This window comes from Prionailurus viverrinus, chromosome X (assembly GCF_022837055.1).
Source record: "Prionailurus viverrinus isolate Anna chromosome X, UM_Priviv_1.0, whole genome shotgun sequence".
NCBI classification, from domain to species: domain Eukaryota; kingdom Metazoa; phylum Chordata; class Mammalia; order Carnivora; family Felidae; genus Prionailurus; species Prionailurus viverrinus.
Window position 1 is genome coordinate 105114952 of NC_062579.1, and position 143019 is coordinate 105257970.

General features: G+C 45.3%; 3 protein-coding genes and 1 long non-coding RNA gene across 16 annotated transcripts; 2 read left to right on the plus strand and 2 right to left on the minus strand.

Annotated features, from left to right (window-relative positions):
- Window positions 1-14712: 14712 nt before the first annotated feature.
- Window positions 14713-71131, plus strand: INTS6L (integrator complex subunit 6 like). Of its 13 annotated transcripts, none has more exons than XM_047843399.1 (19): window positions 14713-14775; window positions 15122-15207; window positions 15349-15426; window positions 37854-38003; window positions 38777-38866; window positions 39093-39276; window positions 39536-39664; window positions 41624-41787; window positions 44157-44309; window positions 48342-48474; window positions 57351-57445; window positions 58488-58598; window positions 60848-61066; window positions 61714-61837; window positions 63354-63496; window positions 65120-65354; window positions 67795-68172; window positions 69274-69367; window positions 69969-71131. In XM_047843399.1, the coding sequence occupies exons 2-19, from the start codon at window positions 15136-15138 to the stop codon at window positions 70075-70077; spliced, it is 2661 nt and encodes an 886-aa protein (XP_047699355.1). In that variant the 5' UTR covers window positions 14713-14775; window positions 15122-15135; the 3' UTR covers window positions 70078-71131. The 13 variants fall into 13 exon arrangements, 9 of the variants coding, with proteins under 9 accessions (XP_047699355.1, XP_047699363.1, XP_047699358.1 ...); XR_007148867.1 differs by lacking the exon at window positions 14713-14775 and having other exon boundaries at window positions 14823-15207; window positions 69969-70767; window positions 70864-71131; XM_047843398.1 differs by lacking the exon at window positions 14713-14775 and having other exon boundaries at window positions 14823-15207.
- Window positions 71132-97386: 26255 nt separating this feature from the next.
- Window positions 97387-103511, plus strand: LOC125157530 (integrator complex subunit 6-like). Its single transcript, XM_047844344.1, has 5 exons — window positions 97387-97609; window positions 99228-99330; window positions 102097-102462; window positions 102811-102904; window positions 103209-103511. Exons 1-5 carry the CDS (start codon window positions 97400-97402, stop codon window positions 103369-103371), a joined length of 936 nt encoding a protein of 311 aa, XP_047700300.1. The 5' UTR covers window positions 97387-97399; the 3' UTR covers window positions 103372-103511.
- Window positions 103512-111326: 7815 nt separating this feature from the next.
- Window positions 111327-131296, minus strand: LOC125156882 (uncharacterized). The gene is made up of 3 exons (XR_007148828.1): window positions 131133-131296; window positions 118286-118295; window positions 111327-111339 (listed from the first exon to the last, which is right to left on the minus strand). It is a non-coding gene; the product is annotated as an uncharacterized LOC125156882 (long non-coding RNA).
- Window positions 131297-134096: 2800 nt separating this feature from the next.
- Window positions 134097-142652, minus strand: LOC125157643 (integrator complex subunit 6-like). The gene is made up of 5 exons (XM_047844566.1): window positions 142564-142652; window positions 137189-137369; window positions 135423-135545; window positions 134760-134854; window positions 134097-134378 (listed from the first exon to the last, which is right to left on the minus strand). Exons 2-5 carry the CDS (start codon window positions 137364-137366, stop codon window positions 134373-134375), a joined length of 402 nt encoding a protein of 133 aa, XP_047700522.1. The 5' UTR covers window positions 137367-137369; window positions 142564-142652; the 3' UTR covers window positions 134097-134372.
- Between the last annotated feature and the right edge of the window lie 367 nt (window positions 142653-143019).

Below are 143019 nucleotides of genomic sequence, written 5' to 3' on the forward strand. Positions count from 1 at the left end.
GAAGACAATTACACTATAAATGGGGGAAGGTAAAGGGAAGCAAAGTCTCTGCCTGGGGTGGCTCCCCATTACTGCTGTACGGGGATGGTAATTCTGGCTCTTCGTATGGTCTCCGCTGATACCGGCTCGGGTGGAAAAGGTTGGAAAGCTTTGTTGCTTACTTCTCACGGGGCCTTCGCTGATATTCGGGAACTGTGGGTGGTGTGGGGTGACCTATATTCCGCTAGAGGTCCTGACCCCTCATTAGGCCTTTTCAACTCCACCCTGGCAGGGGGAGGAGACAGCTCTGGGACAGCCTCTTGGGGGCGGAGTATAGGCTCTGCACCAGGACCCCCTGAGAATGGCTGGGTTGAGGCTTCAGGATTTTCCGTGGGGTTTGGCTAGAGTGGTTATTGTCTAAAAGATTTCCGTCTTGCTAGGCTGCCTCTCTCCTTGGTCTTTGGCTAGAGAGAGCTTGGAGCTTTTTTGTCTGTGCCTTTTGGCATTTGGGGTCGCCAGCCTCTCCAGAACCCAGTCTGGAGAGACTTCACTGTTTAGTTCTTTGCATCCCGTGTTTTCTCCTCCACCTGCCTTTTTCTTCCCACCTTTAAGTGTCTTCTTGGGTTTGTTTCATAAGTAATGTCCAGGGGTTTTAGCTGTACTTAGTGGGAGCACGAGGGGGAAGCACATCTACTCCATCCTTCTGGAAATGGAAGTCTACAGATATGTTTTGAAATTCTGAATTTGGGGGGATTTGAAGGTGACAGTGTGAGGCACGGTGATTCTCAGACTTGAGCCTGCATCAGAATTGCCTGGGTGCTCCTGGGTGGCTCAGTCAGTTAAGCAGCGGACTTCGGCTCAGGTCATGACCTCGCAGCTCGTGAGTTTGAGACCCTGAGACCCGTCGGGCTCTGTGCTGACAGTTCAGAGCCTGGAGCCTGCTTCGGGTTCTGTGGCTCCGTCACTCTCTTCCCCTATTCTGTTTGTGCTCGCTTTCATTCTCTCCCTCTCTCTATCAAAAATAAGTAAACATTTAAAAAATTAAAAAAAAAAAAAGAATTGCCTGGAGGGCTTGCTAAAAGCACGATTTGCTGGGCACATTCCCCAGATATTAAGATTGGCTAAATGTGGGATGGGGGTTGGAAATGCTCCTGACAAGTCCGTGCCAATACTGCAGCTTCAGGGACTACATTTTAAGATCACTCCCTTAGGGATATCTCTGTAGTGATTCTCAACTCTGGCTTCTCCTTAGGCTAGTCCAGTGAGTTCGATCTTTTTAAAACAAAAATGTTCAGCCACCACCTATCCCCCACCCCTCCGGTACTTTCTTTCCATTGGTCTGAGGTGAGCCCCAGAAATTTTGTAGCTTTAAAAGCTCCCCAGACCTTGTTCATAATTGCCAAAAAGTGCAAATAACCCCTACATGCATCAACTGAAGAATGGAGAATCAAAATGTGTCATACCCACATAATGGAACAGTATTCAGCCATGGAAACGAATGAAGTACATTATGTAAAGTGAGAGAAGTCAGATGCAAAGGGCCACCCACATATTATGATTCCATTTATATGACATGTCCAAAACAGGCAAATCCACAGAGGCAGAACTTAGATTAGTGGTGGCCAGGGCTGGTAGGATTGGGAAGAAATGGGAAGTGCCTGCTAATGGCCATGGGGTTTCCTTTTGGGCATGATAAAATGTTCTGGAATAAGACAGTGATGATGGTTGCATGATTTTGTGAAAATGATAAATGCCACTGAAGGGCACTCTTGATTTTTTTTATTTTTTAAATATACTTTATCATCAAATTGGCTTACAGACAACACCCAGTGTTCATCCCAAGTGCCCTCCTCAATGCCCATCACCCATGAATGGCACTCTTCAAAACGATGCAGTTTATGGTATGTGAATTCTACCCTGATTAAAACAAATTCCTCCTAGGTGATATCCTGAATGGTCCAACAACTGGAACAACGCAGCATCATGCCTCACACTGAGTTACAAATGCTGCCAGAAGTCATGGAAATTTGTAAACGCCCAGGTGCAACATTTGTACTTTCTTTTTTTTTTTTTCCAAAAACAATTTTCAATGTTTATTTATTTTTCAGAGAGAGAGCAGGGGAGGGGCAGAGAGAAATGGAGAAATGACAGAGGGGCAGAGAGAGAGAGAGACACAGAATCCGAAGCAGGCTCCAGGCTCTGAGCTGTCAGCACAGAGCCTGATGTGGGGCTCGAACCCACGAACCGTGAGATCATGACCCGAGTCAAAGTCGGATGCTCAACAGACTGAGCCACCCAGGTGCCTCTAAATATCTGTTCTTTTAAAATACCTGGAATGATTTTGACATGCAAGTACGGTTGGGAAACACCATCTTTTGGGTGTTTTTTTTTTTTTTTTCGAATAAAGATTTCTTTTTGCTTAAAAGTTTTTGTTTTCTTTCTTTAAACTGAAGTACAGTTAACACAGAATGTTACATTAGTTTCAGGTGCACAACATACTGATTGGACAAATCTATATATTATGCTGTGCTCACCACAATGAAAAAAACCAGCATCTTAAGTGAAGGGAAGCCACTGAAGGTTTATTCTCTTTTAATTGCGGATTGTTATTTTCCAAATGTTTCATTGTTTCAACAGCTTATTAGAATAGAGTTAATTTAATGAGAATTTTGATTTACCACACGTTTGCCAAAGAGCCATTCAGCGCCCTTACACGTGAGCTATGTGAAACAATGGGATACGGGCTGTGTATTTATAAAGCCCATTTGATGTTGAGTCTAATTATGTCTCTGTAGTCGGTTCCCACAGTTCGCAGAAGGGAATTGATGTCAACTGTAGATTTCTAACTGCTTGCTCATTGTTTCCCCGTCTTGTTCCTTTTTTCTTTTAGCCATGCGTAGCACGTTTCTAACATTTACATTATTTATGCAGTGTTTCTCAAAATGGAAACGATCTTTCCTGACAGTATTAAACAGAATTGTTTTTAACTATAAGGGGAAAAAAAATTAAAGCTCTCCACAGACTCGCCTACTTCCCAGAAGGAACTTCTGTTGATGCTGTGTTACATATACTTCAGACCCTTTCTGCATGCACACAAAAATGGAATTACACTGTGCCTTCTGTCTTTTCCCCTTACTTTGGTGAACACCTTCTCCTGACACTGCTTTCAAGAGCTACCTTGTCCATATTAATGACTGTATAGGGCAAAGATTAGCAGACCTTAACAGTACCCTGTTTTGGCTAAAGTGTTATGTGGATGACAATTGGTCCAACCCCATTAGGACAATCTTGCATTTCCTATCAACATTTAAATTGTCGAGGCGCTTGGGTAGCTCAGCGGGTTGAGCATCTGACTCTTGATTTCAGCTCAGGTCATGATCCCAGAGTTGTGGGATTGAGTCCTGCATGTGTGAGCATGGAGCCCACTCAGGATTCTCTCTCTTTCTCCCTCTGCCCCTCTCCCCCACCCTTGCACTCACTCTCTCTCTCTCTCTCTCTCTCTCTCTCTTAAAAAAACTGTAAAAAATATTTAAATTTTCAACACCTTACGATCCAGTGGTCACATTTCCAGGACTCCAACCACTTCTACAGAAATGGCACAAGGACATCAGGACATTTGCACAACGGTCCCCACTGCAGCACTAGTTGGTAGCAAAATGTAGAAACAACCGAATGTTTTCCAACAAGGAAATGGTTAAATAAATGATGGTGCAATATACTGTGTAACTCTTAAAATGAATGAAGCAGATCCACATGTGCTGTCATGGAAAGAGAAGCAGGAAGTAATGTTAGGTGAAAAAGCAAAATTGCAAAAAAAAAAAAAAAAGCAAAATTGCAGAACATCGTGTGTGCTGTGATCTTAGCTTTGTAAAAAAAAATGTTTCTGAAACATATCTATTGTGTATGTGTATACAACATGTACATTTTTATACACACACACACACCCCTAGAAAAATGTCTGCAATAGAACATAGCAAATGTTAACGGTAATTCCCTTTGGTGAGTGAGATGTTCATTTTTTAAAAAATACATCTGTATTGTAACAAATCTAAATTTATTACAATGAACAAGCAAAGTGTAATTTATGTGTGTGTATGTGTGTGTATATATATATATGTACATATATATATATGGAATATATAAATTGCAGCTGGAACTGTACAATTCCATCTGGAAGTTGTGCTTCTGTGAAAGTTGGCAGTTCTGGAGACATTTGAACATGATTCAGGCAGGGCTTTAATCTGGAGAGAGACAAGCACCAAGAGAAAGGACCGGTGGCAGACATACTCTATAGAGGAAAATCTACAGGACTTAATGACTCATTATATGCAAACTGAGAGCTCAGTCACTGAAAGAACCTGGGGATACCAGTTCCCTGGATAGGGAAGCTAAAGGAAGAATTTTAAAGGTGCTATCGTAACTGCAGAGTCTAGACAAGTGTACCAGTTCTCTATTGCAGCAAAATAAGTTCCTCCAAAACTTAGTGACTTAAGATAACAATGATCATGTGGCATCTGTATGGTTTCTGTGGGTCAGGAATTCAGACTAGGCACAATGAGGAAAACTCGTTTCTGCCCCATGACATCTGTGCCCTCTGCTGGAAGATCCAGGATATGGGGGCTGGAATCATCTGATGTTTCTCTCACTCGAGTGTCTGAAGATTGATGCTGGTATCAACCAGAAGGCCAACTTATGGCCTGTTCAGGTGGCCTGGCTTCCCCACAGCATGGCGGCTGAGTTCCAAGAATGAGCATCCTGACAGAAAGAGAGCAAGAGAGAAAGAAGGGCCCAGGTGGAAGCCATATTGCCTTTGTGACCTTGCTTTGGACGTCCCCCGGCACTGCCTCCACTGCATGCCATTGGCCAGTGCAGTCTCAAGCCCTTATCCCCAGATTCAAGGGCAGGAAGAACAGACCTCACTTTGGGAAGAAAGTTAGCCACATGGTAAGAGCACATGAGCAAGATCCATAGGTGTGACTATCTTTGGAAAATACAATCTCTCACACCTACATCATACCTTAAGGTGAATTACACTATTAATGTCGCAATGGATCATCACTTTCAGAGAGATCTGTATTTAGCTAAGGACTCCGGTAGTCCCCTATGCCTTGGCCTAAATGAATAGTCCGTGAATGTGGGGAGGCTATGTCATCAAAGTGGGAGGCATAATTTGAGGAAGAGTGCTGTCGTCTAATATAAAAGGCTTAATGTAAGAATAAAAAAGACTCAAAGGTCTTGAACACAGCATACAAGGTTCTCTATGATCTGGCTCTTGCCTAATTCTTGGGTTTAATCTGGTTTAATCTTCCAATTATTCCTAGGTTCCTACCTTAAATACAAGATAGGCCAAATTTCTAGAAGTTCATCAAACATACCATCTCAGGTCGGGTTCCCCAGAAGCAGAGCCTGAGACAAGGATCTGGGTGCTTGTAATTTACTGAGGGAGAGCTCCCAGGAAGAAGGGAAGAAGGGATGTCCCCTGGAGCAGGGAACGGAGCTGGGGAAGGATGTGGTCCCATTTGGAGTCTAGCTTTGGCCAGATCCCAGATCCCTATGAAGGATGTTTGATACCACAAAGTGATCCCGTTCTAAGGCAAGGGAACTGTGTCCATCAGTCATTGGCTGCAGGTTGGAGGAGGGGAGGCAGGCAGGCAGGCTGCCCACGTGGCATGGTGCCTGACCTCTGGACCAAGGCAGCTCTCACACCTCAGGGCAGTTTTCCAGAGAAGGGAGAGAACTTGTGAGCTTTTAGCAGCCCACATTCACAGCAGCTGTGGGGACTTGGGGCAGGGCACCAGCAAAGGCCATCGTGCACGTTAATCTGTTTCAAGCCCTCAGACTCTGGCTCGTACTAGTCCTTTATCCTGGGATACGACTGCCTCTTGTTTTCTTCACTGGTATCACCTCCTCCAGGAGGCTTTCCCTGATAACTAGCTGACTACACCCTACCCTTCTGTGCTCACATAGAACCCTGTGAGACTCTCCCCAGAGCTCAGCATTTACCAGGTACTGAAAGTATCTGCTTACATAACTAGACTTCCCCTACGGATAGACACCAAGGCAGGAACCACATCAATTCATCTTTTTGCCCCAGGCGCTTGGCAAAGTGCCAGGTGAAGCAGGCCTAAATAAATAGCTGGTGAATCGAACACCAGGTAAGTGGCTTCTTAAGGTGACGGTGCTCAGCCAGCCAGCCCTGCTGTCAAGAGCTTTTCCGTCCCCATGTCGTAGTATTGTCACATTTAATTTTTAATTTTTTTTTACTCATTAAAAATTCTTTAAGTTTATTTATTTTGAGAGAAAGCGTGAGCTCGTGCACAGAGGAGGGGCAGGGAGAGAGAAAGAGAGAATCCCAAGTGGGTTCCACACTGTCAGCACAGAGCCTGACATGGGGCTCAATCCCACGAACCCGTGAGATCATGACCTGAGCTGGATGCTCAACCAACTGAGCCACCCAGGCCCCCCTATTGTCACATTTTAAAGAATATGTCCTAACATGGTTTAAATGTTGTCACTTTAAAAAACAACAGTGTTGAGGTGCCTGGGTGGCCTCATGGGGATTCTGTCTATAAATGTTTGGCTTTACATTTTCAGTTGAAGGGGCGCCTGGGCGGCTCAGTCAGTTAAGCATTCAGCTCAGGTCATGATCTCGCTGTCCATGAGTTCGAGCCCCGCGTCGGGCTCTGTGCTGACAGCTCGGGGCCTGGAGCCTGCTTCTGTGTCTCGCTCTCTCGCTGCCCCTCCCCCACTCATGCTCTGTCTCTCTTTCTCTCTCAAAAATAAATAAACATTTAAAAAAACTCAAAAAAACAACAGTGTTAAGGTGAAGAGGGAAAGATGATGAAATCTATGTTTTCACAGGAAGAGAAGTGATTTTTTTTAGCAGCTGTGGCTCGGTGTAAGCTGTGGGAGAGTTTGTCACAGCACTAATCCTGCTAGGACGTACAAAGAGAAACTGAAGTTATGTCAGTGCCATTGGCAACTCAGACGCAAAGGGCCTGAATCCAGGGATAAGGAGGGAGATGAATTTGAGTAATACCTACAAGATAAAGGCTCCTGGGTACTCAGTGACCTGGTGGATGTGGGGGAAGGCAGAGGAAAAGGGCTCCAGGTTGCCAGAGGCCAGACACGCCAAGGCCAAGGCCAAGGCCGGTTTCCCTGCTGCTGTGCTTGGAATCATTCTGCGTTTGACGTACACCCCTGGAGCGCCACAGAGTGCCGGTGTTCTTGCCTTGTGGGTGTCTGACTGAGGCTCCACACGATGGGGAATAGGGCAGTGGCCTCAGGGCAGTGAGGAGGAAGGAGGCGAGCACAGCAGAAGATGTGAAGGGGAAACACTGGGATCCCAGGACCTCAGCCCAGAGCCTCCTGCACCCCGACTGGTGACAGGAAGTTGCCCAAGTGGCAAAAACCTCTGGGGACCTTGTCCAGGGGCTGCTCTGGGCCAAATTTCATCACCAGCTATTTTTATTTTTAGCCTGCACCACCTCTCAGGGTAACCAGGTCTATAAATGTCCATACAACTCGCTGTGTCTGAGCTCAGGGCAGAAAGGAACAGCTAAAAAGGATAGTGCTCGGCCCCTGTGCTGGGCGATTTGCCGCCCACGGTTGGCACCGGCCTGGATCTCACACCCCTCGGGTTACCTCACCAGTCCTCCTCCTATCAGGTTTCACAAAGAAGGTTCCCTGGGCACAGGTGAATCAACAGCCGCCAGCAGGCAGATCACAGCAAACCCAGGTCCCACACCACCTCGCAGGATGGGTTATCCAAGGCCTACCCCTGGGGGATGAGATGGCAGTCTACGGGCCCGTGGTGCCGCCTGGGGCTGGTGGACCACTCACGCCCTCCTCTCTCGGGCCCCTCTGCATCCTGCTGGTGAGCGGATTCCTGCTTGGCTGCCTCGAATCCGGGGGTGGGCTCTCGGGTACCTGCACGTACCCTCTCATCCCGCTGATGTTCCTGCCAAGTGGGGAAGGAGAGCTGGGGCTCCGGGCTGAGGCAGCTGAGCACCTGAGGGCCTGCAGTTTCCGGCCCCGGAACAATGGGATGAACAGGCCTCACCTCACAGGACTCTCGCCCTGAAATTAGGTGTGCAAAGCGCCAAGCACCTTGCTTTGCACACAGTTCGCGCTTAAGTAACGACGCACCCGTAAGTCTGATGTGTTTCCCCCAACTCTGCAAGAACGGGGTGGCTTCTCGTCCCTTGGAGGCTTATTCTTATACTTTACCCGGCCAGCTTGCCTCCGACTTCTTTTAGACTTGGGTCTCCTTCCTTTATTTTCTCCATAGAACTTGTCACCATCTCCCGCACTAGATATTTGCTTGTTTACTTATCCTCCATTCCTGAGGGCAGAGAGCTCAGCCTGTCTTGTTCACAGGTGTTTCTCCAGCTCCTGGAACAATGTCCGATGCGTAGTAGATGCTTAATAAACATTTGTTGCGTGAGCCACCCCCCAATATGCGTGTGGCCCCGCAGTTGCCCTGTTGCCCAAGCCAGGGTACTGGTCCTCCTCAGCGCCTTCCCTTGCCTCACACCCACATTCAATCAAGGGTTAACACCTGACTGTCCTACCACCTAAAGGTCCCTGGCACCCATGCACTTCCCCTCATCCCCTTGTTAACATGACAACGTGGCTCACTCAGAATAAACAAAGAGACTCCTAATTTGTCTTCTGGATTCCATGTTTGCCCACACCTAACCCACCGTCTATGCTGAAGATGGACTGATGTTACCCAAATAATTCTTCAGTGGTCCTTTACTGCCCCCAGAATAAAAGTCCCTCCCTAGCAGGGCCTACTAGGCGCTCATGGTGTGGCCCCTGCTCACCTCTGTGCCCATCCTGCTCCTCTGCCCTCCCTCCCCTTTAATACAGAACTTTCCTTTTTCTACTGGCTCTCCTTTTTCTTTTTAAGTTTATTTATTTATTTATCTGGTGGAGGAGGGCCAGAGAGAGAGAGAGAGAGAGAGAGAGAATCCCAAGCAGGCTCCACGCTATCAGCACAGAACCTGATATGGGGCTCGAACCCACGAACCACAAGACCATGAGCTGAGCTGAAGTCAAGAGTCAGACGCTTAACTGACTGAGCCACCCAGGTGCCCCTCTACTAGGTGTCTCTCTCTCTCTCTTTCTCTCTCTCTCTCTCTCTCTTTTTAAATATAATTTATTGTCAAATTGGTTTCCATACAACACCCAGTGCTCATCTACTAGGTCTCTTTTAATGTCTCTCAGAATCTTGCCCACCTCACCATTCCCTGTCTAGAACACTGTCCCTCATCTCCTTGAGCCATGCCTCACCTGCACCAGCCCTCCTTCACCAGGCTACTCCCTTCATTCTCTTGAGTGACAGCTTCAAAGTCATCTCCTCAGGAGACCTTCTCTGTGTGTCCCCTTGACCTCTCCACACCCTGCAGAACATATGTTCCTTCCCAGTGTCCCCATAACACAATGCATTGCCTCTCTCACAGCACTTCTCCCACTGCATCTACTCTTTTAATTATTTTCCCCAATAGAATATAATCTCCATGGCCACGGACGATATCTGCTCTTGCTTTGGTTTAACCCTGACATAGAGCTGAGTCTGTGCTAAGCACCTCTAGAAACTCTTTACAAATATTAATTCCTTTGATCCTCATAACAGTCCTATGAGTCCTATGAGGTAATAATGAGTGTTATTACCACTATACAGGCAAGGTAGCTGAGGCAGAGAGGGGTCAAGGAACTTGCCCAAGGTCATAGAGCTAGTCATGGGCAGAGCTGGGATTTGAACCCCCAAATCCAAGCTCTCAACCATTATAATACACCAGTTCCCTTGTTCACTAAAGTATTCTCTCTCCCTTTATTTTTTAAGTTTATTTATTTATTTTGAGAGACGGCACATGCGCTTGTGAGTGGGGCAGGGGCAGAGAGAAACAGAGGGAGAGAGAGAATCCAAAGCAGGCTCCGCCCCGACAGCACAGAGCCCAACGCGGGGCTTGAACTCACAAACGGTGAGATCATGACCGGAGCCAAAATCAAGAGTCGGATGCTTAACCCACTGAGCCACCCAGGCGCCCCTCACCAAGATATTGCCTGTCACATAGCAGGTGCACCCAAGAAATATTTGGAGAAAAAAAAAAGAATGACTAAATGGATACTGACCATGGGAATGGCAAAGTCTCTTGTGGAACAGTAGGAGAGGGAACAGAGGTAGCCACACACTGAGACAGAATGTAAGTTTAGGAGTCAGAGGAGTCGAAAGCAAATAGTCCAAACAGTAAGGAAGACGCCCAGAGAAGTGGCAGGTGATGAAAGAAAAGGTGGCCGGGGAGGGAGAGCTCAGAATGGCCAGTGACAGATAGCTCTGCCTTCAACAAAGGAAATCTAGACCAGACCATGGGATCTGGCCAGGAGCTGGCCCTGGGGGACATCGGAGCAGTTTCCAAAGAGTGCTGGGAAGAGAAGCCGGACTGCAAGGCTGAGGAGGCAGTAGGTGCTGCAGAAGCCAGACAAATTTTACTCCCCTCCGAGCCACGACAGGCGACTCCGGGAGGGGGAACAATCAGGTGAAGTCAGGTCTTGTTGTTAACATGCAGTGATCGGGGTCCACTTAAAGGCAAGGGGTCACACATTTTTGGGAAGTGAGAAGTCAAACCAGCTGTCACCAAAATACCCCACCACGGCCAATGCCAGGGAGTGTAAACGTGGGACAAAGCATGCTAACATCTGTTGTGAAGTGAATGAAGGCCAGAAGGGCAGTGCTTGGTAGGAACTTTTTCCTGAGAGATGTCTGCTAACCCCAGCCATAAGGTAGACAGATCTGGAATCGGGGAGTATGGTGAAGTATTAAAGCAAATTGATTTAGAAGCTACCGGTGAAAGAAAAGCAGATAAAGGGCAGAGACATGAAGAGGAAAGAGGAAACTATTTTCAAGAGCTCACGAGTTCAAAAAGCATGAGGAAACCAGAAAGAAGACAGGACGGTCAGTGCAGGGCATAGAGCTGCAAAGAACAAAGAATCCTGTTACCTGGCCAGAGGCCTGGCAGTGAAAATGGGCCTGAAATGGGAAAGCAGTCAGGCACAGGGTTTGGCGGGGGGGGGGGGGGGGGGGGGGGCGGTAAACAGTGAGCAGTGGCCCAAAGAAGAGTCATTTTGGAAGGAAGCATGAGTAGAACCACAGGGAAGCAGCAGGGTTTTGTTTTTGTTTTGTTTTATTTTGTTTTTGTGGGGCGTGGTGGGGATCATCAGCTCAGGGGCTCGGCCTGAAGAAGCCCAGTGGTGCTCAAACCCCAAAGAGACAGGGAGCCATCCTGCTTAAGCGGGGGTGGGGGGGGGTGGCAGGCAGGGGCCAACAAGGCAGGCTGGGAACCCAAGGAAAGCAGCACCCAGGAAGACAATGAAAAATAGTGCCGCGAGCAATTTCTTTCAACAACCATTTGCTGAGCAGGCTCTTTGCACCAGGCACTGGTTATAGGCTCTACCTGCTCTCCAGGAGAGTACCTTCCGGTAGGAGGCAAAGCCAAAGCACAACTTAACCTATAACAGAGGGGACTGGTGGTCCAGAGTGGAAAAAGATGTAAAAAGGAAGTGCTCTGAGGGGTTCAGTGTTGATGTGTGCCAGAGAAATGCAATAAAGAGGTATATATGCACACTCAAGCACAATACAAGGTTTACTTTCCTCCAGGAAGTGAAAAAGAGAGGTTGTATGCTGTGGGCTTGGGGTTTGGTGCGATCTGAAGAAGTCAATAAATCCACTAGATGGCTATTTTTTTTTATATATCGTCACTTTTATAGTTTTATAATGAGACACAGATATATTTCAGATTCTATATTTATATCATTTCAATTCCATTTGTCCGTATGCCGAGAAAGATCAATAACATGCCCTGTTAGGGGGGAAAAAAACCATGAAAAGGCATTTACCTGCATGGGGAGCACATCCTAAGGATGGTCCTGAGGGGCCCGCCTGCCCTCAACACAGGGAGCACTGCCTGACTGAAACCATGTGTGCTTCTGAAATACTGCTGAAGCCGTTTTGAAAACGGTTTCAATAGTATTCACCTTGGAGGGATTGTTTTGAATACTTTGTATGCAATTTTGTAACATAATCTCTTTTCTGATTATAAAAGTAGGGCACTCATTGTAGAAAAGTTGGGAGGAAAGTATAAAGATTTTTTTTTATGTCATCTCAAAATGCCATTTGTGAACTGGGGCATACCTCTATCTACCTACCTACCATCTATAATATAATATAATATAATACAAATGTTTATAATTAAATATTTATTATATTTATTACTATAAATAAGTATTTTATATAGATATAAATGCATAAATAGGGAGTGTGATCTGCCTCAATTCACAAATGGTATTTTTATGTATATTATATGACATATATTAAATTATTACATATTATTAAATTATATATATTATATATTATTATATAATATATATAATATTATATACACTCCTAATAGGAAATCTTGATATAATATATATATCATATATATATATATATATATATTTCCTATATATATTATGATCATATATATATATATATATATATATATATACATATATATATATATGATATAAACTCCTGATAGGAAATCTTGTACATCTTCAACCAAATCAACCAATCATCCCCATGCATTGATCTCATGGAATGAAAGTGGCATATTATTACTTGGAGTTGACTTCAGCAAAAGCTGTGAGCCAGGGAAAGTTTGTTTCTAGGTAATAATCCCACCCCCACCTAATGTTAGGCAGAATTCTTAAGATGACTCCCATGATGTCCACCCCCCGATGTTACTTCCTGTATAATCTTCTGTCCTTAAGTGTGGATGAGACCTGTGACTTCCCTCTAGTCAATCGAATACGGCAAAGGTAATGGGTGTCACTCAAGATTAAGTTACGTCATATAAGGCTCCATCTCAGCAGATGGGAGCAAGCAGTTTCCCTGATGGCCCTGAGCAAGCAGATAGCCATGCTGTGGACAGCCTCCGGAGAGGGTCACATGGCAGGGAACTGCAAGTGCAGGGAGACCTGAAGGTGGCCATCAGCAAAAAGACAGCCACAAGGAAATGAATTCTGCCAACACGCTGACTGACCTTGGAAGCTGATTCCTTCCCAGTCGAGTCTCCAGATGAAAACACAGCCTGGCCGACGTCCTGATTGCAGCCTTTGAGACTGAGCAGAGAACCTAGCCGCTCCATGCCCAGACCCCTGATTCATGGCAACAGTGAGGTAATAAATATGCATGTCGTTTTGAGCTGCTGACTCTGTGGTAATTTGTTACACAGCAGTAGAAAACTAACACACCAGTGCCCCAACCAGGCCTGCACTTTCAGCTCGTTGGCCCATGTGAACCTTGCCCTTCTCTAACCATATTTGTATCAGAATGGAAATGGAAGCTTCTAGTGCCTTTTTCATCCTGATTTCCTCATTAATTCCCACCAGGTGGATCGCACCAGACTGGCCTGGAACGCCCCATGCATATAACTGTTACTGGTTTGAATTTTTGTTCACCCTATTCCTTCCAACCCAGAATCCCTCCCTTCTGCCTCTGTGCCCCTTCCATGAAACCTTCCGAACTTCCAGACCACTAGACCATTGGTTTCATTGCCCTCTTTATTTGCATTGCTTGTTTGTCTCTGGTTCAAATGCTGCCATGGCGCCTCTTCTGAAATCTTATTTTTTTCTGAAAATGTTATTGAATGTGTATGCATGTACTATATATGTATACGTGTGCGTGTGTGCGTATATATGTATTACATTACAAAGCACATATGAATTGTAAGCTCATTGAAGCTCAGGACTCCATGTTATGCATAGCATACTGCTGGGATCACACCTCCATATTTAAAAGTTGTTACACCAAGTAGTCAGCCGAGCACGGTTGGCCCTCCACTGAGCCTCTCCATGGAACCAGACTTGAGAATATCCCTCAGTGTTACCCTAATTCTAGCAAGCTGCACTTTCCTTTACTGGAAGTCAAATATAATGCCATCTAGCCCAATTATTTCAAAGATTAAATAAATCCAACGTGGGTGCCCGGCACATCGTAGGTGCTCAATAAGTGAGAGTTGAATCAGAACCTAGGGTGGGAGACCTCCCATGTGTAAAGGCTGTAGCAGGCACAACCATGGGTAGAATTATCACAGGCAGGCCAATACTTGAAAAGCTCAATGAAACTGAAGAAGCTTGTAGATACAAAAGGCCAGTTTAGGTAACCGTGTTTGTTCCAAGCTTTGGTTTTCTTTCTAAGTAGATATATGTGGAATGCAAGGCCAGCAACTGCCTTACAAATACTGATCAAGAGTGGGGAGGCATCGAAAGGAATGCGAGTAGGTCTTGCCAGGAAAGAAGTTTGCTGCTTCTGAAATGTTTTGGTCTTAGCCACTGGCAGGATTGATCGATTGCAGTTAGCAGAGCGTTTTCTGTGCAGCCTGTCCAAGCATCTGCTTCTGTAGTGCTGCGCAACTGTTGCTCAAATTCACTCTTCCTTTCGAGCCATCGTGTTTGAAGAGCAAGAGAATATCCATCCAAACCACCCTAAGTATCCTAACGGCTTCCAAGTCATTTAAAGGAGGGTCCTTAACATCTCCCCTCACTTACCCCCCCGCTTGGGTTCAAACTTCAACTCCCAGGGTTCGCCCAAGTCCCGCCCCTTGCCCTGTCATCTAATGAATATGCAAATACAACATAATTGGCAGCCAATGGCGTGGTTTCTGGTCACATGGTGCCCATGGTAGGTGAGCGGACAGAAGTTGTGTGTCGGTGAACAGAGACAGCTCTCAGTCTGGGGCGAGCGCTTGAGTGAGCGTGGACGGATGCTTGGGCAGTAGTCCCTGCGGCGGCGGCGGCGGCGGCGGCAGTAGTGGTGGCAGGGGAGGGGAAAGGGGGAGGGCCCCGAGGGCTACACACGCTCCCACTTTCAAGTTCCCTTGGAGGGAGAGGAGGTGGGGCTGCAGAAAGAGGAGGCCAGGAGCAGTTCCATCCGTCCCGTCCCGTCTCCCCCTTTTCCTCTTGCTCCTTGCACCCTGCGTCTGCGAGAGTTGAGGGTTCGGGTGGCAGTCCGCGGCAGTGAGGGCAAGAGGGCCAGGAGAGTGGGCAGCGGAGCCAGGGGTGCGGGGGAAGATGCCCATCCTGCTGTTCCTCATAGACACGTCCGCCTCTATGAACCAGCGCACTGACCTGGGCACCTCCTATTTGGACATTGCCAAAGGCGCTGTGGAGTTATTCTTGAAGGTAAAGGGAGGGGAGGGGAGAGCTGGGGAGAGCTCCCGAGGGATGGGGGTGGTGGTGGATCTAGGTGCTTCTGTAACGTCTGTATCGCCCCCTCCTCCCTCCTTCCCTTCGCGGCCCCCTCCGTCATCCCTCGTCCCGCAGCTGCGCGCCCGGGACCCGGCCAGCCGCGGAGACAGGTACATGCTGGTCACCTACGACGAACCCCCGTACTGCATCAAGGTAAAGGGGCCACCGAGGGAGTGGGCGGGCGGGAAGTGGGAGCCAGGCTCCCCGGGGCTGCCGCCCCTGCCCCCGCCCGAGGCGGTGCTGCGGCGCCCGGCGGGGCGCGCGGGCCCGGCGGGCGGGGAGGGGGGGGGCGCGCGGAAGGCGGGCGGAGCGGCGGCGGCGCCCGGCGCCGGGGCCGGGGGACGCCGGAGGGGCGGCCCCGGGACGAACTGCGCGGAGGCCGAGCCGGCGGCGGCGCCGACCGCAGCGGCCTCGGAACATGGCGGACATTTTGCTTTTGTATGAGCCAGAGAGGGAGACTGAGGGCGCTGCTGAGATGGAAAGGAGGGAGGGGAGGGAGGGGAGGGGAAGGAAGACCCGACACCGGGAGGGAGGTTGCGGGATGGGCCCGCCCCCTCGGGGCGCACCGGGAGCGGCGGCGGCGGCGGCCCCGGGGCCGAGCGGGCTGGGCGACTCCGCCCCGAGGTGCTGCGGGCCCGGCGCGCGGGCTCTCCCGGCGCCGGCTCCTCCTCCTCCCGGCCCAGCCTCCTCCCCCTCCCCCATCCTCTGCCCGCCCCTCCCCTCCCCCCCCCCCGCGCCTCCCCCTTCTTCCTCCCGCTCCCCTCCCCTTCCTGCTGAGAGCGTGGCAGAGCCAGCCGCCGGCCTTCGGAGTGGAGCCGGAGCCCGTGCACGTCTGTGGTCTCTACCCCGCCCCACCCGATGGCAGATCAGCCCGCGGAGCTAGCCTCCCCCACCCTAGACCCGGAGAAACTTCTCATTTCTCCCCCTGGATCGGTCCGCTCCAGCCCGCTCTCGGGCACCTTAGCGACTGTTAGTGTTTCCTTGCAGACTCCGCCGAAGCCGCGACGGGCTGGGGCGGGGACGTGCGGATCGGAACTCACTGGGGGCCCGAGCTTTTTAAGGACCTGGCCTACCTATTTACATCCTAAATTAGGTTGCTGTTAGCCACGCAGGGATTTGTCCGGGGAGAAGAAAGGAAGGAAGGGGGAGGACTCGACTGCGCGAGGCTGCGGTAGTCCAATTCGATGATTCGATCCACGGGATTCTGACCTACAGGCGAAAAGTAGGGAGGATTTAACCTCCGTGGGGTAGTTAATTCCTGTTCCTAATGGTGAGGAGATAAAGAACTGCCTTGCCTGCAGTGGCCCGATAAACTAGAACTCAGACTGTTAAGTCAACCTGCATGAGAGTCCTGCTTGCATGTTGAAATTTCAAAAATATATTACCATAATCCTTGACGTCTTTTGCTAGACGCCTTCTTTTTCTCAGAATTATCTTAATTGTGCTGGGGAGCTGCAGTCGGGACATGTTGTAATCCGTTTCAGCCGAGGGACGTGTTTAAAAGAATGGAACCTACCAAACTGAAGAGTTGGCCAGAGAGAGCGTGCCTTCAGAAATAAGGCCAAAGGGAGGCTTTAAATTTGTAACTCGTAGCTTGGGTTCACAGTTTGATTATTAGGTTCCCCTTCAAAGTGTTCTGGTTTGGGGGCTTTGTTTTCAGTTTGTGATTTATCTGTGTTAAAAACTGCAGCAAGTAGACCGCTTCCAAAATGCCACAAGCTTTTAAAAAATGTCAGTTTCCCAAAAGGGTGTGACCATTTTTTTTCCACATAGAAAAGCAGATGTTTGTACGTCCTAAGTCTGAAAGTCTACACCCTTTGAGTACTAATACAGATAAGAACCCACCATTTGTAGGGTGGCCATTTGAAATTCTCCTTAATTTGAACGAGGAAAAAGGATAAGCCACAAAGCCGTGTGGCTTTTTTTTCTGTAAAGGATAACTTACTTAACATTTTTCTGAAATGCCAAGACTTGCCATTTAAAAGTGGTGTTGTTGTTGTTTTTGGTCTAGAAACATTTCGTGGCAATATTTACAGAATCTTTGGAAAGGAAAAAGAAAGTCTCACCTTCCCACCCCATCCCACAGTGCCCCCCCCCCCCCAACAACCATGGTGACATCTTTTTACCTAGCATCTTTATCATGGTATATACATGTTACTTTATGTCCTGCTTTTCCCGCCTGTTTTGTCCCATGAATTATCCTGGGTTGCCACATAGTCTTCATACTTAAAATTTTTAGTGGCTGTGTAACTTATCCATGGTATTTTAGAGGCTCCAGATAGTTCTATGAACAGAGGGGGAAAGTTGGACTTTGTTTTTAGTGGAAATTTCATCTCTCAGCTCTCTTAATCCTGCCATGTTATATATCACATTTTTTCCCCTTTAGAAAAAAAGCATCCTTCCAAGTTGAATTTGATCTTTCTTTTCTTCTGTAGATGGGATAGGAGAAGGCACCCTGTGTAATACTTTTAATTAACGATCATTAGTTAGCTTATGATTTAGCCTTGATGCTTTTCAAAGGTTTGCTCAGGTTTTTCATTTTAATCTCACATGATACTTACATGCGCTAGAAAATGGTTACTGGTTAGTTATCTTAATGATGTCCTCGTCATGTTGCTGTCCGTACCTGGATCACTAACGATGTACATCTTTGGTAGCATTTTCTTTTTCTGGGTCTCCTCAGCCAGTCCTCTGCCTCCCCCACCCCGCCCCTCAGCATGTGGTAACTATTTGTTCTTTGGCTTTTAGGATCTAGGCATTTGGGAAGGCCTGAAATTTTAGAACATCTGGTGACTTTTTCTTAAAAGTCAGTTGAGTCTTTCATTAGCTAATAGCTGGGAGCCAGAAAGGTCTGTTTTCTGTCACACCGATTATCAAATTGGTCTTTCTTTGATTGTCAGCAGGCATCTTGGTCCCTACTCAAAACTTCACTCTCCGTTAAGAGTCTGGGTCCCTTCAGCCAAGTGATGTTACATAGGGCTTTGCTGGTAGCTTATTTGTCTGCAGAATAGTGTGAACTGTATTTCTCAATTGCTCTCCAGTTGGAGGGTCATTGTTTATCTCTTCTCAAAATAACTACTTATTTCTCAGGTCTTGGTTATATCCAGCTCCAAACACTGCCGAACGAATTTTGTGTGTGTGTGTGTGTGTGTGTGTGTGCGCGCTACTGGAAGATTCAGGGCTGTTGGTGGTGTAAACAGGCATGAGTTGTGCATTTGGGAGGGTTTTTTTTTTTTTTTTTCTAATAGGCGTGGAACTCTTCCCAGTATATCCACTTACAGGCTCTGACAATAAATCTTGTCAAAAGTTACAGTGACTGGAATTTTTCTCTGATGTATACTGTTGTGTACATGAATATAGTATTTCACGTAGGGCTTAGTGGATTCTTACTACACTTAGGGATGGCTATGTGCTCTTTTAAAATTCGTCATACCTGTTACTTGCAGTCTGGCGTGGATGGAATTCGGTTTGATTTGGGGACCGTATAGAAAGTATGTGGAATGCAAGCATTTTGTGCTACATCTGTTTCAAGCTTTGCTTTGTAGACACGTTTTATACATAGTGTCACAAAGCTTAACACTGCTTTCATACAACGGTATCTACACAGCTGGGATGAAACCCTGTTTAATAGTTTAAAATTTCGAGTATATCCATATAAGACTAATACATGATTTAAAAAAGTGGGCTTTAGGGGCATCTGGGTGGCTTAGTTGGTTAAGGGTCTGACTTCAGCTCAGGTCGTGATCTCTGGGTTCGTGGGTTCGAGCCCCGTGTCGGGCTCTGTGCTGACAGCTCAGAGCCTGGAGCCCGCTTCGGATTCTGTGTTTCCCCTCTGTCTCTGCCCCTCCTCCACCCACTCCCTGTCTCTCTCTCTCAAAAAAAATAAATAAACAGTAAAAAAAATTTTTTTAAAGTGGGCTTTGTTTTGCATACTAGTTCCTAATAGTTTTGGCTGAGGTTCCGCTGCCTTGTGTGTGTTGTTTTGCCATGAATCACAATTTCCTTTTATTCAGTGAAAGATAGCTGAGGTAAGCCTGTGGGTACTACCAGCTCCCAGCAAATTGAGGGCACCAAGAAGAAAGTGAACCATGAGACTGGGGAACATAATAAATATTCAAAATAGTTTGAAGTGACTTTCTTAAAATGATATCTTTTTTATTGAAGGAAATGCTTTTTTAATATAAACCTGAGTCACTTTTCTAGAAATAGCTGAAACACATGTATAGATAGTGGGCAGAAGTGTTTTTTTTTAATATATAAATAGGAAGAGATGTTTCAAAGAACTAGCCCAAGTCTGTAATTTGAAAACATAGAGCATTTGAAAAAGTGAAACTTTCCCTTGAGTGTTGCTTTTTTTCACATCCTGTAGCTAGTTGTGTTTACTGGTATCTGTATGCCTTTATCAACATGTATCAGCAAAGGCAGTATTTTGGCTTACAGATTTAGGAAGTAAACTTGGGCTTTTTAAACAATTTTTCTTTTACATTTATTTATTTTTGAGAGACAGAGAGAGACAGAGTGCGAGCAGGGGAGGGGCAGAGAGAGAGGGAGACACAGAATCCGAAGCAGGCTCCAGGCTCTGAGCTGTCATCACAGAGCCCGACGCGGGGCTCGAACCCATGAACCGTGAGATCATGACCTGAGCCGAAGTCAGACGCTTAACCGACTGAGCCACCCAGGCGCCCCTAAACTTGGGCTTTTTAAATGACCTGTGTTCCCAGCATTTATTGGTATTTTAACGAACGCATAACTTTTTCATATGCCCACAAGTGTATTTTATGGGCCTTATTTGGACAGAAGAGTGACCTTTAGGGGAGCCTTTCACTGTGGTTGGAAGCTAAGGAAGTGCTTTTGGGTGAAACAGTAGCCACACGGCCTATGAGAGTAGAGGGTGCACTCTACACGCAAAATGCCACAAAGGCGGTGCATTGACTTTTGTGATGAATTGTGTCTCCCCTGACCTAGCTTCCTTTTCACCTTCCTCGCTGGCCCCTCAAAGCATGCGATGATCGTTATTTTGAAATTAGAAAAGGGAGGAGAACCATTAACAAAATGAAAAGGCAACCTACTGAATGGGAGAAAATATTTGCCCATCACGTATGTACCTGATAGAGGTCAATATCCAAAATCTGTAAAGAACTCCTCCAACGCAGTAGCAAAATACCAATCTGATTTACAAATGGGCAGAGGATCTGAATAGACGTTTTTTCCAAAGAAGACCTAGAGATGGCCAACAGGTGCATGAAAAGATGCTCAAGGTCATTAAACGTCAAGGAAATGCAAATCAAGACCACAATGAGGTCTCACCTCATGCGAGTTAGAATGACTGTCTTCAAAAAGATAAGAGATAGCAGGTGTTGGCGAGGATGTGGAGAAAAGGGCATCCTTGTGTGCTATGGGTGGGAATGCAAACTGGTGCAGCCACTCTGGAAAAGTGTGGAGGGTCCTCAAAAAATTAAAAATAGAACTACCCTATGCTCCAGCAATTCTGCTTCTGGGTATTTATCTCAAAATAAAAACACTGATTCAAAAAGATACCTGCACCCCCAGGCCCCTGGGTTTATCGCAGCATTATTTACAATAGCTAAGATATGGAAACAACATCAGTGTCCATTGATGGATAAATGGATGAAGAAATAGTGATACCTATATTATCCAGCTGCACAAAAGAAGCAGATCTTGCCATTTGCAAACCATGGATCATGCTAAGTGACGTAAGTCAGACAGAGGAAGACAAATACTATCTGATCTCCCTTATATGTGGGATCTAAACAAAAAACGAAAACGACACACAAGCTCACAGGTACAGAAAACAGATCGGCGGTTGCCAGAGGCGGGAAGTGGGAGGTGGGCAGAATTGACTGAAGGGCTCAAAAGGTACAACCTTCCAGTTATAAAATAAATAAGTCATGGGGATTTTTTTTGGTAATGTATGGCATGGTGATGATAGTTAAAATACTGTGTTGCATATTTGAAAGTTGCTAAGGGAGTAAATCTTAAAAGTTCTCATCATAGGAAAAAAAGAAAACCGTTTTGTGGCTACACATGGCAGTGGATGTTAACCAGGCTTAATGTGGTGATCGTTCCGCAATATATACAAATACCACATCCGTATGTTGTATACGTGAAACTAATATAACAATATGTCAGTTATACACACATACCTACGAAGTCAATGCTTACAGACTTTCGTCCAACCTATGATTTAAATGTAGTTTACCAGAAAGAATTTTAAGAGTGAGGTACCGTTGAGTGGTAGCACTTTTTTCCCTTAGGCCAGGAATTAGAACTTTAGTGAAGAGCCTATACAAATAACCCTTCATCACTCATATATGTCACTCTATCCGAACCTCTGCTGGTTGTTTTGCAGTGAATAAAATATTTCTTCAAAAAAAAAAAAAAAACAAGCAAAGTTTTCGATAAAAGACTAGATCTCTGGCCAGGGGAGTAAGTGCTGTCTCCAGACTGGGCACCCGCTGCCAGGTGATGGGGAGTTCTGGCAGAATTGCAGAGTCCTGTGTGTTCTGTACCCCCAAATCTCTCCTCTAGCCATTCATTCTTACCTGCTTCTCCCTTGTTTCACTCTTGGTCCTTCCTCACCTGGACTGCTTTTGCAACAGCCACTCCACTGGTTTCCCTGCTTCTGATCTGGTCTTGCCCCTCACTGATTCCTCCCCCTCATTGCCACCGGATTGGTCGTTATTTTTTCTTTAAGTTTATTTCATTTTGAGAGAGAGAGAGCGCGAGAGGGGCAGAGAGAGAGAGAGAGAGAGAGAGAGAGAGAGAGAGAAAACCCCAGGCAGGCTCCACGATGTCAGTACAGAGGCGAACTCCGGGCTCAAACTCACGGACCCTGAGCTCATGACCTGAGCTGAAATCAAGAGGCAGATGCTCAGCCAACTGAGCCATCCAGGTGCCCCTAAATCGGTCATTCTTAAAAGTAAAATAAAGTCACCCCCCTCCTAAAATCCTTCAGTGGTTCCCCCAGTACATTTCAGAGTAAAAGCCAGACTCCTCCAAGGCTTCCATGACCCTAGCTCACCTTCTCAACTGTGTCTTTCCACTCCTTTCCCTTCTCCTGGACCTCAGCCTCTGGCCACAGCGAGAAGGCTGTCTTCCCCAGACTTACTATGCCTCTTGCTTCTGTGCCATCGCATATGTTGTTCCCTGTGCCGGGGACACACTTGTTGACCTGACGCGCCTCAACTCTTGGTCCTACATTCTCAAAAGTCATTCTGCCTCTGCCCCACCCATACTCCCAGCAGTGTGACCACTCCCACTGTGATCCCCTGACACTGTCCAGACCTTCACTATAGCAATTAGCGTGTCATGTGGTGATTCCCGGTGTTCATGTTGGCCTCCCTAATGTGAGTTCTTTCAAGGGCACATACTTGAACTTCTATCTGAACCCTGAGCACTTAAGGGAGTGCCTAGATTTTAGCAGGTACTCAGTAAGTAGACAAAAAGTAATGTAGCAGAATTGTATTTTTTACAAGACCAATGTATATGCATCCCCTTTCTCTGTTGAAGTATAACTGATATACTGAAACACAGCAATCTTAACAACTCAATGCATTTTTACACCTTTATACGTTCATGTAACCTCCACCCCAGACCAAGATACAGAACATTTCCGTCAACTCAGAAAATGCTTCTTCCTGTGATCCCTTCCTTCCTGCAGGTAACTGTTGGTCTGACCTTTGTCACCACTGTGGTGATATGATCAAAATGGTGTTTCCTGAAGAGAAGTCTGCCAGTGGATTGCTACTGTAGCGGTCTAGCTGTTCATTTGCCATATGTTCACTGAGCACCCTCTCTGGACCAGGTCTGTTACAGGGGCCTATGACATAGGCCAGAAAGTCCTGGCCCAGGGAGAGACCAGCAGAGTAAAAGACGCAGTCCTAGTCATCAAAGTTCTTGAGAATGGACATTGGAAAAAGGTGACTGGAAAAAGTGGATTCAGGTGTGGGGTGTGTGAAGAACAGTGGACTCTTTTTTTTTTTTTTAAGTTTGCTTATTTATTTTGAAAGAGAGAGACAGAGCACAAGCGGGGGAGGGTCAGAGAGAAGGAGAGAGAGAATCCCAAGCAGGCTCCACACCGTCAACGCAGAGCCCGATGTGGGGCTTGGACTCTTGAACTGTGAGATCCTGACCTGAGCTGAGATCAGGAGTCAGACGCTTAACTGTCTGTGCCACCCAGGCGCCCGAAGAACGGTGGGCTCTTAACCAACACATTGGAAGTGAGGGAGGAGGGTGGGCAGGACACAGCAGTGTGAATTCAGTTCATCCAGTCAGGATTGTAACTAGCCGAGGCGAGACCACAAAAGGGCTTTGAAACCTCTGAGCTAGAGTTTGTACGTTTTTCCTGGGATGAAGAGCTTGCTGTCTGTACATTTGTTTGCTTATTCGCAGTGGCCTGCATTGAGGTGGGCTAGGGAGTGGGCAGAAGGAAAGGGGGAGGCGACCCCCAAAATGGAGTTGCAATTGCCTCGTTTTGCATCAGTGCTGATCGCGTGAGAGCTTTTGGCCTGGAGGTTGGGATCAGGGTGGACGGGATGGCAGAAGGGCAGGGCGCATGTCAGGCCAGGGCAGATACTGTCCTCCGTTTGCCTGTGCTTCGAGAAGATAATCAGAACGGCTCATGAGACAGGGTTCGTAGGTGCACGGAGTGGTCAAACATGGCTACAGTTCCCACGACTCGGGGAGAGATGCGCTTCCCAGAGAAAGGCAGGGTCGAAGGACCCTCTGTATGGGGGGAGCGACAGGTATGAAGGCGGGACCCCACTGGCTTAAGTTCTTAAATGAAGAATTCGTTGTAAACATGGCCTCTGGTTCCCTTTCACCGAGAGTGTAAATGAGAGATCCAGGCAGTCCCTTCGTGTGAGTGCTTTCTGTGAGCTGGACCACGCTATCTCCTGCATACGATGTTCTAAATGGTGATTAGGTTCCCAGACCTTCCTCCCCAGGAAAGCCTTCTTAACCCTTAATGTCAGTTAGCCAGAGAACTATTGTGTTTGTTATTGTTTCCACGGGGGAAATGGATTTGGGTTTCCAAGGCGATTTGTGAAAAACACATCCTTCCCCCTTCTTTTTCACAACTCAGGGATGGTGGGGGCGGGGGGGCGACATTATAAAGGCTCCAGCGATGAGGGTGAAGGGCTGAGGTGTTGGTGAGAGTAGGCACAGCTCTTCAAATATACCATTCATGTTTTAGATTGGCTGTATTTACCCTGTTAAGAACAGTACCCACTGGCCACATGTGGTTTTTGAGCACTTGAAAGGTGACTTGTCTGAATCGAGATGTGCTGTAACTGTGGGACGCCTGGGTGACTCAGTCAATTAAGCGTCCACTTCGGCTCAGGTCACGATCTCACGGTACCTGAATTGGAGCCCCGCGTGGGGCTCTGTGCTGGCAGCTCGGAGCCTGGAGCCTGCTTCGGGTTCTGTGTCTCCCTCTCTCTCTCTCTGCCCCTCCCCAGCTCGCGCTCTGTCTCTCTCTCTCTCTCTCCCTCTCTCTCAAAAATAAACATTAAAAATGAAAAAAAAAAAAAAGATGTGCTCTAAATGTAATTTAAACACTTGATTTTGAAAACTCGGTACAAAAATGTATAAAACATCTCATTAACCACTTTTAGATCAATTACAAATTTAAGCAACCATACTTTTTATATATTGGGTTAAATGAAATATACTATCAATTTCACCTACCTCAGTTTTTAAAAATGTGGCTACTTAAAAATACAAAATGACATATGTGGCATGCACTATGCTTCCGTTGGACAGCGGTGTTAGTTTCTATTCTTTCTTAAGATATTTCTGACTTTCGCATCCTAGAAATTACTTGCCAAGGAAGTTCCTTTCTCTTCAAGTTCTGTTTAAAATTAACACCATAATGGACTCATTTGTGTATGAAAGGTTATCATACAGTTCAGAGTTGATGGGTTGATAACCCTTGGCCCTGGGGCAAAATATGAAAGCATCCCATTCTTGTTTGTATTGAAAGCCAGTTTGGTGATCTAACTGGTTGGGTTAGAAGTGTTTTCCTAGGCTAAGTACAATAGAATATATGTGTGAACTCCTAATGTAAATGCGGGAATTCAGAATTCTGTTGGTAATGTGTGCTCGCCAGTGGCTCGAAATGTTCCATGCTTTTAGTGTTATTAGAAATATGTGACATAGCCCTCATTTGACTTAGAGAGCTCCTTGGCCCAAGAATTCTTAGGAACAGTATTCATCAATAAAAGTAGGATAAAGGATAAATTCTCTAGCTTGGCATAGTACAAAACCTAAGAAACAAAGGGAGGTTTGTATCACTGCTCTTATTGAAGACTTTCTGGATGTTCCCTAGCAAGCCCTTGTCTTATATCATGGGATGTCATCAGTAGCATTGAAAGGGGGGGGGTGGGAGTGGGTCCAGGTTCACACGATGGGAGAACTCCCATGATTATTACTTTCTCTAACCTCAGTCCTCCTAATGGGGGTTACAGAAGTGACCACGTTATTTTTTGTTAGTGTGATGACTTCCATTTAAGGAAGAAAAAGCAATGTTTAATCCTGAGTCTGGACAAAAGTACTGAATGGCACGTATTTTGCATGTAACAGTTCATAGATGGTTTGGGGTCCTTCTAAAACCCTCCCTTGTAGTCGAAGGTGTTATCCGACTTTTACAGATAGGATTGGACATATAACTACTTTCTTGTAATAATGAACAAGAATACAAAAGCTTTCTAATAACAGCAGCTGACATTTATTGAGTAATGCTTATGCACCGGGCAATGTGCCAGTGAATATAAGGTACTTATTTTATTTATCTTCCCAACCAGCCTAAGTCAGAGGTACTGTTATTATCCCCATTTAACGGATAAGGAAACCGGGGCCCAGAGAGGTTAAGTAACACAGCCAAATAGTGACCCGGGTCTGTCTCTATTCCAGAGGCTTCGGTAATGAGCCGCTTTACTTTTCCTATCAGTCACGGGAGAACATTCCTTTTAATAACTTCTCGCTTGGATTTTCTCGTCATGATATATGTCCTGGAGCCGTGTTATTTAGACAGAACTGTCATGCTCTTACTTACGGTTGTTTTTGGTATAGCAGTGCTTGGCACGATAGCAAGCCCTCACTGACTGAACATTATTACTGCCAGAGTCACTAGTTCTATTTTTTTCTGACGATTTCTAGGCGAGTATCACAGTGCATTCGTTTGTGAAACAGTTTGGCTTTTGATGGGCCACAGTTCTGCCCCTACCCTGGCAGCGTGTGGAGTTGGTGGGGATTGAGACTGGTTAGTGTGTCCATGTCGGGGGTGGAGTTTGAGGACGGTTCGCCTGGGCTGAGTAGACCCTATAGGAGAAGCAGTAGGCTTGAAAAAGCAGCAGGGTAGTCTTTGGCCTTCGAGTGGCTGCCAGGATCTGATTTGGCCACTTTGACTTTATCAATCTCCTGACAAATGTGTTTCTGGTAAGGAAAAGAAAGACATTCGGGATACTTCACAGTAACCGTTGCTTTCTTCCAAGCCACAACCTGTGGGGAGGCAGAGCGGCTTGGAAAAGGCTGGAAGGCACCATAAGCACCTTTACGGAGTTTTATGTATCAGCCTGTGCCTTTACCTGATGGTACCATTCTCATTGCCTCCACATCTCCCAGTCTCCCCAAGTCCCCGACCCCTTCCGGAGCCAGATACCTATTTCTCCTTCCTGCTTAGTTAAGCTGGGAAGGGTGGATTTCCGAGAAGGAACAGCGATGCCGCCCACTCAGCCACTGGGGTCCTAACCAGAGAAAAGGTATATGAAGGCTTTTGTACTGATGTGCCAGATGTTGGGAGAAAAAGTGGGGGTTCTGTTGCTTAAACCATGTGCTCCTGATTATATGAGTCGTTAATGGCAGTTGTTTTTTTTTTGTTTTGTTTTGTTGTTGTTGTTGTTATTTATATCCTGCCCCATAGGTCAAATAGTTCAGTAAACTTAGTACCAAGAGCCACATTTTGGACTTGAATGCGAGTGAACCAAAGGCAGAACGCATTTATGTTTGTGCAAGAAAGGAACAGTATGAATAAGAAAGGGCTGAGTTACTAATGTTTATTCTCTTTGCCCTTGACTGCCTTGTTCGTGGTCTCAAGTATTCCTTCCACACCGATGGCTCCCCATCTTCAGTTTCTTACCCAGGCACCTGTAGCTGACTACAGGGCATCTCCACTTGGCTGTCTGTCCTGCCATCAGCTCATAGTGACCATGTCAAGAAGACCCTGTGGTTCTAAACCTATCCCCTTTCCCATATTTCCCAGCTTTTAGTCACCCAGGGTTGAAAGCAAGGCATTATTTACCTTTGACCCTGTCCTTCCATTTCTTCTGAGATCTGTCCATCATCCCTGGGAAATGCTTCTTACATACGTTCCTTCGTCACAATTTCTGCTGCCATCACCTGAGTCCAGATCCTGAAATTTGGTTCTTTGACCACTGTTAACAACCTTCGACTTGGTTCTCCAAAGTACCCCCCAAATTCCTACTCTTCCCACACCAACCGCCAAGTTTCTAAAAAAGATGGTTTCGACCCCTGTCCCCGCAACCAAGCCTCCAAAGACTCCCTAGGCCTATGGATGCCATCCTGAGCCCTCTGCAATCTGCTCCATGAGTGCATAGAAACTTATTCCCCGTCATCTGCCCACGGGAGTTCCCTGCATCAGCCAGACCTGTCTCTTCCACCCCCTGAGTTGGTCTCCCTTAGAGCATCAGTGAACCAAAAGAAGGAGGGAGATACAGAGAGCTAAAGGGGGGGAGGCAGGGAGGGAGGAGTGAACTGGCAGCATTCCAGTGAGGGTGTGACTTGAGGGGGAGGATGTGACCAAAGGTGCTTTATTATAATGAAGAAAAGTTGCAAAAGGAAGAGGGAAGAGGCTGGAGTATGACCTTTAGAGGTTGATTAGTCTGAACTAGACCAATAGGTTGTGATTTAAATTGGCCTGAAGTTGCCCGGAGGCACGGTTTAATCTGGAGCCCCATCTCTCTTTGCATTTGTCTGTGCCAAAGGGAGCCCGCATAACTAGACAGTAGACTGCAGGTTCCAGGGGAAAAAAGCTAGGCTTTCATACAGCCATGGCATTGGGAAGTGGGGGGCCCTCCTGTTTTATTTCTTATGGAAGAATGCTGAAGATGTGCGGGGCAAAGCTGTCCATGTTTCTTAAAAGCTTACTTGTAACCTCCATTTCATAGTGATGTTTTCAAGCTGTGTGTTAGAAGTCTGTTTAAATCTAGGTACTTTTACAAAAATCAGGTTTTAAAAAATGGTCATGGTACATCCTGTCTGGTAGATCACCCCACGCACTGTCGTGTACGTGTGCCAAGGGGTGTCACTTCAACTCTTAGCCACAGTCTGCCACTGATTAGACAGATACATGACCCTGGGCAAGTAAGTCACTTACCTTTTATGTGGTCCATTTTCTTATCTATAAAATGAAGGGATTAGATTAGGTTATTTCCAGTGTTCTTTCCAAAAAAAGTATAGGCGAGAACGGTATAACTGAAAGGCAGGAAGGCGAATAATTGAGGTATGGATTTCAGGGCGATTTCAAACTTGCTTTTTAAATTTTAGAAAACGGTTCCTGGCCATGCTTACTGTGCTTTCTTGGACACTTACTCATTATGTTGATGAATGTCACTCCGTTTTCATTGGTAAACGGGACTCCATCTCATTGGTGTCATTTCTGTTTGCCGATAACAGTTCAATGATCAAGACAGATTCCTGGCAATGGTTACCTCTCAAGAGGGTGGCCCTGGGAGTTTGGGGAAGGTATTGACTGGCCTCCTATTTCTGTTGGAATTTTTAACATTGAATGTATGTTACTTGCATAATGTAAAAAACTGCTCATAGGGACACTTGGGTGGCTCAGTTGGTTGAGCAGCCGACTTCAGCTCAGATCATGATCTCATTCATGGTTTGTGAGTTCGAGTCCCACATCAGGCTCTCTGCTGTAAGCGCAGAGCCTGCTTCAGATCCTTGGTTCCCCCCTCTCTCTGCTCCTCCCCCACTCATGCTCTATTTCAAAAATAAACATTTAAAAAACTGCTCATGGGGCGCTTGGGTGGCTCAGTCAGTTGAGCGACTGACTTCAGCTTAGGTCATGATCTCAACCTCCATGGGTTCAAGCCCTGCATTAGGCTCTATGCTGACAGCTCAGAGCCTGGAGCCTGCTTCGGATTCTGTGTCTCCCTCTCTCTCTGCCCCCCTCCCCTGCTCACGCTCTGTCTCTCTGTCTCTCTCTCTCTCTCTCTCTCAAAAATAAACATTAAAAAAATAAAAATAAAACAAAATTTTTAAATGGTCATAAATTTTTTTGAGAAAATAATTTTTAAAAATTGGAAGAAAGAGATGCCATGTAATACTTTGGAAAGTAATGAATGGCCCTTCTGCGGCCTCCTCTGTTCAGTTCTTTCTGCAGTGTTTGGGTGGCTCTCACTCCTGTCCTTGCGTTGTTCCAAGGCCATCTTTGCTCATTTTTATTTTGTGTATGTGTTCATAAAAATGTCTCCTATCTGGGGGCGCCTAGGTGGCTCAGTCGGTGAAGCGTCCGACTTCAGCTCAGGTCATGATCACGAGGTCCGTGAGTTCAAGCTCTGTGCTGACAGCTCAGGTCCTGGAGCCTGCTTCAGATTCTATGTCCCCCCCTCTCTCTCTGTCCTCCCCCACTTGCACTCTGTCTCTCTCTCTCTCAAAAATAAACATTAAAAAAATTTTTTTAAATAAATAAAAATAAAATGTCTCCTATCCGAACCCAAAGTCTCAACAATTGAGCATGTGATCTGCACAATAGCTTTTTTTTTTCCTGATAATAGGTCAATAGCCACAGTTGAAATGGTCTGAGAGTGAGAGAGGAAACATTTAACACTGTATCTGACCGAGTTTGGCCAAGTCTTTGCTACTCTAAGATATTTTTCTTTCACTAACAATATAATTGACTCTTGGACAAAGGAGAAAAGTTTCTAAGATGTGGCTTCTATCTCATAATTTCTTCCTGATTCTCTGGGGCAAGAGAAATTTTGAAAACTCAAAAATGCATTTTGCATATATTTTAGACTTACCTCTAGGATTGTTTATCCCCTTAAAAAATCCCTTATACTAGGTATTCTAGAGACCCATGATGCAAAATCGTGAACTCTGTGTCGGTAGACTCAAACTGTGGATCATTTCTTTGCCCAGTTTACTTAAAAATAGGTGCTCATGATGTGGGCCTTCAGCCATCTGCTGGAAAAACAATCCTGCAGGCCATAGACTGTCAAATACATTTCTGCAGTGTAGTATGGGGGTCTATTTCTTTTTTTTTTAATGTTCTTTTTTTAATTTGTTTTTAAAATTTTCATCCAAGTTAGTTGGCATCTAGTGCAACAATGATTTTAGGAGTAGATTCCTTAATGCCCCTCACCCATTTAGCCCATCCCCCCTCCCACAGCCCCTCCAGCGACCCTCTGTTTGTTCTCCATATTTATGAGTCTCTTCTGTGCTGTCCCCCTCCCTGTTTGTATATTATTTTTGCTTCCCTTTCCTTGTGTTCATCTGTTGTGTGTCTTAAAGGCCTCATATGAGTGAAGTCATATGATATTTGTCTTTCTCTGACTAATTTTGCTTAGCATAATGCTAGGGAGTCAATTTCCTAAGAGTGTCTTTTAAAAACTAGGAGAGTCAAGTAAGCTAGAATTCTTTTGCATGGTCTTGACTGGTATTATTTCAGTTGTCTCCGGGAGAGAACTGATGCAATCAAATCAAATGGACTTTGAGGCTTTTAGCAAGTTCAGGACACCAAGCGCCCCTGGGGAAGTAGCTTAGACAAGAAGGAATCCAAGAGAACTGGATGGTCTTAAGTAATTTTATAAGAAGAAGCTGTGTCCGTGCACATCAAACACAGAATCCTAGATAGCCCCTGTCGAACCTGGAAGCGTATCGGTACCTTGAGCCAAGGGAGAAAAACCACAAAAAAGTGCTAGCAGTCCAAATTGCTGGAGTTTTTTTTTTTTTTTTTTTAATGTTTTATTTATTTTTGAGACAGAGAGAGCATGAATGGGGGAGGGGCAGAGAGAGAGGGAGACACAGATACGGAAACAGGCTCCAGGCTCTGAGCCATCAGCCCAGAGCCTGACGCGGGGCTCGAACTCCCGGACCGCGAGATCGTGACCTGGCTGAAGTCGGACGCCAACCGACTGCGCCACCCAGGCGCCCCATTGCTGGAGTTTTAAGGGGGAAAACCGTTGTGTCAGGGTCAGAAAATGCAATGCCGGAAGGAAGTTTTAAAAGATAGGAGAAGCAAGACAGTTCTGTTCTTTCACCGATACAGCGTCTTCCTAATGTGTGCGTTCATCATGTTAGCACCCTCCTTTGTAGGTGTGCTGCAGGTAAGCACAATTGAGAAAGATGCTTGAACATTTTAAGATGATTCAGCTGTCACAGTGTTCTGTTTACGTAGGAGGCCAAGTAAACCGTGTCTCCTCTCTGTCCGAATTAGGGTCTGTTTCAGTCGTGAGGAGAAAACTCCAGAAGCTTTTCAAGCTTTAACTCACACGGATATTCCGTATAAGGCTCGAGGGAAAAGTCATGTGTCTCCTTGGGAGGCGGACTTGATTGGAAAAGCAGGGCTTCTTCCTTCCCATGTCATTCTGTCTCGCTGGTCCGGTTACCAATGCAAGGACGATATGCCGTGACAAAGTCGATAGAATGTCGGGTTGCAGAAGAAAGTGAGTTGGTTGAAAAATGCTGTTGAAGTCGATTTAGTCAGGTTGTCTGAGTTGTTGCAGAACCAGTTCCCCGCCCCCATCCCCAACTTGTGGAGAACAGATGGAAAAAGGAAAATAGTTTATCTTTCAACAAGAGAAATGGTGGCCCTGCTAAATTTAAACTCTTTGGCTTTAACTTGCGACATCTGGGAAAATACTCAAATCCGTTAATCATCTAGTTTGTAATCACCTCGAAGAAGAGCCCAAGGTCCAGGATAGTCCCCTCTGTATGGGACTCTGAAGGGCAAATGTTGCCAGCCTGATTTCATTTCCTTGAATAAAAGATTTTTTTAAACAAGTCTTGTCAAGGAGAGGGAAGCAACTTGTATTTTCTCTCCCTGGATCCCAGGAAGACTTGGGCGGAGCTTTTCAGGGGAGCATCCAAATGGGCTTTCGGGCGTGTGTGCCCAGAATGGGTCAGTGCGGTGGCTCAGCACCGAGTCAGAGGGACAGAGAGAGAGCCTGGCATGTGACAACCTATAATATAGAAGGACTATTTGTGCTCTTTGAAAAGATTCACTGTAATTCCCTTTCACACCCAGCACAGAGCCCAACGCAGGGCTCGAACTCGCGACCCTGAGATCAAGACCTGAGCTGAGATCAAGAGTTGGATGCTTAACCGACTGAGCCACCCAGGCACCCCTTCATTTATTTCTCGATTTGCAAGTTATTCCATTCATGTCATTTTTAAGGGGCACTTCTCTTGTGGAAAGTTAGATGTAGCTGCCCTAAATATGTTCCTCCGTTACCTTAGATGAGGAGATTCGTAGCGTGTTCCTTAGATTTGCACATGACACTAAGCCTAACAAGGTCATTTGTATTTTGGAATTGGATTACAAGTGACCTCTAGAGATGGGAGCAGGGCCTTAATAAGGTTGCAGAGGATAGTAGGACATATTTCTTTTAGGCTTTGCCCTTCCAAGGAAAGGAGTGCAGATTCTCTCCTTTCTGTGGTGATGTGAGTGGACGATAAATGGCTAGTCGCTAGTCTGGAGCTGGGACAGAACCCAAGGCACTGGTAGACTGAAAAGCCCATACTTCTTCTGTTGGCATTCAAAGACGTTTTCAGTTGCCAGTACACATTTCAACCAGGCCCGAACTAACGTACTGATTCAGATGTGAGTTGTTTTCTCTCTGTAAGTCAGATTTATATAAAGGTATGGAATTACAAGATACAAAAACCCAAAGGGACCTTCCAGTTGGTTTTTCAACCTTTTCGTTGCTTAGATGAGACAACAGCCCCAGTAAGGGATAAACGACTTACTCTGGACCAGTTGCTTTGCTAGTTGGCTATAGCCACGAATGGACCAGGGTCTTCCAAGTCCTAGGTCACTGCCCCCCACACGCAACTGGTCTGCATTTAGACATGAGGGAAAGGAAGTTTCACTGAAAGGAAATTTGGAAGTTCCATTAAGTGTATGACTTTGGAGCTATAACAAGACTTGTCTACAAGGTGAGGATGTGGACTACCTAGACGATTCTCGAGTATAGTGGTTTAAATTGGTGGGCTCTAGGGGCGCCTGGGTGGCGCAGTCGGTTAAGCGTCCGACTTCAGCCAGGTCACGATCTCGCGGTCCGTGAGTTCGAGCCCCGCGCCGGGCTCCGGGCTTATGGCTCGGAGCCTGGAGCCTGTTTCCGATTCTGTGTCTCCCTCTCTCTCTGCCCCTCCCCCGTTCATGCTCTGTCTCTCTCTGTCCCAAAAATAAATAAACGTTGAAAAAAAAATTTTAAATTGGTGGGCTCTAGAATTAGGCTACCTGCGTTCAGATCCCAGCCGTGTCATTTCCTAGTTGTTCGCCCTGGACAAGTTGCTTATCCTCTCTGAGCCTCAGTGTGCTCATCTATAAAATGGAAGTCATAACAGCACCTACTTCGTGGGGTGGTGAAGGTGCCCAGATGAGGCTACAGATAGAATGGTATGCTGAGCCTAAGTGAGGTCCTGACACATAAGCACAGATGCACATTACCTATGATTATTACTGACCACCATTACCGTCTTCATCATCGTTGTGACTTTACTCCAGGGAGACTTTTACAACTTGACCTAAAACAGTAAACCCTTAGTTCAGGAGTTCACTCATCTCAGGTTGCTCCTTCATCCCAAACCTCTGTCCCTCTGGTCTCCCGGGCTAGAAGTTTTGTAACCACCTTTGCGCTGTCTCCTTCACGCTCATGGTCGGTCTGTCACCAAGTCCTATCTTGTTGGTTTAAAATGTTTCTGCCTTCCTCTTCATTCCCAGGCTAACTCAGGTCCTGATTCCCTCAGGCTGGGATTACTAGTCAAGGCTCCTAGCTGCTTTTTCCTGGCTATGGCCAGAAATCTGTAGCCTGCCTTCCTTCCCCAATCTGTCCTATGTGTCACTGCCAGACTGACCTTCCTGAGACACTGCTTTGATCCTGTTTCCCCCTCCCCTGGAATCTGTAATGAGTCTATTGTCTGCCGAAGCCAGGCCGAGCTCCCTTGCCTGACCTCCAGGTCCTTTAGCACATCTGTATCCAACAGACATATAATGCCAGCCATACACAAATTGTAACCTCGTCTAGTAGCCACGTTAAGAAGTAAAAAGAAACAGGTGGAACTTTTAGTAATACATTTTATTCAACTGCGAAAATTTAAAACACTATCACTTCGGCACATAACCAATATAAAAGTAGATACTGAGATAGTGTCATTCTTATTTTTCTTCTAAGTCCTCCAAACGCCGCATGGATTTTACACTTACCTCACATCTCAAGTCAGACTAGCCGTGTTTTGGGGGTTTTGTTTTTGTTTTTGTTTTTGTTTTTGTTTTTAGAGGGCAGGGAAGGGGCAGAGGGAGAGAGATAGAATCCCAAACAGGCTCTGCTCTCAGTGTGGAGCCCATGCGAGGCTCGATCCCCAATCCTGCCACTGTCACCCCCACAAACAAGACCGACTTAAGTCTTACTTCTTCCTGGTTTCGGCAAACAAAATAGCGACGGTAATACCATGCCTATTTTATAGGGTTGTCCTAACCAAATGTGAAATGTGAAAGTACTTGGTAAGCTGTAAAGCTTCCATAAGAATGTATGGAACTCATTATCGTGAGTCAAGATTTTACTGACCTGTGGAGTAAATTGGAAGAAAAGACTGTGTTAAGAAGACTGTGTTAGGAAACGGGCTGTCCTGAATTCATTTCTATAAAAAAAAAAAAAATCAACTCCAAACAATGAGCGAGAAATAGAAACACAGACTTTCTGCCACTAGCTCTTCATGATTATCTTTTGAGAAGAAATTTGTCACATGAATGAAGTTCTCAAGATAGTGAGATTAATCCATAGGCTCTTTCCCCTTCAGCATGGTGAGGAATGCCTTTAGGGGCTTTTAGTTCTTGCGTTGTTCAGTTCATTGCAAACAATTGGGATTGACCTGGTAACAGAATGCCAGCGATTCAAGTGCAGGAATGATTTGTAAAATGCTTCCTTCCAATCCATAGGCTAAAGAGAAATCGAAAGAGCAATTATTCCGACAGATTAATTAGCAAGACTCTGAACAATTGGGACACGTTATTTTCAATATGGAGGAGTTACAGGGTGCTTGCCTAAGTGGTACCCGCATCTTACCCCAGCCCTTTACCAAACCAAGCTGTCTGCTCATTTTTCTTTAGTCATGCCGCGCACTGCTTTGCGGCTCCCAGGAGTTCAGTGCTCGCTGTGGGTCTAATGCGGAATTTACAATGTGGAAGTAAGATTGCTACGTGAAGTAACTCCGAGAAAGCAGTCAACTTTATAAAGTGGATTGTGAGGGAAGGGCCCACCATTCTCAGGTTTGCCCAGGCCACAGAGCTCGACCTAATGGATGACCTGGGTCCTTCGCCCATCCCTTCTGTGGACTCTCGTTCTCTTCCTTGGCCTGCCCCTCCACGCCTGCCATCAGTGCAGGATGTCCTTTGCTCCTCTTCCAATGCCCCATCTTCCGTGAGGAGCCTTCCCTAACCGTCTGGTCACTTGTCCTTTTAGTGCCCATAAATACATGTCTCACGCCTCTGTGACAGGAACTCCTCAAGGGCTGATCCCTTTCTAGATCTCCAGCGTGTAGTGTTCTGCCCAGTACGGCATAGTTGGCCCGTGCAAATTTGTTGAAGAAAGGAAAGAATTGCTAGTATCCTTCCCAAATGCATACCTTTCTCTTCCACCACAAAGAAGAAAGCTCATTTTTTAATTCAGTGTGATTTGCAACGTGCTGATAGTTCTAGGTATTTGAGGAGGACAATTCCCACACAAGCTTTCTTTGTAACTACGCTTTTAGTGAAAAGGCCATAATTGCTCGTGGCCTAAGATTTTCCTTAGGCCACAAGGAATTCTCATGCTCTGCTTTCCCTAGGTACTATAAGTCATGTATACAATCTGGCCAAAGGGACACGTGGAAAGGTTTTACCTTTAGACCCTTCGATCTGTAGGATATGTCAGGAATATAAAAAAAAAAAAACAACAACAAAAAACCAACGGCTAAGCACATCTTTAATTTCACAGAATTTCAGACTATTGGACTGGAATGGATATTAACCAGGACCTTCACCCTGTATGGTTATGCGGGTTCTGGACGGTTCAGCCGAAGGGGGCGCCATTCTGTCGGATTCCAATGTGAATGACTCCTTCCGCTGCTTATATTACCCACAGCCTCGCACAGTGTCCCTGCTTGCCTAATCCTCTCCAATTCCAGAGAATACCATCTCGGTCCCTGGGGCCAACAGGCTCGCTCAGGGTCATGCAGATATCTCAGTCATTCTGACCCAAACTGCTTCTGGAGACTATGAAACTAGAAGAGAGAACGTTTGCTGTAGTTGTATGGATAATGGCCAGTGTGCCTTCGGCCAGACATGAAATTGAAATGATTTGGTTGATCTCTTATTATTTGCTCTCGCCTTCCACCTCCAGCTGTATCGGCCTGGTTGGCATGACTTCAGCATTCAACCTATCACGCTGCTGCCCTCAGTGTCACCAACACTAAGGTGGCTGTTTGTCCCACCCAGTTGCCAAGCTGTGCTGTTTGCTCTCTCCTTTGCTGGCCTTCTCCTCTGTGACCTGCTGTTAACTGCCAGTTCTTCTTTTGGCTTCTCTTCTTTGCATTTGGTGCTGCTTTGTTTTTATAGCCATTACTGGCCCCCAGTCAACGTGATCTTTTCCTCCTGGTCTCCAAACCATTCGATCACAGCATGTTGGCTGCTGGCCTGGGGTCTTTGGTTCTTTGCTGCTGCTCATAGCTGCTGGGAGTGCCTGGGGGCTGCTTCTTTGCCAAAACTTTTTAAATTTCTTTTCTTTCTCCCCTTTTTCTAGACGTGGGGCTTTCTGAATGTTTGAAGATGCCAGAAAGGTTGTCTCCGAATAGTGGTGGCTCTATTCCTAGAATTCCCCCTTGACTCTTATTTAAAGTGAACATATTGTTTGGGGGGAAGAATCTTGGTTAGAAAAGTTCATGCAGTTCAGCCCCTCAGTAGCGAATTGTCTCCATCAAGGACAGCGCACTTAAAAATAGCCCCTCCTCCCCTCCTTTCTTCATGCTCATCATCAGTGTCAAACTAAGGTAAATACTGAGGTGTTTGGGTAGGTTTGATTGGACCTGAATAGAAGATTGGACTTCCTGAGCCAGAGCCTTCCAGCCGTAATGGACGAATGCACCGTTTGCCTCTTTGCTCTTGGTCGTTAACGCCGACAGATCTTTCCGATCAGCCAAGATCTAGACTAGAATTAGATCGAGGGACTAGTGAATCTGTTAGAGGTTGGATACTTGCTGTGTAGTGGTTGTTTGCACTTTATATATTGTTCATTGTGTAATCGGGAATTTCTTTGTAAATGTTTGGTTTTCAGGCTGGTTGGAAGGAAAATCACGCAACATTCATGAGTGAACTAAAAAATCTTCAGGCTTCTGGACTGACTACTCTTGGTCAGGCTCTAAGATCCTCATTTGATTTGTTAAATCTCAATAGATTAATATCTGGAATAGACAATTATGGACAGGTAAAAAAACTTTTGAGTGAGTACAGCTAATTTATTTTGGTGACTTGGGGTAAGAATTTAAAACTGGGCGTGGTTACCAAGTTTTCTGCTACTTTTCACAACTGCCCAAAGGAAGTCCATATCTTTTAAACACATACTTTAAAAAAATGTCCCCCTTTTGGGGGGTCTTGTATGTGGCTTGATCATAAAATGTGTAGTGCCAATTGCCTCCCCCTCAGGTCATCAGGTGTCTGAGAATGGGATGAATAAATTGCTGACAAGTGTTGGAACAAGGTATTTGAAGAGAAATTCTCAGTGTCCTTAGCTCCCTCTCGCCTCTCCCAATTCAACTGAAAAAGTTCTAGAAGAGTCCATTGATGGATAAATGGATGAAGAAATAGTGGTGTCCTTTCCTGCCCGAGAAACTCTGCTCACAGTAACCAGAGTAGAGTCCAGATTGCAGAGCATGAGTCACTAATGTCCCCCTACCTGTACCAGGAATTTGCCAGTCTCTTTCTTTTATGATTACGTAGACCGCAGAGGGAGAGGAGTTTTTGGATATGCGAGTTGGGGGAGTTCCCGACTGATAAGAATCCCTCAGTCCATTCTGAATGTTACCTCTGCAGGGATTGTTACTTGGATTTCCCACCCGTTTCAATCCCTAATCTTTTCCTTCTTGTTTATCCAGGCAAATTTTATCACACACTTGAGAGATCACTGGCCAGGCAGATGTAAAAGTTTAAATACCATTTTATTACTTTACATGGCTCTAATACTTTTTAAATGTATTTTAGGGGAGAAATCCATTTTTTTTAGAACCATCTATTTTAATTACCATCACAGATGGAAACAAGTTAACAAGTACTGCTGGTGTTCAGGAAGAGGTGAGATTTCATGTTTTTTTGTAAATTTCGTTTAAATGGCGGAGAACATGCAGCTATTTCTGTGGGAGGCATACGTTTCCAGTTAAGAATAAGCTTGATCAGACCTTCCGTCTTCACAATCCTTGAAAGATTACCGAGTACATGAAAGAAAAATGACCCCTTTTGACTCTCTCTTCAGTTTTGTATGGGTTGTTATGATGAAACTTTTCAACTTTTGCCTTATCAGCTTCATCTTCCTTTGAATTCTCCTCTGCCTGGAAGTGAACTAACCAAAGAACCTTTTCGTTGGGATCAAAGGTTATTTGCCCTGGTGTTGCGTTTGCCTGGACTGGCTTCTACGGAACCAGAGCATCTAGGGAGTGTACCAACTGATGAGTCTGCCATCACACAGATGTGTGAAGTCACAGGAGGTATTGGCAATATTTCATATTTCGAGAGGAAGAATTCAGAGCAGCAGAGTATGGTTTTGCTTAAATGCCGTATCCTGTCTTGTCTTGTTTTCCTTCAGAATCTTTCAGCTCTCCTGCTTAAGCTCATCCTGAGTGTGATGTTTGCAGCCAACATAGTTATGATTGGTTCAAGATATACTCTACGATTTCAGATGCTTACATTGTTAAGTAGTATTTTATTTGCTCAAACTGACACTATTTGCTTTTCCTTCTGGTATAGGTCGCTCCTACTGTGTTAGAACACAAAGAATGTTGAATCAGTGTTTAGAATCTCTAGTTCAGAAAATTCAGAGTGGTGTAGTTATTAACTTTGAAAAAACGGGACCAGATCCACTTCCTGTTGGAGAAGGTACAGTACGTGACTTTTTTGTGGTTTTTTTTTTTTGCGCCCCAGAGAATGATCCAAGGTTGGGACGACAGTAAACTGATAATAGACACAGCCTGTACTATCCACACACGTTCATGTGGTTGCAAACATCCATCCAAACAATGGCCATGCGTTCACGTGTCAGTTGGTCTGATGCTAACAACTTTAATCCAGTGGCAAACCTCTTAAGAAAATTCTTCCTTTTTCTTACCCATTTCATCTTCCCTGGTCCCAGTCTTGGGATACCCTGCATTATTCACCTTTCTATGAACGAAGTACCTGGAGAATCATGGAGGAGTGCCACTTAACCAGCAATCTGGTTTTGGTCTTGCGAGTGCCAAATGGGCCACGCTATCTTTATGAAATCTGTGTTCGGTACCGTATATCAACAAGAGATCGTGAACCTTTATCCGGAAACCGCTGATAATCCTATAAGATCCTACACCAGTATTTTCCTGGCCACTGTTTAACTGCAGAACCTTTTCTCTTCAAATGACATCTCACAGAACGTTCCACGTCTCAAAACAGACAGATTATGGCAGTGGATGATAGCAGAGGTCCTTTTGTACAGGGGAAGGGTCTTCTCCTTCAAATCATCCCTGTGCCGCAAGCCCTGGAGCACTGTGCGCTTCACCTCGATCCTGTGCTCTCGCACACATCATTACCACCGTGCCTGTCTGACCTGATCCATACATTTTTTTTTTTTTTTAAGTAGGCTCCATGCCCAGTGTGGGGCTTGAACTCACAATCCTGAGACGTAGAGTCGCATGTTCTATCGACTGACTCAGCGAGGCTCTCCTGATCCATGAGTTTTAATTGTGTGGCCACAATCGGTCATAGCTGCTCAGAAAGACATACGTCTCTGTCGGAAGCCATGGATCCTGTGGCTCCTGACCTTTCTGATGTTTAGTGCCTTGAACCCTTTGAGAAGCTGTTGGAAAAATAGAGACCTCTCTCCCTAGAAGAACGGACATAGGCCACACAAACACAATTTTGTATTTAATTCTAGAGTTTCTTGGACTCCAGTTTAAGGACACCCACCACAGAAGACTGAGGCCTCACAGTCTGTTTTAAATTCATTAACGTAATTGTAAAGGAAGGACATGTTATGTATTGCTAACGATTCACTGCTTCATCCATACTTTTGTGTTCAGTTACCTTAATGTGAACTGGGGATGGTCATACTGGAAGCCTATTGGATTTGGCGTCATGTAAATAGCTCAGATTTTTCTTTCTAGCTCCATTTCTCCTTTGTCTACGGTTCTTTTTTTTTTTTTTTTAATTTTTTCCATGTTAAAATTTTTTTAATCTTTGTTTATTTTTGAGAGAGAGAAAGAGAGAGAGTGCAAGTAGGGAGGAACAGAGAGAAAGGGAGACACAGAATCCGAAGCAGGCTCCAGGCTCTGAGCTGTCAGCACAGAGCCCGACGCAGGGCTCGAACCCATGAACCGTGAGATCATGACCTGAGCCGAAGTCGGACGCTTAACCGACTGAGCCACCCGGGCGCCCCTACATTCCTTCTATCTTGGAGTGAATCTGGATCGTTTTCATTTTGCTTTTGTAGTCATTGGGTGGGTTTAGCCAAGCATATTTTTGCCACTTAATGGGGACTAGAAAGAAAAGGCAAATGGAATTTATGACCTATTTTGTCAGATTCCACAAATGTAAAAACTATACCAGGGGATGAGCGATTTCATTTGCCTGATTTGGAAGAATAACTCTAGTTGGCGTGCTGTGTTTAATTTATGTGTCCAAATCTCAGCAAATTGAAAATTAATTTTATAATGGTTTTCGATGTAACTACGCATTTGGGGCATAGTTAAGGATCGGGGTGTTTTGGTTTGTTTTGTACTTTGCTTTTAGCTGAAAATTTTGTACAAGAAGATCAGCAGCTGGAAAAAGAACTGTATGCCTTAGTGTCTGCCTTTGTTTAACTTGTAGATGGACTTACGGATTCATCCAGGCCAAGCAATTCATTTGCTGCTCAACCCTGGCATAGTTGCCATAAGCTGATTTATGTACGGCCTAACTCTAAAACTGGTGTTCCTGTTGGACATTGGCCAATTCCAGAATCTTTTTGGCCAGATCAGAATTTACCTTCACTAGTAAGTAGCATAAAACAAAATGGTAAACATCATTTGGGTTTTCCGTTTCCTGATTACAGTGACCCTTGTAAATTACTTTGAGGATTTTAAGCCGTGCTTTCTATCTCTTGCTGGGAGTCTAAGTTTGTACCAAAAAGCAAGAGAGGACTTCGTGCTATTCTGGCATTCTTCCTTTCAGTGGCTCTTGCCACTTGAGCTGCCCACTTTGGATGTTAGGGCATGGCTATTTTTGATGGTGTTGCGGTCGGTGGCTTGGCTCTTATTTCAGAGTGGCTGACTTGATTTACATGGCAGACGCAATGTCTGAAGAGTGCTAGCATTGATTTTCATGTACATCCTCAGGGAATTACAATTTAGCTTGCACCTTGTGTAGGTTCTAGAAACATATTCAAAACAGAAGCTCTTCTACATCTTTCTAGGGAGTCACTAGACACCTAGTGGAACTTTGTGGACCTGCTTTTCATCTTTTTGTAGTCAATGGGCTTGGGTTCCTTGGCAATGTACCTCCCAATGATGGGTAGGTAAGCAATATATATATATTTTGAGAGGAGGCAGAGAGAGAGAGAGAGAGAAAGAATCTCAAGCAGGCTCCATGCCTGGCACACGGTGAGCTCGATCTCATCATCCTGAGATCATGACCTGAGCCAAAATCTAGAGTCAGACGCTTCAGCAACTGAGCCACCCAAGCGCCGTAACTAAGCGATCTTTTAAAAATTATCTCTCAATGAGGACTTTCCTTTTTCTTCACTGCATTCAGGAGAGGAGGGTTTGATATTGTAGTTGCTCCTTTTTAGTCCCAGATGAAGTGGACTTTTGTGGGAGACAGGTATCTGCTAACACGGGAAAGCGCACGAAACCCACTCCCCCTTCTTCCTCCCCGCAGCCTCTGTAAGAAGGCCAGAGCAATCCTCCTTCTGTGGGCACAAAACAATCACCGAGCCTTCAGTTTAGCCCCTTACTGCTTCAGCCCGTCTCTGTTCTGTGTACGTTTTAGAAATTTCTGACGTGAACTGCATTTTCTCCTGGCTTACTCCTTTTAGGCTCCTGTTTTCAGGAGAGGCCGTGAGACTATAGGACTGAAGGGCCACTTCCGCCCCGGCTGGGAGTGAGGGTACATCTCCTCCACCTTCCCTCAGGGCTCCAAGGTGACACACTGGTCAGATCCCGGTGCCCAGTTGCTCTCAGCTCCAAACCCGAGAGAGTGAATGTTTTGGTCACGAATTTACTTCGTTGTCGCCAGTGACGGGGCTTCACTTGGGTCTTTACGGCCTTTTTTTTTTTTTTTAAATCGGTTTAAATGTAAAAAGCCAGAAATATTTCTCAAGTCTAATTGAAATGAAAATCAGGAAAAAACTGGAATGAAAGAAATTCCGGCTCACTCCCACATCACCCGTGTTACCTACCATCCCTCCAGCTCTGAAAGCACATCTGATGGCTGTTTGTTTCGACTCCCAACACATCTTGTAGGTGTGTAAGCCATAAAGGCAGAGGAGCATGTTTTTCCCTTTTAAAGGGGAAACAGAGATGGTTTGTCACATTCATGCTCGGCTTAGAGAGCTCTCGGCAAGAACAGGTGCAGCCACATCTCACCCTTGTCCCCGGGACTCGGTCCTGTCTTCTCATCTCCTGGGATTTCTCTTGCTGCCGCCATGTCTCTCCCGGGCGCTCTCTATCCCCACAAGCTAAACCTGTTAACGGAACGGCTGCCCCACCAATCTGCTCTGCTACCCCAGGCACAGAGGCCTTTGCAGCCCAGTCCAAAGCATACCCAGCCCTAGCTGTTCAAGGCAAGCGTGTGGGTGTGAGGAGTGCTATAAAAAATTCAGTTGAAAAAAAAAATTTCCACTAGTCCTGGGTGTTGTGACTGGCTCATCTGGGGGCACCAGCCTTGCCCTTTACAGTTTTTCATTTTGCTTGTTAGTGGCTCTAGGTCTGTCATCAACTCATCAGAAATCTTCATGGATTTCTTCTTTGCTAGCCACGTCTGGCCCATCCGTAACCTTTTGGGTACAAAGGAATGAAGGGCGGGTCATGCTTGGAGGTTGCAACAGTGGATCTGAAAATCAGGGTTCATCCTGTGGATCATCAGTGACTTCCTAACCGTATTCAAAGCAGTTGTAGTTTTCACTTCGCTGAAATGGTAGTTACAAGTGTTTGAATTTACCTTTCCTCCTCCCAATGCCAAGTACATGGAAGAAATAAAGAATCTGTGGGCCCTTCCCGGATGGAAGCCGTTGGTGATGCCCTCTTTTTCAAAGCGCTGGTTTTATCTCAGCGATGGTTTAATAAAAACACGAAAGGGGTTGCAGATTTGTCAGAAGTATAAGCTCACTTGCTAACGGACCGTATTTTCCCCTCTTGTTTTTTAGCCTCCACGAACATCTCATCCTGTTGTGAGGTTCTCCTGTGTAGATTGTGAGCCAATGGTAATAGACAAACTTCCTTTTGACAAATATGAACTTGAACCTTCACCCTTAACTCAGTACATCCTGGAACGAAAGTCTCCCCATACCTGCTGGCAGGTACTTCCCCTTACCTGTTGGCCCAATATCTGTAACCACTCTGGGATCGGGGAATTGTTTTGAGAAGTTGCAAAGGTTAATCTAGGAATAATTAGACTGAACCTGTTAATAACTTTTCTGACAAATCCTATCAAGTAAGCAACAGGGCCAAGCAAATCATTTCAGTGTGATAGGAATCATTAGCCTCCTGACATTGCCATGTAAGGGAGTGGAATCTGATGACACCTGTGTATTTGAGGATTTGGCGGACCCCTTGAAGCCTATTCAGGGACCCCAGGTTAAGCATCCCTAACCTAAAGGATGTCCTTCTATTTAGCTGTGGCTTCTGCAGCTGAACCTTAGCGTGAACTTGACAGATTGGAAGTACAAGATCTATTTTTTTAAAAAAAAATTTTTAACGTTTATTCATTTTTGAGAGAGACAGCATGAGTGGGGGAGGGGCAGAGAGAGAGGAAGACACAGAACCCAAAGCGGGCTCCAGGCTCTGAGCCGTCAGCACACAGCCCGAGCGGTGCTCGAACCCATGAACTGCGAGCTCCTGACCTGAGCCGAAGCCGGACATTTAACCAACTGAGCCACTAGGGCGCCCCACAAGATCTATTTTTTTAAGCTTTTCTTTAAATTCCAGTTAGTTAACATAACAGGGTAATATTAGTTTCATGTGTACAAAATATTTTTGACACAGGCACACACACAAACCTTAAGCCCTGAAACTACTTTTTGGATTAGTGTAATGTAACCAAACTTCTCTTCCTGTACCGAGCACATTGGCGTGTGTAATGTGGATTTTACTTGGACGAGGCAAATGCACATATGCTGGCTCTTCCAGGTGTTATACTCCAGCCAGAAGGGCTTGCTGATTCGTTAATAGATTCACCTTTGGATATTAGTTTGTAAAAATCCAGACACGCAGTCACAGCCTTTTTATTTGGATATAATAAGGAGGCCCCACGCTGGAAGTATGTTTGTTCTATTTCTAGACTACAGCACCATATAGCAAATCAGTGATTGTTAGGTTCTATTTACACAAGAAACACTTTTAGACTGCCGTCTGTTTCATCCTAAAATGTGCGATTATTGCTACTAGCTGTCTTTAAGCCACTTAAATTCTCCAAAGATGCTAAAACTGGTTAGGAAAAAAGGAGCAAGCTTAAAGCAAGCATATAAGAGTGCAAGAAACAGAACAATCTCATAAATATAATAGCAAAAGAAGCCAGACATAAAAGATCCCGTGTCCTATGATTCTATTTTGTCTACATTCAAAAAAAGGTACAGTTGGCTTACTCTGTCAGAAGCCAGAATAGTGGTTTTTCTTGTGGGTGCAGAGTTGTGACCAGCAAAGGACATGAGGGGGTTTCTGGTCATCGTTCTATTTCTTGGTCTGGGTGCCAGTTACACATGTTCAGTCACCTCGTGAACATTCATTGAGCTGTATACTTTTTTTTTAATGTTTTCTTTTTATTTTTGAGAGACAGAGAGAGACAGAGCATGAGTAGGGAAGGGGCAGAGAGAGAGGGAGACACAGAATCCGAAGGAGGCTCTGGGCTCCGAGCTGCCAGCACAGAGCCTGACGCGGGGCTCGAACTCACGAACCGCGAGATCATGACCTGAGCTGAAGTCGGACGCTCAACCGACTGAGCCACCCAGGAGCCCCCATTGAGCTGTATGCTTATGATTCATGCACATTTCTGAATGTATGTTTATATTTTGGTTAAGTGCACTGGAAATGTGCTAGAAATGTAGAGCTATGGATTGTAGAATGTTAAAATCAAGATAGGAGGTTTGACTTCATGGGTTGACAAAAATTTCGCAATAAAAGCAAATACAAATTATAGCTTTCCCCTAACATAAGCCCTCTTTTCCAAATGGCACACTTCTTGTAAATCTTATCCAAAGAAACTTAAATCCTGCCCTGGCTTCCTGCACCACCCCTTAACTATGCCACATGCCTATCTCCTGTACCTTACGTTACTTTGATTTAGAGTAGTTTTAATGCAATGAATTAGTGGGGATGAACAAGAATAAGAGGAACCAGGAGCCAGGAAATTTGGCTAATTCCTAATGGAGACTGGATTCCAACCCTTAACTCTGCCACCAGTTGATGTGGTCTTGGGCCAGATACTTACTTTCTCTAGACAGTCTCTAATGATCCCTTTGAACCCCCAAGTTCTTTGAATCTGCAAGTGATAAGGAATTTGGAAGAACTCGAAGGGCTTATGAGAAGGAAGGAAGGGAGGAAGGAAAGAAAGGAGGGGAAAAAGGGAGAGAGAGAGAGAGAGAGAGAGAGAGAGAGAGAGAAACAAAACAGTGTTTCTCCCTTCATGGGAATCATAGGTCTGACCCTTGACAGTGTGTGTAATGCTTTTGATCCTTTATGATGATTTTTTCCTCTTCTGTTATACACACTTAGGAAATAGGGCAAAACGTACCATGTGTTATTACAGGCGTTTGTTTCTATTAAGGTTCAGATTATGACACAAAGTCTAGACGAGTCCTGTTTTACAGCTTAACTCATTGTATGTGGGGTCATACATGGCATAGGAAAGATTTATTCTTAGCTATGACTAAACATAGCAAGAATTTACTCAACTGGTAGATGATATTGCTGGTACCAGCAATTAGCAAGGTAGATGGATTTTCTTTACCGCCAGGGTTTGACTTTTGTCTTAAATGATCCTGCTGAAGGACTTTGGAAAAGACAAAAGTCTAGGTCCCTAAAAGTATATGTTGGTGCCCTGATTTGGGCCAAAGAGCAAACACGGAACACTGAGAAGGCATGGTAGCCAGAGGACTTCAGCACAGCACAGCGAGTGTATGGGAACTGACAATATAATATATAGCAAATCAGGAATATCAATAAAGGAGAAGATGGAGTCACACGGAATAAAGATTAATGTTTTGATCTTCAGTGAATGTTTGCTCTACCAGCATAATTTATAAGACAAAAATGCCTTCCAGACTGAACCGAAGCATCTCCTTGCTGCCTCAAAAGAATTAGCACCAGTGCCTGGCTTATAATAGGCTACTTGATAAATGTTTATTGGATGAGAGGCACCTGGGTGGCTCAGTCGGTTGAGCATCCCATGTCAGCTCAGGTCATAATCTCACGGTTCATGAGTTCAAGCCCCGCATCGGGCTCTGCACTGACAGCTCGGAGCCCGGAGCCTGCTTCGGATTCTGTGTCTCCCTCCCTCTCTGCCCTGCCCCTCTCACGCTCTCTCTCTCTCTCAAAAGTAAATAAACATTAAAAAAATTATTGGATGAAAAATGAATAAATGGATAGGGGAATGGGGGTACCAAAAGGAAGTAGAGCAAGACTGATAATCGTACACGTGAGGAGTGTTAGCATACTACTTTAAACGGGCTTTGCTTTTGTAATCGCGTGCTTTAGGCATGGGGCCATATTCCATTTTTCTAAAGCCTCCACTCCAGTCACCACTTGTTCTTTTGAGAAGTCAGTTTGTTTTAATGGCTGGTTATCACTTAGCACTATTTCAGCCTTGTTTGCCATTGTGCTAACCAAGTAAATGTTTGGACGTTGTGGTCTCCAAGTGGTTATTGCACAGTACGGTGTCATTTCTTTTTCTTAAAAAAATTTTTTTTTTCATTTTATTTATTTGAGAGAGAGAGAGAAAGAGTGCCCAAGCGAGGAAGAGGGGAAGAGGGAGGGAGGGGGAGAGAGAGAGAGAGAGAGAGAGAGAGAGAGAGAGAGAGAGAATCCCAACCAAGCTCCATGCTCAGTGCGGAGCCCGACATGGGGCTCAATCCCACAACCCTGGGATCAGGACCTGAACTGAAACCAAGAGTTGAATGCTCAACCGACTGAGCCACCCAGGTGCCCCTCATTTCTTAATATAATGTATACAGGAATTGCGATGTGATTTAGTATGACATATTTGGGCATAACCATAGGCTAGAAGCACTATTGCCATTTTTAAATTACATAAATTAGCTGTGCCTTAGATGTTGCTGGGAGTTTGGTTTCACATAAAATCCTTATTGTCATAACTATATATTACTTCATGTTTTTAGGTATTTGTTACCAGCAGTGGAAAATACAATGAACTTGGTTATCCATTTGGTTATTTAAAAGCCAGTACGACTTTAACTTGTGTAAACCTCTTTGTGATGCCGTACAACTACCCAGTTTTACTCCCTCTTTTAGGTAAGTAAAGTATGTGCCACTTTATCATCTTTAAACTCTTTTTTAATGTTTTCTTTTATTTTTGAGGGAAGGCGGGAGGGGCAGAGAGAAGGAGACACAGAACTCCGAAGCAGGCTCCAGGCTCTGAGCTGTCAGCACAGCGCCCGACGCGGGGCTCGAACTCACCAACCGTGAGATCATGACCTGAGCCGAAGTCGGATGCTCGGCTGACTGAGCCACCCAGGCGCTCCCACGTTATCATCTTTAAAATACAACAGAAATGAAAAATAGGATAATGGCCTAAGCATTTTAAATGTAGTCCAAGAGCGATAGCAGGATACAGAAAAGTTTGAAAACTGCTTTGGAAGGATAGCATTTACACACTGTTTTCTGTTCTGTTCATTTTCTTGCTGGGTTTTTTTGGTTTTTTTTTTTTCACATCAGACAGAAGGGACGCTTAGCTCCAACTGCAGTTCCCCATGCCCCCCTCTGCGCCCCCGGCTTAAAGTGCGCTTGGCTTTTTCGTAGACTAATTTGGGACACAAAATTCCATTGATTGGGCTTAATGCTCCAAGAACCTCTCCAGGAAGTAGGCCTTCTGTGCGGGTTTTGGCTCCCACTCGTTCCTCCACAAACGAGTCTTAAATGCTCTGGAGGCATCTGTTTCAGGCAAGTTAAGGAAGCAGGTACAAGGGTCAATTCTGTAATGACTGTAGTTGTAGAAGCTGCAGTTTCCATGGTACAATTCTACAAGGAACAGCTTCGGCAGCTGTTACTGAGACATCACTGAAAATGTGAGTAGAGATTTTTTTTTTCTCATTGAAAGAGCCGCATCTGTTGAGCGTAATAGAGTACCACGTGGTGTCCTCCTAGCTGTGAATTGCGAACATATTTATTTGGTGGGGTTTTTGCAAAAAGCGTCAACCTTTAAGTTTAACCTAGTCATTAAAAGCATAAGATTTTTAGTGCGGTGAACTCTATTTGTACTAAATGTGCTGAAAAAAGCAATTCTTTTAAATGTTGCAGGTTAGGAACAGGCCATCGTAAATGTATTAGCATGGTTGTTTTGTACATAGTCTACTTCACTTCTTAGTCTAATCTAAAAATATCCTCTAAAAGGTGATTGTCATTGGGGCGCCTGGGGGACTGACTCGGTTAAGCTTCTGACCTCGGCTCAGGTCATGATCTCACAGTTTATGGGTTCAAGCCCTGCATCGGGCTCTGTGCTGACAGCTCAGAGCCTGGACCCTGCTCCAGATTCTGTATCTCCCTCTCTCTCGGCCCCTCCCCCACTCCTGCTCTGTCTCTGTCTCTCTCAAAATTAAATGAACATTAAAAAAAGTTTGAAAGGTGATTGTCATTGCTATAAAATATAGGTTATGTCTTTGATATTAATAAGGGTACCAATAAAAAGTACCTATATTTTGTGGATTTGTTTAAATTATAAACAAATATAAATTCATACAAGTATACATATAACAAATATAAATTCAAACATGTATAAATTCATAAATAAGTTTATTATTTATTAGTGACTTATTTCCTTAAAAATATTTTTTAAAAACGAGTGTAGTCGACACACAACGGTATGTTAGTTTCAGGCGTACAACATAGTGATGGGGTAAGTCCGTATGTTGCACTGTGCTCATCACAAGGGTAGCTACCATCTGTCTCCATACAACGCTATTACAATACCATTGATTACATTCCTTATGCCGTGCCTTTTAGTCCCGTGACTTATTCATTCCATAACTGGAAGCCCGCACCTCCCTCTCCCCTTCACCCATTTTGCCCATCCCCCCCGCCGGCAACCATGGTTTGCTCTCTGTATTTATAGGTCTGATGCTCCTTTTTGTTTGTTCATTTGTTTTGTGTTTTTAGATTCCACATATGAGCAAAATCACATGGTATTTGTCTTTCTCAGTCTGACTTATTTCACTTAGCAGAAAACTATCCATGTCACAATCTCATCCTTTATGACTTCAGTTTTCACAACTATAAAGGGAAGGATTAGACTAGATAATCTTCACGTAGACTGTTTTATGGTATTATTTTTCTATTTTTTTTTCTTTTTTTTTTCTCTTTTTTTTTAATTTTTTTTTCAACGTTTTTTTTTTTTATTTATTTTTGGGACAGAGAGAGACAGAGCATGAACGGGAGAGGGGCAGAGAGAGAGGGAGACACAGAATCAGAAACAGGCTCCAGGCTCCGAGCCATCAGCCCAGAGCCCGACGCGGGGCTCGAACTCACGGACTGCGAGATCGTGACCTGGCTGAAGTCGGACGCTTAACCGACTGCGCCACCCAGGCGCCCCTATTTTTCTATTTTTTAAACTTTAATTATTTTTGAGAGAGAAAGACAAAGCGAGAGTGGGGGAGGGGCAGAGAGAGAGGGAGACACAGAATCGGAAGCAGGCTCCAGAATCTGAGCTGTCAGCACAGAGCCCCAGGTGGGGCTCAAACCCGTGAACCTCGAGATTATGACCTGAACCAAAGTCGGATTCTCAACTGACTGAGCCACCCAGACGCTCCTATTTTTGTACTTTTAAGACTATATCTTATTTTGAGATAATTGTAGATTCACATGCAATTGTAAGAAATAATAAGAGAAGGGGCGCCTGGGTGGCGCAGTCGGTTAAGCATCCGACTTCAGCCAGGTCACGATCTCGCGGTCCGTGAGTTCGAGCCCTGCGTCGGGCTCTGTGCTGACGGCTCAGAGCCTGGAGCCTGTTTCCGATTCTGTGTCTCCCTCTCTCTCTGCCCCTCCCCTGTTCATGCTCTGTCTCTCTGTGTCTCAAAAATAAATAAACGTTAAAAAAAATTTTTTTAAAGAAATAATAAGAGAAAACCGGTGCAGTCACTGTGGAAGACAGTATGGAGGGTCCTCAAAAAGTTAAAAATAGAACTACCATATGATCCATAATCACACTACTGGATACATACCCAAAGAATACAAGAACACTAATTCAAAGAGATACATGCCACTAGATGTTTATAGCAGCATTATTTTTAATACCCAACATATGGAAACAGCCCAAGTATCCATCGATCAATGAATGGATAAAGAAGATGTAGTATATATACACAATGGAATATTACTGAGCCATAAAAATGAAATCTTGCCATTTGTTGCAACCTGGATGGATCTAGAGAGTATAATACTAAGCGAAGTAAGTCAGAGAAGGACAAATGATTTCACTCACATGTGGAATTTGAGAAACAAGAGAAATGAGCAAAAGGAAATAAAAAGAGAGAGACCAACCAAGAAACAGACTCTTTTTAAAAATTTTATAATGTTTATTTATTTTTGAGAGAGAGACAGAATGTGAGCAGGGGAGGGGCAGACAGAGAGGGAGACGTAGACTCTGAAGCAGGCTCCAGGCCCTGAGCTGTCGTCACAGAGCTCCATGTGGGGCTCGAACTCACGAATCGCAAGATCATGACCTGAACCGAAGTCGGATGTTTAACCAACTGAGCCACCCAGGCACCCCTCCCCCCCCAAAAAAGACTCTTAGCCATAGAGAACAAACTGACGGTTACCAGAGGGGAGGTGGGTGGGGGATGGGTGAAGTAGGTGATGGGGACTAAGGAGGGCACTTGTGCTGAGCACCGGGTGATGTATGGAAGTGTTGAATCACTGAATTCTACACCTGAAACTAATATAACACTGTATGCTAACTAACTGGAATTAAAATAAAAACTTACAATAAAAAAATAATACTGAGAGAGAGATGACACCAAAAGCAACAGGCAACAGAAGCAAAAATAAACACGTGGGGCTACATCAAACTTAAAAACTTCTGTGCATCAAAGGACATAATCAGCAGAGTGAAAAGGCAAGCTATGGAATGGGGGAAATTCTTCAAATCATGTATCCGGTCATTTTTTGGTGTGTGTGTACGTGAGGGGAGTAGGTTTTCTGTTTTCTGTTATTCAGATTGGGTACTTTCTACTGTTCTCTTTCCCAGTTTACTGATCATTTCCTCTGCCCCCTCCATTCTGCTTTTGAGCTGTTCCATTGAGCTTTTTACTTTGGTTATTGGATTTTTCAGTTCTAAGATTTCCATTTGGTTCTTCTTTACATCTTCTGCTTTTTACTTTCTCTTTCTTTGATGAGGCTTTCAGTTTTTCTCATTTGTTTCAAGCCTGCTTATAATTGCTCGTTGAAACATTTTTTATGATGGCTCCTTTTAAATCTTAATCGGACATTTTTAATGTGTCTGTCATTTCGGCGTTGGCATCTCTTGATTGTCTTTTGAATTTGAGATCTTTCTGGTTCCTGGTATGATGAGTGATTTTCAGTTGAATCCTGTTCATTTTCAGCATTCTGTTACGAGTCTCTATCTTATTTAAGCCTTCTGGTTTAGCTTCCTGTCACACTCCTGGCAGAGATTGTAGGTACTGACTCTCCTCAGTGCCAGGAGGGGGTAGAAGTCCAGGTTCCCCACTTGGCCTCTGTTGACATTCAAAGGGAGGGGCTCCTTGTTATTGCTGTGGGGGGTGGGAGTTCTGGATCCTCACTAGAACAGTACCTTAAGAATTAGGAATTCCTTGTTACTCCTCCCCACGTGGTCTACATGGACACCGCAGGGGTGGGGGTGGCCTTATCACCGGAGGGCAGTGGAAAAGTTCTATAGAACTATTCTGGGCCAAACTTTAGGACCTCATCTTTGGCCTAAGCTCAGCCTGCCTTCCAAAGTATCATATGAAAGTGCCCCTAACTAGAGTAGCTGGTCTCCCATTAGAAACTGAGATGTGCTGCACTTCACAAGACGCCCCTCCCTCTAGGCCTGGCCTTTGGTGGTCTTGCAGGTAGCAGAGGTCAGATGTGGACGTGGGATAACGGTTGAGTTGTTCTTCCTTTGTCTAAAACCTCTCGCACCTGAGTTGCTGCATGTTGCACCCTCTCAGTCCCCAGTACTACGTGAGGTCCTGGCACTGTGTTCTTGGTCCCCCGTTAGGCTGTGTTACTCTCTTCCCCAAGTGTCAAGTTCCCTTTCTCCATGAAACGCTTCTGTCCCAAGAGATACACGTGCCTCATTTGTCCCTGGTCCTCCTTACGCTGTGACACGGAGCATCCCACCCTGCCTAGAGCGTCACCATCCTCGGTAAACATCTCAAACCAGAATCCCCAGAGGCACCTTTGATTCCTCCCCCTTCTCCAACCCCACACATCCATCTGAAGGTCAGTCTATCCTTGACTTAGTTCCCATTCTGCCCTTTGGCTTTAAATATCCATTTTCAGGGACGCCTGGGTGGCTCTGTCGGTAAAGCATCTGACTCTTGATTTCGGCTCAGGTCATGACCTCATGGTCACTGAGCCCTGAGTTGGGCTCTGTGCTGAGCGTGGAGCCTGCTTGAGATTCTCTCTCTCTCTCTTTCTCTCTCTCTCTCTCTCTCTCTGCCCCTTCTCTGCTCTCTCTCTCTCTCAAAATAAATAAATAAACATTAAAAAATAAATATCCATTCCCACGCTTTTCTGTAACCTGTGTCTTCCCAGGAGCACAGGGTTTTTCACACCATTTGAGGCTGGAGGTCCTTGTGCCCCCGAACCCCAAACTTGAGTTTCATGTGGAGTTCTGAAATGGACACTCTCAGCATTTCCACCATGACTTCGCTTTCTGGGTTGTGCAGCCCCATAGTGTTAAGAGTATGGACTACAGAGCATAGCTGCCCTGGTATGGATCTTGGCTCTGCTGTTTGCTCGCTTTGTGATCTTGGATAAGATACATAGCTTCTCTGTGCCTTAGGCATTTCATCTGTAAAATGGGGGGTAATGACAGTGGGGGGTACCCCAAAGGCATTTAGTTGGGATTAAATAAATTAATATCTATGTTATCTTCATAGCTCTTAAAGGCACTGCTAGTCCATATTAAGGACATTATATAAAGATATAGGGCTTTTTTGCAGTTTGGTGGACAGGGCATTGAGGAAAAGGGCAAGTTAAGTCACATATACCTCCTAATGCCCAGGAACATCACTGTATTACTGCATAGTTGCATAACTGTCCATTAAGGTCACCCTTGTTTTTTTTCTGTATTAATTCAAGATTTCCCATCAGAAGTAGTTAATCGAGGTTTAATTATCGAAGCACTAAAACTTAACCTGGAATGGGTAAGTGAGGCTTAATTGTGTCAATGAGCTATCACAGGAATCATGTCAGTAGGGTGGCAACCAGAACAACACAGTCGGCAAGAAGATTATCTCTCACTAAGGAAATTATTTTTTCTTTTCTTTTTTTAAAATCTTTTTATTTATTTTTGAGAGAGAGAACGAGCAGGAGAGGAGCAGAGAGAGAGAAGGTGACCCAGAATCTGAAGCAGGCTCCAGGCTCTGAGGTGTCAGCACAAGGCCTGTGACACGGGGCTCGAACTCACGAACCGTGAGATCACGACTTGAGCCGAAGTCAGTCGTGTTAACCAACTAAGCCACCCAGGCACCCCAGGAAATTATTTTTTCTATCAAGGGCCAACAACTACAGAAATGAAGACACTTGTTGTAGCTTTGTCTTTTAACTTAAGAACTGGGACTCGTGCAAAAAATACAATTCAGATTCAGACCAGTTATGATCAGGAGAACAAGAAATGGAGGCCCAGAAAGGGAAGCGATTTCTCAAAGCTTACTCTGCCAAGCGTGTGGCCGAGCCTGGAGCTCAAACCCACATCTTCCCCCCCACCCTTTTTTTTTTTTTTTTTTTTTTTTTTTTTTGCTGCCGGAAATGGGGAGAAAAGAATGGAAGAGAAAATGTCAGTAGTCTTTGAGGTGTCAGCAGTTATCACTTCACTTTCCTATCCTCTGGTTTCCTCGTCTTTCAAATGTTGACGACTTGGTTGTTTACGGTGTCTTCGGGGTCCCATTGTGGAGACTCCGTGTGAATGGCGACCTCATGCCGTGGAAATCATTCACTGAACTGCGGAGAATGTGACTAAAAGGGTGCTACCCCAGTGGCTCTCTACCCTTAATCTAGATTGTGGAACATTCTCTCTCTTCTTTCCCCCCTTTCAAAAACTCCGGCAATGTTAAGAGTATTCTTGATTCCCGTTTCACTATCTAATCTGTTTATATCTAGATGTCTCCCCAGTCTTGTGGTCTTTCCATGTGTCAGTTTCCAAAACTCTGCTTCATTCCCAACAGACCCCACATAAAGACCCAAGTGTAACAGGATATTTCCACACTCTTCTCATTCCTTTCTTTAAAGGACCTGCATGTTACAGTGAGCCAGAAATCTCTTCAGATCCGGTTTTCTTTGTTCTTTCTACCCCGCACCAAAAGAACAAAAGACCTAATCGTAGAGAAACTATGCACGTGGCGTTGGGATGCTTTTGTCCCTGGAAGTAAAGCATTTGGATTTTTGTTGGATAAGAGCCAATGAAACCTGAAAAAACAAAATAGAAGATGGATTTGAAATATCTCTGGTATTTATAGTAAGCGTGGCAGGCTCCTGTTGATGTGTGGGGCTATTGATTTTGAATTGTTATATAAAATATATTTTTTCTTTCCCTCAGAAGGGAATAATGACATATTTTGAAAATTTTCCTGTAGTGTAGAGAATGCATTTAGATTATTAAAACAATTAAATTTAAGTGTGAAAAGATAGATCTGCTTACTTAAGGACAGTGTCTTTAGTGGTATTAACACACACGGTATTCAAGAGAATATATTTAGTTGTACAGAGTTTTGAACTACAACCTAACATCTCTACTAGCTTTTGCTAGTGCCACGACCCAATTGGTAACTCGCATTTGACAGACCCAAAGTTTGGAAATGAAAGAAATGAAGAAGGGGGGGGAGGGACTATACAAAGTATAGACTTATTAAAGAGGATCCAAAGCATAATTTGGAGTTTGCGGTCTCTGCCTGAAAGTTAGAGGCTTTGCTTTTGTTCTCATATACTTTGTAAAGCTTCTTACCTTGACCTTTCAGCCAAAAGTGTAACACTCACTGTTTACTTCTCTATTCATTGTTGAGATATAACTGACATGTAACATTATATTAGTTTCCCATGTACAACATAATGATTCAATATTTGTATACCTGTTGTGAAAAGAACACTGGGAACACTGGTTAGCATCCATCACCACACAGAGTCACAAATTTCTTGTGATGAGAACTTTGAAGATCTACTCACTGAGCAACTTTCAAATATGCACAGTATTATTAACTATAGTCGCCAGGACTTTATTTTGTAAGTGGAAGTTTGTACCACTTGACCACTTTCAGCCATTTCGCCTGCCCCCTTCTCCCCCACCCAGCCTCTGGCAACCACCAATCTGTTCTCTGTGAGTTTAATCTTTTTGTTGTTGTTGCTTTAACAGCCTTTATTTATTTATTTATTTATTTATTTATTTAGAGAGCCGGGGGGGAGGTGGCCGAGAGAGAGGGAGACAGAGAATTGGGCAGGCTCCGTGCTGAGCCCCAGGCGGGACTTGAACTCATGTGAGATTATGACCTGAGCCGAAACCAAGAGTCAGACCCTTAACTACCTGAGCCACCCAGGCGCACCTTAACAGCCTCCATTTATCAACCAATGTCCGTGGATTCCCCCTCAGTGCACGTAACTACAGTAGTGTTACCAGCATGTAGGAGGTCAGAAAAATATTTCCTGTGGCTCAGAGGTGGTGCTTTAATACTAGATTTTATGTAGCTTCACTCATGGAAGAGGCGTAGGTAACTTGAGAATTTGTTTTATTTGCTAGAAAAATGCTATATATAATGTTGGCAAAGAGCACCCAAAAAAAAAAAAAAAGACAATCAAATAAGTTCCAAAGAAAGGTTCGTCTAATGTAATGTTTTAATTACACTGAGATTTCTAGGAAATGCTATAACGGATGTGCTTGATTTAGATCTTGGAATTTAGGATTGGAATAACGTAATATTTTGTTTGGTTTTCTCTTGCAGATGACTTGTTTAAAGTTCACAAGCTTAAGCCAAATCTGAAGTGGCGACAGGCTTTTGACAGCTACTTAAAAACTCTGCCTCCATACTACTTATTAGTATGTATTTCTGCGTATATGTGCATTAACTGTATCAGTGATGATTCTTGTTGCAAGAAATGTCAGTGAGCCAAAAACTTGACCCCCGAAATGAGACAGATTTTTTAATTTCTAAATATCTGTATCGCCACCGTCTTCGCGAATTATGCGTAAGACCTTGGAGATGTCATGGTGGCACAAAAGAGAATTGCTTATTTTCTTTCCTTTAACTGCCATGGTTATTTTTATAAAAACACATCTCTGTTTCTCTTAGCAAAAGCAACCTTGTGAAATTGGAATTTTGGAATTTGCGAAAAATATGTCTGGAGTCGTGTATGAATGTCAACTTCCCTTTTTAACTCTAGAAATTTTCAATGTGGGGTTTCCCTCTGAAAGAAGAAATTCTGGAAGGCGGCATATGTGCCAATTGCCTGTCAAATGTGTTCTAGACACAGCAGGGAGCAGGGCCGCTGGTTGGGGGAGGGGAATCCGAAAAGAATCAAAAGTTACTTGGCCTCATTTGGGTGTTTACAACTTGAGACAAATCTTCGTGATGCTTTTGAACTGGTCATGTAATCGAAATCGAGATTACCAAAATCGTTTCAGAGGCGGATGTAGCAAACCTTAAGCCAAGTTTCTAGAGGTGAAAAGGCAGAATCTTAAATGGTACTGTTGGTGTCACTGGAAGGAGAAATTGGGGTGCGTTAGTATTTACCATGGCAGGAATGGGGTGCACGATAAAATGCAATATGAAATGACTTTATGACTTGGGAATTAAGACTGAAAGCAATTTACCTGTTTGAATATGCTGTTTCTTGATCTTCTTATCCCACTCTCTTCTGATTTATTGATTTATTGATTTATTTTTACTTTTTGTTTTTTACTTTCTGCTCCTTACTCCTCTGCTATTTTCATTGCCACTTTTTAATGTTCCATGTTTGGTTTTATGTGCAGCACCTTGACTTCTAAGAAATGAATCATGTCCCTTTGCCCCTTATAACTGAACTTTGAGTATTTTAAGATTTATTCTATTCTTACTGTTGTGTATTTTGTTTCCTTATAGCCATTAAAGAAAGCACTAAGGATGATGGGAGCTCCAAATCTGATATCAGATAATTTAGATTGTGGACTTAGTTACAGTGTTATCTCTTACCTTAAAAAACTCAGCCAACAGGTAGTATTGGTAAAAACAAACAAACAAAACTCCTTTGCCCTCAGAAGTGCATTTCCGTATTCTTTAGTGTAATTGTCATTTTTCAAATTAAATGTGTATATATCTCTCCACTCTATGGATTAGTGATAATGTGATTCTCTATGGCTTCTAGCTTCACCATTAAGCTGCAGCTAAGGGTCTGTCAGTGTCATTGGATGCTGTGCCGTTTCTCCTGCTTGCCAGTTTGTGCTACCCACGAGCTGGTTGACATCTTGTGGCCTAAGAGGGGCAGAGGCTTAAGAAAATGATCTCATGGGTCACATGTTGTCTGTCCTCAACCTAGTTTCTCCTCCAATCACACTGGGCTAGCGCATCCCCCTTCTGTAGGTCGGCACACTGAGGCATGGTGTGCCTCAACGTCTGGCCTGAAATTAGTTCTTAGGCAATAAACATATGCACATGCTCGTTCTTGGTGAGGAGGAGATGAGACCAGTGTGCCTCACGCTGGAGGGTGATAGGCCCCTTGGGGACCCAGAGAGTGGAGTTCAACCTCCTCTCTTCTTGCCCTCCGTCCGTTCCTTTATACCCCCACCTCATTTACCATGATTCACCTTGTCCCTTGCCTGCCCCTCTATTAGTACCTCATCCTCCACTCACCCTAACTTACCATACTTCTCACCTCTACTTAGCCCATTCTTGCAGGATGGAAGTGTTTCAGAGCTACTGCGGTAGAGCGTTACTGCCATACGAATGTGTTACGTTCCATGACAAATTAATGCAGCCTTTTTACTTTCCTCTTATGCACAAGGGTGCTCCCAGGTAGGGGGCAGTGGTAGCGTCTGGAGTGGCAGTCAGGCTTTAAGTCACATATGTCTGGAAGTTGGGCCTTTAGAAGACGGACAGCCGTAAGCAAAAGAGTGTCAGATTTCACTAAAGAACCAAAATGACTCCGCAGTTGGGGACGCTGACACACCTTGCTAGGATCCGGCACAAACAGAAGTATGGTCTGGAGTTTACCAGCTCCTGCCGGTCCAGTGTGCTCACGAATGCAAAAGAAAGCACAGGCAGACCTAGATTTCTGGTCCACCGAGCGTCCCCGTGACCCCCTTTCCTCTCCGCCAATAGATTTTTGTTGTTGTTGTGAATGTTTTGTTTTGGTTATTTATTGATTGATTGACCTGTTGATTTACATATATTTTTTTATTTGATGTCTACCTTAGGCCTTTAAGGCTGTGTCAGCAGGGTATGGCCACCAGGAAGAATAGTGAGCAGAGTTGAGTCGTGCAAGTTCTGGGACCTTCTGGAACACGTTGCTTGTGTAGTTTTCTAAATGAGATTTCGGGACCATTTCTGGAAACACACCCTTCATTTGCTCTTTTCCCTTATTTCATGACTTAATTTTGTGCCAAAGATAAGAAACATACTTAATTCCAATCATAGTGAGAATTAATGAATCTCTCCGACCTAACCGTAAGAAATGAAAAATCCTTTTGGGCTTACTGGGCACTGGTGGAATCCCTTCTTTTAAAGAAAAAAATTATTACTAATTTGTAATCACTCTAATCACTAATTTAATTACTAATTTAATAACAACTATGTCACCAGTGTTCCTCGAACCATGTATGTGAATCACCAGACATGCCCAATATATTGCTACGAGTCACCGTCAGGCACTATTTATCAATGCGGTTTAATAGCGTCCATTAGGATTTTTTTGTAAGTTAGCTAGAAACTTACTGGGCAGATATTACAAATCATTTGCGTGGTAACGTTTGTTAAATTTAAGCATTACTTTTTTGGGGGGTGGTCCGATATTAGAAACAAACAGCTGAATTAGTTCCAGATGTAATGCCAATCTGTGTAATCTGAATTTTAGCCCTAGTTTACATTTATAAATACAGAGTCTTAAACCTTTATGTCTGGGTCTGAAATAAATATACTGACTTAGACTAGATTTTACAGCAACCAAATGTGATTTTAAATGTCTATGAATGTAATTCTTATCCATGGTTTCCATTCTCTCCATGATCCAATCATAATTTTGCCATTAGACAAGAGAAAAAATGTTGTAAGTTATTTTTCTCACCCCCACCTCCCTGTTTGCTGTGATAGTGCAGAGAAGCACAGGGAAATGTTTAATTACCCATTTTTCTGTGATTTACAATTGAAAAGTGTTCTGTGGGGTTCTTAAAGTGTTCCCTTTCTTAAGTAGTAAAAACAACAGTGATAATATAGATCTTTTCATAACATACTATGTACTTTCATTTTAGACCAAACTAGAGTCAGAACGGATACTAGCATCCGTGGGGAAGAAACCTCCCCAGGAAATTGGAATCAAAGTGAAAAATCATTCTGGAGGTGGCGTGTCCTTTACCCACAGTAAAAATTTTAGAAAACTATTGAAAGAAATCATAGGGGAGAGTGCACCAAGACTGACAGAATTGAATACCAAAGAATTTGCTGGCTTCCAAGTAGGGCTCTTAAACAAGGTAAATTGTGGACATAAATACTTTGTATCTGTTTGAGCTGGTCCGATGCATTTATGCCGTCGTATTTTAGTTTTGAAATAATTACGATCCTGTTTTGGACTTCATACTTATCACCGGTTTAGTTTAGGAGTTGCCCTGCCCGCAGACGCCAATATGGAATTAAATGTGCAAGATATGTTTGGGGGTAATGTCTGTGAAGGATAAAGGGGAGAGAGAACAGGAGTTGGCGGGGGAACCTTCAGGCCACACGGCTGATCTAGCACCTGTGAGAGGAGGGGACGAGGAAGAAGATTGGGTGTGAAGGGTCTCAGGCAGGAGTGCAGCTTCGAGAAGGTCTCGGCCAGCCCAGCAGGGACCTCTAACACCAAGATTTCCCATAGAGGAGGTCCACGTTGGGCAGAGGTGGCCAGGCCAGTTGACATACTTGGGAAAGGATATTCTCAGTGGTTTGAGCATGTTGTGGCTATATTAGAATTTGGAACAAGGCCAGCAAAGGCGAGGTTTCCACTGGCAAAATTCTATGGTAGTTATTGTATTGAATATCCCTCTCTTCACTACGATTTTACATACACTGCAGCATTAAGAATTACATTTCTATATTAAAAAGCCTCAGGAGTAACTGAAATTATTTGTTCCATTTCAAACAGGATTTGAAACCTCAGACATATAGAAATGCTTATGATATTCCACGTAGAGGTCTTTTAGACCAGTTAACCAGAATGAGATCCAATCTGCTGAAAACACACAAGTTTATTGTTGGACAAGATGAAGGTAAATGAACAAAGAAGTATTTTTTGTTGATTAGGAAAATATCAAGCCTGACTTACATGAAAGTGCTTATTGCATAACGGGTAGGTTATTTTGTAATACTTTCAGGCTTAGAATGCTCATTTTCACCTGTTCTCAGGTTGTAGGGCAAGTGTGCATTAATTGGCTCACTGAGAGTGAGCATTTTTTAAAGTTTTTATTTGAATTCCAGTACAGTTAACATACGGTGTCATATTAGTTTCAGGTGTATAATGCAGTGACTCAACACTTGCCTACCTCACCCGGTGCTCCTCGTGACAAGTGCCCTCCTTCATCCCCGTCACCTGTTTCACCCATTCCCCCCACCCACCTCCCCTCCGGTAACTATCGGTTTGTCCTCTATGATTAAGAGTCTGTTTCTTGGTACATCTCTCTCAAGGGCGAGCATTTTGATAGCCACTCCAGGTTTAGTGAACTGGAAAGTGGCGGGACCTAGGTCTGTCACATTTTGGAAGTGGCACAACCCAGCCTGTCGTGATGAATTCAGTCCAGAATTCCTCATTTACATGAAAATTATGAAGCTGGTAGTGTGTAGGACAATTGGTGATGGTGTACAATTCCCCTTTACTCCATTGTGTTCATTTGAAACAGGGTCATTTGTCCATTAAAAGGAGTTAAATCTTAGCCTGGTCGACCTCCTAAAATTATATACTGAGTTCTGTGGAGAGGAGGGAAGCTTCTCTAGGAAGGGAGCCTATAGATTTAGTCACATTCCCCGAGAATGGAAGGCCTACTAACCAAGGTCTCTGGATGATAAGAGAGAACCATGGAGGCCAGGCTCTTTGAAATGCAGCACAAATATGGTGTTTCAGGCTGGGTGGTGACATACAGGATGTCAGCCCATTTTCAAACCTGGTTTGAGGCCTAAGGACATTGTACTTGGCCTAGTGATTTGAGCTTGTAGGGAGTAGTGATGGTACCCTGAGTAGTGAGTGGGATGAAGAGAGATAATTTTAAATCTTAGAATTCGAGATGCTTTTAAATGTTTATATTTATTTTTGAGAGAGAGAGAGAGCGCGCGTGCACGAGCAGGGGAGGGGCAGAGAGAGAGGGAGACACAGAATCAGAAGCGGGCTCCAGGCTCCAAGCTGTCAGCACAGAGCCTGACGCAGGGCTCCAACCCATGAACCGTGAGATCATGACCTGAGCTGAAGTCAGATGCTTAACCCACTGAGCCACCCAGGTGCCCCCAAAAGTTGAGATTTTAGACTATTGGATGCCAAGGTACACGTTGCCAAACCAGACTATGATCATGCCCTCTTAAAGTTTTATTTATTTATTTATTTAGCACACATGCACACATGTGAGCAGGGGCGGGGCAGAGAGAGAGGGAGAGAGAATCCCAAGCAGGCCCCATGCTGTCAGCGCAGAGCCTGACACGGGGCTCGATCCCACAAACCGTGAGATCATGACCTGATCGTCCTCATGATGCATACACTGCAGCCGTGTACCATTTGTTTCTTTGCCGGCGATTTTACAGATTCCCTTCATAGTGTTCCAGTCGCACAAATGGGTAACTATCAGGAATATCTAAAGACACTGGCTTCTCCGCTTCGAGAGATTGATCCAGATCAACCAAAAAGACTACATACTTTTGGCAATCCATTCAAACAAGATAAGAAGGTAAGATCCCTATTTCTAAGTCTGCCCAAGTTGTGATAGTCTTGCTATCATTCCTTTCTTCTGGGCAAGGTGAATATAAATCAGAGGTTCTCCCTCTGTTGGTTGACAAGATAAAATAGGACTCCAGGGCTCTCCATAAATGGAAAGTGGGAGCCTCCTGATACAAAGGCGTGTTGCTTGAAGAAAGGAATAAGTGACATTTACTGAGTACCTAGTAGGAGTTGTTGTTTTACGCGATCACACTGAATGGCCACAACGGTTCTGCAGATGAGTGTTACCATCTGTCCTCTCATAAGAAGAAATCAAGGCTCACAGTGGTCAAGTGGTGTGCTCTGAGTAGCACAGCTGAGAAGGGCCAGGATTTGAACCCACGTCTTTCCAGCTCCAGAGTCTGTATTCATTCCCACCTCTGCACGCTAATTCCTTTAATATTGAGATCACCAGTTATTTCCTGTTTCCATTACTCGGATCTCTAGTGCTCTAGCCAGACGGTGATGAAGTGTTCATCTTGAAATAGGAAGTACTACGTGATGCTGCTTTCTTTGGATTGTCCTAGTAGAAATCTAAATGTGAGGTGTGTGTGTGTGTGTGTGTGTGAGAGAGAGAGAGAGACAGAGAGAGAGAGAGAGGGAGAGAGAGAGAGATGCCGATTTGACCATCTAAGGATGAAGGCAAATGGGGATTCTCTTTGCACACATGGAGAAGACTATTGGTGTTAAGCTGCAGACCATATAATAATCTGTCTGGTAACAAAACTAGAATGAGAGATATTCCACTTCACCCCAATCCTCAATTAATTGGACTTTCTCTTAACCTTTCTGTGCCTTGGGCTCCTCACTTGAACCCCTGGGGATAATGATTACACTTACCAGAGTCCTGTGCAGTATTGAGTTAGTGCATGTACCCATTTCAAACATGACCTACATGCAGTAAATGCTCAGGGTGTATGGTTTCCCCTTTCTGTACCGTGTTGCTTTGGAAAATGCCTTGGAAGAGTCTTTTATCATGATTTTGTGAAAATATTTTCATATTCTCGGGTTATCCTTGGATGGGAACAGCTTTTAGCTAACCCTCTGCACTGCCGGCTGTCATCCTTTACCTACCCCCAAGAATGAAAAGCCCCCAAGGTGGACATATTTGAACCTCCGTGAGGTTGCTGTTGGGGCAGTGGCATTTTCTGTCAACCTGCTCTCTACCGTCCACATGCAGCGTTCTGTACAGTGATAGTCAATATTTCTTAATGATGCATTTAAAGCACAAAAGCACACAAAAGGGAATTGGTTCACTTGCCAAGGGTCGCTTCCGAATGGTCTGTACTTCCTCCGAAAAGTAACCTCTTCGGTTGATGCGAGTTGCTCATTTCTCAAGCTTTCTGGTTAATCATGATTGTATTGTGTTTGACCGTGGCAACACGTCATCTTTTCATCTCCTCCTTGTTCCACCGAGACTAGGTCAAGATTGGACTGGAGGAGCACTTTCTGAGAACAGGGTCTAGGTGGGGCACGGTAAATCTCTGGCCCGTGATGAAGATGTGTGTTGGTAACGGGATGTATGGTTGAGTGTGCGCGTGCCGCGTGCGGGCGCTGTGCTCTTTAATGGAGAGTGTTCATTGGTGTTTTCTAGGGAATGATGATTGATGAAGCAGATGAATTCGTGGCAGGGCCACAGAACAAAGTGAAGCGCCCCGGAGAACCCAACAGTCCTCTGTCATCTAAGAGAAGGCGGAGTATGTCCCTGCTGTTGGCGAAACCACAAACACCACCCACTGTAACTAACCATGTGGGCGGAAAGGGACCACCCTCAGCCTCGTGGTTCCCATCTTATCCAAACCTCATAAAACCCACCCTTGTACATACAGGTATAGAGTAGTGGTTGTGATTTCCTTATGGCTCCTAGAAGACTAACACTAAACAGCCCTATTTTCCTTTGTGTTCATTTCCTTTGTATCCGCTTTTTGTTCGTTAAGTAAACCATTATTAAATCATCAATGTGGTAGGTACAAAGGGCCCCGTGGGGAGCAGAGTCACTGTCTGAGGTGAGAAGATCCATACTTATGTAGTAACTAGCACAAGGGGGAGACATGGGGATAGGAGCGTGTTGCTGCGTGAGTCAGAACGAGGAAGCAGGTTCTCGACGCAGCAAGAGCGAACCCGCTTAATACGAGGCTGGGTCTGCACTGGCTCTCTGTGTCCTCAACTCCTGCTCCCGCTCCAGCCCAGTGCGGTCTGGCTCTGCCTCCCCACCGCACTGAGACAGGCGTCATCACGGCCCCCAGGGTCTGTTGCGTGTTGCCATTGCTTCTTCGTGTCACTTGTCACAGTTGTTCACTGTCTGAGGTGAGAAGATCCATACTTATGTAGTAACTAGCACAAGGGGGAGACATGGGGATAGGAGCGTGTTGCTCCCTTTGATGGCAACTCCTCTTCACCCTCTTTTTCTGGTTTCTCCCCTTCTCTCCCACCTGCAAATAGCGTAGGGACCCAAATCTGGATTCCAGACACCACCCCCCCACCCCAGGTGATCCCATGCAGTCTTGGGCTTTCCAAGACATTTACATGTCAACAACTTGGGTGTTTACACCTTGCTTCAAACTCCAGACCTAAATTTAACCATGGACATGGTATTTCCACTTAGGTGCCCCATAGACCGATAAAATTCGGTTTCACGTGTTTCATCAGCACTCCTAACCTTCGCGCTCTCCAAAACAGCTCTGCTTGCCGCCTGCCGCAGGCATGACTCTTAATGTTAAGTGACACCATCCGGCAGTATGCTGGTAAAGGTGCGACAGCCAGCTGTCCGAGTGTGTGGGGGCCGGGGGGGTGAAGCCCTGGATTATAATGTTTGCAGGTTTCCACAGTGTAAAGGATGCCAACGTGATCGCTGTCGGGCCATCAACATGAGGTCACTGGGCCAGATCAGGAAGAGCACACTCCTGGCACCATTATTTCCCCCGGGGCTCAGTGAAGATCCTCGGAGTCACCATGATTTCTCTTTTATTCTTCTCTCACTCCCATCCCTTAGCAAGTGCAGACACTTTGACACCCAGTGCGATTCCTGGATCACCCTGTGTCTCTATCCCTCTAGTCTGTGCTGCCACCGTCTGTCCCCAAGCTGCTACAACAGCTTCTCGTCTGATTTCCCTGCTCTCCCACTTGACCCTCCCGACCCATCACCGCCCTGCAGCCCGACTGACCCCGTGCGCACGGAAATCCGATCCTGCCACGTCCATCGCGAAACCCGCCACCAACTCCCCCGAGCACTCAGAACAGAATCGGAGCTCCCGACGCTGGTCTACACGCTCTGCAGGACCCGGGCCTGCCCTCCTCCCCTGCACGCGTCCTCTGGGTGTCCTCCTTGCTCTCTCTGCCTCTGTCCTTTGCTCCACGGCCCCGGCTCGTCCCCTCCTAGGGCGCTGCACTGGCCCTCACGGCAGCCGGAAGTCCTCCTCACGTGCACAGGCCGCCCTGTCTCCTGCTCCACGGGTCACCTCCTCAGAGGGCCCTGCCCGACCCCGGGGTCACGGAGACTCCCCCTCCTGCTCTCTGTCACATCCCTGATACCTTCCTTCCCAACAAGAATTCAAACTGTATTATTCCCCTTGCCCAAATTACACATACCATCTGACTTCCCCATGAGGATGTAAGTTCCGTAAGGATAGGGATTGTTCTTGTCTGTCTCGTTCACTGCCGATCCTCCAGCTTTGTCTCAGTGCCTGGCAGGAAGGAGGCAGAGCATATGAAGTAGAGGTGTCAGGCCTGGAGTAAAAGGAAACCCATTTCCTTGTCACAGAAGGGAATGATGAGAATCACATACAAAGATTTTTGGTGACGGACTACATGTAGAATCTCCAGGCCTAACGGCCACCTCTGTTTTCTTAGAACTTTTGAGATAGGAGAGAAATTGAAGGGGGCCCATGTAGTCTGGTGTCAAGCTCGGTGAAGCCTGGCATTTTCTTAAGCATGGCATTTTATATGTAAATTACAGAAATCATGACATCAAGTGAGACTTGCTGCCTTTAAGCTTGTAAAGCACAAGCAGCCACTAAACCACGCGTGCCAGGGACCTGAGAACGCTCAGTAGTTGTCTTGCCCGACTCGGTTTCCATATGTATTGGGAGTGCCGTGAAGAAAAGAAGGTGGTTTTGTTGTATTATTTTCCTGGGCTCGGTTTGAGGGGTCTCAGCCTCCCATCTGTACACCTTCTTGCTTTTAAAACAATTTCCTCAAACGTGAAGATCTGCCTGTGGGGTTGATATAACTCACCCACCTCACAGTTTACCTTCTTGATTTGGCCTCCAGATGTCACTGTCATTCCTGATGTCCATGAGGAGAAGAGGGAAAATGGTCAGATCCCACCCGATGGCTTCTTGTCAAAATCTGCTCCCCCAGAGCTTATGAATATGGCAGGAGATGGTATTCCACACCACCACCAGTTGGATTCTCTATCTGACGACTTCACTAGTCTAAGGAAAGACGGCCTGATTCACAAACCTGGTACGCATGCACTTCTAGGAGGAAGCAAACACTGCAGTGTCTCTGTAGATGATCGCAAAGCCTCGGTGACACCCACTTTGGGAACTGTACCAAACACCTTGCAAATAACTCCTGCTATGGCGCAAGGAATCAATGCTGATATAAAACATCAGTTGATGAAGGAAGTTCGAAAATTTGGACGAAGTAAGTAATGAAAGCACAAGTATCAATAATACAATGGGAGGTCCTCATAATTCTATGATTCAGGATAGATTCATGCTATCTCTGGAGGTATTGGGGAAGTATTGGGTTTTCACATAATTTATTATTATTTTTTTAATGTTTATTTTTGAGAGAGATTGAGAGAGAGCACGAGCAGGGGAGGGGCAGAGAGAGAGAGAGAGAGGGAGACAGAGAATCTGAATGAAGCAGGCTCCGCACTATCAGCGCAAAGCTCAAACTCATGAACCCATGAGATCATGGCCTGAGCCAAAGCTGGACGCTCAACCAGTTGAGCCACCCAGCACCCTGGGTTTTCACATAATTTAAAGTGATTCCTCTTGCTTTAACTAAAAGGACCCAATACACCCTTTTCTCTTTTTGCACCTTACTGATTGTAATAGTTTCCTTTTGCTGCCGTAACAAGTTGCCACAAGCCACGTGGCTCAAAACTGTACTCCCCTTACAGTCATGCAAGTCGGAATTCTGAAATTATTTTCACTGGGCTAACAGAAAGGTGTTCCTTCTGGAGACTCTAGGGGGAATCTGTCTCCTTGCCCTTTCCGGCTCCTACAGGCTGTCTGTGCTCCTTAGCTCTTGGCCCCTTCCTTCAGCTTCGAGCCAGTAACGTCAGGGCCTTCTCTCCCGTCTAGCCGCGCTCCCATCCTTACATCTTTTCTCTCTGGCTCCAATTCTACTCCCCACCTCCTATTATTTGGATATTTGTGATTACACTGATGCATAAGCCTGGATAATCTCCCCATCTCAAGATCCACAGCTCAATTCTATCTGCAAAGTCAAGTCCCTTTTGCCGTATACGGCAACATATTCACAGGTTCCAGGAGGTAAGATGTGGACAACGTTGGGGGCCATTATTCAGTCTGCCACATTTGTTCAGTGTTTACAAGAGTTTCCTTAGTAGCTGATGCGCGGATGTTTGGGTTCGAGTGTTTAAAATACAAATGATAACTTTCCACCTGTGAGGATTGATTACTGAGGATGTGTAAGGATTGAATTTTATTTCCTATTCGTATTTTTTAAGAATACTGAGGTTTTGGGTTTTTTTTTTTTTTTAAATATCTTCAGAGTATGAAAGGATTTTCATTCTGCTTGAAGAAGTGCAAGGGTCTCTTGCAGTCAAGAAACAATTTGTTGAGTTTACCATCAAGGAAGCTGCAAGGTGGGTGTAAAGTGGAGACCTTCGTCTCCGCTTGTCGTTAAGCGGTAGGGCCTAATGCAGAATAGGGGGCGGGGGGTGGAATGAACTGTCCCTCGGTTTTCTCAAACCCTGGCTCGCTCTCGTAGTTACGGCTGTCTCCAGAGGCATTGAGATTGGTATTATCGGAGTCCAACTCATTCATCCACGTCTGTGGAATCTTCTAAGCTCACCACAGCCTGAGGTGGGCTCAGGCCCTCAAGCTGGCACTGTCAGTATTTGCTAAGCCGCATCTTTTTTTATTTGTTTTTGGCAAATTTCTTTTGACTGTCTATTGAGACAGAGAGAGACAGAGCATGAGCGGGGGAGGGGTAGAGAAAGAGGGAGACACGGAATCCGAAGCAGGCTCCAGGCTGTCAGCACAGAGCCGACGCGGGGCTCAAGCTCACGAGCCTCGAGATCATGACCTGAGCCGAAGTCCGGATGCTCCACCGACTGAGCCACCCAGGCGCCCCTGCTAAGCCGCATGCAGACCACCAGTTCCACCTTGTGCCCCGCACAGTGCCTTGCACATTGGAAAGGCTTCGCGTATCTTTTGGTTAATAAAATTTCTCTTTATTTCTAGGTTTAAAAGACGAGTCTTAATCCAGTACCTTGAGAAGGTACTAGAAAAGATAGACTCCCACCACCACCTCAACAACGTTAATCACATCAACAGAAGATCATCATGTTAATGCAAAGACCAAGGAGAAAAAAGGGCAAGCTTTCTATGCTGTACGATGGAAGATGATATTGTCAAAGCTTCCTAGAATGTTTTAGGCAAGGGAATTGCCTTCCCGAAGCTAAGAAAAAGCCATGGAGCTTTTTTTTTGTTTTATGATTCTCTGGAAGTAAAAGCTGGCTAAGGGTTTTTCTGAAAGTATTAATTTGTTGTTTTGTTGGGTTTTTTTCCCAGTTGAGGAAGGCGATATTATTAATTCAGCAGGTCAACTTCAGTAAGCACTGTCACCCCTTCTAATCTTTATTTGTTTTTGAGAGAGAGAGAGAGAGAGAGACAGAATGTGAGCAGGGGAGGGGCAGAGAGAGACGGAGACACAGAATCCGAAGCAGGCTCCAGGCTCCGAGCTGTCAGCACAGAGCCTGACGCGGGGCTCGAACTCACGAACCGCGAGATCATGACCTGAGCCGAAGTCGGACGCTCAACCAACTGAGCCACCCAGGCGCCCCACTGTCGCCCCTTCTAGATGTGACAAGGGTTTCCTCATATGAACTTTGCTGTTCTGGGCATTTCCAGAGTGACTAAGAGCCACCTGTAACGTGGAGCACTGCTTGGTGGCCATCTTGTGTGTGCCGAACAGAGTTTTCAACAATTCCTAGTTGTGCCTTTTAAACCATGCAATATTCAGGACAGTTTGAAACAAAGAGTAAGAAAGCTGCTATTCGGGTAACTTATTTCTCTGTGGGAGGGGGCAGGGTGAGTCACAAATGATCTACCTCCAACTCTCTTCTATTTTGTCTAGAGACATTACAAAGTGCACCTGAGGCTACCCCAACCCTGACATTTGTTCTCGAGTGTGATGACCGAAAGTCTTCGGGCAGACTTGTACGTTCTGTGCTTTGGGAGCACTACAAGAAAAAAAAAAATAATGTATATATTTCCTTTCAGGTTTATACAAAGGTTTATATGGAGCAGTATTGTTTTGTCTGGATTAATTTGCAGAAATTTAAGTGTACAAAGAGATTTTGAGTTTGCATATATAAAATAAAGCATTTTATTGGTTTTCACAAGTGTGTTGATGCTGGAGGCATTTCTAGTTTGATCTTTCCTGTGACTTGTTGCTCCTTTCAGAAAACGGAGTGCACGTTATAAAGTGAAGATGTTAACATAAGGATCGAAACTTCAAAACATCACTCACAGAACCCAGCGATGTTGGGGGAAATGGCAGAGCAGGGTATTCTGGGGGTCAGTCCCTCTCCAGCAACACTGAAAACACTGAAAAAGACACCTGTCAGAATGAAGGACTCTGGAAGATAGCAAAGGTTTATAGCAACCAAGCGAACACTGAATCAGGAGAAAAGCCAGCGAAACATGATAAGAGAGTTTTGTGGCATTTGAACGTATTCTTGCCCCCCCCCCCCAGTCTTGAGGATGACAGCTTACGTTCTATGTGTGGGTTCTCGCTTCTGGAGGGAGGGGAGTGGACCTCAGTCCCAAGAAATTATGTTTGTTTGAACCTGTCTGGCGTGTCACGCCTCCGGGAGGGACAGCTCGCTCTCTTGGCAAATGAGGGAGAGCGTGACAGCCTCTAAACTATATTGTCCCAGCCCCTCTAAACTATATTGTCCCAGCCCCTCAAGGTACCGTCTCCAAGTTAGAACCAAAACTGAGGCTTTGAAAGATCATTCTACGATTTTTTTTGAAACTTCTGCTTGGGGATGATGAGGCAGGTCATAACCCTAGTGAATTCCGTGAGCATGTGCCCCGAGAAGCAATATCCTTGTTTCTAAGTGATGCTGCCTGGAAATCCATGACAGGAGATGAGGCATTTTCTAAGTCCATGAATGTTGGAAGGAAAAACTGGGGAATGAGTTACCTTGGAGAATGAGGGCTTTTGAAATGCTCCTGCGTGTGTACCTGGATATCTAGAAAACCATGTGCATGCCCGGGGCAGGGCTCAGAGTCGAAAAGACCTGAGAAGACCATAAGATTTCACCTCTGGTGAAGCGTTAGGCTCAGCACCATAGTGGATAGACTAGTCAGAGGATCAGTAAGGAAAGAGCGCACTTGAGCAATGCTATACATCAATTAGGTCTAACAGACACCTGTAGAGCGCCCGCCCAACAACAGCAGGGTACGTATTCTCAAGTGCTCACAAAGTACTCTCCAGGACTGTCCGTATACTAAGCCATAAAACAAGTCTCAATGAATTTTAAAAGATGGAAATCATACAAAGTAGCTCCTTTGCCATAATGGAATCAAACTAGAAATCAATAACAGAAGTTGGATACTTATCTCATACCAGACACAAATCAAGGAACAATAAATCAATAGGAGCTAAATCCCTAAAACTCTCAGAAGGAAACTTTGGAGTTAACCTTCATGACCTTGCATTTGACAATGGTTTCTTGAATATGGCACCAAAAGCACAAGCGACAAAAGAAAAGTATAGATAATTTGTCTTCATCAAAATTAAAAGCTTTTAGGGGCGCCTGGATGGCTCGGTTGGTTGAGTGTCCGACTCTTGATTTTGGCTCAGGTCATGATCTCACACTTTGTGAGGCTGTCAGCGCGGAGCCTGCTTGGGATTCTCTCTCTCCCCCTCTCTCTCTGCACCTCCCCCTCTTTTAGTGTCTTTGTCTCTCTCAAATAGAAATTAAAAGCTTTTGTACCTCAAAGGACTATCAGGAGAGTGAAAAGATGATCCATAAGATGGGAGTATTTTATATTTGTAACACATACATCTAATAAGAGTCCAGTATCCATAATATAAAAAGCATTCTTTCCACTCAACAACAAAGATACAAACAATCTAAGGAAAAATAGGCCAAAAAACTTTCGAAAAAGCCCATCTCCAAAGAACACACACAAAGGAGCACGTGAAGTGTAAATGGCCAACGCGCCCATGAAAAGATGGCCAACGTGTAATCAGGGACATGCAAATCCAAACCACAATAAGAGAACACTTCACATCTACCAAGATGGCCATCGTCAAAAAGGAAATAAGTGTGTTGAAGATATAGAGTAACTGGAGCCCTCATACATCGCTGGGAATAAAGTACTGACACGTGCCACAGCATGGATGAACATCGGAAGCATTGTGGAAGAAAGAATGTGAAAGAAGCCAGACAAAACAGGGCATATATGTGTGATTCCACTTATGCGGAATATCAAGAACTGACATATGCATAGAGACACAAAATAGATGACTGGTTTTGAGAGCGTGGGGAAAGGAAGAAATGGGCAATGACTGCCAGTATAGTTTCCTTTTGCGAGAGTAAAAAAGTTCTAGAACCAGAGAGTTCCTTAAGGGTTGCACAACTTTATGCCATTGAGCGGGAAATTTTTTTTTTTTAATTTTTTTTCAACGTTTATTTATTTTTGGGACAGAGAGAGACAGAGCATGAACGGGGAAGGGGCAGAGAGAGAGGGAGACACAGAATCGGGAACAGGCTCCAGGCTCCGAGCCATCAGCCCAGAGCCCGACGCGGGGCTCGAACTCCCGGACCGCGAGATCGTGACCTGGCTGAAGTCGGACGCTTAACCGACTGCGCCACCCAGGCGCCCCGAGTGGGAAATTTTAAAGTGGTACATTTTACGCGTAATTTGCAACAACACCAACAGCAACAACAAAGTGCTCTGGAGCAGTCCAGGTGCCATCTGATGCCACGTGATGCCATATGGAGCAGAATGGTTGCCATCTCAGCCCTGCTCAAATTCCTGACATGCAAAATTATGGAGTGTCATGTGTTTTTTTTTAATTCCAGTGTAATTAACACACAGTGTTACATTAATTTCAGACGTACAATATTGTGATTCAACAATTCTATACATTACTCAGTGCTCATCATGGTAAGTGTACTCTTAATCCCCTTTACCTGTTTTATACATCCCCCTCTGACCTTGCCTCTGGCAACCACCAGGTTGTTATCTACATTTAAGAGTCTGTTTTCTCTCTCTCTCTCTCTGCCCCTTCCTTGCTCTCTCTCTCTCTCTCTCTTAATCTCTCAAAGTAAATAAATAAACCAAAAAAAGAGTGGCTATTTGTTTGTATTTTTGCCTTTGTTCATTTGTTTTATTTCTTAAATTACACATATGAGTGAAATTATATGATATTTGTCTTTTTCTGACTGGCTTATTTCCCTTAGCACAATACTCTCTAGCTCCATCCATGTTGTTACAAATGGCAAGACTTCATTCTTTTTTATGGCTGAAAAATATTCCATTACACACACGCATGCACACGCCCCCCACATAGCCATCTTCTTTATCCATTCATCTATCGATGGACATTTGGGTTGCTTCCATATCTTGGCTATTGTAAATAATGCTGCAGTAAACATAGGAGTATATATCTTTTTAAATTAGTGTTTTTGTTTTCTTTGAGTAATAGTATAGAATAGTAATAGAATCACTGGATCATATGATAATTTTATTTTAAATTTTTTGAGAAGTGTAATAACTTTTTTTTTTAATTTTTTTTTCAACGTTTATTTATTTTTGGGACAGAGAGAGACAGAGCATGAACGGGGGAGGGGCAGAGAGAGAGGGAGACACAGAATCGGAAACAGGCTCCAGGCTCTGAGCCATCAGCCCAGAGCCTGACGCGGGGCTCGAACTCACAGACCGCGAGATCGTGACCTGGCTGAAGCCGGACGCCCAACCGACTGCGCCACCCAGGCGCCCCGAGAAGTGTAATAACTTAAAAAAAAAAATCATTGACTTCTGGTTTCTGGTCCCACATGGCTTGGAAGTTGCTACTCCCTCCCAACAAGTACAAGGCTGAACAGACTGAAAAATCAACAACTCTTCTTGGATCTATAAGTGAGGGGAGGACACAGGGCAAACCACTACCCCCAAGATTAGCGAGACATAGGTCAATAACAGCGAGGCATGGCTTGCTGGAGCAGAGATTAATGATAGAAAACCACCATGAGAATGGGGTAGAAAAACCTGCACTATGATTGACAAATTTCTGGATGCTTAGTGTGCACAAGTCTGAGAGTTAAAAACTCCAGTCTTTGATCGTCAAGATGTCAGTTCTTCCCAACTTGATCTACAGATTCAATGCAATCCCAATCAAAATCCCAGCAAGTTATGTTCTGGATATTGATAAACTGATTCTAAGATTTATATGGAGAAGCAAAAGATCCAGAAGAGGCAACGCAATAAGAAACAAAGACGAAAGTTGGAGGGCTAACACTACCTAACTTCAAGACTCACTATAAAGGTGCAATAATCAAGACAGGGTGGTATTGGTGCAAGAATAGACAAATCAGTGGGACATAATAGAGAACTTGGAAATAGACCCACATAAAATAGTCAAATGATCTTTATCTTTTCAAATTTTTGTTTAAATTATGGTTAGTTAACATACAGTGCCATAGAGGTATCAGGAGTAGAATTTAGTGATTCCTCACTTATAACATCCAGTGCTCATCACAGCAGGTGCCCTCCTTAATACCTGCCACCCATATAGCCCATCCTCCACTCATCTCCCTCCATCAACCCTCAGTTTGTTCTCTATCTTTAAGAGTTTCTCATGGTTTGTTAGCCTTTTTCTTTTTTCCCCCTTCCATATGTTCATCCATTTTGTTTCTTAAATTCCACATATGAGTGAAATCATATGGTATTTGTCTTTCTCTGACTGACTTATTTCACTTAGCAGAATACTCTCTAGCTCCATCCATGTCATTGCAAACAGCAAGATTTCATTCTTTTTGATGGCCAAGTACTATTCCACTGCACATATATACCACATCTTCTTTATCCATTCATCCGTCGATGGACATTTGGGCTGTCTCTTTGGTTTGGTTATGGGTGATAATGCTGCTATAAACATTAGGGTGCATGTGCCCCTTCGAATCTGTACTTTTGTATCCTTTGGGTAAATACCTGATAGTGCAATTGCTGGACCTTAGTGGAGTTCTATTTTTAACTTTTTGAGGAACCTCCATACTATTTTCCAAAGTGGCGGCACCAGTTTGCATTCCCACCAACAGGGCAAGAGGGTTCTCCTTTTTCCATATCCTCACCAACACTCGTTGTTTCTTGTGTTATTAATTGTAGCCATTCTGACAGTTGTGAGGTGGTGTCATATTGTGGTTTTGATTTTCATTTCCCTGATGATGAATGATGTTGAGCATCTTTTCATGTGTCTGTTAGCCATCTGGATATCTTCTTTGGAAAATGTCTATTCATGTCTTCTACCCATTCCTTAACTGCATATTTTGGGGGGGGGCTATTGAGTTTGATAGGTTCCTTATAGATTTTGGATACTAACCCTTTATTAGCTATGCCATTTGCAAATATCTTCTCCCATTCCGTAGACTGCCTTTTAGTTTTGTTGATTGTTTCCTTGGCTGTGCAGAAGCTTTTTATGTTAATGAAGTCCCAATAGTTCATTTTTGCTTTTCCCTTGCCTCTGGCGACATGTCTAGGAAGAAGTTGCTCCCGCTGAGGTCAAAGAGGTTGCTGCCTGTATTCTCCTCTAGGGTTTTGATGGTTTCCTGTCTCACAGTTAGGTCTTTAATCCATTTTGAATTTATTTTTGTGTATGGTATAAGAAAGTGGTCCAGTTTCATTCTTCTGCATGTTCCTGTCCAGTTTTCCCAGCACCATTTGTTGAAGAGACTGTCTTTTTGCCATTGGATACTCTATCCCGCTTTGTCCAAGATTAGTTGACCATATAGTTGTGAGTCCATTTCTGGGTTATCTGTTCTGTTCCATTGATCTATGTGTCCAAGTTGGGGGCATAAATATTTACAATTGTTAGATCTCCTTGATGGGTAGATCCCTTAATTATGATATAATGCCCTTCTTTATCCCTTGGTATATAGTCTTTGTTTTAAAATCTAGTTTTTTCTGGTATAAGTATGGCTATTCTGTCTGTCTTTTGAAAGACATTATTCAGTAGCATGATAGGTGGTTCTCCATCCCCTCACTTTCAATCTGCAGGTGTTTTTAGGTCAAAATGAGTCTCTTGTAGGCAGCATATAGATGGGTATTGTTTTTTTTTAATCCATTCTGATACCCTATGTCTTTTGATTGGAGCATTTTGTTCATTTACATTCCGAATGGTTATTGAAAGATACGAGTTTAATGGCATCTGGTATTTCTGGTGATGTTCTCTCTTCCTTTCTAGTCTTTGTTGCTTTTTGTCTCTCACCCCCCCCCCCCCCCCCGCAAAGAGTCCCCTTTAATATTTCTTGCAGGACTGGGGTAGTGGTCACAAATTCCTTTAGTTTTTTTTGTCTGGGAAACTCTTTATCTCTCCTTCCATTCTGAATGATGGCCTTGCTGGATAAAGGATTCTTGGTGCATATTTTTCCCATTCAGCACGTTGAATATATCCTGCCATTCCCTTCCAGCTTGCCAAGTTTCTGTGGACAAATCTGCAAACCTGATCGGTCTTCCCTTGTAGGTTAAGAACTTTTTTTTCCTTGCTGCTTTCAGGATTCTTTCCTTGTCTGTGTATTTTGTGAGGTTGACTATGATATGTCTAGGTGATGGCTGGCTTTTTTGAATTTAATGGAGTTCTCTGTGCTTCTTGAATTTCAATGTCTGTGTCCTTCCCCAGTTGGAACTTTTTAGCTATAATTTGCTCAAATAAACTTCCTTCCCCTCTTTCTCCCTCTTCATCTTCTGGGACTCCTATGATATAAATATTATTATGTTTTAAGAAGTCGCTGAGTTCCCTACATATACCTTTGTGATCCAATACCTTTCTTTCCCTCTTATTTTTGGCTTCATTATTTTCCATAATTTTATCTTATACATCACTGATTCATTCCTCTGCTTCTTTCATCCTCATTATGGCAACCCATTCGGGTTTGCATCTTGGTTATAGCTTTTTAATTTTGGCCTGACTAGATCTTACCTCTTTTGTCTCTGCAATAAGGGATTGTCTGGGGTCTTCTCTACTTTTTCCAAGCAGCTAGTATCCTTATAATTGTTGTTTTAAATTCTAGTCCAGAAATCTGACTGATTACTGTGTTCATTCAATCTCTGGCCATTACTTCTACTTCCTGTTCTTTCTCTTGGGGTGAATTCCTCCAGCTTGTCATTTTGTCCAGAAAAAAAAGGGGGGGATATCCTAAGTGTGTTTTGGTCCGCTTGCTAAAAGAAGCTAGATCTAAAAATTAAAAGTAAAAGCACATATAAGAAAAAAAATGTTTTAATCAAAAATAAGATAAATTGCAAAATAAAAGCAAAAAGGAAGCCAGATGCTCTTTTCCCCTAGAGATGAAGCTTTGCAGCACTCTGTGATCAGTAGGCTTGGTGCATGTGAGGGGTCTGTGGTGGTCTTCTGGAGGATGCACCCGTTGTCCTGATTCTCACGCCTACATGCCCTTATGGAGATGCCCCCGCAGAGTGCAGGAGGGCTGGGCTTGGTGTAAGAGGCTCCAGTCTCCACTCGGTGGTGCTGCTTAGCTCACTGGGGTCAGTCAGGGCTGATGGCCAGGGGGCAAATTGGCCTCACCCTGCTCTGTCATCCCCAGAGCAGAAAGCTCGCACCTGCCACTCTTCAGGAAGTCCTCAAAGAGGAGCAGTCACCCCTCCTGTGTCCCCAGCTTCCATCAGATCCCTGCCTTCACCCCCTATTGGTGTCCAAGCTGTTTTATCTCAGCACACAGCTGGGTTTCTAAACCCCAAATTTTAGGGACTCGCGCAGCAGGTCCCCGCGCGGATCCTCTGGGGGAGGGTCTCCCCATGCTTTTGCCATTTGCGGGATGGTCCCAGGCAAGTGGTCCCACAACCACGCAGTGGCTCAGAGTTTATGGTAAAGTGGAGCGGAAAGCTGGCACCAAGTCTCAATGCCCTCAGCCGGCATGCCTGCTCCTATGCCTGGGAACAGTGTGGCACCTGGCACCACCTGTTCTGTCCCTGGAGAAGCCTTGCTGCCACTCCCAAAGGCACTTCAAGCGGAGGACCTGTTTCTCCCCTAGCGACCCAGGGGATCCTCAGACCATGCTGTCTGCTCATGGGACTCTTCCCTCCTTCCCCTCAGAAACACCACTACGCCAGGCACGACCCTGGCTGTGGAGGACTTCTAACGCTTCGGATTTTGCGTCCTGCTGCATATAATACCTTGTGGTAGTCTCTGTAAGCAGGGCTCCCTGCCGTCCACAACACCCACGGCACCTGCAGTTCTTATCTCCCCCAAATCAACTCTCCGCAACTCCTACCTTCCATGATCCTACCTGTGGACTTGCAGTTTTGTTCTCTCAGTCCTCAGTTGATTTCTTGGGCATTAAGAATGATTTGATATTTATCTAGCTGTGCTCAAGGGATGAGGCAAGCTTAGGGTCCCCGTACTCCTCCACCATCTTAACTCCGCCTCCTAGTCAACTGATCTTTGACAAAGGAGCAAAAGCAATACAATGGAGCAAAGGTGTCTCTTCAACAAATGGTGCGGGAACAACTAGACATCCACGTGCAAACACACACACACATGCACACCACAAATTTAGACACAGACCTTACATCCTTGACAGAAATTAACACAAAATGGAGCATAGACTTAAATGTAAAATACAGAAGGAGTAAACTACTGGAAGATCACGCAGGAGAAAACCTAGAGGACTCTGGGTATGATGATGACTTTTTAGATACAATGCCAAAAGCACAACTAATAAAAGAAAAATTGAGAAGCTGGACATCATTAAAATTAAGAGCCTCTGCCCTGTGAAAGACAATGTCAAGACAATGGGAAGTCAAGCCACAGACTGGGAGAAAATATTTGCAAAAGACATATGTGATAAAGGGCTAGTCTTCAAAATGTTCAGAGAACTCTTCAAACCCTACAATAAGAAAACAAACAAGCCAACTAAAAAACATGGGCCGGAGATAACAGACATCTCACCAAAGATGATATACAGATAGGAAATAAGTATATGAAAAGACGATCCGCAGTATATGTCATTGGGGAATTGCAAAATAAGGCAGCAATGAGATACCACTACACTCATATAGATTGGCCAAAATCCAGAACACTGACACCACCAAATGCTTACAAGGATGTGGGGCCACAGGAACTCTCATTCATTGCTGGTGGGAACACAAAATGGTACGGCCACTTTGGAAGACAGTTTGGCAGTTTCCTACAAAACTAAACACACTTTAGCCATACCACCTTGCAGTCACTCTCATTGGTATTTATCCAAAGGAGTTTAAAGCTTATGGCCACACAAAAACCTGCACATGAGTGTTTATTGCAGCTTTACTCTTGATTGCCAAAACTTGGAAGCAACCATTGTCCTTCAGTAGGTGAATGGATAAATAAACTGGTACCTCCAGACAACAGGATGTCACTCAGTGCTAAAAAGAAATGAACTATCAAGCCATGGAAAGACATAGAGAAACCTTAAATGCATATTAATAAGTGACAGGAGCCAATATGAAAAGGCCGTTTACTGCCTGATTCCAACTATCTGTCATTCCAGAAAAGGCAAAACTGTGGAGACAACAAAAGGCCAGCGGTTGCTGGGAGTTGGAGAGATTGAGGAGAAATGAATGGGCCAAGCACAGAAGCTATTTTTAAGGTAGTGAAAATACTTTTCATGATACTATAATGGTGGATACATGCCATTATACATTTACCCAAATCTGTAGAATGTGCCACACCAAGATTGAACCCTAATGTAAACTACAGACTTTGGGTGATTATGATGCATCAAAGTAAGTTCATCCATTGTAACACATGTATCCCTCTGGGAGGGATGCTGATGGGGAGAGGCTATGCATCTGTGGGGCAGGGGATACTTGAGAACTCTGTATCTGCTCAGTTTTGCTGTGAACCTAGAACTTCTCTAAAAATACAAAGTTTAAAAAATTTACTTACTAAAATGGACTGAATATTTGTGTGACCCCCAAATTCAAATTGAAATCGTAGCCCCCAATGTGATTGTATTAGGAAGTGGGGCCTTTGGAAGGTGAAGAAGTCATGGTGGTGGGGCCCTCTTGAATGGGATTAGTGCCCTTATAAAAGAGACCTCAGAGACCTCTCTTGTGCTCTTTCTGCCATATGAGGACACAATGAGAAGTGAGCCATCTGCAGCCTGGAATAGGGCCCTCATGAGAATCCAGCCATGCCGGCACCTAGATCTCAGACTTCCACCCTCCAGAACTGCGAGAAAGAAGTTTCTGTTGTTTTTAACCCACTGTGTCTATGGTATTCTGTTGCAGCAGCCTGAACTAAGACACTTCCAATCAATAATGGTATTTTTTTTCATGTGTCTGTTGGCCATCTGGATGTCTTCTTTAGAGAACCGACACATGAAAAAATGCTCCACATCACTCATCATCAGGGAAATACAAATCAAAACCACAATGAGATACCACCTTACACCTGTCAGAATGGCTAATATTAACAACTCAGGCAACAACAGATGTTGGCCAGGATGCAGAGAAAGAGGATCTCTTTTACACTGTTGGTGGGAATGCAAGCTGGTGCAGCCACTCTGGAAAACAATATGGAGGTTCCTCAAAAAACTAAAAATAGAACTCCCCTCCAACCCAGCAACTGCACGACTAGGCATTTATCCACGGGATACAGGGGTGCTGTTTCGAAGGGACACACACACACCCGTGTTTATAGTAGCACTATCAACTGTAGCCAAAGTATGGAAAGAGCCCAGATGTTCATCAATGGATGAATGGATAAAGAAGATGTGGTATATATATACAATGGAGTATTACTGGGCAATCAAAAAGAATGAAATCTTGCCATTTGTAACTATGTGGATGGAACTGGAGGGTATTATGCTAAGTGAAATGAGTCAGAGAAAGACAAAAATCACATGACTTCACTCCTATGAGGACTTTAAGAGACAAAACAGATGAACAGAAGGGAAGGGAAACAAAAATAATATAAAAACAGGGAGGGGGACACAACAGAAGAGGCTCATAAATATGGAGAACAAACAGAGGGTCGCTGGAGGGGGTGTGGGAGGGGGGATGGGGTAAATGGGTAAGGGGCACTAAGGAATCTACTCCTGAAATCATTGTTGCACGATACGCTAATTTGGATGTAAATTAAAAAAATAAAATTTAAAAAACAGAAAGAGGCAGAGGCACCAGCAAAAAAAAATACAATAATGGCATTTTTTTTTAATGTTTGTTTTTGAGAAAGAGAGAGAGACAGGGAGACAGAGAGTGAACAGGAGAGGGGCAGAGAGAGAGGGAGACACAGAACGTAAGCAGGCTCCAGGCTCTGAGCTGTCAGGAGAGAGCCCTACACAGGGCTCGAACTCACAAACCGTGAGATCATGACCTGAGCCAGGTCAGACGCTTACCCGACTGAGCCACCCAGGCACCCCAAGTGACCAACTCTTTAAATCACAGTTAATCTTTCAATAAAGGCAGCAACAAAACCATATTCCTGGCCAACAAGCTGCAAGACTCCCTGCTTATAACTGATATCATGTTAACGCTTTTCCTAAAGAGGATACAATGTTCAACTTTTGCCTTTAGATCTTTGTCAATCTTTTGCTACCTAAACCACCCCTGCCTTTAATATCCTGCATCTTATTTATTGAGAATAAAGTTAGCTCTCATTACCACATTTTATGTTAGCAGCTAAGGGGATGAGAGGGGATAAAACCCCAAAATATTTGGTTAATATGTATGTAAACTTATTCATATTAAAATAAAGAAGTAACACTCAGAATCATTACAGTCCTTGATTCTGCAAATGGTTGTATTGTTACTTTTCTAATTACCCGTTCCACATTCCCTTAGCCCTTGGCAAGCATCTTTCCCGGGGAGGTCCTGTTTGTACTGGGGTGACCTAAACCTTCATTCCCGAGGTTCATGGCCATTAGCAGTCCTAAGTGAATTAGCTTGGTGTAGTTTGCATTGACCGTAATGAGTGGACATGGGAGTATTAGGAGATGCCCTGAGGGATCTCTGGCATTACAGACGTGCACCTGCTTACTCCCCTTACAACGAAGGGTCCCTCAGTCAACCAAAGCCCAACCTTGATTGGTTAAAGATCCAAAAACTCATGTATAAAGGGGAGGCTTCTTGAAGGAAGACCCTTCTACAATAAAAAGTTTCTACCATTAATCTTTCTCCCATTCATACCCAAAGGGGCCTGCAACCCTTTACCAGTGTGACTGTGCACTGGGGACAAGAAATAATCAGATTTATCCAAGATCACAGGACCCCAGCTCCAAAGTGGTACTACTTTTCTGGACACATTAAATGTCATCCGGGTCCTTTTGAACAACATTTGGCCTACCACTGGGACTTAGCAGGAACGAATGCTTGACCAGGGGACACCGAGTTCCCAGGTCACCTGAGCTGCCTGTCCTAACCTGGGTGACCCACCAGTCACAGCAGTGGGTGTGCAGAGAAGCACCCCTTTTCCAATGCAAGAGGCTGTACAAGATCAACTCAAGCAGGTCCTGAAGCCACAAGGGCTTTGCACGACGAAGTGGGCCCAAAACCCATGGCTCTGACTCCTGCTACCTTAACATCTTTCTCTTGGAAAGAAGAGAAGAATTTGAAGATGTTCCCCGTGACCTTTGCCCTCTGGTGTTCCCCCATCGTCATATTGGTGTCCTCCCATCTGACCTTTAGAGTGGGATTCCTGGGAGTGCCAGAGCCCCCCTCCTGAGCCTTTTCTGCAGTTTCCTCCAGCTGGTAGCATTGCAGGCAGCCGAGGTAGTTAGCAAGCTCGAGAAGAATCTGATGTGTCATTGCTCACTTGGAGATGGACAGAGCCCCTGAAAAGGGCCTGACAGTGGCCTCTAGAGGTGACACTGAGCCCTAGCTAACAGCCTGTGAGAAATGCAGGACCGCTCTCACGGGACAAAGGACTTGACTTCGGCCAACAATCCCAGTGGATTTGGAAGCTCATTCCATCCCGGATCTTCCAGATGAGAACCCAGCGCAGCTAAAATACTGACTTCGGCCTTTCAAGCCCCAAAGGAGAGAACCGAGTCAAAACTATCCAGACTTCAAGCTACAGAACTGTGGGAGAAGAAATAACAAACACTGTTTCAATCCACCGAGTTTGGTATACCTTTTGAAGTCACTAAACTGGGGGCAAATTGCGACACAAAATAAAAAAAGTAATACCCGCTCCGAAAGGGGATTCACATATGCCCATGTGGATTTCACGCAAACCAGTTGGCTGGAGAAGCGATGCATGAGGCCTGGATCGGGGAGTTCTTCCTAACAGGCAGGCACTGCCCATTCTAGTTTCTTCCAAAACAAGAAGACAAACAGTGTAAGTAATTTACAACCGGATACACTGGATTTAGACTTGTTCAAAATGTAACACACACGAAGAGGCGCGGGGGGGAGGGGGGGTTGGGGGGGGTTAGTAGAATGAGATCCTGTGAAAATCCACTCCAGCATGAACGCAATAGGAACACAGGCATCGTATCTAAATGAACTGGCTCACAACTGTGCAAAGTCACCCAAGGCTTGCCAGGCCAGAAGAGCGTTTACTCCTGAAACCTGGCTACATCCCAGTAGGAACAGCGAGCCTTGGGCTGTGGTAACGGCACGATTCCCACCGCCCCCTCCCCAGCTCCACGGTGGCCTTGAAACCCATGACCTCACATCCAGGGTAGCTCTGAACGCCAGCAAGCTGTCCGCCACTGGAGGGGACGGAACTGGTTGCAGCTCCCCAGCAATCTCTATTCCTAGACAATTGTCACTGTTTGACGTGCCTGGTGACTCCTTGAAAAGCACCACTCCTGGGGCTTGTCCCATAATTGAACAGTCTGACAGCTTGCTTTTTGTGTACAGCCCTGTTCTCCATCTTAAGGTGCCAGGCAGGACCCCTGTAGGGAGTGTTCAATAGAAGGGACAACAGTGGGCATCTTCGTTTCTGATCTTACAAGGAATACTTCTATTTCTTCACCTAGGAATAGTGTCTGCTGTAGATTTCTGTAGATTTGTATACCCTTCTAAACAAATGCTTTACAATTTTTTTCATGAATAGTCATTGCTTTTTATTCCATGTGGGGTTTTTTTTTGCATTCTTTTGGATGACTGTGTGACATGCCTCTTCCGATGTGTTAATAAAGTGCCTGGTTATATTGTCTATAAGCTCCAAATTCACTCTTGTCTTGCTCTATGGAAATGTTCTGCGTCGTTGAAATGTTTTCTTGCAGCAGTTGTTACCGAAGCTTGTCTATAGAGGGCGCCAGAGACAATGAAAGGGACACTTTGCATCCTGGAGCTGGATGGCCGGCAGAGCCGGCTCCTGGGGGCCCTGGGTGTCCCCAGCACCAGGCTCTGCATCGTGCAGCTTCTCCGGGGCGGGGTGCTGCAGGGCAGTGTGCCCGCAACACTCTGGGAGTCTGCAGTTTCGCTTACACCTCCGTAGGGCCATAATAATATATCAGAGTCCTCTGGTGAGAAGGGCTTTGCCTTGTATGCTCTATCTTAGCCTAGACAGGATACTTCCTGGGTGCTCCTCAGCTCTGAGCAGGAGAGTCTTCCTTGTGGGATCAAACTCAATTCTTGGGAGGTTCCTGTCTGAGTGCTTTAACTTGGCCAAGGAATAAGGGGGGCGGAGGGGCAGTTCCTTGAATGATCTATTTTCACAATGGCAGGGGGAAGTTGGAGGGGAATAGACGATCTTGGGTGCTATAACAAATGACCATAGACTGGGTGGCTTAAGAAACAACAGAAATTTATTTCTTATAGTTCTGAAGGCTAGAAGTTCAAGATCAGGGTGCCAACAGGGGCAGGTTCTGGTGCGGGCTTTCTTCTGGCTTGCAGACAGCTGATTTCTTGCATCCTCACGTAGCAGAGAGAATGTTCTTACACCGGTACTGATCCCACTCCCGTAAAAGAGGAGACCTCGTAATGTAATTACCATGAAAGTGGAGCCCTTATAATGTAGTTACTTCTCAAAGATCCCACCTGCAAATACCATTGGGTATTGGGATGAAGATTTCAATATATGAATTTATGGGAGCGAGACACAAACATTCAGTCCATTGCAGATAGATGCTCTATTTCAGTTTTGGGGACAGTAGCTGCTCCTTGTATTTGCTCTTTCTATATTTAAAGGTCTCCTTACTTTTTTTTAAGTTTATTGTTATTTACTTTGAGAGAGAGAGAGAGAGAGCAAGGGAGGGGCAGAGAGAGAGACAGGGAGACAGAATCCCAAGCAGGCTCTGGGCAGTCAGCACAGATCCCAACGTGCGACTCGAACATTTGATTGAGCCACCCAGGTGTTCCTAGAGTTCTCCTTACTTCTTACTAGCCAGTCTCTTGTTACTCTACTCCCCCTCTCCCCCCATTATAGTTCATAATTCTTTATATTAATCATTCACTGTTCAAATTACTCTGTGGTTTCTCTCTACTGATGTGATGCATTCTGAAACAGAGCTGGTGTCGTGGGTAGGATGGTCCTTGAGGTAGACCCTTAAGATAAGACTTTGGAGTTTATTTGATTGTGCCTTTGGGCTTGGGTGCAGTGCTCTGCTTCCTTCCAGTGGTAAATGGGATAAATGTAATCCATGGCATGCCGTAACTTCACAATTTGTCACACTGTCACAATGGATGATTGTGATAAAGTGCCAAGTGGAGAACTGGGGAACCAGTGTATCAGTCTGGTTCCAAAAATGCATTAGAGTTCTGGTTATGTCAAATTCTTACAAACATATGGTCATTGTCTGTCTTACATTTTAGCCATCCTGGTGGGTGTTTAATGGCATTGCATTGTGGCCTTAATTTATGTGCCTCTGATGATTAATGAGCTATACTTATTAATATATATATATATTTTATTTATTTTTATTTATTTTTATTTTTCAACGTTTATTTATTTTTGGGACAGAGAGATACAGAGCATGAACGGGGGAGGGGCAGAGAGAGAGGGAGACACAGAATCGGAAACAGGCTCCAGGCTCTGAGCCATCAGCCCAGAGCCCGACGCGGGGCTCGAACTCATGGACCGTGAGATCGTGACCTGGCTGAAGTCGGACGCTTAACCGACTGCGCCACCCAGGCGCCCCTACTTATTAATATATTTAGTGGCCATTTGGGGAATATTCTTATGAAGTACTTTGTCAGGCCTTTTGTCCATATTTTTGGGGGCTTGTCTTTTTCTTATCAGTTTGTAGGAGTTCTAAACTCAACTCCTTTGTCAGATGTAGATATTATGAAGACCTTCTATGAGCCTCTGGTTTACTTTTTCACTCTCTTAATAGTGTCTTTTAATGAAAAGAAGTTCTTAATTAGGTCCAGTTAACCAATCTTAGATTTATTTTTTGTATCATGTTTAAAAATCTATGTCTATCCCAAAGTCATGGAGTCCCAAGCTTTCTTCTAGATTTCTGATGCATCTGAAATAAATTTTCATGTATGGAATGATCTAAAGATCAAGGTTCATTTTTACCATATGGTCATCTAGTGGACTCACTAAAAAGATTATCATTTCCACACAGATATGCAGTTATATTTTTCTGTGAATTTGTCTATTTCACCTAAGTTTTCAAATTTAATATAAAGCGCACAGTATTTACCATCTCTTCTTTTTTTAATGTTTGTTTACTTTTGAGAGACAGAGCATGAGCAGGGGAGGGGCAGAGAGAAAGAGAGATGTGGAATCTGAAGCAGGCTCTAGGCTCCGAGCTGTCAGCACAGAGCCTGATGCGAGGCTTGAACCCACGAACCATGAGATCATGACCTAAGCCAAAATCAAGAGCCAGATACTTAACCGACTGAGCCACCCAGGGGCCCCTACCATGCCCTCTTAAAAATACGTGCTGGATCCATTGTTATGTTTCCTTTCTCACTGCTAATATTATTTATTGGTGGATTATCTTTCTCTTGGTCAATCTCATTAAAGGTTTGTCTGTGTTTTTGTTGTTTTCAAAGGACAAACTTTTGATTTTGTTGACTTTATTACAGTTTCTATTTCATGAATTTCTGCTTTATCTTTACTAGCCCCTTCTTTCTGTTTTCTTTGGGTTTATTCTACTCTTCTTCCAACTTCTAACATTGGATACAGATAACCGACTGTCAGGCTTTTTTTTCTTTTTTAACAAAAGAGCATAAGGAAGGCTGTTCCTTTGAGGTCCACTTTCACTGCATCCAAAAAGTTTTGTTATGTAATATTTTCCTTAATCATTTCTATGTGTTTAGAAGAGGGTTTTAAAATCTCAAAATACATTCTTTTGCTGTTCTTGACTTCTAATTTAATTTCATTTTGTTGAGAGAGTATGGGGTGCATGAAACTATGTATTTGAACATCATTGAGACCATGGCCCATTTTTATATATATATATGCTTGAGAAGAATTTACACTATTACTGTTGTATATAAGTTTCCATAAACGGCCACAGATCAAACTTGTTACTTGCATTGTTAACATTTATGCATTTACTTATCTTTTGTCTATTTGAACTCACAATAATGTAGAGAATTGTGTTAAAAAATCTTCCACAATAAAGGTGAATTTTTCAACTTCCTTCAGTAGCTCTACTTGTTCTTGCTTTATGTGTCTTGGAGGCTATTTTATTAGGTTTATGTGAGTGGACAGTCGTCAAACATTTCTGGTGAAATAAAATGTAGTTATTTTATAGTGACTTTTGCACTGTGATAATGCAGTGTTTGTCTGCAATTGTTTATTTATTTTTGAGAGAGAGACAGAGTGTGAACCGGCGAGGGGCAGAGAGAGAGGGAGACACAGAATCCAAAGCAGGCTCCAGGCTCTGAGCTGTCAGCACAGAGCCCGACAAGGGGGTCGGGCCCACAAACTGTGAGATCATGACCTGAGGCGAAGTCCTATGCTCAGCCCACTGAGCCACGCAGGCGCTCCTGTAATAATGCATTGTTAAAGTCTCTTTTATCTGACATTAATATAATCACCTCAGCTTTATTTTGCTTAATATTTGCCTGGCATAAAAAATATTTGCCTGGTAAAAAATGTTATTTTTTTAATAATCACTCTGTGTTCTCATATTTTAAATGTTTCTCTTTTAAAAAACATGTAACTAGATTAAAAAAAAAAAATCCTTACTAGAGAAGGTGATCAACCTGGCGGGGAAGTAGGGGGATCCGAAGTGCCCTTGTCCCTCAAACACAGCAGTGTTGAGGCCAGAGGACTTGGAATTCCAAGAGTCTGGGCTGAAGAGTGACAGAGACGTCTCCAGGGGCTCACGGGGACAACTTGGTGGGCCACGGATGTGTGATTGCGAACTGGGAGAGATAAATGGGTGGCGTAGGCACGCAGGGGAGGGATCCCCTTCTGCAGAGAGACAGAGGGAAGAGAAAGAGAGGCCGTGGGGGTGTAGGATTGTATTTACACAAGAGAAAGACCACGGACCGGGGACTGGAAAAAAACGGAGAAAGATCCAATCTCTAACTGCAGGGCTCGTTCCCGACTGGGGCCGGCTGCCCAGTTGGCGCCCCTGGGGAGGAGGGAGCCAGCCCCGGAACTGGTAACTGGTTCAGAGGGGCAGTTGGCAGTGGGAGAAAGCAGTCCCCTCCCTCGAGTGCTGGGGGAAGCAAGTATATAACCACTCAAAGGACAAAGACTGCGCCCGCCAGCCAGAGGCCATTTATTGGCGGGGCGGGGCGGCACTTTCCTGGTACCAGGGAGCACAGAGTGGGACCTTTTAAGACATCGGGGTTTAGGTCCCAGCCGAGCACCTGGGAGGCGTGGGGGACTGTGGAGTGAAAAAAAAAAAAAAAAAGGCTGCTCACGCCCACACAGCACTGTGAGGGCACCCTGAACAGGGTGGTTTGGGACACCCAGTCCAGGGAGGAGAGAATGGAGTGTCGCCAGTTTTCTCCCAATCACCAGCAAGGTGGGGGGCTTCAGGGAATGGGCCAGGGGCCAGGGTGGAGACGAGCCCGCTTACACCAAACCACGCCCCTCCGTGCCTGGTAACTACGTGTCTACCCAAGCAAGATCATTGCTGACCTGGGGCGCTTGGGTGGCTCAGTTGGTTTAGCATCTGACCTCAGCTCAGGGCAGGATTTCATGGCTCCCCGGTTCGAGCCCCCTGTCGGGCTCTGTGCTGACAGCTCAGAGCCTGGAACCAGCTTTGGATTCTGTGTCTCCCTGTTCTTTCTCTCTTTCTCTCCCTCTCAAAAATAAATAAACATGAACTTTTTTAAAATGTAAGATTGATGCTGACCAACCAGACAACCCCTCCTCCAGACCAGTGCTGCCACTGGTTCCAAGACACCCAGCAGTTTTGCATTTTCTGATTTAATCTGGGGGCAATTCTTATTACATTTATATATATATATATATATATATATATATATATATATATCTTTTTTTTTTCTCCCTTTTCTTCCTCTTATTTCTCTCCTTCTCTAGTCTGGTTATTCTGGTTGTTAGTTTGTTTAAGCAGACATACTTAAGCTATTCTCTTTACATTTGTTCTGCATCTCCTTCTTTATTTTCCTCTTTCTCTCTGGATTAAGCCATATAGTTTCTCTACCTGGTCAATTTTCTTTTCTCTTCTTTTTCCTTGCCCCTGTCATTTGTCTCTTTGTATGGGATAAGGCTTATTCCACCACCACCACCCCCATTTAAAAATTTTTTCCCAGGGTTACTTCAACTAACAAATCAAACCACACGTGGTGGAGGGTCCAAACCACCACTGTGAGTAGGAAGATAAAGCAACCAGAGTCACAACAGCAGAGAGCATGTAACACACTCCCAAAATACTCCCTGAAGGGCCAGGGCCTGGACAGTGTATGATCCCTCCTTAATATAGTAGTGCTTGCAGGTGCAGGACACTTGACAAGCTTTTAAAACACATAAGGGACAGAAAACTAGCCAAAATGATGAAACAGAAGAATTCTCCTCAAAAGAAATTCCAGGAAGAAATGACAGCTAAAGAATTTCTCAAAACAGATATAAACAATATATCTGATCAAGAATTTAGAATAATAGAAGATGAATCACTCCACTTGAAAAACGCATAGAAGAAAGCAGAGAATCTATTGCTGCAGAGATCAAGGAACTAAATAATAGTCATGATGAATTAAGAAATGCTATAAATGAGGTGCAAAATAAGCTAGATGCAGGGACAGCGAGGCTGGAAGAGGCAGAGGGGAGAATAAGTGAAATAGAAGATAAAATTATGGAAAATGATGAAGCTGAGAAAAAGAGAGAGAGAAAAAATACTAGACCACGAGGGGACAATTAGAGAACTAAGTTACTCAATGAAATGTAATAATATCCATATCATAGGAGTTCCAGAAGAAGAGAGAGAGAAAGGGGAAGAAGTGTACTTGCACAAATTACAGCTGAGAACTTCCCCAATCTGGGGAAGGAAGCAGGCATCCAAATCCAGGAGGCACAGAGAACTTCCTTCAGACGTAACGGGAATAGGTCTTCTCAACGATATATTATAGCGAAACTGGCAAAATTCAAAGATAAAGAGAGAATTCTGAAGGCAGCTAGGGACAAACGGGCCTCAACCTATAAGGGTAGACACATAAGGGTAGTAGCAGACCTAGCCACTGAAACTTGGCAGGCCAGAAGGGAGTGGCAGGAAATAGTCAATGTGCTGAATAGGAAAAAGAGGCAGCCAAGAATCCTTTATCCAGCAAGGCTGTCATTAAGAATAGGAGAGATGAAGGCTTTCCCAGACAAACAAAAGCGGAAGGAGTTCATGACCACTAAACCAGCCTGTAGGAGATCTTAAGGGAGACTCTGTGAGTGGAATGCTGCAAAGACTACAAAGAACCAGAGACATCACTACAAGCATGAAACCTACAGATAGCACAATGACTCTAAATCCATCTCTTTCAATAATAATGCTGAATGCAAATGGACTAAATGCTCCACTCAAAAGACATAGGGTATTGGAATGGATGAGAAACAAGATCCATCTATACGCTATCTAAAAAAGACCTGTTTTAGACCTGAGGACACCTTCAGATTGACAGGGAGGGGCTGGAGAACTATCGTGCTACTGAAGCCAAAAGAAAGCTGGAGTTGCCATACTTATATCAGACAAACTAGATTTTAAACTAAAGACTGGAACAAGAGATGAAGAAGGGCATTACGTCATAATAATGGGGTCTATCCATCAAGAAGAGCTAACCAATTATAAACGTTTATGCCCCCAATTTAGAACACCCAAATATATAAGTAAATTATTCACAAACATAAGCAATCTTATTGATAAGAATACTGTAACTGCAGGGGACTTTAATACTCCACTTAACAGCAATGGACAGATCATCTAGGCAGAAAACCAATAAAGAAACAATGACCCTGAATGATACACTGGACCAGATGGATTTGACAGATATATTCATAACGTTTCATCCAAAAGCAGCAGAATACACATTCTTCTCAAGTGCACATGGAACATTCTCTCCAAGATAGATCACAAAACAGGGTCACAAAACAGCCCTCTATAAATATAAAAGAATTGAGACCATACCATGCATATTTTCAGCTCACAATGCTATGAAATTTCAAATAAGCCACAAGAAAAAGTTTGGAAAACCTCAAAATGCATGGAAGCTAAAGAACATCCTGCTAAAGAATGAATGGGTCAACCATGCAATTAAAGAAGAAATAAAAAATACACATGGAAGCAAATGAAAATGAAAACATGACAGTCCAAACCCTTCGGGATGCAGCAAAGGCAGTACTAAGAGGAAAATACATTGCAATCCAGGTCTACCTCAAGAAACAAGAAAAAATCCCAAATACAAAAATCTAATGGCACACCGAAAGGAACTAGAAGCAGAACAGCAAAGGCAGCCTAAGCCCAGCAGAAGAAGAGAAATAATAAAGATCAGAGCAGAAATAAACAATATAGAATCTAAAAAAACTATAGAGCAGATCAACGAAACCAAGAGTTGGTTTTTTGAAAAAATAAACAAAATTGATAAACCCCTAGCTAGATTTCTCAAAAAGAAAAGAGAGAGGACCCAAATAGATAAAATCACGAGTGAAAATAGATTTATTACAACCGATTTCTCAGAAATACAAGCAATTATCAGGGAATGCTCTGAAAAATTATATGCCAACAAACTGGACCACCTGGAAGAAATGGACAAATCCTAGACACCAACACACTACCAAAACTCAAACGCGAAGAAGTAGAAAATTGAACAGAACCATACCTAGTGAAGAAATCGAATCGGTTATAAAAATCCCCTACCAAATAAGAGTCCTGAGCCAGATGGCTTCCAGGGGAATTCTACCAGACATTTAAAGCAGAGTTAATACCTATCCTTCTCAAGCTGTTCCAAAAAATAGAAACTGAAGGAAAGCTTCCAGACTCATTCTATGAAGCCAGCATTACCTTGATTCTTGAACCAGACAGAGACCCCACAAAAAGGAGAATGACAGGCCAATATCCTTGATGAACATGGATGCAAAAGTTCTCAACAAGTTACTAGCAAATTGAATTCAACAGCATATTAAAAGAATTATTCACCATGATCAAGTGGGATTAATTCATGGGCTGTAGGGCTGGTTCAATATTCACAAATCAATCAATGTGATACATCACATTAATAGAAGAAAGGATAAGAACCATATGATCCTGTCAATAGACGCAGAAAAAGCATTTGACAAAATACAGCATCATTTCTTAATAAAAACCCTCAAGAAAGACTCCACCAAAAGGCTGCTAGAACTGATACATGAATTCAGCAAAGTCGCAGGATACATGAATTCAGGAAAGTCACAGGATACAAAATCAATGTACAGAAATCATTTGCATTTCTATACACAAATAATGAAGCAACAGAAAGAGAAATCAATAAATCAATCCCATTTACAATTGCACCAAGAACCATAAAATACCTAGGAATAAACCTAACCAAAGATGTAAAAGATCTGTATGATGAAACCTATAGAAAACTTACGAAGGAAACTTAAGAAGACACAAAGAAACGGAAAAACATTCCATGCTCATGGATTCAAAAAACAAATATTGTTAAAATGTCATGACTACTCAGAGCAATTTACATGTTCAATGCAATCCCAGTCAAAATTGCACTGGCATTCTTCTTAAAGGTAGAGCAAACAATCCTAAAATTTGTATGGAACCACAAAAGACCCCGAATAGCCAAAGCAACCCTGAAAAAGAAAAGAAAAGTAGAAGGCATCACAATCCCAGCCTTTAGCCTCTACTACAAAGCTGTAATCATTAAGACAGTATGGTGTTGGCACAAAAACACACACATAGACCAATGGAACAGAACAGAGAACCCAGAAATGGACCCACAAACATATGGCCAACTAATATTTGACAAAGCAGGAAAGAGTATCCAATGGAAAGAAGACAGTCTCTTCAACAAATGGTGCTGGGAGAACTGGACAGCAACATGCAGAAGAATGAAAGTGGATCACTTGCTTACACCATACACAAAGATAAACTCAAAATGGATGAAAGACCTAAATGTGAGACAGGAAGCCATCAAAACCCTAGAGGAGAATACAGGCAACAACCTCTTTGACTTCAGCCAAAGCAGTTTCTTGCTCGACATGTCACCAAAGGCAAGGGAAATAAAAGCAAAAATGAACTATTGGGGCCTCAGCAAGATAAAAGTCTCTGCACTGCAAAGGAAACAATCATCAAAATTAAAAGGCAACCACTGGAATGGGAAAAGATGTTTGCAAATTACACATGGGATAAAGGGCTAATATCCAAAATCTATAAAGAATTTACCAATCTCAACACCCAAAAAACAAATAATCCTGTGAAGAAATGGGCAGAAGACATGAATAGACATGTCTTTTCCAAAGAAGACCTCCAGATGGCCAACAGACACGTGAAAAGATGTTCAACATCACTTATCATCAGGGAAATACAAATCAAAAGCACATTGAGACACCACCTCACACCAATCAGAGTGGCTAAAATTAACAACTCAGGCAACAAAAGATGCTGGAGAGGATGTGGAGAAATGGGAACCCTCTTGCACTGCTGGTGGGAATGCAAACTGGTGCAGCTGCTCTGGAAAACAGTGTGGAGGTTCCTCAAAAAATTAAAAATAGATCTACCCTACAACCCAGCAATAGCACTGCTAGGAATTTACCCAAGGGATACAGGAGTGCTGGTGCATAGGGGCACTTGTACCCCAATGTTGATAGCAGCACTTTCAACAATAACCATATTATGGAAAGAGCCCAAATGTGCATCAACTGATGAATGGATAAAGAAGACGTGGTTTGTATATACAATGGAATACTGCTTGGCAATGAGAAAGAATGAAATCCTGCCATTTGCAGCAATGTGGATGGAACTGGAGGGTGCTATGCTAAGTGAAATAAGTCAGTCAGAGAAAAACAGATATCATATGTTTTCACTCATACATGGACCTTGAGAAACTTAACAGAAGACCATGGGGGAAGGGAAGGGGAAAAAATAGTTACAAACAGAGAGAGAGGGAGGTGAACCGTAAGAAACTCTTAAACACTGAGGACAAACTGAGGGTTGATGGGGGTGGGGGAGAAGGGAAAATGGGTGATGGGCATTGAAGAGGGCACTTAGTTGGGATGAACACTGGGTGTTGTATGTAAGTGATGAATCACGGGAATCTACCCGCCAAACCAAAAGCACACTATATACACTGTATGTTAGCCAACTGGACAATAAATTATATTAAAAAAATCCTTACTGGCAACCTTTACTGGCAAGTGTAGTCTATTTATATTTATTATAATTACAGATAATATTTGGACTGTATTTAGCAAGTTAATTTGTGCTTTTACTTTGTATTTCTTTTTTTAAGTTTATTTATTTTGAGAGTGAGAGAGAGTGGGGGAGGGGTAGAGAACCAGAAGGAGAAACCCAAGTAGGCTCCACGCTGTCAGCACAGAACCCAACGCAGGGCTCCAACTCACAAACTGTGAGATCATGACCTGAGCCGAGATCGAGAATCAGCACTTAACCGACTGAGCCACCCAGGAGCCCCCTTTGTATTTCTTTATGCTTATTTTCTCTTTATTTTTAATTTTTGAATTTAGATTTTCGACAATGAATTAAAACATGAGTGAATGCTCTTGTTGTTTTTTTTTCCTGCTAACAAAGCTCTTTTGTGGTTGGCACTTACTATTTGCTTACATTGAGGTCTATGGTCCACTTTGGGTCATTTTTGTTTATGGTGTGAGGAAGGGGTCTGACTTCATCCTTTATTTATGGATGTCCAGTTCTCCTGGCAACATTTGTTGAAAAGACTTCATTTCCCATTGAATAGTCTTGGCACCCGTGTCGAATTTCAACGGATCATAGATTAAGGGTTTATTTCTGGACTCTCAGGTTTGTTCCTTTGGCCTCTATGTCAATTCTTACGTCGGTACCACATGGTCTTAATTATTGTAGCTTTGTAGCAAGTTTTGACATCTGGAAATGTTTATGATGTTGCATGTGGTAGTCAGACTACTTAACTAGAAGGTGATTGATCCGCCAAAGATAGACAAGATTTTGTTTAGGACATTTGTGGATTATCAAAATATCAAGTTTAGCTTGCATGTTTATTGCATGAGTAGGTTACTTTGTAATACTTTAATATTTAGAATACCCTTTTTCACTGAATCCCTACATCTACCCAGTCCACGTTTATTTTTCTCAAGCATAAGGGGAGATGTGTGTTGAGCATCACATACACTATCCTCTTCATGCTTTATCTCTTGTAATCCTTAAAGCAGCCCAATGAGGTAGATACTGTTTTACGCTTATTTTATGGTAATAGAAATTTTGAATAAGAATTTAACTGGTTCTGCCAGGTTTAGCCAATTGAAAAGTGGCGGAATGTGGATCTATAAGATTCCAGAGACTGCACACTCTAATACTATATCACACTGCCTATAGTTATGAGTTCAGCAGAGAATTCCTTATTTACAGGAAAATAATTTAACTGATAGTATGCAGGATAATTTGTGTCAGTCTATGAAGCTTCTTTGCCCCATTTGTTGATTTCCAGTGGGATCATCCGTCCATTAAGTTTAACAGATCTTAGGCTGGGCACACCCTTGAAATTATACATCGAGTTTTGTTTGTAAGGGGTCTTTCTGAGAAGAATGTAGGTTTAATCAAATCATCCAAAGAGGTTAAGGCCCAGTACTCAAGGTTCTATGGACTAAGTGTAAAAGAACTCCATGGAGCTTAGGTTCTTCCAAAAGGAGAACAAGTATGGTCCTTTAGTTGGGATGCTGGTATAAGGGAGGTCAGCCCACTCTTAAACCTAGCTTGAAGCAAAAGGGAATTGTTCTGGACCTAGTGGTGAGCCTATAGGCAGTAGTGATGGTGGACTGAATAATGACTTAGCTGAGGGGTGATGATTCTAGATTCTAAAATATAATAGAGATCGTAGATATGAGATTCTAAACTCTGTTGCCATGGCGCACATCGCCAACAGTGGCCATGTCCTCCCTAATGGATAGTACATTTAAGCTGTATAGCATCAAAGTCTTTTCCACTGATTACCCACTTTCCCATTGGAGTGCTCTACTCAAACAAATAGCTAACTATGAGAAGAATCTGAAGACAACAGCTTCTCCATCTCAAAAGACTAATCCAGAACAACCTAAAAGACTTTATACTCTCAGCTATCTGCTTCAAGATGATAATAAGGTAAGATAACTATGACTATTTCTGCCTAAATTGTGGTATTCTTTGTATAATTATTTTCTTCTTCAAACGATGAATGTAAGTCATGTGCTCTACTTCTATTTATTTAAGGGACAAAGTATGATACAAGGAATCTCATGTGAACAGAAAGTAGGAGCCTCCTTATCCAAGAGTGTGTTAGTTGAACAGAAAGAGTGGTTGCCATTTATTGGAGTAGAAGCTGGTGTTTTAAATGATCCCATTTAATACTTACCACCGTTTTGTAGATGAGTATGACTATCCCCCCTTTCATAATAAGAAATCAAGGCTAACAGTGGTCAAACGTGTTGCTCTGAATGACACAGTTGACAAAAGATAGAGCCAGGATTTGAGTCCACATCTTTCTGGCTCCAGAGTCTATATTTGTTCCCACCCCACCCCCCAGTAACTCCCTTCGTATTGAGATCACAGTTTACACTCTCTGTTTCCATTTTTCAAGTCATTAGTGCTCTATCTAGAAAATAAGTGTTCCTCTTGAAATTGAAGTACTAGCTGATGTTGCCATAGTTGGATTGTCCTATGGACATCTTAATGGGAGATGTGTATAGTGTGCATGAGAGAGACATACTGACTTGACTATTGAAGCACGCGGGCAAAGAGGATCATAGCTGCTCTCGTTGGAGAGATCATTGACATAAAGGCACGGAACATGCAACAAATTCTTCGGTAACAACACAAGACTTAAAGTTAGCCACCTCACCCCAAACTCCTCAGTTAACTGGAGTTTTTCTTAATTTCCTGTGCCTTGGTTTCCTCATTTTTCACAAGAGAGATAATAATCACACCTAAGTCAGAGGGCTTGGTGGAGGATTGAGTTAGTGTAGAGCATTTAGAACAGTACCTATTGGAGACTAAATGCTCAATGAAAATGTTTTCACCATTCTGGATTCCTCTTTTATGGGAAGCGCAAACGTGCTGGGAAAATATTTTTTTTTATCACAACTGTATTCAGACAAGGCAGTTATCCTTTGATGAAAACAGCTTTTAGCTAACCTATTACACCCTTGACTTCCTGTTTTATCCGCCAACACTGAAAAGAACTCCCTATACCCACCCAGCTCCAAGGATGACATATTTAAATCTCGATAAGGTTAGAGGTGGGGAGATTTACACGTTCAGTCTATTCTACCTTTTACCGTCTCCATGTATCATTTAATAAAGTGTTAATCAGTATTTGTTAATAGAGTTAAAGCACAAAAGGACAAAAAAGGTATTTTCTTTTTTCCCCAACAAAAGCTGAAGCAAAATGGTGTGTGCTTCTCCGAAGAGATAACTGTGGGTTTATAAGCTTGACTGATGAAAGCCACTCATTCTCCAGCAATCTTAGCAAACGTGGTTGTCCCATGTTTGGTTTTGTACAAAAACCTTGTATTTTACCTTCTCCTCATTTCACTTAGGTTATACTAAAATTGGATCGCATTTTCTGAAAACATGGTGCGGGCTAAGTGAATATAAATCTTTGGACCATGATTCAAACTTATATTAATAATATAAATGCATGGCTGTCTGTGCATATGAAGAGTGCAATTTTGCAATGATTGGATTTTGCCTTTAATGGAATGTGTTCACTGATGTTTTTCAGCAAATAAAGAATGACAAAGGATATCAGGTTGAAGCAGGGCAACAAAAACAGATGAAACGTCCTAGGAAGCCCAGCAGCTGCCCATCATCTAAGAGAAGGCCAAGTACGTCACCAAGGTTAAGCGAACAGGAAAGAGAGGGGAACCCCATCTCTAGGGCTCAGCCAGGTCAAAGGAAATATATAGTTATGTCCTTGAGGGATGGACAGGTACGAACATGTTTGCAAGCGGAGGGGCAGGTCTGTACGTTGGGTCCAACCATTTGGGCAGTGTAAGAGTTAGAACAAGCAGGTTCCCAGGGCACCTGGGTGGCTCATTTGGCTAAGCGTCTGACTTTGGCTTGGGTCACGATCTCACGGTTTGCGAGTTTGAGCCCCACACCGGGGTTTCAGCTGTCAACTGAAAGCAGAGCCCACTTTGGATCGTCTCCCTCTCTTTCTCTCTCTCAAGTAAATAAACATTTTTTAAAAAGCTGTAGAATAAGCAGGTTCCGGACACACAAAAAGATGATGGGCTCACCACCAGGATGGATCTGCTCATATTCTCCTTGTCTTCACGTTGTGTTCCTGCTCTAACCCAGTACAGTCTGGCTGCTTCTTAACCATAGTCTAGTGAAGCTGTTAGCGTCCATTTCACCAGTGGCTGCTACACTTTGGCATTCATTTCTCAGAAGCATGTGATGTATTTGTTCACTCTGGGCTCCATGGAAACCTGCTTGGTTCCCAGACACCATGTTCTCCTGGATTCCTTATCCCCTGGCTAGTGACCCCTTTTCCTTCTCCCTTTTCTGATTTTTTCCTCTTCTTTCCCACCTGTAATTCTGCAGGGGCCCAAAGCTGGATCTTGGGCCCTTGTCTCTTCAACCCGCTCTCCCCTTAGGCGATTCCACACAGTCTTAGAACTTTAAATATTATTCATACTGCAAGAACTCTCACCTTTATACCTCTAGACTACAACTTTCTCCTGAACTTCAGACTCAAATACAACAGCTTACATGACCCCTCCAATCAGCGTCTACTACATACCTAAAATACAATTGGTTCTGCCTGAACTTCTGACCTTCTTCCTCTCCAAAAATGCCCTACTTTCAGCCTTCTCGATCTCAGCAAATAATACCATCCATTGGTGTAACATTTATTTATTTATTTATTTAATAATTAAAAAAAATTTTAATGTTTATTTATGTTTGAGAGAGAGACACACGCACACAGAGAGTAAGTGGGGGGAGGGGCAGAGAGAGAGAGAGGGGAACACAGAATCCAAAGCGGGCCCCAGGCTCTGAGTGAGACGCAGGGCTTGAACTCACAAACCATGAGATCATGACCTGAGCCGAAGTCAGAAGGTGAACCGACTGAGCCGCCCAGGCACCCCATCCGTGTAATATTTATAAAGGTGTAACAACCTGCTGTCCAGCGTTATGGGAGCCACGGAAGGCCTAGAAGCTCCAATAGTTAGATTTGCAGATATCCATAGTGTAAATAGCCCCACCATAGACTAGTTCAAGCTACCAACCTGGGGTCACTGAACCAGAATCAGGACAGATTGACCACATCTGTGACACTTGTGAGCGATTGCCTAACAGCCTGCACACACCTGGCACTATTATTTCCTCCAGGGGTTCAGGACAAAACACTTAGATTCACTCATGACTCCTCTTGTTATTCTGTTCTTCATCTCTCACCTCCACCCCTTAACAAGTACAGGCAGCTTAACTCCCAGTATCACCCTTTGTATCACCCTTGCCTGGATCACCCTTGGTCTCTATCCCTCTAGTCTGTGCTGCCACCCTCTGTCCCCAAGCTGCTACAACAACTTCTCATCTGATTTCCCTGCTCTCCCACTTGACCCTCCTGACCCATCACCGCCCTGCAGCCCGACTGACCCCGTGCGCACGGAAATCCGATCCTGCCACGTCCATCGCGAAACCCGCCACCAACTCCCCCGAGCACTCAGAACAGAATCGGAGCTCCCGACGCTGGTCTACACGCTCTGCAGGACCCGGGCCTGCCCTCCTCCCCTGCACGCGTCCTCTGGGTGTCCTCCTTGCTCTCTCTGCCTCTGTCCTTTGCTCCACGGCCCCGGCTCGTCCCCTCCTAGGGCGCTGCACTGGCCCTCACGGCAGCCAGAAGTCCTCCTCACGTGCACAGGCCGCCCTGTCTCCTGTTCCAGACTCTGCCCAGGGGTCACCTCCTCAGAGGGCCCTGCCTGACCACAGGGTCCTGGAGGCTCCCTCTCCTACTCTCTGTCACATCCCCAATGTCTTCCTTCCCAACACGAATTCACACGTCATTATTTCCTTTCCCCTTTTTACTTGTACCACCTGACCTCCCCACGAGGATCTAAGTTCCATAAGGGCAGGGATTGTCTCGATGCCGATCGCCCAGCACTCGGCAGTGTCTGGCACAGAGGGGGCTGAGTATATGAAGCAGGGGTGTCAGACTTGGAACAAAAGGAAATTCACCTTTCTGAGACAGAAAAGACAAATGGGGAGGATCATATACGGACTGGGATTCTTGGTGATGGAGTGCCAATATCAGATATCTTGGCATCAAGTAAGATAGATATTCTGCTTTCCACCTTGTGAAGGGCATCGAGGAGGCATTAAATCACGAGTGTCAGAGCTCTGTGAGTGTTTGTTAGTTGTACTGTCAAACTGCATTTCTGTATGTATTCCTAGTGCCAAGAGAGAAAAAGTGACTTATGGTATGATCTTTATGGAGACCTACTCGTGGGATCTGATATTTCCACTTGGTATCTACTTCCGCTTTAAGAAACAAAGAATTTTCTCAAAAGTGCAGAGCCCGGGGATGTACCCCTGGGGGTGATGAAATGCACCTGCCTCACAGCTCAATCTCTTAATTTGGTTTTCAGGAGCCACTGTCACTCACAAAGTCCGTGACAAGAAGATGAAAAATAATCCAACCCCACCTGATGGCTTCTTGCCAAATGCTGCTGCACCAGCAGTTACGAATGTGGCAGGAAATGGTATTCCACTCAACCAACAGGATTCGCTCTCTGATGACTTCGCTAAAGACGGCCTGTCTCACAAACCTGGTAGTAATTCACCTGGAGGAGGAGCCAAAAACAGCAGTGTCTCCGTAGGTGACCCAAAAGTCCCAGCGGTGCCTTCGACAGGAGTTGTGCCAAAGGAAGTGCCAATGAGTGCTGCTCTGGCACAGAAAATTAACAGTGATATAAAACATCAATTAATGAAGGAAGTTCGGAAGTTTGGACGAAGTAAGTAGTGACAGGATGGCTCTTAATAAAACCATGGGAAGTCTCATTCTATGATTTAGAATAGATCCAACCCACCTCTTGGACTCATCCTTTGGCTGAATTGGGTTTTTACAGAATTTAGGATGGTTTCTCTTTAACTGGTCTCGAAATTCCCGATACACCTCTTAAAATTGTCTGTTTGGCTTGCTTGGTGTTTACAATAGTTTCCTTAGTAAGCATTCGAAACACAAACACTATGCAGCCCTCTAGCCCATGAGGGATGATTGCTGAGGCAGTGGATGCACTAAGAATGAGTTCTAAGCCATCTTTGTGTTTTTAAAAATACTGAATTTTAAAAATTATTTTCAGGGTATGAAAGGATTTTCACCTTGTTTGAAGAGGTTCAAGGGCCTCTTGTAGTCAAAAAACAATTTGTTGAATTTACCGTCAAGGAAGCTGCAAGGTAGGTGGAAAAAAGAACTCTCCATTTTTTTTTTTAAAGAACTCCTCATTTTTTTTTTAAAGCAGTTGTGCCCAATGCTGAACAGGGGCAAAACCAAGCCCTGGCCATCATAGTCTGGGCAGGGGAGGGTATGGGCCCTCAACTGATAACACTCTTGGTATTTTGCTAGACTACATTTTCCCAAGAGGATGCATTTTGTATTCCCATGGAGATCGTAGGCTCTATTTTGTATCCACTACTATGACTAGCACATTATAGATGCTTTAGGTATCTTCTGGTTCCTTAAATTTGTCTTTATTTTCAGGTTTAAAAGAGCAGTCTTGATTCAGCAGCTTGAGAAGGTACTAGAAAACCTGGAATCCTGCTGCCATCTCAAGAACGTTAATCACAAGAAAAGCAGAGAATTGTGTTCTTGCAAAGACCACTCAGAAGCAAAGGCGAATTGCCTATGTTGTAAGATGGAATAGGGTAGTGTTGAAGCTCCCCAAAACGTTGTAGTCAAGAAAATTCCCTTCTAGAGGCCAAGATAAAAAGGAACGTAGTCTTTCAATTTTATGGTTCTCCATCAATAAAAGCTGGGCTATGGCCCTAAGAATTTCCTATGAAAGCATAGTTTGTTGTTTGTTTCTTTGTTTTCTTACCTGGGGAGAGGGATGTATTAACTCATCAAGCTGAATATTATTACAGTGCCGGTTTCTGTGGCAGGTCCCATGGTTGTAGCTGGTATTTAAACCTGCTTTCTTTCACTACCCATTTCTCATTCCCTTCCCCCTGAGGTAGCATCTCAGGTCATGGTCAGGGTTCTTTGCCTCGTAGCAGGACTCAAAACTTAATTGCTGAAGCATCTGGGCCACTAAGATGTCCTGCCTTAAATGGGTTGTTGCAATTTTCCACAATCGAATCACATGAAGGGAGAGTAGTTAAGCTCTTTGGACGTACTGGACATACTCTTTCTTAGCTCCTGGAGTAGCAGGAACCCATTCCCTTTGATTGTCTGCTTTCATCACCCCAGCCAGTATGGGACCCCCTTCTTTGGCTTTTGATGGAGAGGGCTGAGGGAACCAAAATGGCCAGCTAGCAGTCTCAATTCCCTCTCCATGGAATCACGACTGTGTTCCTCAGTGAAAGCTTTTCTCCCTTTGGGATGAAGACCTCTGGTTCAGAAAAGCCTAAAGCAAGAGGCATGGGAAGGTTTTAGTGATAAAGTGACAGGAGGGTACTTCCATTTCCACCCTTTGATTTCAACGCCTGTGAATCCTGACTACAGGAGGGAAAAACAAATGATGTCAGATGCTTATATACAGCAAATTCTGCTTATTGGAAGTTATTACTTCTAGGGGCGCCTGGGTGGCTTAGTCAGTTAAGCATCCCACTGTGGCTCAGGTCATGATCTCACCACTCGTGAATTCAAGCCCCACATCAGGCTCTGTGCTGACGGCTCGGAGCCTGGAGCCTGCTTCGGATTCTGTGTCTCCCTCTCTCTCTGCCCCTCCCCTGCTCATGCTCGCTCTCGCTCTCTCTCTCTCTCTCTCTCTCTCTCTCAAAAATAAACAAATATTTAAAGAAATTAAAAATTTTTTTTTTAATTTTTTTTTCAACGTTTATTTATTTTGGGGACAGAGAGAGACAGAGCATGAACGGGGGAGGGGCAGAGAGAGAGGGAGACACAGAATCGGAAACAGGCTCCAGGCTCCGAGCCATCAGCCCAGAGCCTGACGCGGGGCTCGAACTCGCGGACCACGAGATCGTGACCTGGCTGAAGTCAGACGCTTAACCGACTGCGCCACCCAGGCGCCCCAAGAAATTAAAATTTTTAAAAATTAAAAAAAGAAGTTATTACTTTTAGCATAATCTCCACCCCTGCCACATTGGCGACTTTACATTTGAGCCCACTGGGGAGGATGCAAGTGTGGTCGAAGAGGCTGATTGAGATCTACACAATGGATACTTTATTCATTAGATCACTAAACTTCTGCACCGGTAAGGTTATTCTTCGCTGGTCACCCTCATGAGACACACGTATCTTCACATCGGATGTCTGTCTGGGGGGGTGTATATCCACATACATCCTCTCCAGACCTCCTTGTCCCGCATTTTCAACCACGTATCCTCAAAGTCCCCGACCATTCAGCCAATGACTCGAACACAGCCTGTGCATGGCCATACACTTGTACCTCTGCTCAAAATCTTCCCTTTGGGAGGCTTACCCTTCACTGTCCTTCAGGGCTGTCCCAGGTGGGACCGTAGTACAGCAGCTGTCCACTTTTGGCTTGTGTGGTAGGCAAGTGCTATGCACTAAATGTCTGTGTCTCCCCCTCCACATTCATGTGTTGAAGCCCTAACCCCCAGTGTGATGGTGTTTGGACGTGGGCCCCTTGGGAGGTAAATAGGTTTGGGAGAGGTCATGAAGGTGGAACAGCCACGATGGGATTAGTGCCCTTATAAGAAGAAAATAGAAAGCTTGCTCTCGCCCTCCACCCTGTGAGGACACAGCGAGAAGGCAGCTGTCTTGGTCTGTTAGGGCAGCTCTACCAAAACACCGTAGACTGGGTGACTCGAAAAAACAGAAATGAATTTCTTGGAGTTCTGGAGGCTGGGAAGGCCCTCATCAAGGCACTGGCAGATTCAGTGTATGGGGAGAACCTGTTTCCTGGTTCACAGACAGCTGTCTTCTTGTCATGTTCTCGCGTGGCTGAGGGGATGGGGGAACTCTCCGGGGCCCCTTTTACAAGGGCACACAGCCTATTCATGAAGATCTGCCAAAGGCCCACACCTCAAAGTACCATCACACTGAGAATCAGGATTTCAACATATGCATTGGGGGCACGGACACACACATTCAGACAACGGCAGCAGCAACCTGCAAGCTAGAAAGAGAGCCCTCACCTGACACTGAATCCGCCAGCACCTTCATCTTGGACTTCCCAGCCTCCCAGACAGTGAGAAATAGATTTCTGTGGTTGAAGCCACCCAGGCTATGGTACTTTATTATAGTCGCCCGAGCAGACAAAGACAGCAAGATTCTCATCACGGCCTCCCGTATTCCCGTTTCTCGTATCGAACATACGAGTACAATGCACGAGTGCCGTTCTGGTGGCATTTTGCTGATGTAATTAAGATCCCAAGTCAGTTGATCCTGAGATACAGAAAGAATGTGGGTGGACCTGACCCACTCAGGGAGTCCTTTCAAAGCTCTTCCCTACCGAGGAAGGGAAGAGGAAGTCAGAGAGCCTCAGAGCACAGGAAGCACACAACACGCAGTGACCACTACGAGGAGAAAGCAGTGCCCCTGAGAAGGCATGGGGGTGGCTGGGAAGGCAGCCCCTCGTTGGCAGCTGCAAGGAAATGGGGACCTTGTTCTCCACCCTTCAAGGGTTAGGTCTGAATGAGTCAAAGAGGAGGATCCCAGAGCTTCTAGGTAAGCACCAGCCTAGCTGATGCTTTCACTTGGCCTTGTGAGTCATTCAGCAGATACTAGATGAGCCTTCTGGGTTTTTCTGATGTGCAGAATAGTGAGGCGATCAATGCATAGTGTTTTCAGCTGCCCCACTTGTGACGATTTGTCATGTGCCAAAATAAAATCAATACTGTGTTGCATGCCTGCTGGGAGGGAATGACGGTAAGCCAGGGCTGAGGTGGGTTACTTTTTAAAATTTTTTTTTTAATGTTTATTTTTGAGAGAGAGAGAGAAGCAGAGAGAGGGAGACACAGAATCCCAAGCAGGCTCCAGGCTCTGAGCCGTCAGCACGGAGCCCGACGTGGGGCTCGAACTCACGAACTACGATCCCATGACCTGAGCCGGAGTCAGACGCTTAACCAACTGAGCCACCCAGGCGCCCCTGAGGGGGTTTGCTTCCGTTCTCCAGACACCCGTTCATAAGAAACTCCCCTGGAGGCCAGAGGTGCAGGGGCAGAGGACTTTCTCATGAACCAGGCCCCACTCAAAACCAGCAGGCTTTCAGGTTACTTGCTAAATGGCTCAAAATAGCACAACAAGGAGGAATAGGGTACCACCGGAGCCACCAAGTCCCATTGCTCTTTTGTGTCCCTTGTAATGGTAGGAAGGATAGTTGTCACAGACTGTTGTTCACAATCGGACACGCTCCACAACACTTATTCACATCTATGATTTCACCTTTTTTTTCCGCACTGCACTAATCTTATCCGACAGCTCTTCTGCTTATCTAGTGTCTTTATCTCCCACCTGGCACGGATGATCCGTGAGAAGAGGGTCTAGTTCATGGTTCTTTCACACCTAGTGAAGCGGATGGTGCTAAAATGGTTTCTGACAAACATTGAATGAGTTATTTTTAATCGTCACAACAAGTATGGGAGGTGGATGGTGGCAGGAGCCTCAGTTCAGCAAAGGGGATGCGGAATCAAAGACTCTGGGTACGGAGCCCCCGTTCAGGAGCAAACGAGGGGGTCCCTGGAGGAACCACTGGGAGCCGGGTCTCCCTTGAAGCCAAGTTCTTTCCACGCCTCCGATGCTGCCCCTGGACTCCACAGCCTCTGGCTGCCCCTGGCCCACAGTCTCCCACTGGTCCCTATTTGTCATCTGACCCTGGATCTGGAACATTCTCTGCTCACTCTCCCTCCCTGATGGGAGCTCCCAGGGGAGGGAGGGCCTAGCTCTCACCTGCCTCAGCCTCGGCCTCAGCCCTTCAGCGCTGAGGACTCCCAGGGACACCTGTCCTGTCACACAGGCCTAAGCTTGTGTCCCTCAGCCAGTGCCGGGCCCGTAGGGGAGTCTGCTCTCTGTGTGTGCCCCAAAGGAGATCCCTGCCCATCAGTGAACGACCCACCGTGCACTGCTCTCTGCCCCGGAGCTGGTAGCCTCTCCTGGGTTCTGGGCCACGACTGTCTCCCATAGGCAGCACCAACGCCGAGCAGCACATTTGCAGAGCACCTACATCGTGCCAGGACGGGCTGGGGCTTCTGCCCATCCCGCTCACCTCAACCCCACAGCTACCTCATGAGGCAGGGGCTGCGATTTCCCCTCAAGATTTCCCCTCAACGCCCGAGGAACCTGAGCCCCCAGGGAGCGCGTCCTTGCTCAAGGTCAGGCAGCTGGTCGGGAGCTGAAGCCAGAGTTCAACCCGGGCGTCCCTCCCTCCACTGCGTGCGCTCTTGAGAGCCGTGCAGCTCTGGGCCCGGACCTCACAAAAGGGAAACTCCATTCCTTACTAAATTGAGATGTAAAGTCCAAAGAGCGTGCGGACTTTGCCTCGCCGGGTGAAGAAGTTGCTAACCTTCGAAAGAAAACCGTCAGTTATTTCGCCAGCAAAATGCACGTATTTGGGAATAGCCGAGAACTGCCATCCGGGCCAAGCAAGCTCCAGCCCAACCACAGGCGAATTCAGAGAACAAAGCAGAGGCCGGCTCTCTTATAGAGGAGAAGGGACAGCGGTAAACAGCGAGTCCCCAGCAGTAAAGTCACAGGTCCCAGCTGTGAAGGTCTCTCATTGGCTGAGCTGTGACGGTCTCTCATTGGCTGGGCTGTTGCTGGGGGCGGAGGAAGATCTTTCTGCCTCCTGCTGGGATGGTAACACAGTGGCTGAAACTGTTGCTTTGCCAGGTACCTGTCTTCTTGTTGGATTCACTCTTGGCCCCGGATGGTAGGGAGCAAGAGCTCCCCCTTCTGGTCTCTTGGCTCCAACGTAGTGAAGTTTCCCTTTGTGAAACTTCAAGAAGTCCAAGGCAAGTCCCCCCTTTCGTCTTCAAGTACAGCCTGAGGCCTCCCCGGTTCAAGAGACCAGCACAGAAGGCTGAGTGCCCCTAGGCAGACACTTGGAGTTTCTGCAACACGGAGCGGGTCAAGGGATACGGATGGCCCGACTTCTGAGAGCCTGCGCCTAGAACAACAACGTCCCTTCAAGGGGACTGACTCAGAAATCCAGTTCACATTGACAGCGGAGAGTCTGCTGAGCTAAAGCAGACATCTCACTTGGGACGGTGTTCCTGCCCCCCAAGAGCATGCTGACCTGTGGCCTAGCTCTCTGCACGTTTAGAGTGTCTCCCTTGTGTTTTGGGTTCCCCAGAGTGTGTCTCCATGTAGCGGTCACCAGCACTAAGGAGCCCAGCTGCCCCTCGTCATCACCCTCATCATGAATCCACAAATTTCTGGGTGCCGCTGTGTCCAGGCACTCAACGCCCTGAGAACATCTGACTTCTTCCACGCCTCCTTAGGATCCATGTGGTGGAGATTATTCACTCCTGCTGTTATGAGGAAATTCAGGCCAAGGCAGGTGAGGGGACAGCTGAGGCAGCTCTCTCAGTAAGTGGCAAAGCCAACTCTTACTGATTGGGGACAGACAACCAGCAGGGACGCTGGAGCCAGATAATGGTTTTAGGAGCTTTGATGGGGGGGGGGGGGTGAAATTAACCCCAGGTGCTAATCTCCCTGCCCTCCTTCCATGACAACTACCCTGATGATTCAGGAAAGAGCGAATACATGACAAGTAGATCATGTGGGATGAACAAAAATCAGGGTCCCATGTAATTGTGCCCTTGGATGTGCAGCAGGTTTCTGCTTATATTTTTTAAATAAATGTTCATTCACTTCTATGAGAGAGAGCATGAGCATGAGCAGCGAGAGAGAGGGACAGAAGATCTGAAGCGGGTTCGGTGTGGGCTCCGTGCTCATGGCAGCGAGCCAGGTGCAGGGCTTGAACTCGCGAACTGTGAGATCATGACCTGAGCCGAAGTCAGACTCTCAACCTACGGAGCCTCCCAGGCGCCCCAGATCTCTGCTTATTATACCTGATGTTCTGCTTCCAGTAGACTTTCCACCAGCTCATTATCCAATTCATGGAATCACTAAAAGTGATGGTCAGGGAGCCTAAGAAGAGGAATAGAGTTATCACTTCCCACCAAAAGTTTCTTATGATGGCAAGAGGGGGCAACACAGACCTGTGTTTAAACTGTTTTTTTCTCTTTTTCTCTCTATTTAAAAAACGTTTTTTATTCATTTTGAGAGTGTGCGAGAGGTAGATGTGCAGAGAGAGAAGAAGAGAAAGAGGGAGAGGGAGAGAAAGAATCTCAAGCAGGCTGCAGGCTGTCAGCACAGATCCCTATCCAGGGACTCAGTCTCACAAACCGTGAGATCATGACCTGCACCGAAATCAACTGTCAGCTGCTCAACTGACTGAGCCACCCAGACGCCCTGAGAGAAACAATATCCTGATTATTGAATACAGGTTTCGTTGCGAGGCCATGATCAAGTCTCCTGGTATCTTTCAATCTATACATTTGCTATTTGGAGCCTGAAGTGAGCAAATTGGCACATTCTGATTGAGGCCCCATTGAGCAAACTAACTGGTGCAGGTGGACAGGCGCATGAAAGGATTCCATCAAGCAAAGCCTAGGACCCCTCCTGGGAACGCCAGGCGAGATGCCACCGTATTCTCCCAGGAAACGGGACTTAAGTAGCACGCAACTGCGGAGCCCTGACAGCCACTTTGCGATCATGAGGAGGAGCCGGAACGGGGATGAAAATGGCTGCCAGAAAGCAGAAGAGAACGTGGGGAAGAGGCCAGGACTTTGGTCATACTATTAATATAGGACTTGGCCTCACTTGATGCTAATCTCCACTTAGCTGTTGGCTCCTTGTCTCACGTTAGCTCAAACGGGGGAGTTCTGTGCTCCTGCGCCTGAAAGCAACCTTTGCAAAACAGCGTTCACAGCGGCAAGTCAAAGAGAAAACACAGGGTGCAGGTGGAAATCACCCGAAATTGCCACTTGGCCACAAGCAGTTTGTACATTTCAGCATTACCACAGCCTGGGGTCCTCTCGGAACAAGGCAGGGCTCTTAGTACCGTTTGCGCTTCGTGTGAAGATTCTGTTTAGTGCGTCCCCCCAGGGGGCCCCCACTCTGCTGTGACAAGTGAGAGACTGCAGAGCAGCCCCGAGAGGAAGAAGGGCTCCTTTCTGCACTTGTGCGGGTGGACACCATGGAGGAGGCCAGGCGGGAACGCTGAGCACCTGGAGGGGGCGGCCCCTGGGTGGGGCACTCAGCTGTGAGGACTCAGTGGGCCCCAGCGCTGCTCACCCCTCACAGGGTCACATTAATCTAGGCCCCGGTCTTCAGTGACCTTTAACATTTCGGGTTCAACTGCCCTTACAGCTTAGCATTTAAAGTGAAATGGAGTAACAATTTTGCAGTTACAATGTCGCTAAGGGAGTGTCCCGGGAATGAGAGATCTCAGAAAGACGGGTTCACACTCAGCACCTTCACAAGATTCGCTCAGATAAACAAGCCTATCAATTGCGGGGTGCGGGAAATAGTAACAAGCTGACGGCCATGCTTTCCCGGGACTCCTGTTTCCTAGGTTCCTTGTGACCCTGGTGGAACAGGCACGTTGGGGCCTCCGGCCACGGATTCCAGTGACTCTCAGTTCTCGTTCTGGCCACTTTTAACGTTGACCAGCCCCTTCCTCACCTGGTTGCTTTCACAAGACGGTCCTCTCTCAAGTAAAGGGATTTTGATGAATGGATGATACTGTAGGCTGATGGGAGGGACCCGGGTAAGGCCCCTGTCCTGCCAGGCCACCCCCCGACCCCCCACCCCCATCCAGGCAATCTTGTGCTTGCTGATTCCTCTTGACCCCTACATTTCCCTGCCTTACCTTGTCCCTAGTCTTTGCCAGAATTATGCCTTTGTTGAAGGCATTCCTAAGAGAACGTGACCTCCTGTTGACCTGAAGCTGGCCCTGGGCCATTGGAGGCCCCTCACCCCCTCACCCCCTCACCCCCTCCCTTGTGCTTGAAATGTAAGTTCCCTGTACCTTAGGAGCTTTTGCAAGGTCACAGCCTGAGGGCAAGCAGGGGTCCGCCCATCTGGCCATTGTTGTCCGGGTGAAATCCCTGAAGGCGTCCATAGGAACTGTAAAGGTTCGGAAGGCAGGACAGATCCAGTCGTAGGGCCGCCTGGTATGTAATCCCTTGCTTCTTAAACCTGCCACGACCCACGTGGAGTGGCCTGTCTCTTCCCGGTCTCTCCTTGTCCTCCCTTTAAGGGGCCAGTGTCCGAGTTCACCCAGAAGCTCTGGAAGGAGCTCACAAGGGGCCAGCCGGCCAGGAGACCAGAGAAATGGGTCTGGAGAAGGAGGCATCCTTGGGGAAGCCCAGGGTTGGCCATCGACCTCTGTGTGGGGAGGTGTGAACGTCCATCAGGTGCTTGGCGACCCCCCCGTGGGGATGGGGACACCCCGACCGCACCGGCCAGGCTGATGTCCTCGTGGGGGAAGCAGCACCAGGTCACCATGACAGGGACATACGCCACAGCCGCGTGGCAGGCTAGCCTCTGCTGTGGGCATATCGGTGGTCACCCGTGCCTGGCGACAGGCTCCATACAGCCTGGATACAAGGGAGACAGAAGAGCGGAGGGTAGAGAAGGACTTGCCCGGATGCACTGCTCCGAGGCCTGGGGGCGGCAGACAAGGCAGGACAGCAGGACGGCCTGTTGGAGAGTTTAGGCACAGTTTTGCAAAGTTAGGAGGCACGGGCCGTCCGCAGATTCTGGTCCGAAGATTGGGACAAAGCTGACAGACCGCTGAGAGGGAAGCCCCCTGGGAAAGTGCAGGGAGCGAGGAGGAGGAGACGCTGGTGATGCATGAGGACACGGATGTGTGCCCTGTGCTCTCTGACCCCTGATACCAAGGAAATCAAAGTCAGCAGCACAGCCCGGGTCGCGGAATCCCAGTTGGTAAACGCTTGACGAGAGCTCATAGGCCCGCGGAGCTCACTGACATAGCTGCCCACCCAGCCCAGGCAGGCATCCACGTGTGGTTAGTGTGGCCGTGGGATACAGGGTCATGGCATTCTTGACTGAGGGCCCAGAGCCCTTTGTGCCGACAGTTGGCCCGATCCCCAGGGATGAACCCCAGGCATGGCCAATGGGAAGCTAGGGTGGGCGATCATGAATAAGCCCTTCTGGGGTCAGGGTATGTGGACAGACATCTGGGATGCCTGCAGGAGCCTGAGGCAGTCTTTCCTGTTTTCCACTTTCTGGCTCTTAAGGCACTGACACCGCTGGCAATCAGGAAGCTGATGCCCTAGCACGAGCTGAGCCCTAGCAACTGACCCTTCGCAGATTTCGGGCATGGGAAGGGGGGGCTTGAAAATACAGCGACTAGGTTAAGGCAGCAACAGCATGTCTTGTGTATTCTAAACAAAACCCAGGGCTACTGCCAAAGGCATCTGGGGCCCTCCACCCGAGTTCCCAACTGGTGAGGGGTTGGCAAGTTGACTACATGGGCCCCCTCCCTCCCAGTGAGGGATCAACAGTGGCCGTGCGTTGCGTGATCAAACATCTGGCCTAATGCGAGCCTTACCCAGTAGGGCAAACCGGGCCACCGTGATTAGGGGATCGCAGAGGCCGAGGACTGAGTACGGATGCCCTTGTCAAACGGTGACCGGGGTCACATTTTAAGGGTCATGATATGCAAGACTAGGCAAAGGACCGTGACCTGGGATGGAGTTTCTAGCTGCCCTGTGGCCCGTGGGCAGCAGTTTGGTCAAGACGAAGACTGGGATATTAAAGCAGCAGATTAAACTGCCGACAGGTAAAACCACCTTGGTCTGGTGGACTCAGGTACTGTCCCAGGCCTTAATACATTTGAATGAGCAACTAGTAGGGCCTGTGTGTTACCCCACACAGCAGACTGGAGACCCTGATGAGACACCTAGCGTCCTAAAGGTATGGAAGGCTCGGGAGGCAGCCATTGCCCCGACTCTCACGGAGGATCGGTGTGCTGTGCCGCCGAGGACTCCAAGTGCCATCGGGCCTGGGAGAGCCATTATCTTCCGGAATTTACAATGGGACGTCTCACAGGATGTGTGTGTTACACTTCATGCGTGTGAGCCAGGGGAAGTGCTCGGTCCCCCATATATGGTAACACACAAACATGCAGTCTGATTAAGTGGTCTCGTGTTACAAGGTCGTGAGGGACGTTGTGGCATACACGTATAGCCAGGTTGCCTTGAGGTTTTTGTTCTTTCCTTGGGGGGGGGGGGACCCTACCACGTCCCCCCTTTTAACGCTCGGACCCCTCTATTTAGGGTGAAAGAGCATCATCTGGGCTTAGAGGTTTATGTAGGCTGTCCTTCCACATATCTAGCATAGTCCACCCAGGGCCTGCCATGTGATGACTGTGTTGACATTGTCCCAGGTCTCTCGGAGGTGAGAGAAGTTAGACAAGGGGTTGGGATCTGGCTCAAGGGGATCTGGGGACCCCCACCATTGGATTTTCTGGGCAACTGAGTTATAAAACCTTCGGCCTAGGCATGCTACATTTTTAACAGAGACGACAATGAACTTTTTCCCTACCAGGAAGACAGGAAGGTGAGGGTTACCACGTTTCCAGCTGACCAGGGCGGCCTCCTACGGCAAAGAGTAAAGCAAGAATCACAATACTAGCGAGGCACAAGGAGTGATCGTGCATCACAGTAAGGAAACATATAGAAAATGAGGACAGTCTATTTGTTCTACCGGACCGCCGATTTCTCAAGCTTCTGCCGTGCGTGGATCAGTCAGCTTCCAGAGTGACCAGGGCAGGGCTGCAGTCTCCCAGAGCCTCTGGAGTTGCAGATTGCTTCTTCTGTATGGTCAGCTTGCGCGGCGTTGATGGATCAGGAACGCACTCCCAGTTTCGAGAGGCTGCCTTCACTCTGCCGGAGTGAATCCAGGGACGCGCTTCGTCTACCTTTAGTGCAGTAGGGGTGGACAAGATGACAGTGAATGGGCCCCTCCAGACGGGTTTTAGGGGCTGGACATTTCACTCCTTCATCCATACAGCATCTCCTAGTTTAAAGGGGTGAGTGCCTGTGGTCGGATTCACAGGTAATCGCTCCCTGACCCGGTGGGGTAAAGTGGTTAGGGTAAAGCCAAGGGCCCGCATCTGTTGTTTTAGGGTTAGATTGCCTATGTCATTTAGATCCTCCCCCTCATGCCCTTGATAATGGGGGGAGGGTGCCCATAAAGGATTTCCTAAGGGGAGAACCCCGTCTGCTCCGTCAGCCTCCCACGTGCAGCTGCAGTCGGCCTCCCCGAAGGTCCCTGAGCTCTCCCTGCCCCATGTTAACCCTTTCCCTTCATTCCTCCCCCTGGAATAGGGCCCCAAACTGTCGTAAGGGAACAGGGACGATGACCGCTCTGGCTTCTTCAAGCTGACAAGGGACGGTGTGGGGGCACAGCAGTTAGAGTCACCCACGGGTTGGTTGAGTGGCCCACACTGTGCTTCTACAGGAAGGCTGGCAGGCAGGAGGCGGCATAAACATTGGCAGACACCGAGAGAAAAAAAACACAAAGTGAAGTTGGTTATACTGACCAACAAGATGGCATCTTCAGATCATGTCTACACTTTCCAAACCTGCCAAATAATCTAGGAGAGACCCTGACTTTGTAAACAGCATGTCAGGGGACCTCTCATAACCCAAGTGATGGAGAAGCAGGCGCAGTAAATAATCAGTGACGGCTCTGTTTCCAAGAGTGTGGCCCTAATTTAATTAAAAAAAAATTTTAAAGCCCCTAATGCTTGGGAGGTGTTATTTACTGTTTTGCTGAGTATAAGCAGACAGTTTGTTTTATTTTGATGTATAAAACTTTCCCAACAGCCAGGAGTTCTACGAGAGAAAGAATCAAGGCAGCCATTTACCATTATTTTCTAAATTTATAGGTAAGCCAAACCTGGGTATTATTTTATAAAGCAGAATTTTTATTACTTTTTGTGCCCTTTCTGTCTTGTAGGGGAAGGCCTTTACCCAATTACTAAAAGTATTAACCCATACCAACAGACGTTGGAATTTCTTTGACCGTGGCATAGGAGTGAAACCTAATTGCTAGTCTTTTCTGGACAGCTTCCAGTTCCTTGATTGCCTGGGACAGCAAGTTTGTGGTTGAAAGGATTGTTTCTTTTTTTTTTTTAATTTTTTTAATCTTTCTTTATTTTTGAGAGAGAGAGAGAGAGAGGCAGAGTGCGAGCAGGGAAGGAACAGAGAGAGAGGGAGACACAGAATCCGAAGTGGGCTCCAGGCTCTGAGTTGTCAGCACAGAGCCTGATGCGGGGCTCGAACCCACGGACCTCGAAATCATGACCCAAACTGAAGTCGGCCGCCCAACCGACTGAGCCATGCAGGCACCCCAAAAGGATTGTTTCTAAGACATACTTCACAGGCTGATACAACTTGCAGAATTGTCCTTGACAATTTTTTCTTTTCTGTAAACATCTTTGGGCCATTTGATAAGTTTTGTCCCTCTCTAAATGAAAGGGCTGATGTTGTGTTTTAATGATCTTTTGGTTCTGTGAGCTTCGTAATAGTAATTGCCCTGCTTTGTTTGTAACCATTCCAAGGGCTGGAGAAAGTGCCTATCGGTCAGACCCCAGTTTATGTATTCATTTTTTTTGGAGGGGGGAGAGTAGGTGGGATTGAGTTTCCTTTAATAATTGATAGAGCAGCAAACTATTTTCCTGAACCCTGGTATCTATAGCCTACAATATCCAGTAATTTTCAAAATCACACGTAATGGTTTATCTGTCCTGGAGTAAGTAGCACCATAGTCTCTAATACAGTTATAATGTCCCTTTCTAGCAAGGGAGTAAGGCTCTCTGGCAGTTATCAGGGAAGAATGGGAAAAAATTAGGTTCCCCCATACACACCCCAGGGGCCGAGAGAAACAGAAGTTTTCCGGAGATGCCTCTAATCGTCATGCCTTGTTTGTATAGTTGGCCTGGAGTGGAAAGGAAGGCAGAAAAGATATCTCTGGTGTTAAGAAGGAAATCAACCGGGTTTTCCTTCTGAATTTAGTTACCCGAGGTTCTGGGTTTCCGATAGACAGTTGGTTTCGGGGATTCACCGCGAAGAGCCCCAGGCCCCAGTTAGTCCCTTCTAGGGACACTGGTTATCCGAACCCTCACAGATACAGGTCCCTGAGGGCATTCAGATCTCCAGTGACTGTCTCCACCTTAGAGGCAGGGCTCATGGGGTTTTCATTTTGGTTGTCCCCTCTGAGGACATTCTCATTTTAGTGCTCTGAATGGCCATATAACTGGCACTTGGTGCCAGGACCTTGGGTAGTCTGGTCTGGCATAGTACGTTAAGGCCACAACTAAGGCCTCAGATTTTTTGTTAAGCCTCCTTTTCTGTTTTGTTTGTAATATACCCACTTGGCAAAACGAGTCCAATTGTAGGATAATATTGTCATTGATATTTCCCTCTCGAGGCCAGGTTCCTCTTCCAATTTCCATTGGGACCAAGCCTTTGGGCAAAAGAAAATGAATCATGATGCATTCCAAAGGAGTAATGGCCCTGGTTGGGGAGTTACCCATCTATAGGAAAAAGGAAGAAAGATGTCCCTTATCTCAATTTCCGGTAGCTGGCCAGGAGAAACCTCATCTCCTGTCCCTGTGTTTTGGCTGGCTATGTGACTAGCAGCCAAAAGCCCTGTCAGTCTCGTGAGGTGCTGGGAGTAGTCATTCTTACCCAGGCTTGACTCTACCTCTGAGCACTGGCCTGGTCTTTCCTGTTTTGTTTTGTTTTGTTTTTCTTAACTTACCCCTCCATTTCCCACCTATAGGACCTTGGGGATATGGACTGTGACCAAGCAAGACTTTCCTGGTTGTCGTAGGATGCACTAATTTTATTGTGGCCTAACAGTAACTTACATATTGATCATTGGCCATTGAGGGAAGGGGTTAAAGGGCCGAAGTCAAGGTCTATTCCCCTGCCTTTGTCAACAATGCTCACATAAATATGTTTCAGCCATGTGGATATCCATTTTGGGCATACAGTGGACTAAGTTTAGTAAAATGGTTCCCATGTATCTTAGTAAACGCCCTTCATATATCATCCCTCCCTCATATGGCACAGGCATCCAGTCCTCTGCTAAACAGGAACAACACATCATTTCCCCAGCTTTTGGATCAAAGGAGGAGGAATTTTAATCTTAACCCAGTGTACTTTTAAAATCCGTTTATTTTGGGCGCCTGGGTAGCGCAGTCGGTTAAGCGTCCGACTTCAGCCAGGTCACGATCTCGCGGTCCGGGAGTTCGAGCCCCGCGTCGGGCTCTGGGCTGACGGCTCGGAGCCTGGAGCCTGTTTCCGATTCTGTGTCTCCCTCTCTCTCTGACCCTCCCCCGTTCATGCTCTGTCTCTCTCCGTCTCAAAAATAAATAAACGTAAAAAAAAAAAAAATTTTTTTTTTAAAATAAAAAAAATAAATAAATAAAATCCGTTTATTTTAACCTTAGTCCATCCTGACCACACATAAAATTTCTTTTTAAAGATTTTCCTTCATGAACCTTCTACAACTTTTCTTTGCATTTAGATTTTGTCCCAAGCCATTTTTCTCCAACTAAACAGTCTCATTTAGGACAAAATTACTTTCTTTTACCTTTAACAAAAATATATTTTCTTTTATGTATATATCTTTTATATATATATACATATCTTTCTTTCATATCTACTACTTTTCTACATGCAGAGGTTTTTTTCTTTTTATCAGTTTTAACTATATTTAGCAGAATTTTAACTCTTAGAAACCTTAGTCTCCAGTGAAAACTAAGTAGTAACCAATTGCGAACTCTATGTTGTATCAGAATTTTTTTTAGGTGGCAAACTTATGAATCCATTAAGCACAAAGCATGTTTGTCAACAGTTCCAAATATCCTTAGTTTTTTTTTTGCAACAAGTCAAAAGCACACACCTACTTCTAGTAATTAGTGCTTTAGCTTATCTCATTAGATATCCAATGAATTCAATCTTAGTTTATCATGCAAGCAAAACTTTAACATTTTAGGTTACCAAAGACTTTGAAAACCATCTTAACAATTACCCATGGAAACTATGAGACAAAGTTAACCATCGCTTTAAGTCATCCTTTTGTTAACAAATTGGAACAGAGATAACATGAGCTTATTTGACCTTCAACAAATCTAGGTAGAACAAAAGATTTGTTTCCAATGTTGATAAACGTTGTCTACATCAAGCCAACAAACTTAAATTAGCTTAAACACTGAATCGGTTTTATTTGGGTCCATGTAAGACAACTTGCTCCCCCTGGTTAATTTTTACCTGCCAACATTGGTGGGGAAACCTGACGTAGGTGGTCTTCCCTCCTCAACATCTAGAGTGGGAGGAGGAGCTGCTAGTGGATGAGGCATCAAGGAGCCCGTTATACAGGTTGCCCCCCCCCCAGGTGGTGCAGAAACAGGAGTGGGGGAAGGCGAGAGAAGGCAGAAGAGGAGAGGTGCCAGCAGAGGTCAGAGAAAGAGAATTCCCAGTTTTAAATCTTGTCCACTCACACAGAGGACCCGACCCTAGGTTTCTTTTGTTTTTTTGGTTTGTTTTCCACTAGTGGAATTAGGCAGTCCATGTCAGTCTGGAGAATACAGGGAATGTTCCCGAAACAAAGGGAGTTTCAGCTGCTGCTTGGGAATATTCCTTAAAGTCCCCGTTCTGAGGTGGGCTAACCAGAGACACGTGGCTCTAATTATCACCGTCATTGACCCGGGAAGTAAATGAGAGACAAGTCCCCCCACACAGTCACACAAGGACTCCAACCCACCGCCCTACATTCAGGGCCTTAGAGTGGCAGCTTCATTCCTTGCCCTTTGTGGAACCACTAGGGCAACTCTGGGAGGTAATCAGGCTCCCCTTCTGCCTCGGAGGGACAGATCTGCCAAAGCGAACCCGGGTTCTTACCAGTCTGACGGGCGCTCCCTTAGCTGGCTCCTGGGCCTCACGGGTTCCATTGGCCCACACAGGGTCCTCGCCCTGTGCACCTGGAGGGCTAGTGTCCTGCAGATCAAGCGGTCCACTGGCTCCAGGTGAGCTGTCTCCCGACACCTCAAGGTTCGGTTCATACCCCCTGCGGCAAAGGAGGTGGAAACGCACCACCTCTGAATCCCGGACATGAGTCCCCAAATAATGTAGCAGGATTCTCGCACAGAGAGTCGTGACCCAAGACTTTTCATTCCCAGAAAAAACTTTTTTTGTGCCGGCACTGCTCAGTTGGGTTCATACCCAAAGCACTGAGCCCCGAATGCCACATGGTGTAGCTTTTTATAAATGTTTTACCTCTTTGGCTCTCATATATGGTAACACACAAACAGGCAGTCTGATTAACTGGCCTCATGTTACAAGGTCATGAGGGAAGTTGTCACAAACACTTATAGCCAGGTTGCCTTGAGTTTTTTTAATTCTTTCCTTAGGGAGGGACCCTACCACATGGCTATTGTTGATAGTGCTTACTACAGTCATTCAGTTGTATGTACCTCTTAGAATCAGTGTTTTTGTAGCCTTTGGGTAAATACCTAGTATTACAGTTGCTGGATCATAGGGAAGTTCTATTTTTAACTTTTTGAGGAAACTCCATACTGTTTTGGAATGGTTGCATTTTTGTCATTAATGAAACACGTATCTTACTACTTGTCAGGAAATGATGACCGATAAAGCAGAGGAGTCTGCTTTCGGACCCGAGAACCAAATGAAACGTCATGGAGAACCCATGACTCCTGCTCCATCTAAGAGAAGGCCGACCATGGCGCTGCTGTCACTGAAACCGGAGGAAGAGGGAGCATCCCAGGCTGGGGGCTCAGCCGTGTTCTTGGAAGAAGGTGAGGATGTCTGTCTCCCTCCCCTTCTTGACCCCTTGTCAAAATCCGTTCCCTCAGAACCTTTGAATATGGCAGGAGATGGTATTCCACGCCAACCAGTTGGATTCTCTGTCTCATGACTTAACCCATCTCAGCAAAGGTGGGCTGAGTCACAAACCTGGTAGCAATTCACTGGCGGGATGAATCATTCCCAGCTGTCTCTCTACAGATGACCCCAAGGTCACAGCAATATCTGTGCTGGGAGAAGTGCCAGATAAAATACCAATACCAATGGAAATCAATATAGAAATAAGAGATCAGTTGAAGAGAGAGATTCGACAGTTTGGACGAAGTAAGTAGAACAGGAATTTCTAACCATGAAACCACAGTAAGTCTTACTCATTCTATGATTTAAACTCGATTCAAAAGAACTCTTGAGGTACATCCCTTGCCAGAATTGGGTTTTCCCAATTACAATGGTTCCTCTTTATCTGGACTGAAATGTCCCAGGAAAACTTTTTCGGGGGGATTCTTTTCTATCGCTCCATTGGTTGTTGTGTGCCAGAGTTCCATTGGTAGATGTTCCGGTGTCTGGATGTAAGCATGTAAAGCACATGTATCCTGTCACATTGTAGGCCTTGAATGATGGCGGAGGCAGCACATACACCAAGATTGACTTCTATGTACTCTTTATACTTCAGCAATACTGACAGGGTTTTTTTTTTTAATAGCTCCAGAATATGGTAGAATCTTCAAATTGCTTCAAGAGGTGCAAGGGCCTCCAAAAGTGCAGAAAAAGTTTGTCTTATATGCCATGAAGGAAGCAGCGAGGTGAGTGTGGAGAACTCTCCAGCACGTTTCACCCTGGGGCCCAGTGAGGCGTTGGGGGAGGGGTGGGGAGGGGTCTGCCTGGCGTTTCTCAAACCCTGGTCCTCACTCAGAGGTCCTGCTGTGTCTGCAGTTATTTATTTTGATATCGTCTGAGTCTCACTCATTCTTCCAAGCTCAGGGAGACTTCTGTTCACACAGAGTTTCAGGTGGGCGTGGACCCTGAACTGACACTCGTCTTATTTGCTGGATTTTCCTTACCATGTTGGTTCATTTTCTATTCCTATGTAGATTGGAAGCTTCTCTTTCTTCTCTTTCTATTCCCCCAAAGCCCCCAAAATTATGGGTTCTTGGATATCTTTTGGTGAATGATCTCTTTATTTTCAGCTACAAAAAACAAGACTTAATAAGCCACCTTAAGAACATACTGGAAAAACTAGAATCTGACCACCTCAACGAAGACAATCCCAACCCAAATTTATAATCCTATTGATAAATGATCCATGAGAAACCAGAAGCAGTTCTCTGCTGCAGAGTGGATCCCGGTATTGTTGATGCCTCTTCATATGTGTTAGTTATGAAAATTGTTTTCTTGAGGCTAAGAAAAAATCATTAGAACTTTAATAAATAAGTTTCTGTTAGTAAATGCTGGGCATTTGCCCTAAGTGTTTTGTTTGAATGGAAATTTTTTGTGTGTGTTTGTCTTCCCTCTAAAGTGGAAGAACCCCCATGGGGCATCCAAGTGGCTCAGTTGGTTAAGGGACCATCTTCGGCTCAGGTCGTGATCTCACAGTTCATGAGTTCAAGCCCCGCATCCGGCTCTGTACTGACAGTTCAGAACCAGGAGCCTGTTTCGGTTCCTGTGTCTCCCTCTCTATGCCCCTCCCCCACTTGCACTCTGTGTGTGTGTGTGTGTGTGTGTGTGTGCGTGCGTGTGTGTGTGTGTGTGTCTCTCTCTCAAAAATGAATAAACATTAAAAAGTTTTTTTTTAATAAACTGAGGGAATCCCCTTAAGCCATCGGGATACACCCCATCCTACTCCTCCGCGGGTCCCAGGCCTGTAGCTGGCGTTCATAACTGTCTTGTCCACTAGCCGTTTCTTCTTCGTTTTGCCTGAGAGCTGTCTCAGCCTGAGGGGTCAGTGGGCTCCTCCTGAGGGGATGACTCACACCTTAATTACAGATGGACCTGACCAGTGGATGTCCTCACTGAAGTGAGTTGTTGTAACTTCCTTTGACTGGAGTCAGCACCGTGAGAGCGCCGGGAGACACCCAAACCTCGCCGACATATTCCTCCTCGGTGTCTTGGGTCGTTGCGAGCCAGTGTCCTTACCACTCGGGTTCCGTCTCCCCACCCTGTGCAGGCGCCCCGTGTTTGCCTGACGGTGGGGAGAGACGAGCATCCAGACTGACCGCCGGGCAGCGTCTGTTCCCATTTCAGTGGAGTCAGTGTAGGGGCTCTGGTGGAAAACAGTCCTCCTTTGGGAAAAGACCTCCGGTGCGGGGACGCCTGAAGCTGTGGGGACAGGAAGCAAAATTTCGCTACTGGATGCGTGGGAGTGAGAGTGAGCGGAGCCCCTCACATTGCCATCCCTTCAGTAAGGAAGACGTGATCACGCCTCCGGGAGGGACAGCTCGCTCTCTTGGCAAATGAGGGAGAGCGTGACAGCCTCTAAACTATATTGTCCCAGCCCCTCAAGGTACCGTCTCCAAGTTAGAACCAAAACTGAGGCTTTGAAAGATCATTCTACGATTTTTTTTTTTTTGAAACTTCTGCTTGGGGATGATGAGGCAGGTCATAACCCTAGTGAATTCCGTGAGCATGTGCCCCGAGAAGCAATATCCTTGTTTCTAAGTGATGCTGCCTGGAAATCCATGACAGGAGATGAGGCATTTTCTAAGTCCGTGAATGTTGGGGTTTCTCAAAAATCGATGGGTGGGAAGGAAGATCCATCGGCAGAACAGAGGTGCAGCTACCTTTCCCTGAGGAAAGAGACCAAAAGAATCAACCTGCCACCTGGTAGCTGACTGACCATGTGGGGCAATGGCGTCATATCGGGAAAAAGTGAATACATTGTAGTAGAGTAAAATAAAATGATGGAAGTAAATAGAATTTGAAAAAAAAATACATAAAAGCAAAGAATACAGTAAAAAATGTAAAGAAAAATATTTTTAATAGAAATTGAAAGTAAAAATGAAGTTTTTCTCCCTCTGCATTCAAGAAAAAGAAAAGAAATGAAAAAGCATAAAAAGAAAGAGAAGGAAAAAAGGGGAAATCGTTTGAAAATTTGAAAAGGTGAATACACTGAAGTAGACTAAAATAAAATGATGGAAGTAAAATAGAATTTGAAAAAAATTACACAAAAGTAAAAAATATAGTAATAAAAATTAAAGAAAAACATTTTTATTTTTTTTATTTTTTTTATATATATGAAATTTATTGTCAAATTGGTTTCCATACAACACCCAGTGCTCATCCCAAAAGGTGCCCTCCTCAATACCCATCACCCACCCTCTCCTCCCTTCCACCCCCCATCAACCCTCAGTTTGTTCTCAGTTTTTAAGTCTCTTATGCTTTGGCTCTCTCCCATTCTAACCTCTTTTTTTTTTTTTTCCTTCCCCTCCCCCATGGGTTCCTGTGAAGTTTCTCAGGATCCACATAAGAGTGAAACCATATGGTATCTGTCTTTCTCTGTATGGCTTATTTCACTTAGCATCACACTCTCCAGTTCCATCCACGTTGCTACGAAAGGCCATATTTCATTTTTTCTCATTGCCACGTAATATTCCATTGTGTATATAAACCACAATTTCTTTATCCATTCATCAGTTGATGGACATTTAGGCTCTTTCCATAATTTGGCTATTGTTGAGAGTGCTGCTATAAACATTGGGGTACAAGTGCCCCTATGCATCAGTACTCCTGTATCCCTTGGGTAAATTCCTAGCAGTGCTATTGCTGGGTCATAGGGTAGGTCTATTTTTAATTTTCTGAGGAACCTCCACACTGCTTTCCAGAGCGGCTGCACCAATTTGCATTCCCACCAACAGTGCAAGAGGGTTCCCGTTTCTCCACATCCTCTCCAGCATCTATAGTCTCCTGATTTGTTCATTTTGGCCACTCTGACTGGCGTGAGGTGATACCTGAGTGTGGTTTTGATTTGTATTTCCCTGATAAGGAGCGACGCTGAACATCTTTTCATGTGCCTGTTGGCCATCCGGATGTCTTCTTTTTTTTTTTTTTTTTTTTTAAATTTTTTTTTCAACATTTATTTATTTTTGGGACAGAGAGAGACAGAGCATGAACGGGGGAGGGGCAGCGAGAGAGGGAGACACAGAATCGGAAACAGGCTCCAGGCTCTGAGCCATCAGCCCAGAGCCCGACGCGGGGCTCGAACTCACTGACCGCGAGATCGTGACCTGGCTGAAGTCGGACGCTTAACTGACTGCGCCACCCAGGCGCCCCCGGATGTCTTCTTTAGAGAAGTGTCTATTCATGTTTTCTGCCCATTTCTTCACTGGGTTATTTGTTTTTCGGGTGTGGAGTTTGGTGAGCTCTTTATAGATTTTGGATACTAGCCCTTTGTCCAATATGTCATTTGCAAATATCTTTTCCCATTCTGTTGGTTGCCTTTTAGTTTTGTTGGTTGTTTCCTTTGCTGTGCAGAAGCTTTTTATCTTCATAAGGTGCCAGTAATTCACTTTTGCTTTTAATTCTCTTGCCTTTGGGGATGTGTCGAGTAAAAGATTGCTACAGCTGAGGTCAGAGAGGTCTTTTCCTGCTTTCTCCTCTAAGGTTTTGATGGTTTCCTGTCTCACACTTAGGTCTTTTATCCATTTTGAGTTTATTTTTGTGAATGGTGTGAGAAAGTGGTCTAGTTTCAACCTTCTGCATGTTGCTGTCCAGTTCTCCCAGCACCATTTGTTAAAGAGGCTGTCTTTTTTCCATTGGGTGTTCTTTCCTGCTTTGTCAAAGATGAGTTGGCCATACGTTTGTGGGTCTAGTTCTGGGGTTTCTATTCTATTCCATTGGTCTGTGTGTCTGTTTTGGTGCCAATACCATGCTGTCTTGATGATGACAGCTTTGTAGTAGAGGCTAAAGTCTGGGATTGTGATGCCTCCTGCTTTGGTCTTCTTCTTCAAAATTCCTTTGGCTATTCGGGGCCTTTTGTGGTTCCATATGAATGTTAGGATTGCTTGTTCTAGTTTCGAGAAGAATGCTGGTGCAATTTTGATTGGGATTGCATTGAATGTGTAGATAGCTTTGGGTAGTATTGACATTTTGACAATATTTATTCTTCCAATCCATGAGCAGGGAGTGTCTTTCCATTTCTTTAAATCTTCTTCAATTTCCTTCATAAGCTTTCTATAGTTTTCAGCATACAGATCCTTTACATCTTTGGTTAGATTTATTCCTAGGTATATTATGCTTCTTGGTGCAATTGTGAATGGGATCAGTTTCTTTATTTGTCTTTCTGTTGCTTCATTGTTAGTGTATAAGAATGCAACTGATTTCTGTACATTGATTTTGTATCCTGCAACTTTGCTGAATTCCTGGATCAGTTCTAGCAGACTTTTGGTGGAGTCTATCGGATTTTCCATGTATAATATCATGTCATCTGCAAAAAGCGAAAGCTTGACTTCATCTTTGCCAATTTTGATGCCTTTGATTTCCTTTTGTTGTCTGATTGCTGATGCTAGAACTTCCAGCACTATGTTAAACAGCAGCGGTGAGAGTGGGCATCCCTGTCGTGTTCCTGAACTCAGGGAAAAAGCTCTCAGTTTTTCCCCGTTGAGGATGATGTTAGCTGTGGGCTTTTCATAAATGGCTTTTATGATCTTTAAGTATGTTCCTTCTATCCCGACTTTCTCAAGGGTTTTTATTAAGAAAGGGTGCTGGATTTTGTCAAAGGCCTTTTCTGCATCGATTGACAGGATCATATGGTTCTTCTCTTTTTTTTTGTTAATGTGATGTATCACGTTGATTGATTTGCGAATGTTGAATGAGCCCTGCATCCCAGGAATGAATCCCACTTGATCATGGTGAATAATTCTTTTTATATGCTGTTGAATTCGATTTGCTAGTATCTTATTGAGAATTTTTGCATCCATATTCATCAGGGATATTGGCCTGTAGTTCTCTTTTTTTACTGGGTCTCTGTCTGGTTTAGGAATCAAAGTAATACTGGCTTCATAGAATGAGTCTGGAAGTTTCCCTTCCCTTTCTATTTTCTGGAATAGCTTGAGAAGGATAGGTATTATCTCTGCTTTAAACGTCTGGCAGAACTCCCCTGGGAAGCCATCTGGTCCTGGACTCTTATTTGTTGGGAGATTTTTGATAACTGATTCAATTTCTTCGCTGGTTATGGGTCTGTTCAAGCTTTCTCTTTCCTCCTGATTGAGTTTTGGAAGAGTGTGGGTGTTCAGGAATTTGTCCATTTCTTCCAGGTTGTCCAATTTGTTGGCATATAATTTTTCATAGTATTCCCTGATAATTGCTTGTATCTCTGAGGGATTGGTTGTAATCATTCCATTTTCATTCATGATTTTATCTATTTGGGTCATCTCCCTTTTCGTTTTGAGAAGCCTGGCTAGAGGTTTGTCAATTTTGTTTATTTTTTCAAAAAACCAACTCTTGGTTTTGTTGATCTGCTCTACAGTTTTTTTAGATTCTATATTGTTTATTTCGGCTCTGATCTTTATTATTTCTCTTCTTCTGCTGGGTTTAGGCTGCCTTTGCTGTTCTGCTTCTAGTTCCTTTAGGTGTGCTGTTAGATTTTGTATTTGCGATTTTTCTTGTTTCTTGAGATAGGCCTGGATTGCAATGTATTTTCCTCTCAGGACTGCCTTTGCTGCGTCCCAAAGCGTTTGGATTGTTGTATTTTCATTTTAATTTGTTCCCATACATATTTTAATTTCTTCTCTAATTGCCCGGTTGACCCACTCATTTGTTAGTAGGGTGTTCTTTAACCTCCATGCTTTTGGAGGTTTTCCAGACTTTTTTCTGTGGTTGATTTCAAGCTTCATAGCATTGTGGTCTGAAAGTAAGCATGGTATAATTTCAATTCTTGTAAACTTATGAAGGGCTGTTTTGTGACCCAGTATATGATCTATCTTGGAGAATGTTCCATGTGCACTCGAGAAGAAAGTATATTCTGTTGCTTTGGGATGCAGAGTTCCAAATATATCTGTCAAGTCCATCTGATCCAATGTGTCATTCAGGGCCCTTGTTTCTTTATTGACCGTGTGTCTAGATGATCTATCCATTTCTGTAAGTGGGGTGTTAAAGTCCCCTGCAATTACCACATTCTTATCAATAAGGTTGCTTATGTTTATGAGTAATTGTTTTATATATTTGGAGGCTCCGGTGTTCAGCGCATAGACATTTATAATTGTTAGCTCTTCCTGATGGATAGGCCCTGTAACTATTATATAATGTCCTTCTTCATCTCTTGTTACAGCCTTTAATTTAAAGTCTAGTTTGTCTGATATAAGTATGGCTACTCCAGCTTTCTTTTGGCTTCCAGTAGCATGATAAATAGTTCTCCATCCCCTCACTCTCAATCTAAAGGTGTCCTCAGGTCTAAAATGAGTCTCTTGTAGACAGCAAATAGATGGGTCTTGTTTTTTTATCCATTCTGATACCCTATGTCTTTTGGTTGGCGCATTTAATCCATTTACATTCAGTGTTATTATAGAAAGATACGGGTTTAGAGTCATTGTGATGTCTGTATGTTTTATGCTTGTAGTGATGTCTCTGGTACTTTGTCTCACAGGGTCCCCCTTAGGATCTCTTGTAGGGCTGGTTTAGTGGTGACAAATTCCTTCAGTTTTTGTTTGTTTGGGAAGACCTTTATCTCTCCTTCTATTCTAAATGACAGACTTGCTGGATAAAGGATTCTCGGCTGCATATTTTTTCTGTCTAGCACACTGAAAATCTCGTGCCAATTCTTTCTGGCCTGCCAAGTTTCAAAAGAGAGATCAGTCACGAGTCTTATAGGTCTCCCTTTATATGTGAGGGCAGGTTTACCCCTTGCTGCTTTCAGAATTTTCTCTTTATCCTTGTATTTTGCCAGTTTCACTATGATATGTCGTGCAGAAGATCGATTCAAGTTACGTCTGAAGGGAGTTCTCTGTGCCTCTTGGATTTCAATGCCTTTTTCCTTCCCCAGTTCAGGGAAGTTCTCAGCTATTATTTCTTCAAGTACCCCTTCAGCACCTTTCCCTCTCTCTTCCTCCTCTGGGATACCAATTATCCGTATATTATTTCTTTTTAGTGTATCACTTAGTTCTCTAATTTTCCCCTCATACTCCTGGATTTTTTTATCTCTCTTTTTCTCAGCTTCCTCTTTTTCCATAACTTTATCTTCTAGTTCACCTATTCTCTCCTCTGCCTCTTCCATCCGAGCCGTGGTGGTTTCCATTTTGTTTTGCATTTCATTTAAAGCGTTTTTCAGCTCCTCGTGACTGTTCCTTAGTCCCTTGATCTCTGGAGCAAGAGATTCTCTGCTGTCCTGTATACTGTTTTCAAGCCCAACAATTAATTTTATGACTATTATTCTAAATTCACTTTCTGTTATGTTATTTAAGTCCTTTTTGATCAGCTCATTAGCTGTTGTTATTTCCTGGAGATTCTTCTGAGGGGAATTCTTCTGCTTGGTCATTTTGGATAGTCCCTGGCGTGGTGAGGACCTGCAGGGCACTTCCCCTGTGCTGTGGTGTATAACTGGAGTTGGTGGGCGGGGCCGCAGTCAGACCTGATGTCTGCCCCCAGCCCACCGCTGGGGCCACAGTCAGACTGGTGTGTGCCTTCTCTTCCCCTCTCCTAGGGGCGGGATTCACTGTGGGGTGGCGTGGCTCGTCTGGGTTACTTGCACACTTCCAGGCTTGTGATGCTGGGGATCTGGCGTATTAGCTGGGGTGGGTAGGCAAGGTGCATGGGGGCAGGAGGGGCAGGCTTAGATCGCTTCTCCTTAGGTGATCCACTTCAGGAGGGGCCCTGTGGCAGCGGGAGGGAGTCAGATCCGCTGCCGGAGGTTTGGCTCCGCAGAAGCACAGAGTTGGGTGTTTGCACGGAGTGAGCAGTTTCCCTGGCAGGAACCGGTTCTCTTTGGGATTTCGGCTGGGGGATGGGCGGGGGAGATGGCGCTCGCGAGCGCCTTTGTTCCCCACCAAACTGAGCTCTGTCGTCCGGGGGGCTCAGCAGCTCTCCCTCCCTTTGTCCTCCAGCCTTCCCGCTTTCCGAGCAGAGCTGTTAACTTATGACCTCCCAGACGCTAAGTCGCGCTTGCTGTCGGAACACAGTCCCTCAGGCCCCTCCGCTTTTGCCAGCCAGACTCAGGGGCTCTGCTTGGCCGGCGAGCCGCCCCTCTGCCCCGGCTCCCTCCCGCCAGTCCGTGGAGCGCGCACCGCCTCGCCGCCCTTCCTACCCTCTTCCGTGGGCCTCTTGTCTGCGCTTGGCTCCGGCGACTCTGTTCTGCTAATCCTCTGGCGGTTTTCTGGGTTATTTAGGCAGGTGTAGGTGGAATCTAAGTGATCAGCAGGACGCGTGGTGAGCCCAGCGTCCTCCTACGCCGCCATCTTCCCTCCAATCAAGAAAAACATTTTTAATAAAAATTGAAAATAAAAATGAGTTCTTTCTCTTTCTGTATTCAAGAAAAAGAAGTGTAAAAGAGAAAAAAGAAAGAAAGAAAATTGAATAGATGGGCCTAGATGGACCTGCTAACAGATTGAAGTAGGAATGAAATTGCTTCGTTTTCCCCTAGAAGTTGGTGTATGTAGCACTTTATAGTCCATAAACAAAGCCGGCAGTGAGACTTGTGTTCTTGAAGAGCCAGGTTGGCCCAGGTGGGCGGGTCTCAGTGTAACGGCTCCGCTCTCCACTGGATGGCGCTGCTAGGCTACTGGGGTAGAGCATTGCCACACTCGTAGGTGTGTATGCACATGCGCAGGAGCGGTGAAAATGGCGCCACCCAGCTACCCAGTCTGTTCTCCCGGTTCAGCAATCACGCACCCGTCCTCTATCTTCAGCTCTCGTCGACTCCCCGCTTTTTCACTCTCCATGACCAGGCCCCAGGCAGTACCTCTCTCTGAAGTTTTGTCTCAGAAGCAGCTGTGTTCCCCGGCCCCTTACTTCCGAAGGACTTCGGCTTTGACCCGTTCCACCCCTCTGCGGGAGGGTCTCACAGAGCAAAGGCCAAATGAGCAATGGCCGAATGTCGGCTGCACCCAGGAACGCGGGCGGGACCCCGAGACTGCGGCCAGGTGCCAGCCCGCCCCAGAAAAAGTTCACGAGACAGTGTAGCAGCAGCGTTTCAGGGATTAAGGAAAATCACAACACACATCTGGCACCAGGCTTCACCCTTAATGACCTTGTTCCAGCACCAGCGAATGTGGCTGTTTTGCGGGGTCTGCTGGGACCGGGTGGCTTCAACAGTCTCTACCAAATGTCCTTCCAGCAGTGGACCGCTTCTCCCTGTGTGGCCCGAGAACCTCCTGGACCCACTCTGTTCCCGGGGATTCGCCCTTCCCACCAGAGCACCGCCAGGTATGGAGCTGCAGAGTTGCAGACTTTGTGGTCCCCTTGTTTACAGTCTTAATGGAATTTAAACCCTCTCCTTTCTCCTTTCTCCCTTTTTAATTTAGTCCCTGGGGCAGTTTCCAATTTTCTGCTTTCTCTCCAGCTGCTTTGGGGAAGGGTGCTTTTCCCATATTCTCCCTCCCCCCCCACCAGTCTCTGTCCTCTTTTCGCTCACAAAAGCACCTCCCTTCCTGCACCTTCTCGCTCCCCAAGTTCACTTCTCCACGCCGTGTACCTGCTGAATTCTGGGGTTCAGGTTGTGCAGATGGTTGTGTTAATCCTGCAGTCAGTTTTCTAGATGTGTAGGATGGCTTAGTGTCGGTCTGGCTGTATTTCGTGGACACGAGACGCACAAAAAACTTCCATGCTATTCTGCTATCTTGGCTCCTCCTCCTCATTGATGGAATTTTACCTCAGTCCTGTCTCTCAGTGGTGTCAGGGCTTCCCCAAATCCATCCAGTGGTGATAGTGGCACCATCAAGAATTTGAAAGCTTCATGGTGATGACTCTGAGCATGTCCCTTTCATCTCATCTATTTGGCCCGTGCAGAATTTTTACATCTTGGACAATGACAGCAAAATATCAAAAACTTGGCTGTTTATTCAATTATAGCTGCTATTTTCCTTGAAGCTCCATTCTTTAGCAATTAACACATTCCTGGGCATCTGGTAAGTACATTTGAATGAGCAAATGCTTTCTTCTCTTTTAGAAAACCTAGCCAGAAAGAGTTTGCCTTCAGTTGGAAAGGGCACCCTCCCTTCCTACCTCAGGCTTGTATCAACCCTCTGAGCTTATGGCATAAACGACTCCTCACAGGCCTTCACCACCTGTCCCTTACATCGGGCACTGCACTATTCCTTTACCTCCATGACGTTATTGTCATTGAGAAGGAAGGAGAAACTAATATAGACACATTGGCAACACACGTGAAAGACAGAACGTAGGAAAGAATTCTCACAAAACCAGAGGCTTTGCAATTTAGTGAAATGCTTAGCGATATAGTAGTCTGGGGGCATGTCACAATTATGCTTGTATGGTGAACAGCAAGTTGGTAAATCTGAACTTCTTACCATTCAAAAAGAGACATATAGCAAAGAGTTGGCCTATCAGATGCTGGTGATAACATGGTTTATAGTTTTGTGATTTTGTGGTTCTATGACCCACTGACATGTTACCTTAAAACGTGCTAGCTTGGAGTAGGGCCCAGAAGAAAGATGTTCTCTGAGGATCCACCATGGCCACATACATGGGAGGTCCCTGTGACCACTTGACGGGAAAAGAAACACATCATGTGTGATTTGCAGTTGTTACTTCCCAATATACAAGCATTTTGTACATATTATTTTTCTTTTATTTTTTAAATACAATTTATTGTCATTGGCTAACATACAGTGTATACAGTGTGCTCTTGGTTTTTGGGGTAGAATCCCATGGTTCATCACTTACATACAACTCCCAATGATTATCTCAACAAGTGCCCTCCTCAGTGCCCATCACCCATTTTCCCCTCTTCCCCACTCCCCATAAACCCTGAAATGGTTCTCTGTATTTAAGAGTCCCTTATGGTTTGGCAAACTATAAGAGACCCATATTAATATTATAATTCTGCATAATAAATTTGTCCATATTTAGCGGTGTGAAATGACACAAATGTATTCTCAAGCAGTTTCATAGCTCAGAATTCCAGGCAGGTACTATGAGTTTCTCTGCTCAGGGGCTCATGGAGTTAAAGTCAAGTTGTTGACCATGCTGAGTCATTAACTGGAAACTCAAGAGAGAAAACCTGCTTCCAAGCCCTGTCAGGTCATTGTCAGGTCTAGTTTCTTCAGGTTGTAGGAGTGAGGTCCCCAATTCCTTTATGTCTCTCAGTTGAGGCCACTCTGAGCTCCCAGGACCACACCCATAGCTCCTTACAGGCACCCCTCTTCCTCCAAGTAGTAATGGGGCATCACGCATCAGGACTGATGTTGTTGTGTAGACACTGCTGACTTCTTTGTGCGCCAGTCACACAGACCCACACCGAGAACCCAATATGGCACCATTCCCCCACATGGTCAGTCAGCTACCAGGTGGCAGGTTGATTCTTTTGGTCTCTTTCCTCAGGGAAAGGTAGCTGCACCTCTGTTCTGCCGATGGATCTTCCTTCCCACCCATCGATTTTTGAGAAACCCAACATTCACGGACTTAGAAAATGCCTCATCTCCTGTCATGGATTTCCAGGCAGCATCACTTAGAAACAAGGATATTGCTTCTCGGGGCACATGCTCACGGAATTCACTAGGGTTATGACCTGCCTCATCATCCCCAAGCAGAAGTTTCAAAAAAAGAAATCGTAGAATGATCTTTCAAAGCCTCAGTTTTGGTTCTAACTTGGAGACGGTACCTTGAGGGGCTGGGACAATATAGTTTAGAGGGGCTGGGACAATATAGTTTAGAGGCTGTCACGCTCTCCCTCATTTGCCAAGAGAGCGAGCTGTCCCTCCCGGAGGCGTGATCACGTCTTCCTTACTGAAGGGATGGCAATGTGAGGGGCTCCGCTCACTCTCACTCCCACGCATCCAGTAGCGAAATTTTGCTTCCTGTCCCCACAGCTTCAGGCGTCCCCGCACCGGAGGTCTTTTCCCAAAGGAGGACTGTTTTCCACCAGAGCCCCTACACTGACTCCACTGAAATGGGAACAGACGCTGCCCGGCGGTCAGTCTGGATGCTCGTCTCTCCCCACCGTCAGGCAAACACGGGGCGCCTGCACAGGGTGGGGAGACGGAACCCGAGTGGTAAGGACACTGGCTCGCAACGACCCAAGACACCGAGGAGGAATATGTCGGCGAGGTTTGGGTGTCTCCCGGCGCTCTCACGGTGCTGACTCCAGTCAAAGGAAGTTACAACAACTCACTTCAGTGAGGACATCCACTGGTCAGGTCCATCTGTAATTAAGGTGTGAGTCCTCCCCTCAGGAGGAGCCCACTGACCCCTCAGGCTGAGACAGCTCTCAGGCAAAACGAAGAAGAAACGGCTAGTGGACAAGACAGTTATGAATGCCAGCTACAGGCCTGGGACCCGCTGAGGAGTAGGATTCAGTGCAACCTGATGACTTCAGGGGGTCCCGCATTTCAGGGGGAAGGCAAACACAGACACACACACACACACACACACACACACACACAATAAATCATCTGTTCAAACCAAATACTTAGGGAAAATGCCCAGCTTTTAATAACAGAAATTTATAACATTTAAGTTCCAACTCTTTTTCTTAGCCTCAAGAAGACAATTGTCTTAACTAATACACGTGAGGAGGCATCAACAATATCGTGTTCCATTCTAAGGCAGCCATCTTGTTCTTGTTTGTTATTGATCATTTCACTAGTAGGATTATAAATTTGCGGGGGGATTATCTTCGTTGAGAATTTGGTCTGATTCCAATTTTTCTAGTACTGTCTCAAGGTGGCTTATTAAGTCTTGTCTTTTAAATCTGAAAACAAAGAAACAAGTCACTAGCCAAAAGATATCCAAGAACCCATAATTATGGAGACTCTGTGAAGAATAGAAAGAGAAGCTTCCAATCTACATGGGAATAGAAAATGGACCCTAATGGTAAGAGACAATGTAGGAAATACAAAGAGTGTGGGTTGATGGTCCACACCCACCTGAAATTCTGTTGTGAATAGAAGTCTTATTGAGCTTGGAAGAATGAGGCAGATCAGATAATATCAATCTAAATAACTGCAGAGACAGCATGAACTCTGAATGAGGGCCAGGGTTTAAGAAAGCCAGGCAGTCCTGTCCCCACCCTTTGCCCAGCACCAACCTGGGCCCTGCTGTGAAACATACTGGAGTTTCTCTCTGTACCCACCTTGTTGCCTTCCTCCTGCAAAATGCAACAAAATTTTTGCCGCAATTCCAGAGGTTCTTGCACTCTTTCAAGCAGTTTGAAGACTCTATCATATTCTGGATATATTTAGAAAAAAAAAACTGTCACTATTTCTAAAGTAGAAAGAAGAGGCAGAACTCAATCTTGGTGTATCTGCTGCCTCAGCAATCATTCAAGGGCTAGAATGTTACATAGTGCTTGTGCTTTACACGCTTCTATCCGGACACCGAAACATAGCTACCCATGGAACCCTTATGAATAATAAACAATTAAGAGATTAAAAAAGAACAAAGTACTGAGACATTTTAGTCACAATAAAGAGGAACTGTCTTAAATTATGTGAAAACCCAATTCTGGGAAAGGATAAGCCGTAAGAGCTCTGTGGAATCCAGTCTAAATCACAGAATGAGAGGGGCGCCTAGGTGGCTTAGTCGGTTAAGCATCCAACTCTTGATTTCAGCTTAGGTCATATCCCCACAGTTCATGAGATCCAACCAGGCACTGTCAGTGCAGAGGCTGCGGGATTCTCTCTCTCCCTCTCTCTGCCCCCCCTTCTCAAAATAAGTAAACTTAAAAAAACTTTGAGCTCATAGAATGAGAAAGACTTCCTGTGGTTTCACTTAGGAAAATTCCTATTCTACTTACGTTGTCCAAATCTTTGAATTTCCTTCTTCAATTGATGTTTCATTTCCGCAGTGATTTCCATCGTTTTTGGCAGTTTCCCTGGCCCTTCTTCCAGCACAGATACTGCGGTGACCTTGGGATCATCTGTAGAGAGACGGATGGTAATGATTCCTCCCGCCAGTGCATTACTACCAGGTTTGTGACTCGGCCCACCTTTGCTGAGACGGGTTAAGTCACGAGGCAGCGAGTCCAATTGGTCGGTGTAGAATACCATCTCCTGCCATATTCACAGGCTCTGGGTGAACGGATTTTGACAAGAAGCTATCAGTAGGGATCGACCACTTTTCCCTCGCCTGCTGTGGATATTGTGAACGACAGGTGCATCTGGAAACCAAGTGTAGTGCGGAGCTGCAATGGCAGGCATTTCAACGACCCCGCATGGACATCCACGTGCTCCACAGTCTCTCAAGTTCTTAGGTCATAGCAGGAGGATACACCGGATCTATGTATCAGACCTGAAAATTGGACTTCGGGAAAAATAACAGAACAAAGAAGCCTCTTACATTCTTGGCACTCTGCGTGCATACAGAAATGTAGTTGGACAGTACAACCAGTAAACAAACATTCACGGGGCCCTGGCACTCATGGTTTAATGCCCCTTTGATGCCGTTTACAAGGTAAAAAGCTGATCGTGCCACTTGATGTCAGCATGCCTGATATTGGCACTCCATCACTAACACTCCCAGTCAGTTAATGATCTTCCTCATCTGTCTTTTCTGTCTCGGAAGATGAATTATTTTCTACGTCATGTTGACACCTCTCCTTCATTTACTCAGCCTCCTCTGTGCCAGGCACTGAGCCAAATGCTGGGAGATCGGCAGTGAACGAGACAGACAGAAACAATCCCTACCCTTGTGGAACTTACATCCTCATGGGGAAGTCAGACGGTATGTGCAAAATGGGTAAAGGGAGTTATACAGTTTGAACTCGTGTTAGGAAGGAAGACATCAGGGATGTGACAGAGAGCAGGAGGGGGTGCCTCCAGGATCCGCGGTGGGGCAGGGCCCTCTGAGGAGGTGACCCGTGGAGCAGGAGACAGGGCGGCCTGTGCACGTGAGGAGGACTTCTGGCTTCCGTGAGAGCCAGTGCAGGGCCCTAGGAGGGGACGAGCCGGGGCCGTGGAGCAAAGGACAGAGGCAGAGAGAGCAAGGAGGACACCCAGAGGACGCGTGCAGGAGAGGAGGGCAGGCCCGGGTCCTGCAGAGCGTGTAGACCAGCGTCGGGAGCACCGATTCTGTTCTGAGTGCTCGGGGGAGTTGGTGGCGGGTTTCGCGATGGACGTGGCAGGATCGGATTTCCGTGCTCACAGAGTCAGTCGGGCTGCAGGGCAGTGAATGGGTCAGGAGGGTCAAGTGGGAGAGCAGGCTGTAAGGTCAGAAGCTAGTGCAGCGACCTGCTGAGTGAGGCGGCGGTGGGCAGAGGGACATCCCGATGGTGGCATCCAGGAAGGAGTACAATATTAAGAGGGAGCCAGAAGACTCAAAAAAGAATGAAAGAAAAGGAATATTCAATAAGGAGAAGGAAAGCAGTTGAGTGTGGAGCTTGGGAATCCAGGAAGGTTTCCATGAAGGAGAGCGGGAACACCTGTGCCTAATGTGGATGAGAAATTAAGGGCAGCGTCACCCAAAGCCTATGACCTTGAGGGAACTGCTCCCCGGCAGGGAGGAGCCAGAGGCCAGGCTGCACTGGGGCAGGTCAGGAAGGGGGTGGGGGACAGGCATCCTCACCATCTTCCAAACACACGGCTGAGCCCCCGGCCTCGGATGCTCCCTCTCCTTCCGGCATCACTGACAGCATTGCCACGGTCAGTCTTCTCTTACACAGAGGAGAAGTCATGGGTTCTCCATGACGTTTCATTTGGTTCTCGGGCCCAACAGCAGACTCCTCTGCTTTATCGGTCATCATTTCCTGAGAAGCGTCAAGAAACATAGCCCATTAATGACAAAAATGCAACCAAACTAGGGTGCATGGGTGGCTCAGACCCTTGATATCAGCTCAGGTCATGATCTCACGGTTCGTGGGACAGAGCCCTGAGACAGGGCTGCTCGGGTTTCTCCCTCTCATTCTCTCTGCCCCTCCCCTGCTGGTTCTCTCTCTCTCTCTCTCTCTCTCTCTCTCTCTCTCTCTCTCAAAATAAACAAATAAACTTAAAAAAATGCAACCATGCTGACGCTGCATTGTACATATGTGTATACAACATGCCTCTCCATCGTTAATGTGAGTTTTCTCAAGGGCCAAGGTTTATCATGCCCCCACAAACACTCCGTTCTCAGGAGCCCCAGCCTCTTTTCCATTCCTCTAGGGAGAAAATGGAGGAAGCTTGGGAGGAAGCTATCCTACAAGCGTAGTCCAAAGGCAAACATTGTAGACGATGAATCAGCTCACTTGCAGGATGCGAACCCCTCAGCCAGAATTAAATAAATACATGATTACCTCGCTGACAAAGTAAATAACATTCTGTGTCAACCCTTTCAGGGGAAATAATTCAGTTTCCTTTCCATATTTGATTTAAATACAACGTTATCGATATTGGCCGAGTCTTTACAGAATGCCCCTCGTCGAGGGTGAGGGGACAGGAGGTGGAAATCTTTAATCCACGCGTGTCCAATGGCACAGAGTCCAATGTGTCCATCTAGGAGCCCTGTGATGGGCACTTCTCAATATTGTTCACAGATCAATTGGCACGTATTGGTATGACAGACTAGCTGAAAGGTCTTCTCATTTAAGGGTAACCCCCAAATTTGCCCCATCATATTGGAACGAACTGGGGACAAATTCCTTTTCTGAATCATTGACAGTTCCCATTAAGGAGAAGTACAAAAGGGGAGAATTATTTTCATGGAGCATTTCATACCAGCCAGCTAAATGCTCTACTCGTACTAATTTATTCAGTATTTCACAGAGCTATAATTGTGGCAAAAACTCAGGGCCAAGGTAAGGAAGAGAAGATGTGGAGGGAGTCAGAAGGGATCTGGAGCCCAGAGAGTCCCAGGAGCAGTGGGAGGGTTTGGTAGTACTGATGCCTTCTCCAGGGGTTGCTAGCATGCAGCCTTCAGTTTCGTCTGGTCATGAAAATCCCTTTGCTGGGCACAGACCATCTTATAAAAGTGTTGAGGGGCGCCTGGGTGGCTCAGTCGTTTGAGCGTCCGACTTCGGCTCAGGTCATGATCTCACAGTTGGTGGGTTCAAGCCCCGCATCAGGCTCCGTGCCGACAGCTCCGAGCCTGGAGCCTGCTTCGGATTCTGCGTCTCCCTCTCTCTCTCTCTCTCTGCCCCTCCCCTGCTCCTGCTCTGTCTCTCTCTGTCTAAAAAATAAATAAAAACATTAAAAAATTAAAAAAGAATAACGTGTTGAGATGAGGCGGGGGTGGCCACATCAAGAGTGGCCAGAACAAGAACTGAAGGTCACCGAAATCCCTGCTGTGAGGCCTCACGCGCTGCATTGGAGCTCAGTCAAGAAATCCAGGAACAGGAGTGACTAGGGAAGAGCGTGTCAGTCTGCTGAGCACGACTTCCATCACCCCGACTACATCTGTCACCCTGCCATTGACATGCTTGTTTATCAGCAGATCTCTTGTGATGCCGGTGAGTGTGAATCCCTTTCCCTGAGAACTGTCATCCCCTGAAAACTACTTTAGTACCATTCGAACTGCAAGATGTTAACTGCATTTAACTTTGAATATAAACCTTTGATTGCATTTGAACTCAAAATGTTCACAGTCAGGGCCTGGAGTAAAGTGACCATATGAGGGTTGAGCAGCACAGATTCCAAGCCAACCCAGGGGCCACCCGTCCTTTGCTTTCTCAAGGCTCCTGCCTGGCACCTTCCATTGTATTAGCTGAGATAAAATAGAGACACTTAGGGAAAAATAAAGATTACCAAAATTTTACTAAAGAAGAAAGACAAAATCTTAGAACTCCTGTATCTGGTAAAAGTATTAACAAAAAATTTAAAAACCTCCTATCCAATTAAAAAAAAATTAAAAAACTAAAAATAAACAAAAACTTCCTATCCAGAAGGCTTCCCTGATGAGTACTCCAAGAATTTAGGGGGAAATAATATCAGTGTTACATAAACTCTTGGACCAGTTCCCACCTCATTTTATGATGCAAGTATAAACCTGACACCAACATCTAACAAGGACATAGAAGAAAGGAAAACCACTGGCCAAGATTCCTTTCCTGAAAACACATATACAAATTCTAAACAAAAGATTAGCAAACAAAAATAAAAGATATGCATCATGTTATGATGTAGTGTATTTCATGAAGGCAACATTGGTTTAAAATGTGATCAGTCCAATTGTATTTAGAAAAACAAACAAGGAAAGTTTCCATTATTAATTTTATAGATGGTTCCAAGTTCAAAAGCTACTGATGCTTAAAAATTATCAGCAACTGAGAATAGAAGGTAGTTTCCTTAACTTAATAGAGAGTATTCACCCCCCAAGATCCTATAGCAAACACAATACTTAATGACGATATACCAAACATTTTCTACCTAAGTTTGTAAACCAGACAAGGACGTCTACTATCTATTCAAAAATATATGGAGGTCATAAAAACTGCAACAGTGCCAAGAAAATATTACAAGTATAAATTGTGCGAAGGTAAAAGCAAAACTGTCATTCACAGATGACATTTTTCTGTACATGGAATATCCAAAAGGATACAAACAATTAGAGTTGATATGTGAACAACAGCCAATTTATTGTATTCAGGAGGAAGAATCAAAAACCACATCTGGGGCGCCTGGGTGGCGCAGTCGGTTGAGCGTCCAACTTCATCCAGGTCACGATCTCGCGGTCCGTGAGTTCGAGCCCCGCGTCAGGCTCTGGGCTGATGGCTCGGAGCCTGGAGCCTGTTTCCGATTCTGTGTCTCCCTCTCTCTCTGCCCCTCCCCCGTTCATGCTCTGTCTCTCTCTGTCCCAAAAATAAATAAACGTTGAAAAAAAAATTAAAAAAAAACCACATCTACTTCTCTGTAATAACCAAAATATTTAGAAAAAGAAAATGAAAATACCATCGCAAACAATGTCAACAACATCAAAACCCAGGGAGTACACCTAATGACAGGTGTCCCAGAGAACTATGCATAACACAAAAACCCCACTGAGAGATGTTTCAGGCCTCAAGGCAACGGAGAGAAATACATTTTTTTTTACGGATTGCAAGACTCATTAAGTCATTATTGTCATTTCTGCCAGGAGGAACTATTGTAATCATATTTAAAATGTAAATAACTTTCTATTTCAAATTTCAAAACTCCATCTTGTTCCTTTTGGGGAAATTAGTGAGCTGATAGTAAAGAGTGGAAGGGCTGAGACAATCTTTCAGAGAAAGAACAAGGTTGGAAGAGGTAAGACGCCAGCTAGCGGACTTCCTGGAAAGGAGGCGCATGGCAAGCACGTGGGATTGGAGCAAGGGTGGGCGGATACACCCGTGCAAGACCCTAGAGAGTCTAGAAATCAGTCCGGAAATAACAGCTGCTAGACGGCTGACACTGGGGCCCGCGAACCACTGTGGTCCCTTCGGTAAGTCCACCCGGTCCCTGCGGGGAAATGGGCCTCCTCTCTGACCTCAGTCCCATCCACACCACATTGATATCAGGTGAAGAGGACATCTGGAATAAAACCTAGGACGTTACCTTCATGGCTTTAGGGTAGGAAAGGTTTTGAAAAAATGAAAGCACTGACCAGAAAGAAGAGATTGTTCAATTATACTTAATTGAACTGAGAATATCTGTTCATCAAAATGACACTATTGAGATGGTGACAAAGCAAAACAGATCTGCAGAAGATACTCAGAATGATACATTTAAATATACACAGAAATAGAAATATATGTAGGGCTACAAATCAATTTAGCAAAATACAAATATTTCAATGAAATGTGGCTAAAAGACCTGGAAAGGCACCTCGTAAAACACACACTTAAGGAGAGGCCCCTGCACACCCAGCAGGGTGGCTGAGATTCAAGACTGCCTGCACACCAAGTGTTTGTGAGTATGGAACGTAACCAACTCTCATACACTGTGGACCCAGGTCCCCAGCTGGATGCCCCAGGTGATAGTTAAAAAGCGAGATGAAACTCCCCCAAGACTAGATCCAGAATTCAAGGAAAATTACGTGCCCAAGGCTGCAACACAGCATCCACGGAAGAACAACTCCCCGCAGAGTGCCTTTGCGCACCCAACGAAGACCTCCCCCCAAAGGCTGAGACAGAGCCCCACACTGCTCCGCAGCCACGGCTGAGACAGCAGCCGGGGCCTAGTCCCCCCACTGCAGAAGGGACACCTCCTCAGCCAGGGCTGAGGCGGAGCACTCAAGGCGGAATCCCCCTTCTGTGCACAGACGGACCTTTCCAACAACAGTCTCAGCTCCCCAGAGGGCGGCAGAGGGAGCCCCAAGAAAGAGCCCGAGCCGCCAGCGCCGAGAAGGGACCCAACGTCAAGCTGTCTCCCCGACGGCTCACACAGAGCCCCCGAGGGCGACTTTCACTCCAGTCTCAAACACCCGAGGAACAGCACCCCCACTGGCTGTGACACAGCACCCATGAAAGCCTCCCCAGCACTGAGCGTGCCCCCCGCCCGGGGACCAGCCCGATGCGAGCAGAGCCCACCGCCACCGTGGCTGAGACAGAGCACCCAGGGCAAAGTGCCCCCTCAGGCTGAGCCAAGCCCCGAGGAGAGGCTCCCACAGGCTGAGGCAGTGGCCCTCGTGGGCAGGAATCTGGGGGCTGAGGCCACGCGCCCGAGGAAACGCTGCCCTCGCACGGCTCGGGTGCACTGCCAGGAAACACCCCCACCCCTACTCTCGACTGACATAAGCCCCCGGACAAGAGTCCCCTCCCCAGCACTGAGACGGTTCCACGAGGAAAGCCCCTCGCGGAACTCTGTCTCTCTGACCACCAAAATGGCCGACACCCGCTGCCCAGGGAAACGCCGCCCACCCCCGGGCTGAGACCAGAAGCCAAGGAACGGTTTCCACGGAGCTGAGGTCGATCACCCAGCAAGATACCGCACCTAAGGGAGACACGCCTCCCGAGTTCAGGGGGAGCTCCCAGGGAAAAGAATCCGCGCTCCGAGTGTTAAAATCCTGACCTTGTTCCCGGAGCCTGGCAGTAACCTGCAAAATGGCAGTGAGGCTGTGGTGCCTCTCACGTGGAACTTTCTAGAAATGTGCCCTCTGGGAGTCGCTGGAAATGCGCCCTCTAAGGGTTCTGGGAGCGGTGTGCACAGGCACGTGTGTGGCAGGAGGACTGATACATTATTACTTTCCCGGGGGGTGTAAGCCAAGCTGCAGACCCCGGACGCTGCAGGCCCGCTTCCCTGCAGCGGGCCTGCAGCTCCTCGGCGCAGAGCCTGGTGCTGGAGAAGCCTCGGGTCCCCAGGAGCCTGCTGTGCCAGCCCCCCAGCGCCACCAAGCTCGTCTTTCCACCCCCCACGGCCCCGCAGCATGTGTCAGGCGCCCCCTACAGACAGACCTCGGTCACTGACGCCACAGGAAAACTTAAAGGAACCAGAACATTTTTCAATCCAGCAGGCTAGCAGTGTGAA

What these genes read in the sequence shown, in the direction of transcription:
- LOC125157643 (XM_047844566.1), bottom strand. Translation starts at nt 137,366, where the DNA reads ATGATGACCGATAAAGCAGAGGAGTCTGCTGTTGGGCCCGAGAACCAA. An exon ending in AGCCGTGTGTTTGGAAGATG is followed by an intron (nt 135,546 to 137,188) that starts GTGAGGATGCCT and finishes GTCTCTCTACAG; the next exon opens with ATGATCCCAAGGTCACCGCA. An exon ending in AATTCAAAGATTTGGACAAC is followed by an intron (nt 134,855 to 135,422) that starts GTAAGTAGAATA and finishes AAATATATCCAG; the next exon opens with AATATGATAGAGTCTTCAAA.
- INTS6L (XM_047843398.1), top strand. Translation starts at nt 15,097, where the DNA reads ATGCCCATCCTGCTGTTCCTCATAGACACGTCCGCCTCTATGAACCAG. An exon ending in AGTTTTACTCCCTCTTTTAG is followed by an intron (nt 48,475 to 57,350) that starts GTAAGTAAAGTA and finishes TTTCTCTTGCAG; the next exon opens with ATGACTTGTTTAAAGTTCAC. An exon ending in AGTTCGAAAATTTGGACGAA is followed by an intron (nt 68,173 to 69,273) that starts GTAAGTAATGAA and finishes AAATATCTTCAG; the next exon opens with AGTATGAAAGGATTTTCATT.
- LOC125157530 (XM_047844344.1), top strand. Translation starts at nt 97,400, where the DNA reads ATGTCCTCCCTAATGGATAGTACATTTAAGCTGTATAGCATCAAAGTC. An exon ending in ATCATCTAAGAGAAGGCCAA is followed by an intron (nt 99,331 to 102,096) that starts GTACGTCACCAA and finishes TTTGGTTTTCAG; the next exon opens with GAGCCACTGTCACTCACAAA. An exon ending in AGTTCGGAAGTTTGGACGAA is followed by an intron (nt 102,463 to 102,810) that starts GTAAGTAGTGAC and finishes AATTATTTTCAG; the next exon opens with GGTATGAAAGGATTTTCACC.